Here is a 144,179-nt window from a genome sequence, read left to right on the forward strand (position 1 = left end):
ATGCACATACTAGTAGTGGACACATAAGAACAGTTGGCATCAGGAAGACAGGGTGAACCATCACAGAACCAGGACTTCGCTCGTGAGATAAAGAAAGCACTTCAACAGTTGGATATGGATATGGAGCAATGGGAATTGGAACAAGACATCGACCTCATGCCTCACCACCAAGAGGTCAACTTACCCACTTCACCGCATCTAGAAAATGGGCAAGTCTCAAGTGACCAAGGAGGCACCAAGATCCTTGGAGATCATCCAGAAGGAGAGATGCACAACATCTCATTTGACGAGTCTCAACATAGAGCTGTGCAGTCTTGTAGAGTTCTGGCTCCGAATGATCATTCTTCTCCTGTGCAAGTTGAGGAACGAGTGATCGTGTCTGATGTGTGAAAATATCCAGTAGCCTTGGTCAATGCTACCAGAGTGTATGCTGAAGCCACTAGCTCAAGTGTTCACTTTTTGATAGCTGAGAATGAGCGAATCGCTGAGGAACTATAGACGGCCAAGCAAGGAGGAGATTTGGTGATAGCGTCCGCCCGAGCTGAATTGAAGAAGGAAATGCTAGATGAGGTATTGTCCCTTGACATGGTTATGCGAGCATTGTACTCCAATTTTTGTACCATGCATAAGGCAGTCGTCCATCTCAACGGATGACAGTAGTGGTGTGCTAGAAGAGCATGTTTCTTTGCGAACTTGCATGATGTCGTTGATTACATGAAAACATGTACTATTAGATTCATGGCCAATATTTTAGTTACCCCGTACTTTTCCTTCCCTACATCATCTGTAAGTTTCTTAATTTGTCCTTGAATAAAATCCAAAACTTTATGCTTAGCAAGAATAATATATTTCCTCTTCTTCCATGCCCTATAGTTGGAGGCTCCTTCTAACTTGATTTATGTCTTCATTAAGGTTCTCATAGTCTCTATAGATAGTAGGATTCTCTTCTTATATTATCTTTTCCTTAATGACCTTCATTTGTTCCTTCGTTAACCCTTTTTCTTATAGACCTTCAAGCTTCATTTTTCCTTCTTTCTTCACCTTAACTCTAATTCCATGTTAGAAAATCAAATAGACAAAAATATTCTCTTATGTTGATAATTACTTGTGATATTATTGTAGTATTATTAATTTTCCTTATGTTATTATTTTATGTTCTTTTCATTAAGAAATCATCAAATTAAAACATGAATACCAACAACACCAAATGTAGGCACTCAATGAGGGCTAAAACCCCTCTATAGGGGAAAACTTAGTTAAACCCTTCCCCTAGTAAATCAAATTGAGATAGACCAATACCGTAGACCTGACCAAAAGACCTTCCTCATTCACCGAGTTAGCCTTCCAATATTATTTTGCAAACTTTAGTAGTATCCTCTTGTCTAGAAGCTTCAACCCAACAACAACCCAGAATTTTGGCCCCCAACTTCCAGAATTTCAGCCCTATTGCAGATATGAAATTTTGGCCTCCCTTGCAGCTTCAAAATTTCGCATATGTGAGTCAAAGGGAGAAAAAAACAACTTATTCTTGGTTTAAAAATTTATCCTTTTCCTTCTCTAGGGTTTTCTCCTTCTTGGGAATTTCAGTCTTCTTTTCTCCTTCCAGCTACTCCGGATCAAAATTCTTAGTTGATTCTTTGAATGAGGTCGAGTTGTTTCCTTTATATAGTGAACCTATGAGGTAAAATTCCCTTGATTAGGTTGAATTATCCTTATTTTAGTCAACTTTGTGGAGGAGGCCTAAATTACATATTTGACAAAAAAAAACTTTCTTGACTCAAGAAGCCCAAGAAGGGTCTTTTACATGATGACAAGGACAAGAACTATTGACATAAACCATATAAGCCTACAAAGGAGACTTTTACTTAAGAATAAAATAATAAGGCATGAAATCCATGCTTAATAAATATTTTTTTCTTTCATAACATTTTTTTTCTTTCTTTTGATAAATACATTACACCATGACTCAAACACAATTATGACGACTAACACTAGTTACATTTTTCAATAACCAAGAGTCTCAATTAATAGTAGTTACTTTCTTAAATTTCTCATCTTCAAATTTAGTTATCTTCTTAGGATTTTTTGTTCAATTAGTTGAGGTTATCTTGATTTTAGGTTCTCAAAATTACTTATTTAAATAATTTAATTCTTGCTCACATTTATTTAGATTTTAGTTCACTTATGTATACCTCAAATTAACTTTAGATTATTCCCCCTTTTAAAAATGATATCTTGTAATTAATTTTGTACTTATTATTCACTTAACTCCTACTTACATTAAACATTGTTTTAGGCATTAGTTTAATAACATTATCTAGGCCATTTATTTCGATTATTATGCTTTCATACCTAGTTTAGTTTTCTAGTTATTACTTATTAAACTTTACATTAACTTGATATTAATAACATATCAATCCTTAAGTTTTTATGAATTAACCAAATCATATATTTCCTTATCCTCCATCTGATACCAACGGCAGCAACTCTTATTCCCTTCAAGAACCTCATGTTCCAAGGGTGACCACAGGTTACCCTTCAAACACTTATGATCCGAAAAATGGAAATAAATATTGGCAAAATGGAAACTGAATAATCTCCTCATCCCCCTTGTTGATAATTTCTTGGTGACTATAGATCAAGGCTCTCCTTGATGTATGCCCCTTAATTTTTCCTCGTCAATGACCATATCCATGGTCCAATCCTCATAGCATCGAGAAACTCCAAGGATTGGATCATCCAGTTAATACTTATTATTGCCTGCAAAATTGTGAAAGCACCCGTTATTATAATCCATATAAGAATACCCACTATTTACATCAATATCAAATGTCGAAACATAAACATGAATCACAATGTGACTCAAACTGTCATGATACAAGTTGTGTCCATAGTCCTGTTTTTCTGCCACACTTAGGAAATAGTCAATAAAAGATGATAAATATGATATAACCATCATCCGGTAAGCATTATAAATGATCACATATAAATTCCATAATCAACATCAACATCATCATAATGATAGTAAACTACCATAATATCATGAAATGTGTGTCTAAGAAAAACTCATAAAATGTCTTCGTCAGCATAATGATGTCCTCAAAGAATAGCATAGAGGTCAAACTATGTCTCAAAATCAAGACAATGTAAATCTCAGGTAAACTAGAGTGAGGCACTACATACACCCCCTCTTCAATCTAGACTTTGTCCCAAAGTCTTCAAAACAAGAAAGGAAAATGATGATGCTTCTCCTCGACAAACTCCCAAGTGGAGGAATTATGACTATAAGTTTCCCACCGGAACTTCACTTGGTCGCCATATAAGCTATAAATTTTATTGATCGAAAATTCAAAATGGCTCTACCATCATCGTCCCCTCATCCTATGATCTATAAATGACTCAAGTCAATAACGTATGAAGGATCTAAAATGTAGTGACATAAAAAAAAGCATTGAATACATCACGCATACGTGCTTAATGATGCATGTAATGCAAGCTTGTATGCTATTATCCTTTTCCTATTTTTGACTTAAAATGGTTCCACAAATCGAGGAGAAATCTTTATTTCCTCCCCAAATCTTATGGAACTCTTTTAATGGCTTACTCTTAAGAACACTTTATCTCTAACCTCATAACTGTGATTGATCCAATGGGCATTTTCATGGCTCTTTTGTCAATATTGGGCTTCCTTTAACCTCCCCTTGATCATAGTCATTTTCTCTTCCATATCGTGTACTACTTTGGGTCCTATTAATACCTGGTTCTCTAGCCATCCCTAGCTTAGAGGTGTCCTAGAAGGCCTCTCATATAGGAACTCAAATGGTGCCATATTGATGGAAATTTGGTAACTTTCATTGTAGGAAAATTCCACCAATGGTAGAAACTCTTCCCATATTTTATGTTGGTCCATCACATACATATGTAACATTTCCTCGAGGATATGGTTAGTACTCTTTGTCTGACCATCCGTATTAAGATGATAAGAACTGCTAAAGTTTCGCTAAGTCCTCAATGCCTCTTTGAAACTACTCCAAAATCTTTGGATAACATTGCTCCCTTATCCGATATGATCTTCCTAGGCACTCTATGAAATATTACAATCTCATCAATGAAAATTCTATCTGTTTTGCATGTCTTATATGTAGTCTTAACTAGTATGAAATGGGCACTTTTGGTGAGCATTTCCACAATTAAGTATAGTGTCATATCTCCTTGTTGTTATCATTAATCACATGATGAAATCTATTCATATAATTTTCCACTTGGACTTTGATATTTCATGGGGTCGCAATTGTTGAATGGTGTTATCATTGATGCCAACATCGATCCTCGAATGCCCTTAATATTCATCATGGATTGCATTAGATGGAAGCTCAAATGGACAATAATTCTTAGAAGATAGAAATCCCATGTGATGTAGTAATGATGCCTCACGTTTGATGAGGTTTTTGGATGGAAAGATCAATTTTTTTGGACTCAAGACCATCACCATTTGGTTCTCCTCATCGTTTCATTTCCAATGATAGGTTGTACGCCTCATAATTCCTCACAGTTGAGGAGATATGTCACTTTAAAGAATGGAACCCCATTTGGTTTTTCAGGAATCCCAAAGGAGATGCTACAAGCCATTTCCTTTATATAAGAAATTTAAAATTAAATGGTTCCTTCCTAGTCAATATCAAAATAGGGATTTATTAAGGATAAATTATCAAATTAAGTTAGCCTTAATATCTATGGGGATTTTTTGCTCCAAAAATAATTTGAAAATTGAATTCTTCCTTCAAATGATCAAGTCAGTTTCCCTCCTTTCGAATGGTTCAGCTCCTTTAGATGCCCCTCCTAGAAGTCTCCATGACTACTATAAATTGAAGCTCATTTCCCTTCCTATGGAAAGAATCTCTCATGAATATCTCTGATTAGGTCGATTTGTGGCCTCGTGGAGTAACACCAATCTAAAGAAGAGGCTAGTAACACCAATCTGAAGAAGAGGCTAAGTATGAAGAATTGTTTGGTTAAATTCTTGGTTATGGTTATTATACTGGTATCAAGTTCTTTTATGAGAGTATTAAACCTCTTTTCTGAGGTAGATCTGGTGGGAATATTTGCTCATATCTTCTAAATAATTTTCTTTGGGTTTAAGGAGGGCTTACTATGCACTGTTTTCACCTCTCTCATGGAAAAATTTTGACCTTCCAAAGAAGTTATTTATCGACTCATTTTGGTCAACTTAACACAGACTACTGAGGTCTAATCCACACTAACTCTAAGGCATGTCATGGCAGGTTTTTGAAGCAACATTTATAAATTTTATGGCATGTTTTGTTTGAGATGTCAAGGCTCCTATTCACATAAGATCTAAAGCATCTTTAGGGCTTATCTAAGATGTAGACCAGTGTTTCTTTTTCTACTTCCCTAAGTCTTAGTATCTGCAGATCTGAAAGATTGTCAGCTTGTTATTAGACTAATTAAGTATTTGTCTAAGGAATAAAGGTCTTATTTTCAGAATTTATGCCTTCTAAAATTAGGCATCCATAAGATTATGTTTTTTTAGTTGTGGATAGACCCTGAAACAATTTGTAACTCATTCCTTGGAAACACGATTCTCAATTATTCTATGTAATTCCTTAGAGGTCATTTTCTCACTTCTAGAGGCTGATCTTAGGCATTCTCTAAAACCTATTCGACCCTTTCTTGAAAAACATCTGTAGCTCTTGATCTAGAGAATTTTTTGTTGATAAGATTTCATGATAAATTTGAGACTTGGTTTTGAAACCTTCAATGGTGTTTTGGGTTGATTTACATTATTCATGAAGTTAAAGTATTGGATTGACTAAAGTTTGACAAAATTTTCCCCTTGAATAGTCTGTGGGAGAATTATTTTGATCCTTGTTGAAGGCACATTTCAGTGAACCAAAGGAAGTTCGAAATTTTGCTATCTAGAGACAAAACCATATTCCTCTTTAGGACAAATTGCGAGTCATTGAGACATCTTCAAGGAAAGATTAAAGTAGCAACAATTTCATTGATGTATTTATTGTTTGGACCTGTTGACTTTAGACATCTCCAAGATGGAATCTGAACCACTTTATGACAAGGTAGGTTGTGTAATTTTGAGGGTTTATACTAGAGAGGTGAAGCTTATACATGTTGTGACATTTTGATAGAAAATCTTGCATATTTCATGTGTGCATGTGAGAGATTTATTTTTTCGTTCTCTATTTTCTACATGATTTCCATTCACATGGATGCACTAATTACAATAAAATCTACAAACATAAAAATTTAATAAAATTGTAATAGTGTAGAATTTCATATTTTTAATATAATATTATCATATTTGTTGTGAAGAACTATATAGTGGAATATCCATGATAGTTCATGGGTCAAACTAGCCCCTAGTCCTAGTTCCCATCATCAATGTGATTAGGTTATAAGATTGCAGCCGCTAAACTCCAAATTGATAAGGAATGTTGGGCAATGGATCCCATGCGTAATGGTTTTGGGGCTTAAAGCCCGCAATTCTGGGTAATAGTGTGGTGAAAGCTCCACAAAGTGCGTGGAGTGCGATCTATAAGGAGTCAAGTCAAAGGGTAGTCCACCCAAAAATCTTGTAATTTAATATAGATTGTGTTGGCTTACCTGTGGTCTGCGAACCATGGGAATATATAAATAGAGCAAGGCTCTAGGGGTAGAGTCAGTTAAGTTGGAAATTCTTATGAATGGTATGGGTTTTTGAATACTATATTTCGCTCTGAGTTTGTAAGTCCAAGTCGTGGGTTGTAATAGGAGATAGAGGCTTTGTAGTTGTGTGCGCAGAGGCCTAGTGGAGTCTGCAGCTATGTGCGCAGACCCCTGTAGCTGAGTGCATAGGGTGGACTTGGAATGTATTGGAACTGAAGTTAAAAGATAAGCCGATCTTGAGATATTGTGCATTTTATTTGCAGATATGGATGTTTATGTCCTGTTATATGTTATGCATGTTTTATGATTGCGCGCACCAATTAAAAGGGTTGAATAAGCCAATAAGAACCACTGAACTAAATCAGATTTATAATACTTCCAATCGGGTAACGGATCTAGGCTACGCATCATCACACTCTGCACTAGGCCTCGTGAAGGGAAAACTGCTACGTGGAACGGTGTAAAGGTGCAAGACTGGTTTGCGACCCCTCCAGACTTCATCAAGACATCCCTAGGGTGCGGAAACCTAGTTCCAGCACCCTCCCATACTACCTCGGTTGAGACCTCAGTCTGCGCTCTACGGACAATTGCCGAAAGGGCTGGTAGTGTCGGGATTTGTTTGGCTAAAATACTTTTGAACCTGGGTTAGGCCCCATCAAGCCAACAAATGGTTTCGTTGCTGGGATTGGGATCTTCCTAAGGGATGTCTGATGTCGGAACACTGGAACGCTATGAAGAAATAAATTGAAGAGTGGTTAGATCATAAGCTTCATGAATTTGTGGTACAAGAAAACAAAACTCCGCGGATCTCGAAGAAGAGTTGGCTGGATCATTACGTCTATACAAAAATCCATGAGATCTTCTTCGTGTCCTTCTCTTTTGAACTGTATGATTGGATTGTGAGATTGGCCGACAGCTAGGGAGCAAGCTTGATCAGCCGATATTGTGGACGCCGGAATTAGTGCGCAGGCTAGAGGCATCAGAATATAAGAACGCGCGGGCTGTGGACCATTGGCTCAACAGGATAATAGGATGGTTTATCACTGAATTCACAATAGACACGACTATAAGCTACAGTGAAGTAGAAAGATGTTTTCTCAAAGGACCATGAGGTAAGTACATCAAATCCTTAAATACCTGGATTAAAATGTTGCTATGTGAAAAAAGGGTTATGTGAATCCATTGATGTCTGGGATAACGCAGAGCAAAAAGAGCTACTAAGGGATCGAAGGATTAGAGAATAGTCCCCTGAATTCACTTTCTCAAGAAAGTGAGCAGGAGCTCGTTGGGTTCTCCACAAGAAGTGCGGTCTGGCTAATAAAGCAGCGCATTCTGCAATTACCACCCCCAACCATGCTGTCAACCACTTCACCTACATCCACTCCATCTTTGCCCACCCCACCTCCACCACCCCCAAGGTTTAGTATGGCGAGTGCAATCATGTTGCCCGTATTTAAAGTAGTAGGAAATGAGGAACAAGAATAGTTCTAGTTCGTGGTAAAGGCAGTATGGGAAGCACAAGGAGTTACAGATGATAATATTAAGAAGGCTACATTGGTGAGAACACTGCAGGATCATGCGTTGACATGGTATATCAATCACTCTAGCGATCGCCCAAATGTCGGGATAACAGAGATCTAGGATAAATTGAACAAAGAGTTTAGCCGACTGAAATCGGAAACACAGTCGATCATCGGATTCAAGGAAATTGTGATGCTTCGAGGAAAGACCCTCTGGGATCTGGATCATCCCTTTAAGAGTATGATCCGTGAGGCTAACATGATGCTTTCAGACGCACAACATCGCACCTGGTTTGTAGCATCCCTAACACCGCACCTGAGGACGGCACTGTCACAACAGAAGATCTCAACCCATGCTAAAGCATTAGAGATAGTGATGAGGTGGTTACATGAAACTCCAATACAAGATACTGGGTTGGGAATTCAACAAATCCACGCGCAACTGCAAAACCTCTATTTAGAGATGTAGAGCCTGAAGCAAAATAGGGTGCCACGACCAGAGGCGTGTGAAGAAGTCTCGTGTATAAAATGTAAAGCTCAGGGTCATGACAAGGGTCACTATCCTATATTCGCGTACTATTTAATAGGAGGGGGACCAATGTAGTTGAGACCATAGGCACAAGCAGGGCCAAGTGAGGTGCCTGTGCTCTGGTGCGTGATCTGTCAGGTGGGAGGAAAGCATACAATGGACAATTGCCATCTATTGCAGAACTATACACAGGGCCCACAACAATTATTTTGTAAGTTCTGCAGTTCAGTAGGACATGATAAGCATACTTGTCGTAGCTATGAACTAATGATGGATAGGACTCCGGCATATCGGATGCAGACTTAAATGCGAGGCCTTGACCTAGCTGCAGGAATGGCGCACGGTGGATTTCAGGGTCGAAGGTGAGGAGAAGGAGGAATGGGGCTAGGTAGGGGCCGAGGATAGTTAATTTGCAACAATTGTGGCGGACTAGGGCACTACACATGTGATTGTACTAATCCAACAAGAATGTCTTGCTCACATTGCTAGTAGTTTGATCATGAACCGGCGAATTTCCCTCAGTTGATCGCACATATGCCTGAGAAGGGGGTACTCCAGCCTCCTCAGACTCAGAACATCTAGATGATGAAATCTGAACCTCGCGAGGAAGACCCCAATATGAACATGATGCATAGAAGTGGCGCGACCACAATGGAAGCAGCCCAAGGAAGATACATGGGTTTGCAAGGCTCCTACAAAGGATCCTGAGTTCAACTTGCAATGCGCGAAGGAGACATTTATGGAAGCTATTAGCGCTTGAAATTTCACCTCAGGCTGAGAAAGGTAAACCTCAAGGCTACATCAAACCATTTAGCCTCGTAGCTAGCCCTACGGGGCAGGAGAAGGCTCTCTCCGGTCAATCTCGGCAGATCTTCAATGGAATGAGATGACCAACAAGGTAACACTGATATTAAGCTAGTAAACTGATTAAAAATGTTGATTTGGGGTTTTTTGGGTTTTTGGTGGCAAATTGAGGAATTGCAATTTTGGGTGCGGGGATTGGACACAGTTTCTGCAGGGGGTTCCTTGGGGCGAGGTAGGAGACAGTGCTGATGTCTTTGACTGAAGTGGATGGTTAGGAATGAAAGATAAGAAGGCTAAAGAGAGAAAACAATGAATTTGAATTCTCTTTAGACAGTAGAAAACATCGAAATTAAACAAACTTAAAATTAGAGCATGGCAAGCATGAATTCTTACTTTAACACTTCATTTGTTTAATATGCAGAAGTATAGAAAGGAAATGAATCACATAACAAAGCTCACAATAACATGGAGAAACACACCATCAACACATGAGTCCACAAGAATCCCAAAGATGACTGCAAAACCCTGGTCTTCCTTAGCCAAAAATTGCAGAGATACAGTGAAATAATACAATGATAGCTTCTCCCTCAAGAGTCCAACCTTCCAACCCCTGAAAATGATTAAGAAAATATATAATATAGGCAAGCCAACCTCTTCCCTTGCCTCTAGGGGTCGAGCTCATCCTTCTAGGAGCTGTTTCAACTAATTCTAACTGAGCACTAAAATCTAGGCAGTCAAAACAACTTGCCTCTATAAGCTAGGAAACCAATCCATTCATTAGATATTTACCCTTGACATGAATGAATCTTCTATAAGTGTTAAACAAGAGTAAAAGTGTCTTAGAGTTACAAAAATTACATCAAATATAATCATCTTCAACCCCAAAAAGTCAAACCAAGTCAAACTGTGCTTTTCCGAGCTGTATAGTGAAATCTGGCAAAGTTTGCTCAACGGGTCGCGCACATCTGCTCAACGGGTCGCGCACATTGAGAGCTCTGTTTGAGGCACTTCCCGGTGTCAGAATCAGGTGTAGGATAGCTCGTTGGAAAGGTCTTTGAGTCTACTTTCCAACCCAACTGGAATTTTTCAATTTGGAGTTCAGTTTCCCTATAAAAAATAAAATCTCCCAAGACAGCTTTCTACAGTTCAAAAAAGGGGCAGAAAGTCAAATTTTGCATGTATTTTGACCTTCTGGAGGCCCAAAACTCCATAAAAACTCAAGTCCATCCATAGGCATATGTAACTTTGCATGAAAAATCTAGAAATGCTGAGTTTTTGCAAAAAGGAGCTGCCATGACAAAGGGTCTCACCGGGGGTGAGACCCATTGAGGAGCCAAAACCTGTAAATTTCCAAAAAATGCCAAAATTACCCAAAATTCTCAAAATTTTTTGGGATTTGAGCTGTGGATAGGCTATTGAGTGCCTTGATCCTTCAGTGAGGCCTCAGCCAAGATATGGAGGGGATCGGGCCTCTTTCCCCTTTTTTGTGCCTTGGCCAACCGCCTTGGATCCGGCGATTGTAATTTTGACATTTCTCTAAAACCATGACACCTATACAAAAAGTGAAGGAGGTTTTTCTTCTTTGGCATGTTGTGGAAAAAAACCTCTCTCAATTTTCCAAAATTCATCTTTTATTGCTCTGGAACATCATTTGAGTGCAACTTGTCCCGATGTGTGAAACAAGGAATTTTGTCGAAATGGAGCAAAATGAAGGGGATAGGGGGTTTCTAAATTCTTGGGGAAATGTTTGGAAGTAGGGAGGGATGTTAGGAAGCAGGGGAAAGTGGAATCTCAGAGATTGAGTGAGGGGAAGGGGTCGAAAAGGGCAAAACACAGGCCAAACCTAGAAAATTGCCAAGTTGTAGCTAGAAACTAGGGTTTGTGCAAAAATGAGGAATTTGGCGGATCTAAGGGATGGGAAGTGTTTTATAAGGTACTTTAAAGATAGGGGAAGGTGTATGAACATCAAGATACAAGTTTTGCTGATGATTTGACCGTCCAAGAGAAATTAGCTTTCAAAACCCTAGGAGAGGGAAATGACCTTACCTAGGCACAACTGAAGCATGAATAAGGTGTAAAATGACTCATTCGACACTGACATGATAATGAAAACCCTCTGAATGATGATAGGCTCAGCTGAATGATGACATGGACTGACATTTGGGCAAACCCTAGGCCTAATGCCTAGTGACCAAATTTTTCTTGAAAACTCTTTGAAATGACAAAATTTGACCTTAATACTTCAAAATCACTTTGTAAGAGCATATTTGATCACTGTAGGAAGGCTGGAAAGACTGCCACTAACAGAAGCTAAGAAGAGCTTTGCGGAAGCGTCATCTTTAGGTAGTAAGGACCAACCAGAGTCAAGGATGGATTCATCCATGATTAGTACCTTTCTGGAGACTTGCATGAAGCTATTGCATGATAATAAGGCAGTCAAAGGGTTACAGGAGTTGACAATGTGATGCAAAGGATATCGTGAACCCCGTGTAGTCTGAAAGTTGGGAAAGCACGCATTTCACACGGGAAGAGAGATGACATTAATAGTGCAGATCAGTGAATATGAAATGGATAAAGTAATTCTAGACCTAGGGTCGGACGCAAATGTGCTACCTAAAAAAACCTAGGAAGGAATGGGTAGGCCCGCATTGCAATGGTCCCCAATTCAATTACAAATGGCAAACCAACAAAATATCGTGCCCATGGGAAGATTGCAAGGAGTGACGGTTGATATTGAGGGCGTGAGCACCCAAATGGATTTTGAAGTAATAGAAATTGTTGATGATAGTAATTCCTATCTCGCACTGTTAGGGATTGACTAAGCAACAGATATGAATGGGGTCATCAACCTGAAGAAGAGGAAGATGGTATTTGAGAAGAAATCCCTTTGCATAGTAGTTCTGCTAGATCCGGCAGAAGGCGCACGCTACACCGAACCTGTACGCGATGACGACACTGACGATGAACTCAAGTGCATTTACTAGATAATAGAGCAAGACCAGGATCAGGTGAACCCGACAGCAGATGGTAGAATCTCATGGGAATGTGAAAGTTCCTGTACTTCGGATTTAGATGATGAGATAAAATGCTAGCAAAATCGATTGCACGAGGTAACAACGTTGAGTTGCAACATGATGAATAATTCACTATGGTGCGTGATGTTCGAAGCAAGGGAACTGCCACCATATGAGGAGGTAACGGGAGTAGATGGAACCTTAGACAAATTCGAAGGGGTGGCACTGGACCAGCAACGTTACGAGGCAATGAAAGGGATGTTGTGTGTGACACTTGCACGAGGTGGAGCACACATCAAAAGACTAGGGGGAACTGGTGCGGAGGTAAAAGACAAATGCGCTTACAATTTTGACATCGAACAGGGACCAAGAAGTCAACACAAAGCAGGTGACATGCTCACCGAGGGAAAAGGGTGCAATTGGGCGCTATTCCAGCACATCCTAGACTGAGGAACAAACATCAAAACCCAACGCGGCAGCAGGCAGTGTGACCAACCCTCTACGACTGAATCACCACAAAATTATATATAGTACACCAGGTGAGAAAAGCCAAAAACTAGCGCACAGAAAAAACCCCAACGCTGATAAGAAGAGAGGAAATCAAGAGGGCAGCAAAGAATCACTGGATCACAGCTCTCATAATTAGGGCATGGTGCGAAGACTTGGAGAAAAAAATTCTGCAGTTGCAAGAAGCCATTCGGCAAGGGAGATTGAAGCTTCACAACCTTGATGAAGATTGGGCACAGCTGCGGAAGAAAAGCGTGACATTGGATGAAGAAATCTACAAGCTATGTGGGAAAGCGGGCCACGCGAAATTAAGCATGATGGGGCCTAGTCTAGCCAGTCTTACTACTACATTAAAAAGAGTTATGAATCTGCTAACTTGGCCACGATCGCACCTTACTAAACAAAGGAACATACCAGAGAACAACTCACTACTGAACGCAAGGGTAACTGAAGGGTGCCTGCGGCTTGGGCTAGCAGGTAAAATGAAGCTTCATACTAAGGGTGCGAACACCTGACTATCTATAGGAAGCAAAAATTCAGCGCTCCAAGTAGTTGAAAGAAGGTGCCGGACTATAAACAAGTCTACAGGAGAGCTACGTGGAAAGGAAATTGCGCGTGGGGACAGCAGGTCACAGGGAGCGCGGTCGCGCATCAGGAGCTGTGCTGCTGTGCGGGTCGGCTGGGAGGTGACCGTTGATGTCATTGTTCATGACAAGAGGTCAAACTTGAGGTAGAAAGGAGCGGGCAACAGGTCATTAAGATAGGTTTTAAGAGCTAGATTTGGGGCAATCTACCGCCAAAAAGATATTTAATGAATTGGAAATGGAGGGAAGGGTCGAATTTGAATTCCACAAATACTATAAAACTCCTTGGAGCAGCCTTGAGGTAGCACTTGGTTGATTGAAATCTTAGCTAATATAGAACATTGAACACCTTGTTACCCTACCATCTAAGAACACACAATCTAGTACAGACACGATGACGACTGCAAGAACTAGAATGTAATTCGCGGACGTTCGCTTAGAACCCAGGGTGGCCTGGGAGGAGCCTAGAGAGACAATAGATGCACCAGAGGTTCCAAAGTCCCCACACACGTTGTGCCCACAGAAAAGCAAGCAACCAATGGGACCAGTCTGGGTATCACTAAGGAATCCATGTTTCGGTCAATTGTCAATAGCAGAAAAGTGTAAAGTTGTCACTGTTGAAACAGAAGAAGAGGAGGAATAATTACAATCTCTGACCACCCAAATTGAAGCATAAGACAACGAGGCGGAGAATGTTTCCCAGGTACCTTCGGCAATAACGTTACCCCCCTACATTCCTCCATGGAAAGGGATAGCCAAGGTACCGAAGGACCTGAAAGCCACGAAGAGTGTGCTCCAGACCCCGCTCCTCGATGAAATAAGGTTTGAATGTTTTCCGCTGGGACAAGTACCTAGTATAAAGTTCGAAGACCGGGACCTTGTGGATAGCAAGAAGTTCCCATAGCTAGCCGCGGAGCAACTAGTGCAGCAGAAATGGTTACGTGGTGTAGAAAAAGTCTTGTTACTACATCTTCGGTGGATACCTCATTACCACTACGCGTCTGTCACGATCTTTGTCACTTGGCAGCTACTGTGTCTAGTACATGATGGGTATCTCTGGCTGGAGGAGCCAATCCCCATCACAGCTGACTTAATTCACCAGATTTCTTGGCTACCTACCAAAGGAAATAATCCCGCAGCCATCATAAGAGAGAGTGGCGACTTGGGCCTCGCAGAAGCAATGAAGGCCAAATATAAACTGGAAAAGAGGAAACGAGGATGTGTGATAGCGAACATTAAGGACAAAGGGGTGTGTGTCGCCACCCAATTGCTGGTGGGAAATCTCATGAGGAAATTCCGCGTAGATGAGGTGCCGGCATCGGTGATTGCATTGGCTGAGCAGTGTGCAGAAAGAGTCCATTTCAATTGGGCACAGTTTCTATGTGATGAATTTTTGATAAATTGTCGGGAGGCCCAGGATCTGGGTAAGACCTTCCACTACGCATGGTTACTTTTATACATTCTTTTGGTTGCAGGAGAGTTGCCGCAGGATAGCTAATTTCCCACCATTGCGAAGGACCTACCCGAAGCCATGAGGTACACATTGCTTTAGGCAACAAAAGACGTGACAAGGGTGTGCAAGATTAAGATATTTTGGACATTCATGGAGGCAAGCATCCAGACTTGGATCAATCACAGGCCTCGGTTGTCCTTGACAGTATACAACAGTTTGCAAAGTACGGTAGAATTCAAGGAAGATACGCATAATCTGCATATCCAGGCGTGAAAGGATCTAGCTTGGACATGGGTGAAGCTTCCGTTTATCGCAACGGATAATGCAATTTTCGAGGTAATGGTGGTATGGTCTCTAGAGTGGCGTGCTCCAGACTTAAAGGAATTGGAAAAGCTCATAGAATAGCATTGGAAGCGAGAGACCAAGCTACGCCTCGCAAAGCTGGTGGAGAGGCAGTGCAGGGAACAGGAAGCGGTTGCACAACGGCAGGCGTATAAGGCAGCAACAACAACACAGACGACAGAACCTACAACTGCACCTACCACAGAAAATGAGGAAGGTCAGTGTATGCCCTCAGAGCAGAAAATACAGGAGGAGGATGAGGCAGAGGAATGTACCATAGTAGGGCTCCAACTCAAAAGGCCGCGAGGCCAGGAAAAGCCAACCGTGCAACAGAAGACGAAGACAACGACGACCTTCGAGGGAGCTAGTGGCGAACGGGTGCATCAGGTCACTATGGATGGCCTGGAAGAATTGATGATGAAGAAGACCACTGTGTTTGGGGCACTCAGAGCGAAGTTGTAGGCCCTACAAATGCGACCTATAGGGGTGATGACACCACACCTCGCAGAAGGTGCAGCTGCAGCTGACTAGATGGTGCGCGCCCACACAGCGCACACTCTGGTGTTACCTGAGGATGCTGTCTTAGCAGAAGCCGAGGGTGACATAAGGGGTTGGGGGTTGAATCTGGCCACCCTTCCCAGGGAGATGTTACACCAGCTACAGAATGGGGTGACTACTGAACTTCGTGCTAGGGAAGGCCATGCCCTCCAAGTCTTGAGTGAGCAGAAGGAAAATTTAGACCAGATCAGACTACATCGTGACAACCTAGTCGCCCAAAACCAAGGATTGTAACAGGAAGTGGAGGAGGCTTGTAGCATCATTCTAGAGTTGGCCGTGTAGGCGACACTTCCCACCATGAAAAAAATTCACCAACTGGCAGCTGGAGTTCGTAAGACTCAGAAGGAGGCTACAAGGATCCAGTTGGAGTTAGACTTGCAGATCATAGAGCTATGAATGCAGGCACAACCCCCTATAATGCCAGAAGTCAGAGAACAATGTCACCAAGCCATTCAATCAGGTTTGCAAGAGATAGAACATGTTGTCCAGGATTGCACAGGCTTGTTGTATTAGTCCCTCTTCACACTCACTTCACTGCAGGAGGACCCAACACTACACCGGTTAGAGACAGAAGCACGGGAACCACAACAGGCTTAAGATAATGTCCAGGGAACTGCACCAATGGTTGCCCTTACATAGCGATTGGCCAAAATGAGGGAGGCTTAGGCTCTTAAGGCACACGTGGATGCCATGCATCAGAGAGAGGCACTACAAAAGGGTGCCTATGACAATGAGGTCTCAGAGAGTCGCGTACAGTTGATACAATGGACAACGCAGGAATGTGTGGCCGACGTCCGCGAAGCACAGAAGTTACTGGAGGGACTTAGAGCAAAGATCACCCCACCAACAGAGTGACTCGAGATGAGTCATAATTATTGTGTTGGGGTCCTGTTGGGCATTGGATCCCCCGCGTAACGGTTTTGGGGCTTAAAGCCCGCAATTCTGGGTAATAGTGTGGTGAAAGCTCCGCGAAGTGTGCGGAGCACAATCTATAAGGAGTCAAGTCAAAGGGTAGTCCACCCAAAAATCTTGTAATTTAATATAGATTGTGTCGGCTTACCCGTGGTCCACAGACCATGGGAATGTATAAATAGAGCAAGGCTCTAGGGGTAGTTAAGTTGGAAATTCTTATGAATCATATGATTTTTTTAATACTGTATTTTTTTAACACCTATTTCATCCATTTCTACTCTTCTTTATCATGGGTTTATTATATAATTCCATCTTATAATTATTTATGCTCTTATGGATAAATATTATTTCTTCTCCTTTATTTTTAATAAATTGATCATTATACATGATTTTACCAATGATGGTTTATTAATAAATTGGTTGTAACATCACTCACCATTTTAGCCTCCAAGATTTTTTCCAAATTGAAGATTTGATCTCCAGCTCATCACTAAATGTGCCAACTCAGAAATTCGTTGGAATAAGAAGTGAGAGTTTTCTATTGAATGGTTCGGGCAAATGGAGAAGAATCTGGAAAATCTGAAACATGGGTTTTGTTTAGAACGGACCAAATTAGTTTTTCAATGGGCATTTTTCCCAAATTTGGTCTGTACTAAGAGAAACAAAAGGTTCTCTGAAGACGTTTTTCTCAGATTCGTTGTTATGGCCGTTTTCCAAATTATCTCAGTTGCAATACCAAATTCGACCTGTTCATGTTGAATGATGATGGAAAGATATTTCAGATATGATCTTGTTGATCAAATTGTTGTCAAAATTCCAATTTTGTAATGAGAATCATTTTGTAATCATCTTTGTTGTAACTTCTCTCTACTCTCTATGTATTTAAATGAGGACAGAGATCAAAGAAAGAGGATTCATGATGGATGATTAGAGAGAGAATTAGATAGATTAGAGATAGATAGGATAGGATAGGATAGGAGGAATGGGAGAATTACTATTCAGAAATTGTAATTGTTATTGTTAACTCTCATTGTTGAAGCAGAGAATGAAACTACTGTAATGTTTATGCAATGATTAACATATAAAAATAGTTGCAGTTCCTCCGCAACACCTGAAGTAATCCGGCGGTGCTTCACTAGCGGCTAAGGGTTCGGCCCTGGTGGATCCACTTGCTTCTTGTATCATTATTTTATAGTTCCATGCGATGTTTTGATTTCCTTTTCATTTCTTTAATTTGTTTTATTCAGTAATCTTCTGTCTCTGAACATTTCACTGAATCGCCCTGTTATATCAAAATCGTGATTGGATTGCGCTGATATCAAAATTATTATTCATAACTTAAAATGTAATGCTGTTCATTCTAAAATAATATTACATTTTCTAATTCAGATTCTATTGTTCATTTACAGTTGCGATTGTTGTTCATTTAACTACAATTCACTTACAGTTGTGATTGTTGTTCACTTAATTACCGTTCAATTATAACTGTGATTGCCATTCCTGTTATACCTATGGCTAATGTTCATTTTTCTAGGATAAGATTGCTGATTCAATTTAATTTATATTCGCTATGTGTTTCCACTTCATTAGCTTTACTGTTCCGTTATATTTTAGATTGTTGTTAATTTCCATTAACTTAGCTTTGTTGTTCATTTCCATTAATTTAGTGTTGTTGTTCAAATAGGCTTTGTTGTTATCTCTTTCATGCAAGGATTTGATTTCACCTTTTAACTGATATTGCAACAAGTGTATTTTAGTGATCATTTCCAATTGAATTGCCATTTCCATTTATTTGCTTTAGTGTGGATTGAAAGATCAACAACTATAAAGGACACTGACTACCGCTATCTAAGTTCTCAGATTGGAGATCTTGCCTATGATTGATTTTCATTTGCATCAGTTTACGAGGGAGAGAGTTATCATTACTGGGTTCTCGACTGATGATTGTTTGAGTAAATGATTTAGTTACAGAACATTTCAGTTTCTTGCTGTTCCGATTAGATTTTGTTTCCAACATTCATTTACTTTTGCATTTTAAGCACTATACTGCAAAACATTAGTCTTGAGCAAGTAACCACCTCAGACTGAATACACTCTTGAAATAAAAAATCGTCCTTGGGTTGACAATTAATGTGAAGATAATTAGGAGTTAAAAAGACACATCTTTATCGCTCAACATTTTGGCACCATTACTGGGGAGAGTGTAGCCATTTCTAAGGAGTAATGTGCATCTAATGAGTTCCTGTTAGGAGAGAATTGGGTATTAAAAAATAGAAGGTAAGAACCTACATATGGAGCATGTAAAATCCCTGCTCCCCTGCCCGCTCTCCAGCAGAATTGTTAAAGAACTTAGGGTAGAAATAAATGTTTGAATTTCTGTGTCAATGACTAAGAAAAAAATAGAAATTTTGAAAAACAAATCTCATGATTTCACTTAAGTGGTGATGTAAGCACCACCCATTTCACTAACCAATTGACAGGAACATTTGAAGGAGAAGCCTCAAAGAAACACATGAAGAACTGTCAGAAATAATACTGAGAGGGGGGGTGAATCAATATTATCAAATCAATTATTTTTCATTTCACAATCAGATTTGTATATGCTACTTCACCTATGTGAAACTACGTATATACGCTACTGTGTCTAAAGAAACCAGTGTATATCAGAAAACTTAAGATTCATTAATTGTTGATCTTTAATCAGTGCATCAGAACTTCATTAATCATAAGAACACTAAACGGGAGCAGTAAAACATAACAGATCATCACACACATGGACACAAAGATATAAGGTGGAAACCCAATGTGGGTGAAAACCACCTGCTGCAATTCGTTTCTATCTTCTTTTAATTAGAAACTTCTTTTTACAATGATTTTGTACTGGTGTAGTCTTATACCAGTATGCAAGCTGCTACCTGCAGAAGGCTACAACCTTCTCTCGTTCTCCAGCTTCTCCTGGAAGGGAGCTACAACCCCCTTAGCTCTTGTACTAGCTGAGGTACTAGTACGTAGGTGCTGACCTATAGAAGGTTACAATCTTCTCTTTTCTTCCAGGGACCACGTTTCATAAATTTTCAGACTAGATCCATGAATAACATCAATCAAACATGAAGTATATCTGTATCAACCAATTTTCTTTGCACCAAACAAAACTGAATCAAATAGTCACTTCTCTGAATGTTGTACCCAGAAAAAAGTAACAGTAACCAGACACCAATTCTAAACCCAGACCACTGCATCAATAAACAAAAGTAGCTAAAACATATATCAAGAGACGTACGCTACTTCAATGTGTACAACCTGTGTGCATACGCTTCTGAATTAAGGCCAACCTGCATATACGCTATTTTGAATTACAGAACCAACGTGTATACACACCTTTTCTTTGCTAAACCTATGTACAGATCTATAAAAGATAATTCATTCTTTCAAATATTTAGACATCAGTTACACCCAGATTATCAGATTTATAGATCAAGTCATGTGACAAATATAACAGATCAAAATCACACAAAAGATACTACTATTCAAGTCTTGAGTTTTGACCCATCAATAGAGCTTATACATCTTCTTGCGCTCAGGTTCCTCCTTGATTCAGATTCAGCTATGCACCATAAGCCAATCACCAGTATTTCAGATCTTGATCTTCATAAGATGTTCAAAAATACTTGAGTTAATCCTCTTCCAAATGATCTCCTCCTTTTTATAGTCTTAGGTCTTTCTCAAACCATGATCCAAAACCATAGAGAACCAATACTAGGGATCCAATACCTGGGTTCAATACTTCGGACGCAATACCAAGGTCCAAATACCATGGACCCAAAAAATAAGCTTTCCCACATGTACGCACTTTTCTGTGCATGAAAGTGCGCGTATACGCATACGCGACTTTTGATCATCAATACCGCGTGTATACGCGGCCTGTTTAAGAGGAACCTGCGTATATGTATTTTTCTTCCATTCTGAGAGCTTTCCATTTGAGTGAGTTGCCATCAAGGACAACACCTGTGCCATAGTGCCAAACCTGTGTCATAATGTCAACAATCTCCCCCTTTGGACTTAATGGCAACCAAATCATTCAAAGTCGTTCTCCCCCTTTGACATCAAGGGCAAAGGGTTATGCTCCCCCTGAGTACATGCTCGAATCTCTGCTCTGCTGTACTGTCCATGCTCCCCCTGACTGTAGGCAAGGTCTGCAAGAAGATGTTCTACAAGAAGATACATAACCTTATACATCATAAATGACCTTCCTACCACCAAAGACTCATACATACGTCCATCTCCCAACCAAGTGGGGATTGAATCATCCACCCAACCAAGTGGGGATACACCAAAATTTTACACAAGATAAAACAAGAACGTTACATTATCCATCCCAGGCATAGTGAGGAAATCAAAGTAGGTTGTTACATGACCTTGACACAAAAGAAATACATGACATAGAGATGAAATATCTACAACCAGATAGTTATCAATCAAATAGCGTCAGTAGCCCCTATCAATCATCATTCAGATTAGCAACCATGTTCTCCTTCTGCACCTATTTCCCCTAAGACCAAAATACTATGAACTTGAACCAAGATCTTCTAGGATAATGCCAATAATGCATTATTAGAAGAATATGTATGCTCCCCCTGAACCTGTGCCAGATGGTCTCTGTCAGACCCATATCAGACTCCTTTCATCCTGAGCCTGGCCCACTGTTTGTCTTCAAACCAACATATATGTGACTATATCCACATAAACCGGCGTATGTACGCAAATTCTCCTCATTAAACTCTCGTACAACCACTTTTCTCTGAAACAGACAAGTTTCAACAGCAGGATGATGCACCAACTACTCCTAGCTTCTGTCTGAGGTATTCAAATGTCTCCATAGGTAGTGGTTTGGTGAGTATATTAGCAATCTGTTCCTTGGAGGGAACATACTCCAATTTTACCTTTTGTTCAAGCACTTGTTCTCAGAGAAAATGATATTTGATAGGTATGTGCTTGGTCTTTGAAATAGAGATAGGTGGAGTACAAGTGATTTGAAAATCTTGCAGAATTTGCATCATCCAAAGGAGTTGTGTGCAGCAAGATACAGCAGCCACATATTCCACTTTGGTTGTAGATAAAGCAATTGAACTTTGCTTCTTGCTGAACCAAGAGACTAATCTGGAACCCATAAAGAATGCACCACCACTAGTGCTTTTTTTGTCATCCACGCTTCCTGCCCAATCTGCATCTGTATATACATGAAGTGTGAGATCTGTATCTAGGATACCATAAGCCATAGTTTTGTGTCCCTTGAAGATATTTGAAAATTCTTTTAACTATCTGAAGGTGTGCTTCTTTCGGATTTGCCTGGAATCTTCCAACTATTCCCACTGCATTCATGATGTCTGGCAGGTGCCTGTCAGATAGAGCAGACTACCAATCATGGATCTATAGGTTGGTTGATGTACTACTACTGAATCATCATTGGCGCTGAGGCTGCATCCTGTTACCATAGGGGTACATACTGGTTTTGAATCTTCCATGCCATATTTCTTCAAGATCTCCTTGAGGTACTTGGTTTGTGACAAAAAGGTACCGTCTTTATTTTGTTGGACTTGTAAACCAAGAAAATATGTCAGCTCACCAAGCAAGGACATTTCAAACTCTTTCTGCATCAGAAAAGCAAAATTTTGACTCATGGCTTCTTCGTTGCTACCAAAGATGACATCATCAACATACACAACAAGTATTAGCAATTTATCATTCTCAATTTTAACATATAGATTGCTATCTGCTGATCCTTTTGAAAAACCTTGTTGATGGAGGTATTTGTCCAGATGATAATACCAAGCCCTTGGAGCCTGTTGAAGACCATAGAGTGCCTTCTTAAGTATCCACACAAGTTTTGGATCATTTCCAAGGATGAATCCATCTGGTTGCTCAATATACACTTCTTCTTCCAAGTCTCCATTTAAAAAGGCAGATTTCACATCCATTTGAAAAACTTTGAACTTCTGAAAGCTAGAAAGAGCAAGGAACATTCTTATGGCTTCAAGTCTAGCAACCGGTGCAAAAGTTTCTTCAAAGTCTATACCTTCTTGTTGAGCATACCCTTTACAAACAAGTCTGGCCTTGTTTCTAATAACATCTCCATTTTCATTCAGCTTGTTTTTGAATATCCATTTTGTCCCTATGACATTCTTATCGTTTGGTCTAGGAACCAACTCCCAAGTGTTATTCTTTTCAATATGCTCAAGTTCTTCATTCATGGCCTTGACCTAGCATTCATCTTTGCATGCTTCTCTTACATTTTGTGGTTCAGTAGAGGAGAGCAATGCTAGATAGCTTGAAGCTTCTGAAGTAGTTCTTCTTGTTTGTACACTCGCCTCTTTCTGCCCCAAAATTTGAGTTTCTAGATGATTCTTCTGAACGTACCTTGATGGAGTCTTTTCTTCTATCCTTATGTGTTCTTCTAGTGCCTCATGGGTATCTTCTTCATCATAAGTTTGATTTGATGTTGAAGGATAGTCCTCATCATCTTCGAAAAATTCAAGTTTTACCTGCCTAGGAATGTTTTCTTCTTCATCAACCACTACATCAATACTTTCAACGATTTTTCCAAGTCTTTTATTGTAACACTTATATCCTTTGCTGTGGGGAGAGTAACCAAGGAGAATGCCTTCATCTACTCTAGGTTCAAACTTGCCAAGGTTTTCATCAGTCCTTTTGATGTAACATTTGCTTCCAAAAATTTTGAAGTATTTAACCGTGGGAGTCTTACCATACCAAAGTTCATGAGGAGTTTGAGTGTTGTTCACCCAGACGTTTGTCTTGTTTAGAATAGTAACTGCAGCAAATGCAGCTTCACCCCGGAAGGTTGCGGGAGTTCCAGATTCATCAAGCATAGCACAAGCCATTTGTTGAATCGTTCTGTTCATCTTTCCACTACTCCATTTTGCTGAGGAGTCCTTGCAGTAGAGAATTCCCTTCTTATTCCATGTTCTTCACAAAAATCGAAAAAGTCATCCGAGGTAAATTCCCCTCCTCGATCAGACCTAAGGAATTTGATTATGCGATCTGATTCGTTTTCAACCAAGGCTTTGAATGCTCTGAACTTTTCAAAAGCTTCGTCTTTATGCTTCAGAAGTCCTATCCAACGCATCCTTGAAAAGTTGTCAATGAACAATATGAAGTATTCTTCTCCTCGAGGTGACCTCTTCCTAGTTGGACCACATACATCAGTATGGACAAGTTCAAGTGGCCTACTAGCTGATCCTTCCTTCTCAGGGAAATTAGTTATAGTTTGCTTCCCAAACTGACATGATTTGCATATTCTATTGTCTGGAATTCTGCTGTTAGGGAAATCACGAACCGCCTGATATTTGCATGCTTTCCTTATCTGAGAGAAGCTTAGATGCCCCAATCTTCTGTGCCATAGCCAGTGTTCATCATTCTTGCTTAGATAGCATTGTTGTTGTCATCCCTGGAGTAGGTATAAATTATTTGGTGTTCTTATGCCTTTGATCATTGTTTCTCCTGTATCAATCTCACGAACAATATATCCATTTGATCAAAATATTACCTCATTTCCTTGATCACACATTTGACTGACACTCAATAGATTATGCTTTAAGCCATCAACATACATGACATTTCCAGCTTTGACCTTTTCTTTCAAAAGAATAGAACCTTTACCTTTTATGAATGCAGTGGTGTCATTTCCAAATGAGACCTTCTTTTCCTTTTCTAAGGCACTATATGATTGAATTTTTTCTTTATCACCTGTCATATGTTTCGAACATCCACTGTCGATGTACCACTGATTTTCCTGCCCTTCCGCATATAAGGCTATACCACATCTTTCTGGTTGCGGTTCTTTCTTCCTCCATGTTTTGGGACTCAATGAAGCTTTCTCCTTCTGAGTTGTTTGCCGAAACCTACTCCTGCATTTAGAATCTCCATGACCGAAGTTGTTACAAATAGAACATTCTATTTCATTTTCAAGAGCAGAAAAGTTATTGTAGGTTCTTTTCATGATTCCAGTCACACTCCTTTGATTTCGTGCTTCTCTGGTCATGATGGTCTTGTAGGAAACACATTAAGCTGCTTTATGTCCAAAGTTATGACAAGAGAAACATTGGCCATTGAAGAAATTCCTGTGATTATCAAGCCTTCTGTCCAGGTGATTGTAATTTCCATAGCCATTTGTTCTTGAGGTAAATTGAGAATGATTTACCTGTGGTTGGTTGTAGCTTCTATTCATCCTTGAACTAGATTGCTCTCGATTTACTTGGTGATATCTGGTCATTCTTGAAGTAAATTGTCCCTAATTTACCTGGTGATCTGCATTGTGCCTTTGCTATTGATTGTCAACGTGTTCACTTCTCCTTGCTGTTTCAAGATAACTTTTGGAGGTAGATGGCTTCTGTGCTTGAGATTCTTCTTCAGTATACCCAAGACCTGTCTTGATTAGAGGAGAATGCTGCATTTTGATAATCTCATCTAAAGTTTCAGATCCTTTAGCAAATCTAATATTAAGAGCTTTTGTTTTATCAATATCTTTTCTAAGTCCCACAATTTCACATTCTAACTTTTCATTGTGTTTTTCCCTTTCAGCAAGTTGGAATGTCAGAGAATCTATAATCATATTCTTTTCTTCTAAACAAATTTTAAGTTTAGAAATTTCTTCATAAAGACATTCTTCATCTATAGCATCCAAGAAATCATCATCTTCAAAAGCCATCAAAAGTCTATAATCATTACCTTGTTCATCTTTATCACTATTTGAAAATCCATCACTGTCTTCATGTGTATAATAGCTCTTCTTACTTACATTATATTTTATGTTCCATCTAACTAGTTCCTTACCTTTGTCAAGCTTATCTTTATGAGGACACTTGGCTGCATAGTGACCGACTCTTCCACAAGCAAAGCATTTAAAAGGTAGCTTACCTTTGAATCTTCTAGAACCCCATTGAAGGTTCTTGAAAAATTTTGATTCTTCCTCTCCTTCTAACATATGTCTTGACTCATTATATTCTCCTTTTCCTGAGGCTTTGAATGCAGATTCTCTCATGTCTGATAGTCCCCCTTTTTTCATTTCGAAAGCAGTTAGGATTCCGTGCAGCTGTGACATGGTAATGCTTTGAAGATTCTGCTTTTCTTCTATGGCTGAAACTTTTTATTCAAATTTATAAGACAAAGATCTTAGAACCTTTTCAACCAAAGTAGCTTATTTTATCTCTTCACCCTAGTTTTTCATACAATTAACAATCTCATCTATACGTAAGAAATAATTAGCCACACTTTCATCAGTGTGCATTCTGAGATTTTCATATTGGATTCTGAGAGTTTGTAGTTTTGCACATTTTACCTGATCATCTTGTCACACGGAATTTGTCAAGGGTGCGGACACGACTGACCTTCCTAGAAGTCTAAGACGTTCTAATGACAAACAAGACAAAATGGAGTGATCTTTCTCTAAATACACCTTTTACAACATGAAAACTACAAGTGTTTAGGCTTACCTTATTCCAAAACGCTGTTGTTGAAGTCCGTTCTTGACGATCCGGATGAGCTCCTCCTTCAAGTCAATTCCTGCAACCACAAACAATCAAACAATTACCAAGCACTTGCATTTCATATAATAAAACATATATTCAACATGCAGACCAAGGAACACATGAAATAACTCATTAACACAAGCTATTGAGAAAAATAAACCAGTTTGTATTAATAACGAAACAAAGAAACTCTTACAACCTGGCCTTGGTGTTGTGCAAGTTCCTCCCAGGGTCCATCAAGGGTTTTCCTCTACTTTGACAAAGCTCACCCTCTCCCAAGTAGAATCAAGTGAAGACAATCTCTCCTCACAAAGGCTCTAATGGAAGACCTAAATCCTGCAGCATTTACCCAAAGAAAATGTATAGCTCCAACCTCCTCTCCCTCTGGCTCAATGTCTTTATTTATAGTGCTGTAAAGAGGTTATTCAGGTCCACTATCAATGGGATCATCCCCCTCTTTGGGTGGGATAGCTCCCTTATTGATGGGATAAGTTCCCCCTTAATAGAGATACATGAACCAACTGGAGGCGCATCCATTTCATCAAACCGACCTCTAGAATGTTCTAGAAGTAACCACAAGTAACTTTTTCAAGATAAAACTCGCGCATTTTGCCTTTTACAGAGGGACGCACCTGTCCCTTAACATACAGAGCGTCCATGGACGCAGATTTTGTGAACATGGTCAGCGTCCCCGCAGGTAAGGCTAGAGAGAACCTGCGACCCCAGAGATAAACATAGTTTTTACAAGACTTTCTCTCTTCTTTGAGTTTGAGATGGATAACAGAGGCATGAGACTTGCCCAAGAGGGTAGCATGACTGTTGATTTGAGCCATACTAACTGTAAGTAGTCAAGGTGACATTTTTTAGTGTAACAGATTGCCCCCTAAAGTGCGAAGCCTGGAATAGAGTAGGGTTTTGTAATTCTAGGAAGGGTGAAGCGCTTTATCATTTCAAGGATTGTCTTGTGGATGGCCTGGTTGGAACCTACAATTTTCAACACAAAATACATGGATAAGATTATATCATCGCTGAGGTAGGCATTCCCATACTCAGATTCAAAACTTTAACTAATGGACTAACTATTCTGATACAGGAATGATCTTGCAGTACATCATTTTTATAGACTTTTGTAGACACAGTATGGACGCAGCCATCTGTTAATGATTAGTCTACATAGACAATGAATACAAAACTCCTCGCAGCCTGGATGGTAGAAACTAGATCCAGGGTCTTCACTTCTACTTCCCGAATTGGTACGATTCTAAGCATGTGATTAAATGATTTGATGTCGAACATGTTAGAAACCACTTGATTACCAGTCAATGATGTAAACTGTTAACAAGCGTGAGAGAGACCACCAGTAATGTCAATGGTTCTCAAAGTACCAAGCACAACCCGTGAAATGTGAATAGATGTTTTGATGTCGAACACTTCACGGAATCCTTTGATCGAAAGTCAATGATGTAAACTGACGTCAAAGGCGAGAAACCTGCCATTGATGCATGCAGAATTCAAGGTACTGTCGATTCCTAAGTCATCTTTCTAGATAATGTGCTGATGTCGATAGAAAGTGACTCGTTGCAGGCAAGCCTGCAACACGAAATCATTGTTCAAGTTGAAGAAATGTTGCTGTAAGGACTGACTCAGGGATGGTCAAATGGATGACAAGTATTTTGCAGATGAAAGTTTTGCTTGCAGACCTCTTGAACACATAACGACACGACAGATGGCTTGGTGACGAATACTCAAAGTTAATCCCTGGAACCTGGTCAAAGACTTTCAAAGTGATTTGGTCAACTGTGAGGTAAAAGATTTCCCAACCCAGGTGAATGAAAAAAAATGTCGTGTTCAAGAGTGGTAATAAAGTTTCTTTTTGAGACAAAAGGTAACAAATAGGCTCATTCTTCTCTCTTTTCCCCCACCATTTCTGGCAAGTACCTCTTTATTTTTAACAAGCTTGAGGAGGATAACATATGCTTGATTATAAGCTCATCCTTCGGACGAGTCCAACCTAGTTTAAATTCGAACCCTAGGAAGGAGTGGTTCGTTCCTGTTTGTAATTGAACAGGTCCTTTACTGTAAAAGTTTAACGAGCCCAGTATAGGAACAACTCGGCGTTTTTCAATTTTAGAGAGTCTGAAAAACTTAAGGAAACTCCACGTTGAACTTTTTCGTAAATTTGTGTCCCTCAAGCCCGAAAAAGTATAAAATAATACCTGGGGGAACCGCTTGATCTTGCGACCAAGGAGTACTTTCATAATTAGTGCCACTGACCTGAAAAGTAAAAAGCGATCAAGGACACGTCGTTTTATTTCCGTATCGAGTTTGAAACGACAAAAACCCGACAATCTTTTCCTGATTTTACGGTCAGAAAAGAGCTATAAGGGGACCGTCTTTTAATTCCGTTTTAACGAGTGTAAAAGAAACGCTCGGCAATCTTTTCATATTTTAGGAGTCAGAAAAGGGCTTAAAAGAGAACTCCAAGGTTTCACTTTTTCGTAAGTTTTAACGAGTTCGAAAAAGAGATAAAAATGTACTCATATGGCCGACTTTCAATTTAATTTACGAGCAGGAAAAGACGGAAAGAACTCGGAATTTTCATTTGTTTTACGAGAATGAAAGATAGCAAAAGAATCTCGGGATTTTCATGAGTTTAACGAGTCTTGAAAATAACTGAAATTGACTCGAGATAGGTTTCATTTTTACAAAAGCTTGAAACAGATAAAAACTATGCTTTATGCCCCCTAAGCATAACTGCTAGAGCGCATGCCCCCCCAGCTTCATTTCATTCAACCAGTAGGATGAAATGAAGGTTCAAGTACGAGATCATTTGAAAGACTTGACCTAAAACTGTAAGAAAATTATGCAAAACACTGAAATAACTAACCTAAATACTTAACATCTATAAGATCTAGTCAATCTCTCGACTCAAGTAGAGGAGGATTTGTTTCATTTTTTAACGAGCTTGACACAGGAAAAGAACTATGCTCGGATTTGGTTTCATGTTTACGCAAGCTTGAAACGAAAAACTATGCTTGTTACAAGTTCACATGCCCCCAGCACAATGATTCAAAACGAGGTACATGCCCCCCAAGCTTCATTGCATTCAATGAGGTGGATGGAATGAAGCTTTACTTTCAAGATCTTGGAAAGACTTGTGGGAGTTGTTTCATTTTTTTTAGTGAGGTTGACACAGGAAAAGAACTATCCTCAAAACCCTTGTTTCATTTTTTAACGAGCTTGACACAAGACAAGGAACTATGCTCATAACTACTCTACAATCTACCTAACAAAGACTCTACTCTAAAAACCTTGATTCATTTTTTAACGAGCTTGACACAAGACAAGGAACTATGCTCTAAAATCCTTGATTCATTTTTTAACGAGCTTGACACAAGACAAGGAACTATGCTCATGACTACTCTCTACAATCTACCTACTTAACCTACCCTTGTTTCATTTTTTAATGAGCTTGACACAAGACAAGGAACTATGCTCAAGAAGTTCGCATGCCCCCAGCATAATGATGCAAAGCGAGGTACATGCCCCCCAGGCTTCATTGCATTCAACCGGCTGGATGAAATGAAGGTTTACTTTCAATATTTAACTTGAAAAGGGAGTTGTTTCATTTTTAAAGGAGGTTGACACAAGAAAAGAACTATCCTCATACCTGATTCATTTTTTAACGAGGTTGACTCAGTAACAGGAACTGTCCTCAAACCTGATTCATTTTTTAACGAGGTTGACTCAGTAACAGGAACTATCCTCAAAACCCTACTTTCTACAATCTATCTACATATCCTAAAATCTACCTGATTCATTTTTTAATGAGGTTGACTCAGTAACAGGAACTTTCCTCATAACATCCAATTTCATTTTTTAACGAGGTTGAGAGAGGAACAAATTATCCTCGTGCTATCCTGTTTCATTTTTTAACGAGGTTGATACAGGAAAAAACTATCCTCGTTACAGCCTATTTCATTTTTTAACGAGGTTGATACAGGAAAAAACTATCCTCGTAACCACTGATTCATTTTTTAACGAGGTTGACACAGTAAAAGGAACTATCCTCATGCTAGCCTGTTTCATTTTTTAATGAGGTTGATACAGGAAAAAACTATCCTCGTACCTCCTTGTTTCATTTTTTAACGAGCTTGACACAAGACAAGGAACTATGCTCATCAACTGATTCATTTTTTAACGAGGTCGACACAGTAAAAGGAACTTTCCTCGTACCATCCAGTTTCATTTTTTAACGAGGTTGAGAGAGGAACAAACTATCCTCGTAAAATCCTACTTTCTACAATCTAACTACATATCCTAAAATCTAGCTGATTCATTTTTTAATGAGGTTGACTCAGTAAAAGAACTATCCTCATGCTCACTGATTCATTTTTTAACGAGGTTGACACAGTAAAAGGAACTTTCCTCGTAACATCCAATTTCATTTTTTAACGAGGTTGAGAGAGGAACAAACTATCCTCGTACACACTGATTCATTTTTTTAACGAGGTTGACACAGTAAAAGGAACTTTCCTCACTACAGCCTATTTCATTTTTTAACGAGGTTGATACAGGAAAAACTATCCTCGTATACACTGATTCATTTTTTTAACGAGGTTGACACAGTAAAAGGAACTTTCCTCACTGCAACCTATTTCATTTTTTAACGAGGTTGATACAGGAAAAACTATCCTCGTAACACCCTATTTCATTTTTTAACGAGGTTGGCACAGGAAAAGGAACTATCCTCGCAAAATGAGCATGGCTTCTAACTAGAAGAAAGACATGTCAATGGACACACCTTGATCATGGCTTCCAAGAGATCTTCATCAGAAGGAAGAACAGTTCTTTGGAAGGAACACATGTCAAGGGACTCAAAAGGGATAAGAACATCGTGTTCAAGTAATCCCATAGAGTTTTCCATGTCAATTACCGGATCTAAATCAACAGTGAGAGGCTCACTTACATCGGTAACTGAAAACATGGGACCAGTTGCCACATAATTAACCCGTGGCAGGGTAGATACCACTTTAGAATCAGGAACATTTAGGGGTGTCATAGTATTGGTAGTTGAGACAAGACTAGGGAATGAAAGCTGGTCTACAGTCACAATACTGCCATTGTGAGGGAAAGACATCGCGCGAAAGAGTGTCGATACGACAGCTTTCATTGCATAAACATAGTCTCGCCCAAGGAGTAAATTGAAATCCAAGGGACCTCGAACTACCATAAGATCAATACAGACAGTTTTACCTTCCAAGGTAATAGAAAACTTAGGAAGGATCCCTAAAGGTTCACTAATGGTTCGGTTAAAAGCTTTCAGATTCTGCGTAATAGGCGCAAGCTGAGGGGAACCCAAAGCTTTCCAAACAGTTGAGGATAAAATACTAACAGAAGCACCTTCATCTACCTGAGTACGATGTATGTCCCTACCACCAGCCTTGACAATGATTTGGAAAGGGATGGAGGAAGGAAGACGAGGTTCTGTCAGTCTATTCCAATCAAAGGAAAAGACCTCAGTACTTGGAGGGGGTTCTATAGAAACAGGTGAAATGCCCCCCGGCATAGAAGAATCTGATGTAACAAGAAGAACATCAGCGGTTTGAAATTGACTCTCGAAAGGGAGAGTGTGATCGACCAAATGTGAAATTGAATCGACCACTTGATCAACTAATGGATCATCAACCTGAGTGACATGAGTTTCACTCTCCAATGGAAGAGTGTGATCGACCGTACTTGAATTTAGATCAATCACTCCGTCAATTGACGGTAGGTTGGGAGAAAGTTTACGATAACCAGTTGGAAATTCTTGCTGTGGAACAGTAAGTTTTTCCAACAATTTTGAGGCTTCATCCATGTGAGGGAAAATGTGAGTTTGATGACTCCCTTTGCATAACTTACAAGGAAACCTAACTTTACCCTTTTTCTCAGGAACCTGACTATCACTGGTTGATGGATCAACGGAAAGTTGATGAGATTTTTTCGACCATACTTCCAAGACCTTTGGAATACCAGGACAATTGACAAGGAAGTGGTCACCCTTACAAAGCCTGCAAGGGTATTTGGGTTTACGATGCATGTCGGAATTTTCCTCAACACAACTAACACTTACAGCCATGGTTGGTTGGTTGACTTCTTTCTTATCTTGCTTCTTCTTCTTCTTCTTCTTCTTCCCTTTCTTCTTCTTCTTAGCCTCCTGGTTACTAACATCAAGGCTTTTACCAGGCGAAGAGGAAGAAATGGAGGAAGAAAAATTAGGCGAAGAAGGTAAAGGGTCAACAGAAGGTTGGTGATGTTGAGATGGTGAACTCTGTTGAGGTGAAGCATCCGGTTGAGATGGAACAATTGGAGTATTTTGGGCCAACGAAGTTGAAAATAACCATATCGGTAAACCTATTGTAAATCCAGGTAATGACAAAGTAGCCATATAAGGAGGACCAACATTTCCAAAGTAAGGAAAAGTACTAGGATTCTCATTAGGAGGGGTTCCTAGGTTGATAAATTCCGGAACATTTGCCATTATATTCAACTTCAGTGAATTTTATTAACAATTTAAAACTAAAATTAACAATTCACACTTAACAACTAAAATTCACAATTCACACCTATGGTCTCTAAAAGTAAAAACAAACAAATTAACACGCGCTATCAAATCTAGGAGTCAAACCACACACAAACAGTAAGCTCTCCGGACCGAAAACACTAGTTGGTGATGAAGCCCAACCTCGCAGAATTCAGTACAGAAATGGCGGGTGGAACAGTTACCCCGGCAACCTGCTTAATGAATAGACCGGACCAAGTTCCTCCACTTTAACCGTCTCGAAGTGAAGCGAACCCCCCGGAAAATCCAAGTGAGTATAACCGACGTCTGCTCCAGGTACAGTGGGACCTTCCCTCCACCGTCACCTCGATAGAACCCTAAAGATTATGGTCACTAAGGTCACCAACAGTAACAAATACACCTGGGGGAACAGTCTAAACTCCGACAGCACGCAAGGGCAGAGTAGCAAGCTCAATCCCCTTACCGGCTCCTTGACAACAATCCAAGGTTTACCGATAAGTGACCCCTGGCTCCTCGACAATGGTTAATCCGAGGTTTACCGTTTGTAATACGTACTGCCTGGCGTCGTTCCCAACGAGGGGGGAATGATCCCCTCACTGGTTCGGACACGAGCTCGTGCTTCTCCTTTAAGAGGAGCTTTCCCAGAGTGCAATTGAAACAATTGGATTTATTCTACTCAAGATAAACTATCTGTTTGGTTTTGTAGTCTTGGAGAGTTAAGTACTCACCTACTCCAAGACCCTAGCCTAAGCTATGTTGGTGTTTGAGAGCCCTAGAAATGTAAAAATTACTAGATGAATTTTAATTAAGCGCTGTGTTATTAAGGCTGTTATTACTCAAATGGGTAAATGGAGATGAAACCAATGGTGTTATGACCCGACTCAACTGAATGCAATCGAATATGATAATGCAATCCTTTCAATTCGATGAATCCTAACTAGAGTAAGGAGAGAGTTTCCATTCACTTCCAACAATGCAAAAAATTGATCATTAAGAGAAAATTTAACAAATTCTCTAATGCACTAATTTCATCAAGAAAAACCAATGCAAATCAATTCCAAACCAATTTTTATTTTTATTTTTGTGTAAATTCAAATCAAAGAAAGCTGATCTAAATCTACGATTGATTTTTCAGAATGTAAACTATGCAATTGTAATCTATGCACAATTCACATGAAAAGTATGCAAATGTAATCTATGCACATTTTTCATTCATATTCTGAAACTGAGAACTCTAATTATGCAAATGTGATCTATGCAAGAGAATTCTCAAACACAAGATGATTCTAATGTAATCTAAGAACCAATCAAGTGCAAGTCGAGAAAATTGGGTGAGAGTTCCAAAGATCAAAACATAAAAACACTCAAAGGCGATTAACACTCATACACAATTTAGCCCCCCCCGGCGAATGAGGGGGAAAATTTTTTTGCAAAAACAAAAGCAAAAAGATGCAAAATTGTGAAAGAACTGAGAGAAACCTCCAAGTAATGACCAAAGGAAATCAAATTAAGAATTTCTCAAAAAAGAGACTCAAAACACCCAATTGATGAAAGCTAAAAGCAGGAATGCTAATGAAACAAGTTCAGGTGAAAATTTTTGACAGGGTACTAAAGGATCTGGGTAGAAAACACTAAGAAAAACCAAAATCTAAAAGCAATTAAAGCAAAAATGGAGTTTTCCTAAATTTTACAGGAAGACGCAGGCAACCCGTTGTCACAGGTGCGGCCCCGCTCTGTGCAGACGGCAACAGCGCGTCCAAAGACGCACTGTGCAGTACTCAGAGGGTGCGTCCTTCTGGAAAAATGAAGAAAAACCAAATCTAACTAAATCTAAAGCTAAGCCACCCAAATACTAATTCTCACAGTCAAAAACCAGAAAATAAAAATGATTTTCTCAAAGCAAAGTTCATATAAAGGAAAAGACTCTCTCATTAATGGATTCCCCAGCGGAGTCGCCAATTTGTCACACGGAATTTGTCAAGGGTGCGGACACGACTGACCTTCCTAGAAGTCTAAGACGTTCTAATGACAAACAAGACAAAATGGAGTGATCTTTCTCTAAATACACCTTTTACAACATGAAAACTACAAGTGTTTAGGCTTACCTTATTCCAAAACGCTGTTGTTGAAGTCCGTTCTTGACGATCCGGATGAGCTCCTCCTTCAAGTCAATTCCTGCAACCACAAACAATCAAACAATTACCAAGCACTTGCATTTCATATAATAAAACATATATTCAACATGCAGACCAAGGAACACATGAAATAACTCATTAACACAAGCTATTGAGAAAAATAAACCAGTTTGTATTAATAACGAAACAAAGAAACTCTTACAACCTGGCCTTGGTGTTGTGCAAGTTCCTCCCAGGGTCCATCAAGGGTTTTCCTCTACTTTGACAAAGCTCACCCTCTCCCAAGTAGAATCAAGTGAAGACAATCTCTCCTCACAAAGGCTCTAATGGAAGACCTAAATCCTGCAACATTTACCCAAAGAAAATGTATAGCTCCAACCTCCTCTCCCTCTGGCTCAATGTCTTTATTTATAGTGCTGTAAAGAGGTTATTCAGGTCCACTATCAATGGGATCATCCCCCTCTTTGGGTGGGATAGCTCCCTTATTGATGGGATAAGTTCCCCCTTAATAGAGATACATGAACCAACTGGAGGCGCATCCATTTCATCAAACCGACCTCTAGAATGTTCTAGAAGTAACCACAAGTAACTTTTTCAAGATAAAACTCGCGCATTTTGCCTTTTACAGAGGGACGCACCTGTCCCTTAACATACAGAGCGTCCATGGATGCAGATTTTGTGAACATGGTCAGCGTCCCCGCAGGTAAGGCTAGAGAGAACCTGCGACCCCAGAGATAAACATAGTTTTTACAAGACTTTCTCTCTTCTTTGAGTTTGAGATGGATAACAGAGGCATGAGACTTGCCCAAGAGGGTAGCATGACTGTTGATTTGAGCCATACTAACTGTAAGTAGTCAAGGTGACATTTTTTAGTGTAACAGATTGCCCCCTAAAGTGCGAAGCCTGGAATAGAGTAGGGTTTTGTAATTCTAGGAAGGGTGAAGCGCTTTATCATTTCAAGGATTGTCTTGTGGATGGCCTGGTTGGAACCTGCAATTTTCAACACAAAATACATGGATAAGATTATATCATCGCTGAGGTAGGCATTCCCATACTCAGATTCAAAACTTTAACTAATGGACTAACTATTCTGATACAGGAATGATCTTGCAGTACATCATTTTTATAGACTTTTGTAGACACAGTATGGACGCAGCCATCTGTTTATGATTAGTCTACATAGATAATGAATACAAAACTCCTCGCAGCCTGGATGGTAGAAACTAGATCCAGGGTCTTCACTTCTACTTCCCGAATTGGTACGATTCTAGCCATGTGATTAAATGATTTGATGTCGAACATGTTAGAAACCACTTGATAACCAGTCGATGATGTAAACTGTTAACAAGCGTGAGAGAGACCACCAGTAATGTCAATGGTTCTCAAAGTACCAAGCACAACCCGTGAAATGTGAATAGATGTTTTGATGTCGAACACTTCACGGAATCCTTTGATCGAAAGTCAATGATGTAAACTGACGTCAAAGGCGAGAAACCTGCCATTGATGCATGCAGACTTCAAGGTACTATCGATTCCTAAGTCATCTTTCTAGATAATGTGTCGATGTCGATAGAAAGCGACCCGTTGCAGGCAAGCCCGCAACACGAAATCATTGTTCAAGTTGAAGAAATGTTGCTGTAAGGACTGACTCAGGGATGGTCAAATGGATGACAAGTATTTTGCAGATGAAAGTTTGCGGAGTCGCCAATTTGTCACACGGAATTTGTCAAGGGTGCGGACACGACTGACCTTCCTAGAAGTCTAAGACGTTCTAATGACAAACAAGACAAAATGGAGTGATCTTTCTCTAAATACACCTTTTACAACATGAAAACTACAAGTGTTTAGGCTTACCTTATTCCAAAACGCTGTTGTTGAAGTCCGTTCTTGACGATCCGGATGAGCTCCTCCTTCAAGTCAATTCCTGCAACCACAAATAATCAAACAATTACCAAGCACTTGCATTTCATATAATAAAACATATATTCAACATGCAGACCAAGGAACACATGAAATAACTCATTAACACAAGCTATTGAGAAAAATAAACCAGTTTGTATTAATAACGAAACAAAGAAACTCTTACAACCTGGCCTTGGTGTTGTGCAAGTTCCTCCCAGGGTCCATCAAGGGTTTTCCTCTACTTTGACAAAGCTCACCCTCTCCCAAGTAGAATCAAGTGAAGACAATCTCTCCTCACAAAGGCTCTAATGGAAGACCTAAATCCTGCAGCATTTACCCAAAGAAAATGTATAGCTCCAACCTCCTCTCCCTCTGGCTCAATGTCTTTATTTATAGTGCTGTAAAGAGGTTATTCAGGTCCACTATCAATGGGATCATCCCCCTCTTTGGGTGGGATAGCTCCCTTATTGATGGGATAAGTTCCCCCTTAATAGAGATACATGAACCAACTGGAGGCGCATCCATTTCATCAAACCGACCTCTAGAATGTTCTAGAAGTAACCACAAGTAACTTTTTCAAGATAAAACTCGCGCATTTTGCCTTTTACAGAGGGACGCACCTGTCCCTTAACATACAGAGCGTCCATGGACGCAGATTTTGTGAACATGGTCAGCGTCCCCGCAGGTAAGGCTAGAGAGAACCTGCGACCCCAGAGATAAACATAGTTTTTACAAGACTTTCTCTCTTCTTTGAGTTTGATATGGATAACAGAGGCATGAGACTTGCCCAAGAGGGTAGCATGACTGTTGATTTGAGCCATACTAACTATAAGTAGTCAAGGTGACATTTTTTAGTGTAACACATCTCCTTCATAGCTCAGAACCAAGGATAATTTTAGGGGCGAATGTTCGCCCTTTGGCGAAATTAAGGGGTTTTAAATTTTTAGTGGGCGAATATTTTGTATCATAGTACATTTTTACAAATCACCTCAAATAGCCCACCTTATTTTAAGGGAGAGGGTAAAAAAGGTAAATTTAGCCCTTGAAATTAGGACTTACAAACTTCCATTCGCCCATTTTCAAGAATAGGTTTTATTTAAGTGAATCCATTCGCCCATTTTCAAGAATAGGTTTTATTTAAGTGAATCCTATGGGCCAAATACCATATTTATAAAAGAGGTATGGTAAATTAATAAAAATATAAATAAATAAGAGGTATGGTAAATAAACAAAACATTTTTTATATATACTCCATAAGTCACCTTATATACATGTAAGGGTGTAAACAAATAAAAATATAAGTAAAGTGGAGGCATGGTAAATAAATAAAACGTCTTTTTATACTTACTCAAAAGGTATGGTAAATAAATAAAAATATAAATAAAATAAATAAAACCTCTTTTTATATTTAGTCCATAACCCTCGTTCTATTTATGAAGGCTCAAGAAAGAGGTTTTATTTAAGTGAATCCTATGGGCCAAATACCATATTTGTAAAAGAGGTATGGAAAATTAATAAAAATATAAATAAACGAGAGGTATGGTAAACAAATAAAACATTTTTTTATATTTACTCCATAAGTCACCTTATATTTACGAACACTCAAAAAATGGGTTATATTTAGGTGAAACCTATGGCCAAAATACTATGGGACAAATACCATGGACTAGATTGTTATTAATACCATGCAAAAAACCATTATTAACCCTAATATTAGAATTAATAAAAATAAAAATGGCACATGGTATTGACCCATGGTATTCACCAAAATGGCACATGGTATTGACCCATGGTATTCACCTGGAATGTAGCCTATTTAAATGGGGGAATTAAACCAGCATGTAGCCTATGCTAAGATTCACTAGGACTTTACAAAGTTTTATTATTTAGTGAAAGACTCGCCAATATCTTACAAGATTTTATAATTGAGTAAAATATTCGCCATGCTTGGTGAGAGATTCGCCAAAAAATTATATATACATATTATATTATTGATAAAATCGCCTTCCATTTTTCCTATATACCATGGAGATTCGCCCATTTATTATATTTATAAATTTAGGGGGGGTTCTTAAAATTTTCCCTGCTCAGAATGATCTTGTCCCATATTTCTTTTGCGGTTTTGAGCTGCATAACCTTGACGAATTCTGATTGATATAAACTCCCTAATAGAGAATTGACAGCCTTTGCATTTGTTTCATACTGCTTTTTACCAGCCGTGTCTGTAGGAGTTGCTGATGGAAATGTGTATCATGTTTTCATGATATCCCAAACTTCTATACCAAGAGATTGAAGATAGGCTGTGATTCTTACCTTCCAATAGATGAAGTTGTTTCCATCAAAGATTGGTGGCCTGATAGATGCCTCCTTTTCTTAGTTGCTCATGATGATAGATCTTCCTTCAAGCGATCAAGCCTCTTCTGAAGGACCTGCTCTGATACCAATTGCTGGAAATAATACTGAGAGGGGGGGTGAATCAGTATTATCAAATCAATTATTTTTCATTTCACAATCAGATTTGTATACGCTACTTCACCTATGGGAAACTGCATATATACGCTATTGTGTCTAAAGAAACTAGCACATATCAGAAAACTTAAGATTCATTAATTTTCGATCTTTAATCAGTGCATCAGGACATCATTAATCATAAGAACAGTAAGCATGAGCAGTGAAACAGAACAGATCATCACACACATGGACACAAAGATATAAGGTGGAAACCCAATGTGGATGAAAACCACCTGTTGCAATTCGTCTCTATCTTCTTTTAATTAGAAACTTCTTTTTACAATGATTTTGTACTGGTACAGTCTTACACCAGTACGCAAGCTGTTACCTACAGAAGGCTACAACCTTCTCTCGTTCTCCAGCTTCTCCTGGAAGGGAGCTACAACCCCCTTAGCTTTTGTACTAGCTGAGGTACTAGTACATAGGTGCTGACCTACAGAAGGCTACAATCTTCTCTTTTCTTCCATGGACCACGTTTCATAAATTTTTAGACTGGATCCATGAATAACATTAATCAAACATGAAGTATATCTGTATCAACCAATCTCCTTTGCACCAAACAAAACTGAATCAAATAGTCACTTCTCTGAATGTTGTACCTAGAAAACAGTAACAGTAACCAGACACTGATTCTGAACCTAAACCATTGCAACAATAAACAAAATTAGCTAAAACATATATCAAGAGATGTACGCTACTTCAATGTGTACAACTTGCAGGCATATGCTTCTGAATTAAGGCCAACTAGCGTATACGCTATTTTGAATTACAGAACCAACGTGTATACGCGCCTTTGCTTCGCTGAACCTGCGTACAGATCTATAAAAGATAATTCGTTCTTTCAAATATTTAGACATCAATTACACCTAGATTATCAGATTTATAGATAAAGTCATGTGCCAAATATAACAGATTAAAATCACACAAAAGATACTACTATTCAAGTCTTGAGTTTTGACCCATCAATAGAACTTATCCATCTTCTTGCGCTCAGGTTCTTCCTTGATTCAGATTCAGCTATGCACCATAAGCCAATCACTAGTATTTCAAATCTTGATATTCATAAGATGTTCAAAAATACTTGAGTCAATCCTTTGCCAAATGATCTCCTCCTTTTTATAGTCTTAGGCCTTTCTCAAACCATGATCCAAAACCATAGAGAACCAATACTAGGGATCCAATACCTGGGTTCAATATTTCGGACGCAATACCAAGGTCCAAAACCATAGGTCCAAATACCATGGACCCAAAAAATAATTTTTCCCACATGTACACGCTTTTCCGTGCATGAAAGTGTGTGTATACACATACGCGACTTTTGATCATCAATATCGCGTGTATATGCGGCTTGGTTAAGAGGAACCTGCGTATATGTATTTTTCTTCCATTCTGAGAGCTTGCCATCTGAGTGAGTTGCCATCAAGGACAACACCTGTGCCATAGTGCCAAACCTGTGTCATAATGCCAACAAGAACATCTTCTATTATGGTAAGAAATGGCTCACATTGCAACTTTTGAATTTCCTATCAAAGATCTAGGAGGAGTGACACAAATGCACATAATTCCCCCATCTTCTCTACCAAATTTTCATAATTTGACAAATGAATATCCAAATACACTCTTATTTGAGTTCAAAATACTTTATAGAGGATATGATTATTGTACTAATGTTCAAAGGTTGAAAGTGTTTCCTCTTACTCTAAAAGGAGTAGCTCTCCGATGGTTCATGAGCCTAGGTGGGAACTGCATCCAAACATGGGATGACATGAAGAACATATTCTTGAAGAAGTACCAAGACTATTGCAAATCCAATGAGTATATTTTTGATATGATACAAGGGGAAGATGAAAGCTTGGAGGACTATGTAGAGTGATTTCATTACAACCTTCAAAAATCAAAGCATAAGCATTTGGAAAAAGAGATCTTAAAAACACTCCTACTCAAAGGAATCAAAGATGAATTTTTAGAACTCTTAAATATGATAGGAAAAGGTGATGTTTTTCAGTTATCATATGATGATGTTTGTGAATTGTGCATAAGGTACTCAAGAGGAATCTCCAAGGCTGGTAAGAATTCTAGAGACGTTTGTTCTTTCTTTTCCAAATATGCTACAAGAACAAGAGACATAAGAGCTGAAATCAATGATTTATTTGAACATTTTAAAATTGATTTTATTAGCTCTCTAAATTCACAATTGGATGTTTTGCAGGTTCAGAAAAATCAAGAATTTGATGAAGTGTTTTTCCCTCATTATCGGAAGGAGCATCCCATAGATAGTTTTTCTTCCTTATTTAGGATGGAAGTATCATATCGAAGAGATGAGGAAGCTGCAACAAGGTCAAAACCATGGAAATCATGGCCTATAGGTATGCTTCAAAACACTTCTTCTTCATTCTCTTACTTGCATTATCCATTATGGAATACTAATGTGTTAGGGCAGCCATGTCAATCTCAAGATAACCACCACCAATCTTGTCTACAAATTTGGCATGGTTCATCTTATGATTGCATGACTACTCTCCCTTATATTGTAGCACAAACACATTCTCCATTTTCTTCACCAGCTCTTCCACAAAATCTTGCTTTCCTATCAAAATCATCCACTCAACCCAATCAACTACATCATCAAAATGCTCCATTCCATACACAATTTCTTGCTCAACTCATTCCACACACTCAGCATAATAAACTAGTAAAACATGCTTACAGTGTTGAACTGCAAAATTTAACCACCTTTCCCACCCATTCTATCTCACATGTGCCATTCAAAAAAACTTTCAATGAGATTCAAAATGTTTCAAATTCAAAAATGGTAGAAGTTATGAAAAAAATGAAGTTTCTTCTAGTATGCATCAACAAGTCATTTTAAAAGCTCAAGAACTTCATGATATTATGGCTATGGAAAATCAACAAAGTAAATGATATATTGAAGATTGGTTTCACTCCATCATTTGTTTATAACATCATTCCATACTTCAACAATTTTTGACACCATCTTTTCAAGGGAAGTTGACTTCTCAAACCCTAATATTCATAAACATGCATTTTTCAAATTTGGGTATGTGCAAATTTGAAGCCTTATTTCGAAAATGGTTCCACTAGAAGTACTCTTATACATAGTCATATTCATTTTTCAATCAAAGTAAGTTAGTGTAAAAAAAAGAAAAAAAAATAAGGACATAAATAAATGCATTTTGTTTTTGATGTAAAAATAGTTGCTTTTGTTGCAACCCGTTGTGGAAATCAACATCGGTGATAAATGTTTTAATTCATTTGTATATGTAGATGAGTTATAATGGAAATAATAGTTCTACAAACACTCATATTCATTTTTATCACCAACTTGGAAAAAATGATTGAATATCATATTTTTTGGCTTTTGGGCTTGATGAAATTTTTGAAAACACAGTCGAGACAGTCATGTTTTGAGGGACCAAAAGGGAATATTTTTAAAACCTGTTTATATTATAAGTAGTCCTTGATGTCTACTTTCCAATCCAATTTTCATCACTCAATTTGGATTTGAAACGAAAAAGTTAGAACTAAAACATTGACAAGGTGTCTAGCATGCAGCTTACGAACAGAGTTGGGACAGTCCATTTTTTAAGGCCTAAATGACTGAATTTTTAAAACCTATTTCTATGGTAGATTCCCCTAAGAATTTAGTTTACAATGCAATTAGAATCACTCATTTTTGATATCGTATGAGGAATTTATGATGAAAATACTGATTGTCTATCGTAAATCAGGATTCTTAAAACTCTATCTTTCCGGCTGTTCCTTAGAGTATTTGACCTATCAATTCTTCTTGTCTTCAAAACATGTCTCTCTTGGAGATAAATAAATAAATCTAATTTCATTTCCAATTTTAATCATTCGAATCGACATCAAAAGAAGAATCTATGCTTAAAATATCCACTGTTGTTCTAAGTGGGGTAATCGAAAATGACTCCGTTATGCAGGTTGTTCCAAGTAAAATTGACATATCATATCATTGAATTTTTAAAACCCGTTTATATTGGAGATATACCTTTGAATTAGCTCTCATATGGCTTTGGAATCACTCAATTTGGATGAAGAACAAAGAAGTTGAGATTAAAACACTGCTGGTTAGTATGGTCGACCACTGCTCTCTCGCAAATGACCAATAAATTTTACTTTGTTATTTTCTCAGTGCAATTGTTATACAGAGTAACTACTTGTTTCCTTTTTTTGAATAATTCTTGGATTAGGGGAGCCTGATCACCTCTCTTTGTTAAGTTATGGTATGTTCTATGCTTATAACAGTTTACTTCTTTTTCTTATTATATTCCACAAATTAGCAATCACATGTACATAAAGTAAAAAGCAGATAGAACATTAAATGATCGACAAAAAACAAGCCAAGACAAGAGACACAAGATGTGGCGGCTAGCCAGGGACAAACCCCACAATGTGTGGGAAAACCCTTTGATCAAATCTTCTTTTATCTTCAATAATTCAGCAGAGAGAAATAGTACAATAAATTTGATTTATATCAGCAGTAGCAAACCCTGGATCAGCGACATCAACATTAGCAGCTTCATCATCAAAACTAGGGCAGACGATATCTCACAAACCAACCATCGGATCGGCTTGATTCCACCACCAAAATTTTTGGCTTTCAGAGGAGGCTCAGATGAAACTACAGCACAGTTTAGATGAGGGGATCTTCTAGTCCACGTAGGTCAAACTTCACTTCTGCAATTGCAGCTTTAGTTTCAGCAGCTTCCTTCAAACTAGGGCAGTCGATATCTTGCAAACCGTCCATCGGATTGACTTGATTCCACCACCAAAAGTTGTGGCTTTCAGAGGAGGTTTAGATGAACCTATAGCACAGTTTTTATGAGGATATATTCTAGTCCATGCAGGTCAAACTTCACTTCTGCAGTTGCAGCTTCAGTTTCAGCAACTTCCTTCAAACTAGGGCAGTCAATATCTTTCCAACCTTCTGTCGGATTGACTTGATTCCACCACCAAAAGTTGTGGCTTTCATAGGAGGTTCAGATGAACCTACAACGTAGTTTAGATGGGTAGATCTTCTAGTCCACACAGGTCAAACTTCACTTCTGCAGTTGCAGCTTCAGTTTCAATAGCGTCCGGCTTCACATGTGTGAGGGAGAGACCCTTTTCTGCACAGTAGAGAGAGAGATGTGATGAGATGAGTGAGTCCAAATGAGGAAAAGTCATCATATATTTATACACAAGATTGGTGTTTGAATAGATGCGACTGTTGGGCTTCTGAGCCTACATGAGTTGTAGGTCGGCTTGACAATAATTCCATAATCAAAATAAATTCTCCATGAATACTTATCGGAATTGGATGATCTTTATATCAATCCTACACCTCTCAATGAGAGGAATCTAATGAACATATTATTAGCAATGAATAAGATGACCCACATGAAGTTTTTCCCTAGTTGCCAATTTTAACACTCCCTCTCAACTAGGGAGAACTTCATCTGCAATCTCTCTATCGGTCGTTACTATTCTTCCATCAAATGCACTGCCCTATACAACCCGACCCTTGCCCTGCTCTGCTCTATTATACCTATTCTTCTTTGTCTTGTTTTTCCCTGTACTGATCTGTACGACTCTACTCTGTTATGCACTACTCTACTTTGTTCTATTCTGCTCTGCTTTTGTCTGAATTATGAAGAAGAAGAAATGATCGAGGATGTATCATACTGACTCAAAGTCAGTCTCAGAGTATGTACCACTAGTCCCAAACCAATGTCAACCAACCCAAAGTCAGCGTCATAGTGAGTACAACTCCACTGGTCCCAGACCAGTATCATCCTCCACTGACTCAAAGTCGGTCTCAAACTGCGTACCACTGGTCCCAGACTAGTCTTAACTGACCCGAAGTCAGCTTCATAGTAAGTACCACTCCTACCACTAGTCCTAGACCAATATTGCAGTCTTAGAGAGTGTACCACTAGTCCCAAACCAGTCTCAACCGACTCGAAGTTAGCGTCATAGTATGTACCACTCTCACTGGTCCCAGACCAATACTGCACTGACACGAAGTCAGTCTTAGATTATGTACCACTAGTCCCGGACCAGTCTCAACCAACCCGAAGCTAGTGTCATAGTATGGTACAACTCCTACCACTGGTCCTAGACCAGTATCATTAATCCCAGATCAATGGAGGTCATCCTAGCGTAGCAAGTACAATAGATACAATGATGCGTCCATCGGTACTACTATGGTCCCTAACTTCATTTCCCTACTCATTGATCAAATGAGAGGTACTTTCCATGAGTCCCAGACTGCATGGGTAGGATGCCTCAACGGGAGAACTAATCAATCCTATCCTCATAGGAGAACACATCAATCCTGCTACAATCACCATGGAGAATACATCAATCCAGGCTTCACTGGAGAACACATCAATCCTGCTACAATCGCCATGGAGAACGCATCAATCCAGGCCTCACAGGAGAACACATCAATCCTGCTACAATCGCCATGGAGAACACATCAATCTAGGCCTCAAAAGAGAACACATCAATCTTGCTACAATCGCCATGGAGAACACATCAATCCAAGCCTCATAGGAGAACTAATCATCCTGCTACACAGGAGATTGAATCATACTGTTCCACAAGAGAGTAAATCATCTTGTCCCACAAGAAAGCGAATCATCTTGTTCCAGTGTGCACCACCAGGGGAGGGTGAGTCACCCTGTGGTCGTATGTTGCTCTAGTAAGAACCGCAAGCCCTCAGAGCTCCCAATAATCAATGTATGCAACATGCAGGACCCTTGTACAAGGGTTTCTTGACAACTCCAAGTCGTTTGGGAAAATCACAGATTAGATCTTTCCTCGAGGCTTTGACAAGGTGTATCAACTTGTACATCATCTTAATGCAATGGAGCCTCCTTGCTTATTGATTTACCATATCTGAGATGATGTCTATCTGCTGGAATAATCGACGAATAAGGGATTTCTCAATAATCAAATCCCACCTCTGTTTGTTACATAGAATCACAATGGTATGTGTTCAAACAGCTCAGTGAAGAGCTTCCCCAACCAGGCAGCTTCATACGAGTTCATACTCGTAGATATGTATCCGGTCTCGGCGGTGCTTATGGCAACCAACTTCTGCTTCTTGCTCATCCATTATATCGAAGCAGAATCCAAAGAGAAACAACACTAAAAGTGCTCTAGTGATTCTCCACACTACCTGCCTAATCAGAATTCGAATAATCATGCAGTTTCATATTTTTGGCAGTGTATCTTAGTCCATGAGAGATTGTGTCCTGAAGACATCTCAGAAGATTCTTGGCACCAATCTAGTGAAGCTCAACCAAATATGAGCTCACAATGCTAGCTGCAAAACATATGTTTAGACGGAGGTTCACTAAGAACATCAACACGAATGAGTTTTTTAAACTGAGAGGCATTTCCCAAATCTGGTCCGACATCACTACCATATAACTTCTAAAAGTTAAGATCCTCAAGGTAGTCACAGGCTTGCAGTCCATCATACCCAAATATTTTCAAAATCTTCACCACATATTTTCCTTGAGATAGGAAAATTTCCCTTGGCTTCTGCCACATTTCAAGTCCTTGGTTCTTCATTTCAAATTCAGAAGCCAACTCCCTCTTACATTTGTGAATGAGAGGGTATGCACCTGTTATAAAGAGGTCATCCACATACAACACCAGTATGAGAGGCTTGTCATCTTCAACCTTAAAGTAAAGGTTAGGATCGACTTCACTCCTAGTGAATCCCAGCTTCAAAAAGTAGCTATCGATCCTCTTATACCATGCTCGGGGTGCTTGCTTCAGCCCATAGAGAGCCTTCTTCAATCTGCATACATGAGATTTTCAATCATAAATCTAAAATCCTTTGGTTTGCTCCACATAGACCTCTTCTTTGATTGAACCGTGCAAGAACGCGGTCTTGACATCCATCTGATGTAGGTTCCATCCTTGTGAAGCCACAAGGGCTATGATCAAGCAGATGGTCGTATATCTGGCAACAGGTGCAAATATCATAGTCTATACCTTCCTTCTGGGAGAAACCACGAGCAACAAAATGAGCCTTATACTTTTCCGTACTTCCATTTGCTGCATGTTTTGTCTTGTAAAGCCATTTGGAAGTAACAATTGTCTTGTCCTGGGGTCTGGGAACTACTTCCCAGACATCATTCTTCATAATAGACTCATATTATTTGGTCATAGCATCCTTCCATACTTGATGCTTGATGACATCTGAGAATGATGAAGGCTCATTTTGTATGATTGTGCTCATACTAGTCAGGTATCCCTCATACCTGTTAGGGTTTCTTACTTTCACGAAAGGTTCCTCGGGGTGCAGCATGTCCTTCAGCATCATCAAGTATCCCCCTAAGCCATAAAGGCCTCTTCTTAGAAGAGGAAGGCTCAAGTGGAAAAATAGGATCCATGGGTTCCTCCACATCAGGCATTGTTACATCATCTACCCATAGAGACAGCTTCCACAATCATACGATTCTTCCTTTCCGCCACACCATTCTGCTCAGGATTATGTGGTGTAGTAGTCTCCCTCTTAATGCCAGCCTTAGATATGCCTGAGTAAACCAACTATAATATATCAGAGGTCTTGCTTGGCTTGAGGGGAATGGTCCCCTTTTGAGCTTTCCTTCGACACATCCTGGACATACACCTTCTTTCTCTACTCGGAATTCAAGCATCCCTGTCACCATTTGTCATACAATGAGTAGAGCTTTATAATGAAGGGGGGCAAACCTCCGATGCCAAAGTTCAGACTAAAGAGATGTGTCATAAGACATGACACCTAGCGGACTTCCATCGACCTGATATAATGAATCAACACGAAACCCAAGAGTAAAGGCATCTTTAACATTATTTTTCCATATACGTACCTTGCCATTGCTGAAGGTTACCTTGTAGCCTTTGTCTTCCATTGCCGAGATGGACACCAGGTTCTTTCGGAGGTCAGGTGCATTTAATACATCGTGGAATTTTTGGCCTTCTTGAATGCTTGTCCTCTTCCTTGATTCCCAGCTCTCCTCTTACCTTCTCTATTGATTTTTTCATTCCTTTGATTTCCATCAGAGGGATTTTGATCATCATCCTGGTGTGAGTCCTTTCTATCAAGGCACTCCCTTGCATAGTGACCTGCTTTATCGTAAATGTAACATCGTCCTTTTCTTCCACCCTTAGGTCCAGCCTTTCCTTTTCTATTTAGATCCAGAATTATTGCTTTTCTTAGCATAGAAGAAAAGGCAGCAAGAGGACCTTTAGGAATGGGCATTTCTTTCTCTTCTACCCTTGTTTCTTCTTGAATGCATCTAGCCATTAATTCCCAGTCTATCGTAGATTTCCTTGGAGGTGTTCAAGTCAGAGATGTAGGCCACCAAGTGCTTGTCGATAGAGTCCTGGATGATCTTCTTTGCTTTGACTTCTCCAATTTTCCATTTGTACCTGGCAGCAGCAGATGCATTTGATGGAGGCTCAACAATATTGCCTCTCACATGGTCCAACACTCCTTGTTCTTCTAGGATAGCCTTGCTTATCTTCTCTTTGGTGATTGCTCTTGCTCTTGCTCGGGCTTTGTCTTCACCTCAACTTTGATACCATGTTAAGTTATGGTATTTTCTATGCTTATAACAGTTTACTTCTTTTTCTTATTATATTCCACAGATTAGCAATCACATGTACATAAAGTAAAACACAGATAGAACATTAAACGATCGACAGAAAACAAGCCAAGACAAGAGACACAAGATGTGGCGGCTAGCCATGGACAAACCCCACAATGTGTGGGGAAACCCTTTGATCAAATCTTATTTTATCTTCAATAATTCAGCAGAGAGAAATAGTACAATAAATCTGATTTATATCAGCAGTAGCAAACCCTAGATCAGTAGCATCAGCATTAGCAGCTTCATCATCAAAACTAGGGTAGATGATATCTCACAAACCGACCATCGGATCGGCTTGATTCCACCACCAAAAGTTGTGGTTTTCAGAGGAGGTTCAGATGAACCTACAACGCAGTTCAGATGAGGAGATCTTCTAGTCCATACAGGTCAAACTTCACTTCTGCAGTTGTAGCTTCAGTTTCAATAGCTTCCTTCAAACTAGGACAGTCGATATCTTGCAAACCGTCCGTTGAATTGACTTGATTCCACCACCAAAAGTTGCGGCTTTTAGAGGAGGTTTAGATGAACCTACAGTGCAGTTCAAATGAGGAGATCTTCTAGTCCATGTAGGTCAAACTTGACTTCTACAATTGCAGCTTCAGTTTCAGTAGCTTCCTTCAAACTAGGGCAGTCGATATCTTGCAAACCGTCCGTCGGATTGACTTGATTCCACCACCAAAAGTTGCGGATTTCAGAGGAGGTTCAGATGAACCTACAGCACAATTCAGATGAGAAGATATTCTAGTCCATGCAGGTTAAACTTCACTTCTGCAGTTGCAACTTCAGTTTCAGCAGCTTTTGGCTTCACATGTGTGAGGGAGAGACCCTTTTCTGCGAAGTAGAGAAGAGACTCTTTTCTGCACAGTAGAGAGAGAGAGAGAGATGTGATGAGATGAGTGAGTCAAAATGAGGAAAATTCCTCCTATATTTATACACAACGTTGGTGTTGAATAGATGCGACTGTTGGGCTTCTGAGCCTACATGAGTTGTAGGTCGGCTTGATAATAATTCCATAGTCAAAATAAATTCATATCTCCATGAATACTTATCGGAATCGGATGATATTTATATCAATCCTACACCTGTCGATGAGAGGAATCTAATGAACATATTATCATCCATGAGTAAGATGACCAACATAAAGTTTTACCCTAGTTTCCAATTTTAACACTCTTTCTCCATGATTTAATGTTTTATTGCAGGTAGATACTCATTTTTGCAGGTCCTAGGAGAATAAAGAAGGTCAATTTATGGACCAGCGATTCTTGAAAGAAATTTTAATAAAACAAGGGAATTTCATCCAATTCATTACCCAACGGATTCATAACAGAGCAAATGAAGAATTGATTTCCATTTGAAGATTCATGTCATGTCTCTGGTGCCAAAACATTTTTCAAAGAGATCGTTATTTTCCTTGCCTTAGGAAATAACATCATAGTTGTTGTAACTTAATTTATTTATTTACATACTATTTTTAAATAAGGCACCGTTTCTTTTTTGATTTCTCTTATATTTTTGTGTTTCAGGTGTTGCTTCCTTCACATTGTAACCCATTCTCAGCATCAACCCAGTGAACAATTAATTCGTTTTTGAATTTTGTATATAAACTTTTCTTTCTTTTTGATGTTCCTCTTAAGGAACAACAGTTTTGCGTGTTTGTCTTTTTGTTGTTCCATTTAAGGAACAGTGGTTGTTGCTCTTAAGGAACAACAACCATTCCATTTAAGGAACAACAGTTTCATATGTTTGTCTTTTTGTTGTTCCTCTTAAGGAACAATTGTTGTTCCATTTAAGGAACAGTTGTTGTTCCTCTTAAGCAACAGTTGTTGTTCCATTTAAAGAACAACTCTTGTTCCTCTTAAGGAACAACACTTTTCCACATGTATTTTTTTGTTGTTCATTTTAAGGAACAACACTTTTTTGGGTGTATTTTTTTTTTGTTCCCTACAGGGAACAACACTTTTTCACGTGCATTTTTTCGCTATTCCCTGCAGGGAACAACACTTTTTTGTGTATATTTTTGCTGTTGGCATGCATTTCCTTTGCTGTTTCCTATAAGAAACAACACTTTTTCGAGTGTTTTTGTTGTTCCTTCAAGGGAGAAACACTTTGGGAGTATTTTCGAGAACAACCCTTCCTTCCTCTTATGAAATTATTCCTAGTTCATCTCAACCAAATTTTACCGATTCCCTTTCATGGCATGAAGTACACTACTTTTATGAGGACAAGAATTATGGATTCTATTGAAGAGAGTTAATATCATTCACGTTATGATCTTTAACAGGACAGCTCCTTGATGATAGATTATTTTAAAAAATGACACAATTATTTATATACTACTTTACTGCATTGTTTTCTACTGTACATGATACTGATTGATCATCTTAATACGATGTTGGTTCCACCCTTCCTGGTTATAATCTCCTCTATTTGTAATAAATGAGATTATGGGTATATTTTTTTCTATTGACATGTTCAACTTCTTCCGCCATCCCTGCTTTTAAGGAGTACTGAGCCTCCATCTTTTTATCATAAAAATGTGTAATAACAACAAAATTTTGTTTGCAAATGGAGGATAGGGGGTCTCATTACGAGCCAACCTACCATGTTCATAAGGTTGTAATGAAGTGACATTCCCACTATGGTCACCACACCAGGGTTATGATCCATTGGATAGCCAAAATATCCTTGGAACAGGAGTTGTCATCATAAGCTGACTTGATCACTTATGTTACATCCCAGTGAATGGCAGTGTGGTTATCTGGTTACCACGCTAGCACACTGATCTCTTCTGTAGAACAGCATTGGAACTCTCCATTTATAAATTGAGGATCCTGGCTCATACAGGTTAAAAAGCAACCCTGCCGAGGCTATGGACGCCTGCTGGCAGCAGAGGCTCTGCTTATGGTATTGAAGTTATATCTTATTGTCAATTATTACTACAATACCATTTTCTTATTTTCTCCTTTTACCAGAGAAGTTATTTCCTTAAATTTTTCCCTGTTTTGAACCTTTACGCATGAGAAATTGTTTTCTAATCAATCGCATCATTTTTCAGCTAGAATATCATCAGCAAAGCATCTTTTTGGCATATTGTTGTCCTTTTTCTTTTTTGCATAGCTTATCATCAATCCAAAGCGTCCTATATCTTATTCATAACTATATTTACATACTCTGCTCTCATTATAACCATAACTCTCACTGTCCTATCATTGATATGTGTACTCTGCTTCATTCATTGCCATATTGTTTATTCCCTTGCCTTGCTGTCAGCACAACACCTTTCATATGCTTTATGGTCATGAAATCCCTTTTCCAATTGGAGAGGGGAATGTATACATTATGGGATAGCATGCGATATGATTACTGCACTCTGCCATAACTTGTTGATTTGACAAAATATTAGTATTGCATGTATACAAAAGTTTTTCTGATTGAAATTTTTGCATGCATCTTATATGTTGCTATTCAAAACTAACACTATGGATTCAAGAACATTGTATGCAAAATAGTGATTTGTTTACAGGAGAACAACACGTATGGGGGGGAAACTCTATTCGCAGCATGACCACACTATTAAAACTAACAAAAGAGGCTCGAACTACTCGTGAACACGAACAATTGTTCCGACATGATGTGCTTGCCTAGATTCCACCTTTTGCATCACTTTCAGCATCAACTCTACCTACATCAGCTTCAACAAATGCCAGTCCATATATGTCATTCCAAATTTTTCCTTTCGAAGGTAAAACTTGAGGTAAAATAGCATAATTTTATGATTTGTTACGAATTTAGGAGAATTTTATGAAAATCCATTGAGCATTATTTATCATCATTTATTCCACATCTTTACCATTTACCATTTTTCAGTGACATATCATCTTTCAGTTTGGAGGAGTATTGCTTTCATTCATTTCTTTCTTATGACTATATCATTAATATTATTTATCATTCATTGATATTCTTATTCATTCTCAACACCTCCCTTATTCCATGTTTTACAGCAAGCATAGAATTCAACAGATGGTAGCGACTACCTCAATTTGTTTTCTAGCATTGCATGAGTTCATGCTAATTCTTCAGTTTGGGGGAGGAATTGCTATGCATGATGGATGTTTTCTACTTTCTTTCTCATTTAAGGCATACAATTTCATTTTTATACAGTGCAGAAATTGATTTCCATATATTTTTAAAACTATGAACCCAATTCTTGTGATTTATGGAAAACACAGATGTATCATTAAAACGCACAAACCCATATAATTTCAAGTTAAATTAGTTCATAAAATTTCAGAAATCATGCACTATCACCTACAACCATTTTGTTTATATCTCATGATGTGTGGATCCAAATGATCCGATTTTTGGATCATCGAAGCATTAATATAGTCTGAATCTACTTGCAATATTTCAGCAAAATATGGTTTGTAGTTTTTGAGAAAATGATTAATGAAGTTTGTTGTTACTTATATCATATTTTGTTGCAACTTCATATACACATAAGTTGAACGTTAATGTAAAAACTGTTATGCCTTCATCAAGATTTCTACAATTGAATATTCATTATTTTAGGAAGAATTCATTTGTTCCAACCATTTCATGAGTTGGGATGACCATTTTTTTTTATTGCTTAGTTAACATAGAGTCTTTGGGTTGCATGAGAACATGCAATATATTTAGTTTGGGGGTATGTTGGGCCGTTAATATGTCATTATTATTATCACTTTTTAGCACCTATTTCATCCATTTCTACTCTTCTTTATCATGCCATTTATCATGGTTTATCATATAATTCCATCTTATAATTATTTATGCTCTTATGGATAAATATTATTTCTTCTCCTTTATTTTTAATAAATTGATCATTATGCATGATTTTATCAATGATGGTTTATTAATAAATTTGTTGTAACATCACTCACCATTTTAGCCTCCAAGATATTTTCCAGATTGAATATTTGATCTCTAGCTCGTCACTAAATGTGCCAACTCAGAAATTCGTTGGAATAATAAGTGACAATTTTGTATTGAATGGTTCGGGGAAATGAAGAAGAATCTGGAAAATCCGAAACATGGGTTTTGTTCATAACGGACCAAATTAGATTTTTAATGGAAATTTTTCCCAAATTTGGTTCATACTAAGAGAAATGGAAGGTTCTATGAAGATGTTTTTCTCAGATTTGTTGTTATGGCCATTTTCCAAATTATCTCAGTTGCAATACCAAATTCAACTTGTTCCTGTTGAATGATGATGGAAAGATATTTCAGAGATGATCTTGTTGATCAATTTGTTGTGAACAATCCAATTTTGTAATGAGAATCATTTTGTAATCATCTTTGCTATAACTTCTCTCTGCTCACTGTGTATTTAAATGAGGACAGAGATCAAAGAAAGAGAATTCATGATGTATGATTAGAGAGAGAATTAGATAGATTAGAGATAGATAGGATAGGATAGGAGGAATGAGAGAATTACTATTGAGAAATTGTAACTGTTATTGTTGACTCTCATTGTTGAAGCAGAGAATGAAACTACTGTAATGTTTATGCAATGATTAACATATAAAAACAGTTGCAGTAATCCGGCGGTGCTTCACTAGAGGCTAAGGGCTCGACCTTGGTGGATCCACTTGCTTCTCGTATCATTATTTTATAGTTCCATGTGATGGTTTCATTTCATTTTCATTTCTTAATTTGTTTTATTCAGTAATCTTCTGTTTCTGAACATTTCGCTGAATCACCCTATTATATCAAAATTGTGATTAGATTGCGTTGATAGCAAGATTATTATTCATAACTTAAAATTTTGTGTTGTTCATTCTGAAATAATATTGCATTGTCTAATTCAGATTCTGTTGTTCATTTACAGTTGCGATTGCTATTCATTTAACTACAGTTCACTTACAATTGCAATTGTTGTTCACTTAATTACCATTCAATTATAACTATGATTGCCATTCCTATTATCCCTGTGGTTAATGTTCATTTTACTAGGATAAGATTGTTGATTCAGTTTAATTTACAGTTGTTGTGTGTTTCCACTTAATTAGCTTTACTGTTCCATTATATTTCAGATTGTTGTTCATTTCCATTAATTTAGCCATGTTGTTCATTTCCATTAATTTAGTGTTGTTGTTCAAATAGGCTTTGTTGTTATCTCTTTCATGCAAGGATTTGATTCCACCTTTTAACTGATATTGTAGCAAGTATGTTTTAGTGAGAATTTCCAATTGAATTTCCATTTCTAGTTATTTTCTTTAGTGTAAATTGAAAGATCAACAGCTGTAAAGGACACTGACTACCGCTGTCTAAGTTCTCAGGTTGGAGATCTTGCCTATGATTGATTTTCATTTACATCAGTTTACAAGGGAGAGAGTTATCATCACTGAGTCCTCGACTGATGATTGTTTGAGTAAATGATTTAGTTACATAACATTTCAGTTTCTTGTTGTTCCAATTAGATTTTGTTTCCAACATTTATTTATTTTTTGCATTTTAAGCACTATACTGCAAAACATTACTCTTGAGCAAGTGACCGCCTCAGAATGAGTACACTCTTGAAATAAAAAATTGTCCCTGGGTTGACAATTAATGTGAAGATAATTATGAGTTAAAAAGACACCTCTTTATTGCTCAACACCTGGGTTAGGCCCCATCAAGCCAACAAGGAAGACTCGAGGATTTTTGCCCAACTCCATTTAAAAGCTCTTCCTCCTCTTTTAAGGAAAAAGCACATTGTTTTCCTTTTAACAGACACACTTCCCACTTATCTCCATCCCTTATGAAACCATGAGGCCACAGGCTAGCCAATCTCCAGTAGTATATGGAGCCTTGAACTCCCACCAAGATACCAGTCTTATTTCACATTTATAGTGTACGTAGTGAATCAGCATGGAAGCAATCATAAACATGAAATACATTTATATCTATAAACAAGTTACAACCAAAGTTGGCCTTTCCCTTTATGAATACATAGTATAAGAGAAAGGCTTACATTGAATATGGAAATGTAGAGTAACATCCAAGAAAATTACTCACACTTAATATAACATTCATATATATAATTGAAATGAAAAGTAGCATCCAAGAAATTTATGTTAAATACTATTCTCGCTATATTTCATAATTATTCAACTTAACATTCAACATGACTATACAACAACTTTCCACCTACTAATGCATAAACACACAATAAATTCCAACGTAGTATATAGATATGAAGCATTTAATAGCATTTTCATTTCACTTACAATATAGGAATACACTTATCTGCTCCACCTAATTCTACTAGCAACTGATGAAGGGAATTCCACTCTCCACCCAACCGTAGGTAGGACTACACTAAAAATTTCTTACAACTATCCACCCCCAAGCCAGATTTGATTTTGAAGGATGCTTCACTTAGGATATCACACCTAAGGGTCAAATTAGGGGATAGAGAATGAAGGCCAATCTCCTTCACTATCTATTAAATAGGGATGCCACTTCTCAAGCATTAAATTTGGGCTAAATACACAGCACAATATGACCACTAAGGGCCTAAAAAATACAAAGAGAGATTCATTCAATACTTCCTATGGTTCCCTCAGTGATCCTCCATATTTCTAGTGCTTCACATGCACAAACGCAACCAAATAGCAGAGTTCTTCTTGGTCTACCCTAATGAATGGGATGGCTCTCTCACTAGTTTCTCCAATTATCACAATTCAAGCTTGAACTCTATAATCAAGTTTATAAACCCAAATTTACAAGGTTACAAGGTTATATGTTCTCAATGATTCTAGTTTTACACATAGTTTGGATCTCTTTCTCTATCTTTGTTCTCCAATTGATACAAGCACCAAACTCAACTTGAAAAGCCAACATCCCTTTCCCCACGAGCATTTTTTCACATAGGTTTTGGAAAAATTGTCATTGATGTCAAAGGGTGAATGGGTTAGCATTTGTTTGATGATATGCGTATAAGAGACATTAGATTTGGATATAATGACCTCCTACATTGGTAGCACTCATCATGCCATTATGTTTTATGTGTGGCACATCTTGTGGGTCCTCTTGGTTGGAGATATATTGATGTTTGAAGTTTGTTACCCCAAATGGATGGGTTTAAGACCAACATCTTTGCCCCAAAACTACATGATATTATCATTTCATTGCAACCCCTAAAGGAAGGTAAAAACTATGAGTTGATTTAGCCTATGTCTATGTGTCTAAGTCAGCCTTAAAAGGAGACAATTTGTTTCTTAAGTGTTCTAAGGTTCCTCTTACAATTTGTCCTAATAACAATTTCTCAAGTCAGCTCTAGCATAAGATCATGACTTTGCATTGGTAAGGATCAAATATTTTATGGGCAAGTCAGCCCCAAACTAGGTACCCTCCAAACACATACATACATATATAACCTTAGTCATAGGCATGGGTTTTCAGTGCATCAACTAGGTGGTCTAAAGAAGTATACGGTCTGGATAAAATCAGAGCCTTAAGCTTATCGAATATATGGAGAAGAAGGTGGAGTTATTGATGTTTTCTTTGAGCTAATAATTTCATCTTTTCTGTGGGACTTTCACTGTACTAAATCCAAGCTCCTGAGGCTAAAACTTGAATTCTTCTGAGACACAAGTTGATCTGTATTGAGAGTATTTTTATGTATCTTTTAGCCCTCTCTGAGGTCAAATTTTGGCTCAATCTAAGGATCTCCTTGAGGAATATTTCGCACTGCTTCGGAGGTGGAATTTCATCCTTGTTTAGGGCAAGTTTCTGAGGCCTAATTCGGGCTTCATGAGGCTTATTTTTCATACCTATAGTTGAGGCAGATTTAGACCTATTCTCTAAGGTGAATTAAGCCCTGGTTAGGGAAAACCTAAAGCTTTTCTTCAAAGGTCATTATGAGATCAAATTTTTGAGTTTATTTAAGGAGCCTTGAAAGGAAGTTTAAGGGATGACAAATCGATTTTGGATCAGAGCCTCAACACTATTCTAGACTATTCCTTAAAACATTTTTGTGGCAACTCAACTCACTATATAGAAAAAAACTTGAGACTTTATATTGAAACGAATCTTGAATTTATAGCAGATTATATCTTGGATAAGATCTTCAATTTGTAGCATACTTTCACTTGGATCAGAATTTTATATGTGTAGCATACCTTTGATGCTTGTTAAGAGAAAATATTTGAAGTCTTCAAAAACTTGTTGAAGTCTTGGAATAAGTTGTGTTAAAGTTGTTGAGTTAAAGACAAAGTAAGGACATATGTGGTATTTATGATCTAAGGTATGAAGTTGTTTTTGTAGTATTTGAATGTATTGTAATTGGGGAATTATCCATGGAATAGGAGGCCAAGAATTTATTGTTTTATAGTTTATTCTATAGGGTGGTAGGGTGGTGCTAGGGAAGGAATTTTTAGCTTCCTTTAGGAATTTATCTCCTCCTTTAGTGGGAGCTAGTACACTTGGGTTATATCCATTCTAGTTGTAGTTGGTAAACTAAAATTTGCAGCTTCCTTTGTAATATAGATAAATTGTTTATATATTTATTATATACTCTTCATATGATCTGATTGGTTAATGTTTGTGATGCTTAAATTGGAAGAAAAAGTGAAATGGTGATTCACCCTCTCATATTATTTCCAACTGCAAGATTTTATCCTCCCCCATACTCTCATAATACTTGAACAGTTGGTAGTTCAACAACCACATCAAGTGTCAGAACATAAAATTTAGGGAATATAGGAAACTTCCCAATTTCTCTTATGGCTTTCTAACCAACCATCCTTCCAAAAATCAAGATTTGTATAGGCTTGTTCTTCTTCGGCAACTTTAGAATTTTATAATTAAATCAAAATATTTAAATTAGACAATCTTTAGCAATATATCTAAGATGGCTCTCTAACATGATAATCCTTTAATTACATTACAAATCTTGGGTATTGTGAAAAGGGATGTTACATTCCCCAATAATATTCAATCCCTACTGTTGAAATGATCTTTCAACTACAACCTCCTTCAAATATAAGGTGGAAATTTTATTCTTTCCTTTCAAATAGTTGGTAAGATTGGCATGACCTCACATACTTGTGAGTGTCAATAAAAATAGAGGACCAATAATATCTCTCTCTCTGGATCTCACGAGCAATAGCTCTTGCTACAAAACGACTCCCATAAAAACCTTATTGGAACTCCTCTACTTAATTTGCTACCCCTCTTTATTAACACATCCATGTATCGTTCCTTAAGGTCTCCTCCATCCAACTCCATCTTGAGTTATACAATACTAGGTTGTTTTTAATATTAAGGTGCTTTTCTTGTGTAAAAAACATGGGGAGGACATGAAAAATTTCTCAAATAGAAATCAATATCAACGTGTATCTATCTATCTATCTATCTATATATATATATATATAGAGAGAGAGAGAGAGAGAGAGAGAGAGATATATATATATATATATATATATATATATATATATATATATATATATATATATATATATATAGATATATAGATATATATATATATGTAGATAGATATATAACATTAGTCATGGGTTTTTGGTGCATCAACTCAATGGTCTTAAGAAGTATCTGATTTGAAGCAAATACGAACCTTGATCTTGTTTAATATTTGGAGAAGAAGATAGAGTTGTTGAGATTTCCTTTGAGCTAATAATTTCATCTTTTATTTGGGACTTTTGTTGGACTAAATCCAAGATCCTAAGGCTAAAGCCTAAACTCTTCTGAAGCACACATTGATTTGTCTTGAGGATATTTTTTGGTATATTTTAGCTCTCCCTTGTTAATTTTAGGGCTAGATTGTTCTATGTTGTAGATAATTGCATTTTCAAATAATTTTAACATTTTACATCACATTCACCCCATAGCATCGTATAAACATTAGAAATTACGTAGAAAGAACAATAGTGTAACAAAACAATAAACAACAATAGATGAAAAGCATGCACAAATAGAGAGACCATGATTTTGTATCAATTATTCAGTTGAGATGCAAATTACATCCATAGTGAGACACGTCATTATATCATGCCTCCTAGGGCCAATCTAAGCAAGTTCACAACTATGATTATGAACTGACTTCCAATACCTAAATCGGTCCAAGGAAGTTTCTACCATATAATAGGTCATCATGGAGAAAGTTTGATCACTATAATATTACTTCCATATTGATTCACTACCATTATGAATCACTTCTATCAAGGTCATTGTCATGATATTGCTTTTAAGGTTACTTCCATATCCTTGTCTTTTAAGTACAATCAAAGTTACTGCCATATCATCCATTAGGGTTACTTCCAAGTCATATATCAAGGTTACTGCCATGACAAAGTTATTGTATTTGATCATAAGAACACTACCATATGCAATTGTTGTGTCACATATTTTTGGGCGCGGGATCCTCCAAGGGAATTTTTCGGGCTTAGAGCCCAGATTTTGGTCAAAAGTTGTAACCTCGATGTAAATACTCCGCATTTTGTGGGCGCGGAGTGTGTATTTTGTAAAAGAGTCATAAGGTTGTCTGACCTCAATTTTGTAATGTAATGTCGGCTATAGATATCTACCCATGGTCCGCGGACCATGGGATTATATAAATAGAGCAAGGCTCTAAGTAGCTAAGGGAGATAATGGAATCTTAAGATGGAATAGAAGCTTAGAGGAAGATCTAAGTGTAAAGTTTAGTTTTGGGTTATAGAGTAGGAGAAGGCTCTGTAGCTAAGTGTGCAAAGGCCTAGTTGTCTATAGCTGAGTGTGCAGACCCCTAAAACAAAGTGCGTAGGGCGAGTCAAGTCTGTAATAGTTGGAGCATTAATAAAGATAAGTTTCATATCCATTCTTTGTATTTATTTCTTGTTTTATGCATCTGTTACATTGAATATACATTGCACTTTTAATGCTTATATGATGCGTGAATATGTATGAATGTGTTGAATAAGTGAATGCAAGATAGAATATATGTTTACGCGAAGTTAACTAAGATATTTAAGAAGATAAGTAAGATATGTGGTGTAATTTGGGGAAATAGAACAGGATGCTGACATAGCAGCGCGAAAGCATCTCATCCCCTGGTTAGGGCTGCGTGAAAGGTGATTATAATAGATCGCGGAGGTATTGAAGGTCAAGACGGTAAGCAAAGTGACCTGCATGAAGGTAGGCACAATTGGACTAAATCAACACCTCAGACATCTCAAGGGTACGGAAACTTGGTTCCAGCATCCCCCCATACTACTTCGGGTGAGACTTCAGTCTGCGCTCCGCGAGCTGATGCTGAAAGGGCTAGTAGCGTAGGGATTTTTTTGGCTAATTAATTTGGACTTGGGTCAGGTCCCCTCAAGCCAACAAATGGTTCCATTCCCAGGATCGAAATTTTCATAGAGATGTCTGATGTTGTATCATTGGAATCCAACTAAGAAGGAAATTGAAGGCAGGTTGGACAAAATAATTCACAAGTTCACGGTGCAGGAGAATAGGAACCCACAGCTAACAAAAGAAGAGTGGTTAAACTACTACCTGTACACAGATATCCACGAAATCTTCTTCATGTCTTTCCCCACTAAGCTATACAAGTGGATCGTGAAGCTAGCAGATAGCGAAGGAAGGTGGAAACTCGACAATCCTATTGTGTGGACCCAGAGTTAGTGCGAAGGTTGGAAGCATCGGAGGATAAGATTGCGCACGCCATTGATCATTGGCTCGATCTAATTATAGGAGGATTCATTACTGAGTTCATAGTTGAAACCTCAGTTAGCTATAGTGAGGCAAAGCGACGCTTTCTCAAGGGACCGCAAGGTAAGTATGTAAAGTCTTTGAATACTTGGATTAAAATGTTATTGTGTGAAAAGAGGGTTACGCAATTACCTTCATGTTCAGGGCTATGCGAAGTGGAAAAATTATAGGAACGAAGGAAATAAGGGACCAGAAACTAGCCCCTTGATTTCACCTCCACGAGGGGACGAGGAAGATCTCGTGAAGGTCTTGCCGTGAAGTGTGATCCATCTAATAAGGCAAAGAATTCAACAAATAGCACCCCTACCCACACCGCCACTAGCTTCACCGCCATCACCTCCATCTTCACCCGTACCATCTCTGCCACCACTGTGATTAAATATGGCAAGAACAGTGAAGTTTCCTATGTTCAAGGGATTGGGAAATGAGGATCTAGATCAATTCCAGTTCGTTGTAAGAGTCGTATGGAAAGCACAAGGAGTTACAAATGACAATATAAAGAAATCGACACTAGTTAACACCCTGCAAGACCACGCGTTGACCTGGTATATTAAGCACTCCAATGATAATCCAAATGCAAGAATCGTGGATATCCAAACAGCGCTAAATAGAGAATTTAGCAGACCGAAGTCTGAAGCACAGTCGATCACTAGATTCAAAGAGATCGCGATGCTACCAGGCGAGACTCCCTAGCAGTTAGATTAGAGGCTAAAATGTACGATTCGCAAAGCTAATATGAATATGATGGATGGACAACATTGCAAATGGTTTGTACCGTCGTTAACACCACATCTAAGTGCACTATCACAGCAAAAGCTAACGACCCAGGCAGAGGCCTTAGAGATCACAATGAGGCTGCATGAGACCCCAATGCAGGATCCCAACTTGGGGGTTCAACAAATCCATGTGCAGATGAAGAATTTATGCCTTGAGATGCAGAGTCTGAAACAGGACGGGACAACTCGACCAGAAGTGCGCAAAGAGGTGTAGATTCAAAACAATTGCAAAATTCACAACAATTGTTCTGCAAATTTTGTAGATTTGTAGGACACAATGAGCGCACTTGTAGAAGCTATGATTTAATGATGGATATAACTCCCACCTACAGAGTTCAATCCAAAACGCAACACCTTGATCAAAATGCAGGAATGGCGTGAACAGGATTTTAGGGGCGCGAACGAGGCTGAGGTGGAGGAGGACCTGGAAGAGGTCGCAGAAAGTTGATATGCTACAATTGCAGAGGGCTAGGACATTATGCCCACGATTGTACAAATCCAACATGCCCTTCATGTTTGTATTGCAACTCGTTTTATCATGAGACCGAAGATTTTCCTACACTGATAGCTAGGATACACGACAAAGGAGCGCTACCACCTCCCCCAACTAAGAACCTACAGATGATGAGGTCTAAGCCGAGCGAGGAAGATCCGAATGTAAAAATTGTGCTCCAAAGTGGAATCGTGATAGGATATGAAAAAGGAAAGCAACCAGAAGATAGTACTTGGGTTCATAAAGCTCCAACGAAAGAAGTGGAGTTTGATTTGGAGTGCACTTGGGAAACTTTCATGGAAGCTAAGAAGAGCTTCACTGAGGCCTCCACTTCAAGGAGGAAAGATAAATCAGAGTCGGAGATGGACCCATCTCTACTCACAACATTCCTGGAGACATGTATGAAGCTACTGCATGACAGTAAGGCGGTAAAAGAGTTACAAGAACTCATTAAAAGATATGCTGGGACTGCGCTAGGAGAACCACACATAGTCTAGAAGATTGGAAAGCATAAGACAAGAATAGGAAGAGAAATGAGACTAACCACACAGATAGTAGAGTATGAGATGGATCAAGTTATCCTAGATTTAGGATCAGATGCGAATGTTCTACCGAAGTAGACATGGGAGCGAATGGGGAGACCTACGCTACAGTGGTCTCCTATTAAACTGCAAATGGCGAACCAATAGAAAATAATACCCATGGGGCGATTGTAGGGAATAACCGTGGACATTGAGGGAGTGAGCGCTAGCAGAATTTGAAGTGATAGAGATTATTGATGACAAAAATCCCTACGCCATGCTCTTGGGAATTGATTGGGCCACTGACATGAATTGGGTGATTAATCTGAAAAACTGAAAAATGATTTTTGAAAAGAAGTCACTATGGATAATTATACCCCTAGACCCTGCTGAAGGATCGCGTTATACGGAGATGGTGTACGACTATGAAAGTGATGATGATTTGGATTGCATCTATAAGATAACAGCGCAAAACCAGGACTGGTTGAATCCCACCGCGGATGGGTGGATTGCATGGGAGCACAAAATCTCTTGTACTTCATATTCGGATGAGGAGACGGAGCGATGGCAGAATCAATTACATGAGGTAACTACACTGAATTGCAATATGATGACAAGGTCACTGCGCTGCGTATCGACAAAAGTAAGAGACATACCTACTTATGATGGTCTAAAAGAGGTAGGAACCTTCTTGAATAAATTTGAAAGGATGTGATGGAAAAGAAACGCTTCCAGAACTTGGATTGGGTACTACGCGCTATGCCCGCTAGGTGGTCGGGTATGCACAAAGGGAGCTTTGACGACTGGCGTGAATGTAGGAAAATGATGCGCACGCAATTTGGGAATCCTAGGGTGTGATTGATAGACAAATACAATGGGCGGGATGATCCACACGTGAGTCTGGCCATGTGGAATTAGGCATTTGGAAAACAACCTACGCAGATGCACATGGACTCCGTGCTGAAAGGTATGATCAATAAACGTGTGTTGGGAGGAAAAATGTGCAAATGGCTCTTAATGTTGGGGAGATATTATGTAGGAAGAACAATCACACAAAAGGTTATCCATGTGGAAGCATTCAACAAGGTTTGTAACATGTTGAACAAAGTACGTAACACGCAGCGAAGTGATTGGGACCTGCATGTACCCGTAGTATTATGGGCTTACAGGAGGACATGCAATAAACTGATGGGACAGACACCTTTTCGGCTTGTCTATAGAGTGGGAGCTGTAACGCCTATGGAGTAGATCGTGCCTAGTCTACGCATAGCAGTGCTCATAGGTATGATGGATCGCGGAGCCCTGGAGGAGAGGCTCGCGCAATTGGTGGAGCTCGAAGAAGAATGATTTTTTGCTGGATTTCACCAGCAGGTCCAAAAGAAGCGCGAAAAAGAGTTGGCACGATCAACATATTAAGTTGTGCACCTTCAAGGTGAATGATTTGGTGTTGTCGTATGATAGTAAGTTCGATAAATTCCTAGGGAATCTCAGAATGCATTCGCTGGGACCATATGTTATTAAGGAAATCACAGATGGTGGCGCGGTGTAGTTGGCAAAGTTAAATGGAGAACGTTTCCCAGGAAAGGTTAATGGAAGTCATTTGAAGGTGTACATAGGTGGCCCGACCATCTTACTAGCCGACAAAAGCATAGTCTTAGCACTCTAGGCAGCTGAAAGGAGGCACGGGACTATAAACTACTCTACTCGGGAGCTACACGGTGTTAGGACTATGCGTAGTAGCGAAGTGTCACAGGGTCCACGACAGCGTGAGGGTAGCTACACTGCCACGTTGTTTGGCTGGAAAGTGACCATTACAGTCACTATTCATGATGTGATGCTTGGCTTGAGACCAAATGGAGTGGGTGGTAGGCATTTAATGCGAACTTTATGGACTAGATTCTTAAAAATCTATTGCCAAGTGAGCACTAATGGACCAAATGTGGGGGGAATGGTTGAATTCAAAGTCGAAAGGCGTTATAAATTGTAAAGGGTTTCCCAACAAACAACACTTGGCAATTTGAGAATTGAGTTGTTGCGTGCTCAGAGATTCATGAACCCAAATTTGTTTGATCTTTTGAAGTCGAAGTCGTTGTTTGAGCACTTACCCGAGTTATTGAGAGAATTGTGGAATAGCAGTATGGCAGCGCCTAAGGAAGCCATGGATACTAGAGAAATGACCGCTTAGGAGGCCGCACAGGCCATGAGGATAGGAGAAGCCCTAGAAAGAGTCGAGATAGTTGCAAAAATCCCTAGATCTCCACACATGTTGAGACCCAAGAAAGACAAGCAACCTATGGTACTAGTCCCTATAATACTAGTGATTACCCCATTACTATTGTAGTTATACCCCTTATTAATATTGTTGTGCCCCTATTGCCCCCATATTGTTATTATTGTGCCCCATAGAATCCCTCTATTGTTATTTTTGTGGCTTTATATTATTATTGTTCGGTTGGCTGGATTATATTGTGACTCCTTAGACTCTTATATATAGAAAGGAGGTTTTGTCATTTGAAACATCCAAGAATTGTTCATTTATGTAATGCAAAGGAGATCGAAGAGGCTGAATTCTAAGGTGTTGATCTATCTTTTCTATCTTTTCTTGAGTTGGTCTCATAACATTTGGTATCAGAGCTTTGGATTCTAGGGTTTCGCTGCTCCAAACAGGTCATCGTGGCATTTTCGCTATTTTTTTCTATGACGTTTCAGAAGTCGCAAAAAAAACCCATTTGAGAAGAAATCACGTTGAACCTTGGGTCCGAATTTCATAGTTTTTCGCACGATATTTGTGGAGATATGATCTGAGGAAGTTGGTCTGTTTGCAGACTCCTGAATCACATTCAAAACAGGTGACCTCGGGAAAATCGTCATAACTTTCTCTCTGAGGATCGGATTGAAATTCTGTAAGAAGTTACAGAAAGAGGACGGACTGTAGTTTCTTGTATGAATTTTTCAGATCCCAAGGTCGAGACAGTGACTCGTGGCACGTCGTACAAGTTCGCTCTACTGAACTAGTCTATAAGGCAGTCACTGTGGGAGATTTCACATAACTCTTCCTTGGAGAATCCAATTTGGGTCAGACTTGTGGCATTGGAAAGAGGACATAGAGGGCTACTACAGCTCACAAATTCAGAACTAGATGATTGGAAAGTACAGAGATACATCAGAGGCAATATCGAGCTCCTACAAAGTGAAAAAAGGTGTGTAGATTTTCTTAAATTTTTGCTTAAGCTTGGTTTGAAAATTTATTTTGAAGGAATTCAAAGGGCATAGTAGAGAATTATTATCAGTAACTGATGCCCCGAGGAAAGAAAATGAAAACACCTAGTAAGGAACTTGAAATCTCTAGCATGACTCATGAAGAGGAGGAAGAAATGCAACATGATATATCAAAATTACAAGACCAAGTGCAACAACTGTCCCTTGCAAAAAAAGGAACAGAATCTAAAATGGATGGTTTAAATAAAGATGTAGAAGCTAAGATGGATGGTTTAAAGAAAGGTGTAGAAGCTAATATGGACTGTTTAAAGAAAGGCGTAGAAGCTAAGATGATTGACGTGGAAGCTAAGATGGATGATTTGAAGATAGATTTGAAGACAGACATGGACGAATTGAAGATAAATATGAATAAGTTGCTACAAGAAATGGTCCCTAAGGGTGAAAGGGTACTAAAGAAACTCATGATGACAACAAAAGAAATGTTAATCATGATTCCATAGATGCTAATGTTGGATCGAAGGCTCACCATATTCCAAAAATCGATATGAGGAAGTTTGACGGCAAGGATCTTGCCACATGGATATTACAGATGGAGCAATTCTTCGATCTCAATAATGTGAAAAACACACAAAAGGTACGTATGGCAACTTTATATTTGGAACCAAATCAGTTTGTATGGTATCAATGGCTTTGCTCTCATAAACCATTTATCACTTGGGCAATTTTTACGGAAGAATTGATAGCACATTATGAGAATACAAAAAGCAACACTTTTTTTAGCCAATTGATAAGTCTCAAACAAAAGGGTTCAATAATGGAGCACATTAAGGAGTTCCAAAAATTCAACATAAGGGTAAAAGATATTTCAGAGGGGCATAGGATTGATGTGTTCATAGGGCCTTTAAAGGATAATATCCAACATGATGTTCGCCTTTGGGAACCGGATTCATTAGCGAAGGCATTCAGGTTAGCAAGAAAAATGGAAAGCAAAATTATGGCAACCAGGAAGCATACCACTCACAACTATAAAGACGGAAGTGTTGTTGCCCCGAGTCTTCCACAACCTATAAGGTTGACACCACAAAAATTGGAAGAAAAAAGAGCAAAAGGGCTTTGTTACAGTTGTGATAGTAAATACACTAAAGGTCATAAGTGTGCTGAGAAGAAATTATTCTACATAGATTGTGAAGAGGAAGAAGAAAAGGAGAAAGAAAGGTCAAAAGAAGAGGATATACTCCAGGAACAAAGCCTAGATGAAGAACAAATAAATCCGACCATATCTTGTAATGCATTGGCAGGAATTACCACTCCTCAAACCATCAAGATAGAAGGACAAATCAAGAAGAAAAAGGTAATAGTGTTGATTGATTTAGGAGCACCCACAATTTTATTCATTGTAAGGTAGCAAAAGACTTGAATTGCTTCCTATATCCAGCACCAGAGTGTCAAGTGATGATTGCAAATGGAGGAACAATAAATTTCTCTGGAAAGTGCCATAATATCAAGCTATCCATGGGAGAATATGTATTGACTAGCCCAATGCTTTCCATTCCAATGGGAGGTGTTGATGTTGTACTAGGAGTCTAATGGCTACAATCCCTGGGTACAATAGCTTTAATTTTCAAGAACTTTTCATCAAATTTTCTACGGAAGGAAAGGAAGTTGAATTAAGGGGTATTGCAGGGAAACCAGGAAAGATAATCAGCTCTAATAGTATGACAAAGCTTCTAAAAAAGGAGCAAAGAGGTGTAATTGCATAATTATGCTCGCTAGATGTTTCCACATCACAATCATCTATTTCTCCAGATCTCCAAAAAGTCCTGGACAATCATTCCAAGGTATTTGAGACTCCCAAAGGTCCCCCACCTATGCGTGATCATGATCATGCTATTCATCTGATTCCAGGAAGTGTTCCTCCAAACATCAGGCCGTACAGATATCCCTATGTCCAAAAGAGTGAAATTGAACGTATGGTTGCAGAAATGCTAGAGGCTGGTATAATTCAACCGAGTCAAAGTTCTTTCTCTGCTCTAGTAGTATTGGTGCACAAGAAGGATGGATCATGGCGCATGTGTCCGGATTATAGGGAGCTCAACAAGCTCACTATTAAAGATAAGTTCCCCATTCCTGTCATTGATGAATTACTGGATGAATTGCATGGATCAATTTACTTCACCAAGTTGGATCTTCGTTCAGGATATCATCAAATCAGAATGAAGACTGAAGACATTATGAAAACAGCATTTAGAACTCATGAGGGTCATTATGAATTTTTGGTCATGCCTTTTGGCCTTACCAATGCACCTTCAACATTTCAAGGTTTGATGAATTCAATTTTCAAACCATTCCTTAGAAAATTTGTGTTAGTATTTTTTGATGATATACTAATCTACAGCAAGTCTTGGAAGGATCGTGTTGAACATGTTGAAAAGGTACTATAACTATTGAAGGAAAAAACAATTATATGCAAAAAGATCCAAATGTTTCTTTGGAGTCTAGGAGGTGGAATATTTGGGTCATATTGTATCTCATGAAGGAGTTAAGGTAGACCCTAGCAAAATTAAAGCCATTAAGGAATGGAAAATCCCCACATCCATAAAGCATCTGCGAGGATTTCTCGGGTTGACAGGGTATTATCGCAAGTTTGTTAAGAATTATGGGAGAATAGAAGCACCTCTAACAACATTATTGAAGAAAGATGCATTTTCATGGACTCCGGAAGCAACAAAGGCCTTTGAACATCTTAAAGAGGCAATGTGCCAAGCACCGGTCTTAGCTACACCGGACTTCACAAAAACCTTTATTGTGGAATGTGATGCTTCAGGAAATGGAATTGGTGCTGTTCTAATGCAAGATGAAAGACCCATTGCTTTTGAAAGTCGTCCAATCAAGGGAAAGTTTTTAAGCAAAGCTATTTATGAGAAGGAAATGTTGGCAATACTCTATGCACTTAAGAAATGGCGACCCTACCTAATGGGTAGACACTTCAAGGTAAAAACGGATCATGATAGCCTTAAATACTTTTCACAACAAAGATTATCCTCTGAAGAGCAACAAAAGTGGGTTACAAAGATGTTGGGTTATGACTTTGAAATCATCTACAAAAAAGGGAAGAAAAATGTGGTGGCAGATGCACTCTCAAGAAAGGATGAGGATGTGGAAGCATTGTCGTGCGCCATTTCTATTATCCAACCAGATTGGATAAACGAAACAAGGGAGGAATGGAAGAATGACGAAGAAGTGTGGGCACTTATTCGAAAGTTACAACAAGATTCCAGTACGTCTGGTACATTTAGCTGGCAAAATGATTCGTTATGGTACAAAGATCACTTATACCTCTGTAAGAATTCCCAGCTAAAACAAAAGATTCTTATGGAATTGCACACTTCTCCCTTAGGAGGGAACTCAGGATTTTTAAAAACTTACCACAGGGTTAAGAAGGAATTTTTTTGGGATGGCCTTAAATCAGATATTCAAAAGTTTGTGGCTGAATGTTTGGTTTGCCAACAAAATAAAGTTGAAACAATTAAGACACCGGGTCTATTACAACCATTATCCATTCCAAGCCAACGTTGGGAGGAGGTTTCAATGGATTTTATCACAGGTTTACCCAAGTCTGAGGGAAAGAGTGTCATCATGGTGGTAGTTGACAGACTTACCAAGTATGCACACTTTTGTGCATTATCACATCCATTTAAAGCCAGTACAGTTTCTACTGCATTTATGGAAACAATTCAAAAGCTACATGGAAACCCAAAGATTATTGTAAGTGACAGAGATCCCATTTTCACTGGAAATTTTTGGACAGAATTATTTTCTTGTCTTGGTACTCAGTTAGCTCATAGCTCATCTTATCATCCTCAATCTAATGGGCAAACTGAGATAGTAAACAAATGTTTGGAAGGATATCTTCGTTGCTTTGTATCTGATAAACAGACACAATGGGTCAAATGGTTGCCTCTGGCTGAATGGTGGTATAACACTTCCTTCCATACAGCAACAAAAATGACCCCATTTATGGCACTTTATTGGTATCAACAACAGGTCCTCCAACAACATCACATCGAACATCAACAACAAGTCCTCCAACTCTTAAAGGATAACCTCGTGTTGGCATAGAATAGAATGAAACAACAGGCAGATCAACATCGCAGTGAAAGAAGTTTTGATGTAGGTGATTGGGTATTCCTACAGCGACAACCATATAAGCAAATGTCCCTCAAGCAAGCTAAGAAGGATAATAAATTATAACCAAAGTATTATGGTCCGTACAAGGTGTTGCAAAAGATTGGTACTATGGCATACAAATTGGAGCTTCCTGCAGCTTCTCGATTGCACCCAGTTTTCCATGTTTCATGTTTAAAGAAGGTTATAGGCAACTAGCTCCTAGTTCAAACAATATTGCCAGAACTTGACGAGGAAGGAAAAATTATATTGGAACTAGAAGCAATCACAGAAACAAGAACTAGACAGCTACGAAATCGTTCAATTTCAGAGTATCTTATCAAGTGGAAGAACTTATCCGCTGAAGATTCCACATGGGAGGATGAGAATTTTATGCAGAAGTATCCAAAACTACTCAAGCGTTGAGGACAACACTTTTTTGAAGCAGAGGGGCATGTTGGGTCCCTATAATACTAGTGATTACCCCATTACTATTGTAGTTATACCCCTTATTAATATTGTTGTGCCCCTATTGCCCCCATATTGTTATTACTGTGCCCCATAGAATCCCTCTATTATTATTTTTGTGGCTTTATATTATTATTGTTAGGTTGGCTGGATTATATTGTGACTCCTTAGACTCCTATATATAGAAAGGAGGTTTTGTCATTTGAATCATCCAAGAATTGTTCATTTATGTAATGTAAAGGAGGTTACCCCCTCGAAGAGGCTGAATTCTAAGGCGTTGATCTATCTTTTCTATCTTTTCTTGAGCTGGTCTCATAACACATTTAAGGCGAACTTTATGGACTAGATTCTTGAAAATCTATTGCCAAGTGAGCATTAATGGACCAAATGTGGGGGGAATGGTTGAATTAAAAGTCGAAAGGCGTTATAAATTGTAAAGGGTTGCCCAGCAAACAACACTTGGCAATTTGAGAATTGAATTGTTGCGTGCCCAGAGATTCATGAACACAGATTTTTTTGATCTTTTGAAGTCGAAGTCGTTGTTTGAGCACTTACCTGAGTTGTTGAGAGAATTATGGAATAGCAGTATGGCAGCGCCTAAGGAAGCCATGGATACTAGAGAAATGACCGTTGAGGAGGCCACATAGGCCATGACGATAGGAGAAGCCCTAGAAAGTGTCAAGATAGCTGCAAAAATCCCTAGATCTCCACACATACTGAGACCCAAGAAAGACAAGCAACCTATGGTACTGGTGCACATGTCCCCTAGGAATCTGTTCAGGCCTAGGCTTACCATGGAAGAAAAGGGGAAGGAGATTAATTTGGAAGCTGATGAGGAGGAAGACTTTGAAGAAATCCTAGTAGAGGAGGAGGAGGATGTAGATATGGAGGTAGAAACCTAAGGTACAGACCCTCTCACCAGGCTGCCCGCATATGTTCCTCTGCGGAAGGGAAAAGCAAGGGTGCCCAAAGACATAGATGAGAGCAAAAGATATCTGCGGACTCCGCTGCTCCCCGATGACATCATTTTTGATGGAGCACACTTGGGGCGAGTGCCTGGACTAAAGTTTGAAGATTGGGATCTCGCGGACCACAAGAAGTTCCCACATTTGGCAGTCGCGCAACTCATGTGCCAGAAGAAAGACGTGCCAGCGGGAGTTATAAAGTTGGAGCTACGTAAGTGGCTGAGAGGTGTAGAAAATTTAGGAATATTAAACCTGCTCTGGGTGCCACATTACCATCGTTCCCCAGTGACTATTTTCATCATCAGGTAGCTGCTCTACTCTGCTCTGCCATCTCCATGGTGGAAGAAGAGAAGTTTGTTGCATAGAGTAAAAAGGATGAGGGAAAACTATGGATGGCACAGTTTGTAGAGAAGTGAAGAAACGAAGCATCAACATCCAAGGCCCAAGCAGCACGGAACACTGCGAAAGCAGCAAAAGAGCAGTAGAAGGTAGCAGAGGAGGAGCATGGAGGCCAGAAGTCACCTTCGCCCAAACAGGAAACAAATACAAAGCAAGGTGGCACAGACCTGCAAACGGCATCCACATAGCTGAAACAACAGTGCCCAAGAGAGAAAGTAGGGCCACGAAAGAGGTTGAAGGCTTCAAAGACTTCTTTCGACCCAATCACCCTCACCGAGGGGGATCTGCACAATATTGGGGAGTCGTTGAGGGACATCACCGCGAAGACCCTACATTAGTTCGCGAAGGAAATCCAGATGATGTTGGCGGCTCTCCGAGCATAGATACAAGAGTTGTAGGTGCGCACTCCACAAGCTGTTATTGTGTCAAACAACCTTGCACTAGGTATGGCCATGGCTGAGGAAATTCTATGCGCCCAAATGACCAACTACTAGATGGAGCACTTGTGACAGAAAATGAGGCTGACAGGCCTATGCTCAGTAGGTTGAAGGGAATTGGGCTAAACATGGCTGCGCTCCATCGGGAGACGCTCTATGTTTTGAAGGACAGAGTTACTGCAGAACTACGAGCCAGGGGGGGTCACGCGCTCTATTTCATGAGCGAGCAACACATCAACATTGAACAGTTGAGCCTGCAGCACAACGAGGCAGTGGCACAGAACTGACAGCTAGTGCAGGTGGTTGAGGAAGCCTGCCAGATGGTCCCAGAGCTAGCCATCCAAGTAGAGGAACCAACGGAGGCATGCATCTGGAAACTCGTAGTAGGGGTGTGCGAGGCAAAGGAAGAGATGGCCAAGGTTCACCTGAAACTGAACCTCTAGATAGCCAAACTGCAATTGAAGGCACATGCTTCAACTCCACTAGAGGTCAAGGAACAACACACCATCACTATTACAGTAGCAATAGCGGAGGTCAACAGTGCAGTGAAAGGTTGTACAAAGATGTTCAAGGAGTCGTTCAAGGTTCTCACCACTCTGCAAGAGGACCCAAACATACAGCGCCTAGAAATAAAGGCGTGCGAACTACATCAGAAATATGATGAAGTAAAAGGGACCATGCAAATAGTTTCCCTTACACAGAGGCTCACGCAGATGCAGTAGGTGAAAGCGCTCAAGGAGCAGGTGGATGCTTCTTAACATAAGGAAACAGTTTTGAAGGCACGCTTACAACCATGGATTGATGAGGCATACGTCATTACCACCTCTATTGAAGCAAAGCTCGCGTAGATTAAGGAATGCAGGAACAGGTTCACAGAAGTAGTTCAGCTACAACGGTCTCTAAACGACGCATCTAGGAAGTACATCAGGCAGCCGCTCAGTGTGCTGCCGATCTTGCAGTGATCCAGACAAAGTTGGGAGGTCTTCGTGCAAAGATCTTTGCACTGACAGAGTGACTCAAGGGCAAGTCACGATGTTTGTGTTGGGGGCCTGTTAGGCACGGGATCCCCCAAGGGAAGTTTTGGGGCTTAGAGCCCAGATTTTGGTCAAAATTTGTAACCCCGATGTAAAGACTCTGCAATTTGTGGGCACGGAGCACATAGTTTGTAAAAGAATCATTGGGTTGTCCGCCCTCAATTTTGTAATGTAATGTCGGCTGTAGAAATCTACCCATGGTCCCCGAACCATGGGATTGTATAAATAGAGTGAGGCTCTAAGTAGCTAAGGGAGATAAAGGAATAGAAGCTTAGCTGAAGATCTAGTGTAAATTCTAGTTTTGGGTCGTAGGGTAGGAGAAGGCTCTGTAGCTGAGTGCGCAGAGGAATAGTAGTCAGCAGCGGAGTGCACAGACCCCTGCAGCTGAGTGCACAGGGAGAGTCAAGTCTATAATAGTTGGAGCATTAATAAATGGAAGTTTCATATCCAATCTGCGTATTTATTTACTGCTTTATGCATCTGTTACATTGAATATACATTGCACTTTTAATGCTTATATGATACATGAATATGTATGAATGTGTTGAATAAGTGAATGCAAGATATAATATATGTTTACGTGAAGTTAACTAAGATATTTAAGAAGATAAGTAAGATACACAGTGTAATTTGGGGAAATAGCGCAGGACACTGCCATAGCAGCGCGAAAGCATCTCAGCCCCTAGTTAGGGCTCCGCGAAAGGCGATTATAACAGATCATGGAGGTATTGAAGGTCAGGATAGTGCGTGAAGTGACCTACACGAAGGTAGGAACAGCAGGACTAAATCGACACCTCAGACATCTCAAAGGTGCAGAAACTTGGTTCCGCATCCTCCCATACTGCTTCAGGTGAGATTTCAGTCCACACTCCATGGGCTGATGTTGAAAGGGCTAGTAGTGTAGGGATTGTTTTGGCTAATTAACTCCAAACGTGGGTCAGGCCCCCTCAAGCCAACACATATACATGGTTACATCAAAATATCAGAAATAGCATTGTCAACATTATATGAGCATCGGTACCATGCCATCATTTATCAGTTAAGCACATACACAAGATCACCACTTTCTATAAAATTTCACTTCTATATATAAATGGACTCTTAGTCATATTCGAGTTAATGTCATACCTCATAGGAAGCAACTCTTATTATTTAGAAGAAGAGTACAATTACAAAAATCATAGAAGAGAAGCTTGTTATATACCATATGTGGACCAGTACATGAAATGTAAGTCGTCGATGATATGAGCAAGTCACTATGTGTATGTAGAACCACTTTGTTCAAATATATGTGATGTCATAGAGTCATAGATTTGTGTTGACTTAGATATATGTTATGCCCCTATTCAGATATGATGTCATAGAGAAAACAAAAGAGAGCTTGTAGAATGTGAGTCTTTGCACTTGATGAAGGAACCACAAATAAGATATTTGATGAACAAACCATAGAGATATATATAGCGAACCACATACCATATCATGTATAAGTGTGATGTCGATGAGATATGTACTAATCATAGTAACTGTAATGCCACACATATAATTGTTTACCATTCCACAGTCACAAAAAACTTCTTACATAAATTGAGCCTAAGAAATATATATACATGAGCTACAGGACAGAGTGTGATCCTTTTGTAATATGCAAGCCATCACAAGATTTATTCGAGCCATAAAAAAAAAAAATCAAACCAATAGAAAAATATAAAGGGATGAGTTACAAAACATCAAACCACTATGATGTGCGAGTCACAAAACATACAACAAATCCACAAAGAATTATAATCACATGATGTACATGTGAAGCATTGTGTGTACATTTCCATTGTCTAATGTGAGCCTAGCAATACCAAGATTGAACCATAAGATTGTGCTAGCCTCACAACAATATATGAAAGTCAGTGAAGTATAAGCTTATTTTTTTTAGGCTTTTGTGATCAGTGCTTTGTTGTAGTTTTCTTCCCAAGTTCTCGCATCCATAATTGTTTGCATCGATGTTTCGAGCCATCCATCATGGCTCATCATCAGGATAGATCAGTAATTGTGTAAGATAGATCTCATTGGTATGAGATATGTCTTACAAAATCAATGATCTATCCTGATGATGAGCCACGATGGATGGCTCGAAATGTCGATGCAAACAATTATGGATGCGAGAACTCTGGAAGAAAACTACACACGAAGTATAAGCTATACATAGGAAAAATGTCATACAACCTTTGTATGAATAATGCCATATGAAAAATCTCAGGCCTTGTTAATTATCCAATCTCTTTCGATGATTTTTCATTATGCTTCCATGAACCTTTATCTATACTAATTAATGGGGTAACTTTGATGTTATTGAAACCCCTACTTTTGGTGAGGTTGACTTAGAATTAAGAGGGAAACTTTCAAATTCAAGTGTTTGCAATAATATTAAATTCATTTTTCTATGAGTGCTTTCCCAAATAGATATTATCAAATAATATTTATTTAATTTGCATTCTAGGAAGGTGTACTTCCTTTTAGGGCAGGAGGGTTTCCAAAGGGAAATTCGTCCCAAAGTTGCCCAATTTTCAACATCCCTAAGGTTGAATTTTAGCCTCAATCTAAGGCTCAGTTTGAGGACGATTTCATATTATTTCTAATGTGGAATTTAAGCATTGTTTAGGGTAAGTTTCTGAAGCCTAATTTGGGATTCCTAATTTTGAAACATGTAACTAGGTTCCATCTTCATATGTACTCTTGAATCCTATATATTTTAAAATGAAAAGAGAAATTATTAAAATTATTATTATTATTATTATTCTTTGTAGCATGGGTTTCATGTTCAAGGTCAATTTATTTTAGGTCAAAGCACCCATTGAGTTCTTCTAAGTTTTTTCATTGATTCATGAAGTCAAAGATTCATTTTCATATGTAAAAGGTCCCATTAGGTATCTTGTAACATGTCAAAAGAATTATTTTCTAGTCAAAAGCATCAAAATACCCTCCAAGACCAAGTTGGCCTAGCAATGGAGAAAATTTTGGTAGTTTAAAATCATGGAAGGGATATCAATAAGAGACCATTCAACCTCATTTTTTCATTCACTCATCAATCAAGCGAAGGAAAAGAAGAAGAAAGAAATCAAAGGACTAGAAGGAAGAAGGAAGACAAATTTTTGGGTTTTTACACTCGCTCTCTCTCACGTGCAAAGGAAAGCTAGAGTTTATGCAACATCAAGGCCAAAGTTTTCATATGCAAGGAAAGGGTCGAAGTTGGAAAATATAAGTTAATTTGGTCTCCTACAAGTCCTAGAAGAATAAGCAACCCAAGCGAAGGATGGAGGAAGACTTAAAAGCCCTAAATTTTCCCACATGTGTGAAAGTTGTTGTTGTTGCAAGGGCCAAAAATTTCAGACCTACAGTGAGGCCCGAAGATCTAAATTTGGGGGTTGAAGTTTTGAAAATAGAAGAGATTTGACTTGGTTTGACTTGGTAAGAGGCATCACATTCTCCAGAAGGTTTGAATTGGTCTTTGAAGGGTCTTGGTCTTGGTGTAGAAGTATTGGAATTCATCATTTTAAGAGTCTATAAGAAGAGAAGATATTTTTGTGGGTTTTCCTCTCAAAGGGAAAGTTTTTGGCCCTGGCTAGCATTCTACATCTCATTTCATTGTATTATTGATCTTCATGTTTTGGTAGTTGTTTTATGATAAGAACAACATGATAATAAGAGAAGAGGAAGCTAATAATCAATAAATGTAAAAGAAATCACAAGCAGTTATCAAGTCTAAGCGGAATCACCTCTATTGTAGCCTTAATGATTTCTCAACATGGTATCAGAGCTAAGGTTGACAAAGGGCATGATGAAGATCGCTATATCCTTGAAGATTGAAGTTCTCATTAAAGTAGATTTTTATGATGGCAAGTCACCTCAAGCAAGGAATCAAATAATTTAAGGATCTCTTGTCATCTATCAACAACTATATGATCAAGACCTACACTACAAAGGACAAAGGATAATTATTAGCACTCGCAGGTACTTTTGAAGATGAAAATATATGGGTAATTGATAGTGGAGCATCTAGAAATATTATAGGTGAGCATAGACAACTAAATACCCTATTATCCCCAAGGGATAGATCAATTGGTCGAGTTCTCTTTGCTAATTACCTTGCAAATTGGGAGGTCACGGGATCAAATCTCCTCCACTCCCTTCGAGTTAGGCCCGACTAGATAAGCCAGTAGGAAAATCCCTTTGAGTGGATCTACTTTAATTATTACCCGTGGATGTAGCAGCCACACAGTGACCATGAACCACGGTTGAAAAAAAAACTAAATACCTTATCAAGAGGAAAAACTTTTTATTCAGTCGAACTTGGAGACAAAAAGAGTTATGCAGTAAGAGAAATTTGACCAACTTCAATGGAGCTAGAAGATGGATGAAACATACATCTCAACAACATTTTATTCATTCCAGGTTTGAAGAAAAAATTACTTTCCATTTCATGTTTATAAGATAAAGGAGATAGAATTTCTTTTATAGATGGAAAAGTTGTGGTGTGGGATAAGGACTCTAGCATCAACAATGCAAAAAAATTTGGGATTCAAGAGGGAAGGCTCTACAAATTACTTACTTCTCTCTTTCAAGCCTTGGTTCACATTGACTTTTGGCATAGAAGGGTTTGACACCTTCATTACAAAATATTACCATCTCTGAACTCAATGGTGAATGGCATCCCTGAACTAAAGAAGGATCATGAAGGAATTTGTAAGGGATGTGCATTAGGTAAAAATGTAAAGAAATCATTTGGAAGTTGTGCTTTAATATCTAAAGAAATCCTGGATGCCATTCACTCTGATGTATGTGGTCCTATTTCTACAAAATCTCTTGGAGGTCATTTGTACTATGTGACTTTCAATTATGACCACTCAATGAAGACTTGGATTTATTTGCTTAAGTCCAAGGATGAGGTATTTGAAAATTTTCAAGAATTCAAAGCAAAAGTAGAGAATCTTATTGAAATAAATATAAAAGTGCGAAGATTTGATAATGGAGGATAATACACATCAAAGTAACTCATAGCTTTCTGTAAGCAGGCTGGAATTAAGAGGGAGTTGATAGTTACATATAATCCAGAAAAAAAATGTAGTATAAAGGAGGAATCGTACAATTGAAGAAAGTTTTAGATTTATGTTACATGATCAAGACTTACCTCAATTCCTGTGGGGTGAGGCATCCAGAAAAATTGTCTATATTCAAAATAAAAGACCTCACTGGACACTTGACAACATGACTCCTGTTTGGTCAATTTAGTGTCCTAAATTTCTCTACATAAATTATCAATCCGGGTATAGTAAATTGATGAAGTGTAGTGCACTATATGTGCTAGATGACCCTTCTTACTTCATTGTTTTTGAGTTTTATGTTGTTTTGGGGGTTTTTGATCCTTTAATCCCTAATGATTTACAATGTACTTAACAAAATCTTAAATCTAACTTCTATAAAGACTGCTAAGATCCTAAAGAAATGAGAACTAAAAAGAGCTTAAGTGAGATTTGGAAGCAAAGTTTAATCAAGAAATGAAAATAGAGTTTCTATTTCTAATCATATCATTATTTCCAAATCATGAGCTACAAACTAAGAAGTAAAATTGCAACTACTGTCAATTCAATTACAAAAACAAGACTAAATGAAATATTGAAAACTGAAAATGAAATTGCAACTAATGTCTAATCTATTATGGAAACAGAACTAAATGAAATACTAAGACTGAAAATAAAACTGCAACTAATCTACTATGGAAACAGAATTAAATGAAATACTAAAGCTAAAAATGAAATTACAACTAATCTACTATGGAAGCAAAACTAAATGAAGTGCTTAGTTACTCTGCCTCTCAGTTTTGGGAGAAGAACCTCCTTGTGATGGCATTTTGAGGAATTTTGTTCTTCATTATTCTAAGAAAATAAATGTTGTTAAACACACATGGGCAACCACAAATAGGAAAGATAAAACATGACAGTACAATTTTAATTAACAACTGATATACATTTATAGCACATTGTTGACCGTTGGGTTTCACATCCCAAGGTCTCTTGGACTCCTTTTGTCCATTCGGCTTCCACACTAACCCATTGAGGATTAGGTGTCCAACATTCCCCCCCTTAATCCGAAGGGTTATGTATGAGTCCAAGAAGAGAGTTGTAATACAAAATGTACAAAAATGCATGGCAACACTAGGTTGAATGTGCTCTCTGAAATGTTGGTATAAAGGGCGGTGGTTTAAGGATGACCATCAACACTGGAACGCTTAGTGCAGTTCCCGGAACTCTTCCAAAACTGGCAAGAAACTAAAGTCTTCTGCTAGAGGAAGTGCTCCTATTGTTTTGAAGAGGGAAACCTTCAACCATGAAAGGGAGGTCTCACCCCATATAAAAGGGAGAACTTCAACCTGAAAAGGGAAGTCTCAACCTGTGATGGTTTAAGGATGACCAACAACTCTGGAATGCTTAATGCAATTCCTGGAACTCTTCCAAAACTGGCAAGAAGCTGGAGTCTTCTGCTAGAGGAAGTGTTCTCAATTTTGTTTCTGGAATTCTTCCAAAATTGGAAAGATGTTGAAGTCTTCTGCTAGAGGAAGTGTCCCAGATTGCCAACTGAAGGCATGTTCAGGGGCATCTTTGTTTCTGGCTACAACTCTGAAACTGGTGTGGTAGGTTGTGGCTCAGGCTCGCTTATTGTGACTTTGAAGCTTGTAGATGACCATCATTTCCCCCCCTATTAGATACAAGGTGAGATGATGGAGAAAACTCAACTGTAAGACTGTTCAATACTCTGGAACAAGTTCTGACATGTGTTTGGAATATCTTCTTGGCTGTTGTTTCCCATTGCCAAGAAGCGATCCATCCAAGATGAATCTTTGTTCTTGCAGGACGTTTATTTCTGAAGCATCTGTGTGAAGAATGACTGGTTTTATGACAGTGCTTACATGGATGAAGATCAAAACAGTGATCTTTCAAATGGCCAACTCAGTCACAGTGTTGGCATTTCACGATCTGTTGTTGTTGCTGTGGAAGAGGGGCAGAGTCTGGAACAGCTGAAGCTGAACTGTCATGAGGAGCAGGTGAACTGTCATGAATGAATCCAGCACTCTGAAACTGAATGGGCTTTGAGTAGTTTGGAATATGAAAGGACAAGTCCTTCTCATATCCAAGACCGGTTATGTGCTTGCTATGGACAAGCTCTTCCCAAGGTCTGATGATTGGCTTGGGAAGTGCAAACTGAACTTCTACATCTGCATGTGACTTTGCTGCTTCCTTGGGCACTGGATTTGAATCAACTTGCTGCTTATGGGAGTCAGAATGATGACTCCATTGCTGTAATTCTTCCTGCTGCAGTTGTGATTCAAGTTGCAGAAACTCTATCTTTTCATGTGCATTTTGCAGACAAGTTTGAATGTCTCTGAGAATTGATTTATCAATCATGATTGTACTATTGACAGTAGAATGTATTAAATTGTTTAGTAATTCCAACACTCCATCGTTATCAAGAAACTTGCTAGAGGTACTGAAATCAACTTCTGGATTTCCCTTCTCTTCAACATGCTTATTGGTATCCAGTCCACAACTATTTGCATCTTTGTTTTCAACTTTCATGCCTAGACTCTCCCTAGTAGAAGATGCAGCTTTCTCATCTCCACCAGAAGTCTGAGAAGATTCAGCTTCCCGTGCACTTGCTTCTCTATCTTGCGGAAGAAATGCTGCACTATATACATCTGGACAAGACACACAATCTTTTTTTTTTTCTGCATTTCTAACTGCAATAGCACCTGTATCAGTCATAGCTAATTTGCTCTCAACACCTAGGGAAGCATCAGACTCTGAAGTTGGAGATGCTTTTCTATCCAAATGGACTGAACCTCCATCAAGTGTACAACTTTTCCCTGTAGAGGTTACAAAGATTGTGCTTTGAGAAAGACACCCAGCATTTTCTTTTTGCACAGAATTCATGTCTTCGAAATCAACATTTACATTGGTATTTTCAAACTTGGCACAAGGATATGCCATTGCAATAGAAACATGTTGTCCCCTTGCATGTGGACAGTAATCCTGCGTTAAACTTGCAACAGTAGTTACAGGTATATCTGTTTGGCCTTTAAAACAGACAGTGCTTGCCATCTGTCTTTCCTCAACTGACCGCGACCTTAAATCATTCTCAGTAGACATGCATTCTTTGTTCTCATTTCCTTCTGATAAAAGCAACACATCTGCAGTTGATTCATTAGCAGTTTCTCTATATCTTCCCTGGTTATCTCCATTTGCAGGTATATGTTGTTCTTTGCACTTCATGATTACAGACGACAAACTAGGTTTTCCAGTAAGCATGCACTCAGGTGATTGCTTTGCTGACGATGTTACTTGCATTGTTGAATATTCTGAGGAAGAACGCATTAGATCAAGACGGTTATCATCCAATGGACACATCACTTTTTTTATCTTCTCCAGTACTTCTCCTTTTCTTTTCAACTCAACCTTCAATGTTTTCACTCTATCTTGTGATGTCAGTAATTTAGCTTCCATTTCTTGTATCTATTTCCTTTCAATCACGCATGCTCTTTCTGCTTGAATAATCTGAGCATCCATGCTATATTTCAACTATAAAAGCGTAACCAATGCTTCTTTCCATGGGTAAAAGGGTATGTCAAGTTACAGAGGCTAAGTGATTGCAAGGTTGATTTTGCGGAAGACATAGTCAATAGGTGGCTTAAACACAAGTCCAAGTGAAGCCGGCTCAAGGCCAAAAGGTGCAAATGTTAAACATGTAATGTAGCAGTACAACTCAACACAAAGGAGCCTCTAGGGTATAAAGCCAGAAAATAGCAAAGAAGAAAGAGAATGAGTCTCCAACGCACAAGTCATGGTGGGACTAAAGAGGACTTCTAAGCCTACTCAATATAGCAGCATGGGCAACATATGTCAGCGAGGATCTAACTAAGATGCCCATGTAAAGGTTGGCTCTACCATCACATCATGATTATATAATTTGGCAAGTGAAAATCGTTTGTGAATCAAGACATGATGGGGTCAACCCTATGGCAAAAAATATCGAAGTATGGAGACTAGTATGCAAAATGTAATGGAAAGTGATGTTCCCTAAGCTATATGCCAGTAAGAAAGCGATACCTGTCATGATGGGTCTGCAGTCATGGGACCAAAGCAATTTCTCAAAAAATTCTCCAAAACATCCTGTAAAAACAACCCATCCCAACACTCCAAGCCAAAAGGTCAAAAAGTCTATAAAATAAAAACCAGCTTTAGAAAAATTAATTTTCATTTTCCAACCTGTATAAGGAATTTTGGACTCACGGTTTTCTCATTTGTGTTTTGAGCAAGGAGTTGTGGAGAAAAACTCAACCAAGCTTCCTCCTTCAAATTCAACCGTTCAAATTGCTTCAAATCTTCCAGGTAACCCTATAATCATAATTTTGATCATTTTTTATGCTTTTCAGATGTTTTTTCATAAATTTGACCGTAAGAAATTATTTTTAATCTTTTTATTCTACGTACACATGGGTTGGATACAGGTGACCCGTGTATACAAAGGCCCTATATGCGACTGTGTAAAAAATGAACCCACATGTGCACGAGTTTAAAATTTGAAACATGGATTTAATGATATGAAACATATTTTTTTTGCAAGATGACAATTACCTGGCGTGAAAGAGAGTACAGTGCCATTGATAACCAAGTGATGGAGGATCAAAACGCATTAGATGCCTTGAGACAATGAGGTTTGTTAAAATTCTTCAAAATGCCAACATGAAGGTGAATACTCAATTGCTTAAGCTTCTTATTCAATACTGGAGTGCAAAAGAAGATGCATTCGTGATTGATCAGATGCCCCTGAGGATCGAGATAGAAGACATTTATTCCATTACATGTTTTTCCCAAAGGGGAGAGAGAGTGCACTCAACTAGCAGGAGAAGAGGTAGTCTCAGTGTACAAGACTACATCCGCATATACTGTCTTGGCAACCTCGAAAAGGTTAGAAGTCAGATTCCAATCAAGTATGTAGAGAGTTTATCATTGAGAATCCTACTATTTACCATAGCCAGGGTAAATGGTTATGCTACTCTACATCAGGCTTCACGTGTTTCTATGAGCCTTGTAGTGGATTGTCTCACTACAGTCTTCAATTGGTGTACACCTCTGCTAACCAACATGAAGAAACAACTCACTTCCATCCAAAAGGGTCAGATGAAGAATTTTGGATATGGAACTATCTTATGTTCTTTCTTTTTTGAGAGAGTACATGGGCTTCGTCCCATGGTACTGTCCATAATCAGTAGCCCGAAAGATCCACGGATGGGCAGATGGGTTGACTTGATGAAACGCCTAGGGGGAGGTGAGGTCCCTAGGACGAGTTTTGATGACAAGTTTTTCCTTTGGTGGGAATAATAGGTCATTGCAGTGGAAGAGTACCCTTATGCCGGCATGGATTTCTGAGGAGATCCAAATCTAGTATTGCCACTAGACGCAGCATGGGGTGCCACAGGTATAAATGATTTTTGAATTTTTGAATTTTTAAGATTTTTGTTTTTTTTTTGGATTTTCAATATAAATGAATTAAATATCTTTTTGATGAGACACGACACTTACAAAATTATTGATCATGCTTCAATGTGGGACCAGTGAGACCTGATGGACTTCCTCGACATAGGTGTTATGGAAGGGATGTCGAAGGGGCTGCAACTGAGACTGAGAGTGTCCTCCATGCAATGCAGAGAAACTTGCTATGTCATGGAATGGATGTTGAAGGGGTTGCAGCTGATACTGAGAGAGTCCTCCATGCAATCCAGAGAAACTTGGTGAGATTTACTCATCAAGTACCCATGGTGGCCATAGAGGACTTACTAGAGGAGATGCAGCAGCGCGTGGTGGGAGTACCACGGGATTAGGTGTGACTATTTTGACGGGTGGCTAATGTCGTCGTTTTCTTTCTAGCTACTCATCCTGAGCAGGATCATCAGATAGATGATCAGATCTTTTTGTGATTAGACATGATGATGGGCATAAGCCCAAATTTTGTAGGGCATTTTGTCTCAATTTTGTATATTATTTTGGACACAAAAACTCTATCTGTATATAGATGTTTTTATGATGATAATATATACAGATGATACTTCGAATAATTTTTTATGTTTTAATGTGATGAATGATTTATATGCCAATTCAATGCTTGATTAGCAATATAATCTGCTAAGGAATTTTCTAAGCGTGGAATGTGAAAAAATGTGATGTAAACAAATGATCTTTGCAATAAATGCACTCTCAGAAATTTTCAATACAAATAAGGATCTCGTACCCGATAGATGTTATCCAGTTGAGATACCACCGGTTGTAAATCAAAATAAACTGCTAACGAAACAATATCAAGAGATATCACCTCAGATTGTAAATTAATAACAACAGTATATTCGGCAATATTATTTGAAGCGGGATCAATACATGCTCCTCTCGAAACCATCAACTGGATAGATGGATAATAATTCACCCAAGCCGCGGAAGCAAGGTTCCAGGTGTGTCTACTGGCACCATCGGCGAACCCTAGATATATCAAATCGTCCATCAATACCTACCAAAAAAGATAGAAAAATATCGACATCACTAAAACCATAGATAGATATGTACAATCATACAATATATACAAACAAGTAAATGCTCGGCTGAATCCTAAGCAAAGTACTTATTAAGGTAGAGCCCATTTCTAGGCTCCTCCAACTTGTTTCCTTCAAAATCAATCAATTCATAAGCTCCCTTTTTCAAAACTCGCTTGATAATGAAGGGACCATACCACATAGATTTAAACTTGCCTGCCCCTAAGGCATCTTTGTCTTTATTGTAGACCAAGACAAGGTTGCCTTCAGAAAAATATGGACAACTTTATCGTATTGAGTTTTTACCCTCTTTTTATTGGCTTTGTTTATTGTAGCAGCATCTCGACACTGCTCATCAAGATGTTCCAAATGAACGAGGCATTCTTTGAGACTAGAAGTCTCAGGAAGAAGTTCAATAGCCAGTTTAAGGGAAGGAATTTCACATTCTACAGGAAAAATAGATTCCAACCTGTAAACTAGTTGAAAGGGAGTAAAACCAGTGGCAGTCTTAACTGAAATTCGGTATGCCCAAAGTGTCGGATATAACATGATGTGTCAATTGGATCTAGCTTTGTTAATCATCCTTTGCAGGATGATTTTAAGGGATTTGTTCACGGCTTCGAACTTCTCATTGGCCTGAGGATAATACGGAGATGAATGCTCCTACAGGAAACCCAATTTGAGAGCCAATTCGGACATCAATTGATTCTGGAATGACTACCATGGTCAGTGACAATCTCTTTAGGAATACCAAACCTGGAAATAACTTGATTGAAGAGAAACAAGGTCGTTGTTTCACTGTCATTCTTGAAAGTAGGCATAGCCTCAACCCACTTAGTAAAGTAGTCTACGGCCAAGATGATATACTTGTGATTTTGTGCCGAAGGCGGATTACAAGTAGTAAAATCAATGCCCCACTTTGTGAAAGGGCCGACGGTGATCATAGGGAAAAGTGCAGCTAGATGTGCGAACATTTTTTTATAATAAACCTGACAAGGATGGCATCTCTTGACCGCTTCAATACAATCTTTGAAGATCAAATGCCAAAAGTATCCTACTCACAAAAAAAATTGGGTTGTAGCAAGCCTAGATATATGACCACCACAAGCTCCATTGTGGCAATCATTAAGCATTGACTTAGCTTCTTCCAAGGTTAAACAATGTCTAAGGATTGAATCAATCCCGCGACGATATAAAGTGTCACCTATAATAACATAACTTTTAGTGAGGTGACACAATTTTCTACGCTCGTCCTTGGAAAAAGCAGGCAGAGACTTCGAAGTTTGGAGATATAGAATGATATCTCCATACCAAGGATCTTGCGAGGAAATAAGAAATATATGTTCATCAGGAAAAATTTCCTCGTAAACGGTTTATTCTTCACAAGGCAGCTTTGAGATCAACTCTTCAAATATTAAATATTTCTTAGGTTTAGCCGACATGAATTCGAGGTCGAAGTTTTGTAAAATAACAATCCATCTATTATATTTTCCCCCAATCACTTGCCTACTGAGAACAAAATGAAATGGATTGACAGCTGCTATGATGAAAGTTTTTCGAAGTGGAATATCATGTCTAAGCCTCTGGATAGCATGAATAGTTTCCAAAGCTAATTTCTCAATGGGAGAATAACACGTTTTAGGACTAACCAAGCCTCGGCTCAGATAGTAGATTACATGCTCACATAAGGCATCATCTTCTTGAACCAGGACGATACCAATAGTTGATTATGCTACAGCAAGATACAAGAGGAAATCTCTATTATAATCAGGTGGACTCAACAAAGGAGCAGACGTTAATGCTTTTTTCAAAGCATTAAAAGATCGTTGCACGAAATCATCCCATAAAAATGGGACCCCTTTCTTAAGAAATCACATAAATCTGTTTGTGATCTCGGCATAATTGGTTATAAATCTCCTCAAGAAATTTGTTTTTCCTTGGTAACTTTGATGTTGACGTATAGAAGACGGGGGAGGCAACTAAAGCATTGCCTCAACCTTGAAGGGATCTACACGAATCCCCTCTATTGACATGATGAATCCCAAAAACCGACCGGATGTGACAGCGAAAATGCACTTATTTGGATTCAACCGGATTTTATAAAAACGACATCGTTCAAAAATCAATCGAAGATGTTTAGGATGATCAATTCTCTTTCGATAACGAGTAGCTAAATCATCTAGATATGCTTCGATAATGTGCTTGATGTCGTGAAAATCATATGACATGGCCCGCTAAAAAGTAGCTCCAGCATTTTTTAGGCCAAAAGGCATCTTTTTGTGCGCAAATGTACTCAACAGACAAATAATAGTTGCCTTGTGTTGATCTTCTAGGCGGATAGTAATTTGATTATAACCAGAGAATCCGTCCATAAATGAAAATATCTTAATAACCGCACATTCATCAATAATCTGATCAATAAAGGGCATGGGGTAATTGTCCTTAGGACAAGCCTTATTTAGGTCCCTAAAGTCAATGCATACGTTAATTGTTCCTTGCTTTTTGTCTATGGGGACTGGATTAGAGACCCTTTCAGTTAAAGGAACGGGGTATATGAAACTTGCCTTAACCAACTTCTCGACCTCAGTTTTGATAGTTTTTGCTTTTCTAGGGTTTACTGGTCGAAGTTTTTGATGAATAGGTTTGGCATTTTCATACGTCTTTATCTCGTGTTGGATTATCGATGGATCTATTCCAGGAATTTCCTCATAAGACCAAGCAAACACATCACAAAACTCTTTAAAGAGATAGGTATAAGTTTGAATTTCTTCAGGGGAACAGTCAACTCCAATGAAGACATTTTCAATAATATTGGGATGCCTAATATGTTCACCGGAATAGTTTGTGAGATGACATACATGTTACCTCCGGCAGAAAACTATGTTGGGGCCAAAGGGTTTAAAATTGCATGAACATCACTAGTAGAAGGACTGGACAAAATTGATTCTACTTCCCTCAAATGAGGGAGGAAATATGAACAATGATGCAAATCATTCCATGGTCTTTCAACACCCGCAATTGCTTCAAGAATTGCTTCTTCAGGTGGAAAGATAGTATCTAAACAATCCTGAGCAGAAGTTGAATCAAGAGTCCAGGCCGAAGCCACATCCCCATCCAGTTCCTCTGGTGAAAAAGGAGTAGGAACGGAGCCCGTAGAGTTAACAATAAACTAATAAGCAATTTCTACTGCAGACATAGGACATGCCATTCCACCTACCTACCCTTCATCCAATGTGGAGGTAGACGAGGGTAAGGGCCAAGGGTTTGAAAAATAATGAGTTTTAAATAACTCTCTTCGAGAAGGTACCTTGGAGGATGAAATAGCATTAATTCTAGTTGAAGGAGTGGGAAGATCAAAGGTACCCACTAAGGAAGAGTACATTCCAAATCCTAAATTCTCTATATGCTGCTTGGGATTATCCACTAATGGAACGGTAGACTTAGGAGATGCGTGGGAGTCACCTAGAGAATAATCCATCTGATCAACCTTTACAATTCTCCCTTCATGAAGAAAACAAAGGATGCGAAATAACGACGATACAATAGCATCCATCTCATAAATCCAATTCTTGCCTAAAAGGGGGTTGTAATCCACATTCGCATCGACTATTTATACTTCAATATTCACCACCTTTCCCCCAACACAGATGGGAAAGGCTGGAATAATTTCGTGTGGCCTATGAGAATGACCATCAAATGTTGCCAATAAAGTAGGTGAAGGAATAGCTCGAGGTGATCCAATAGCTTTCCAACATGATATGGACATTACACATGTGGAAGCTCCCTCATCGATAACAATTCAAAAGATATTGGTCTTTCGATATGTAGACTTTATCTAGAAATCCATATGATGCGGGAGTCTCTTCTTGGTGTTTGACATATCGAATGTAAGCACAAGATATTTTTTTGGATCAATTTCCCCGATTGTAGTGAGTAATGCATTCCTTTGCGTGGAGCATGACTGGAGTATCTATAATGCCGACATAGCACAAGGACTCTAAGCCAGATATTCTACAATCAAGTAGTTATGGGCTGCCTTAGCATTAGGGTTAATGGTCAAGCATTTTACAAAGCCTTTCAGCATTCAAGGTATAGACTCAACAAAGGGCCTCTCGATATGGAGTGGCTCTGAAGCATCGAAAGTAGACTTAGACTTAGATGATTCTGATTCACCATAAGCACGTGATTTTCTAGCAATGTCAATATGTGAACTCATAATCTAGACATTTGATGTATTATCCCCTTCCTAGCTTCCCCCTATGGGGGTACCAGTACTAGAGTTCGCACTAGCAAGTAATTGTTTCCCTTGGGGAAAAGCGTTAGTTAGGACAGCATGGGAGCTAGAAGACCCTTGTTGAACCAACAAGCACTAAGCATCTTGGATCTTAGGGAAAATATGAGTCAAATGATCTCCATTGCACAACTTACATGGAAATTTTACTTTTTTCTCAAACTTTTTTCTACCCCCTCCGGCATCATTGTCGGGTTTGTTTGCATTTCCCTTCTCATCTTCGTTCTTTTTCCTACCTTGTCCTTTCTTCTTCCCATCGGAGTGTTGGTTTCCTTTGGGGTTAGAATTTTGGACAGCATTTATAAACGTAGGTTGAGAAGGCATATGTTCTAATGGAGATGCCTAAAATTGATTTGGCAGGTTAGTCATGTTAGCATCGATCGATCCGACTAGCCCGTCAGCATGGGGACCTGGTTTCGGCTTGGATATATCAACCTTGGACCTAGGAGCATCAGGTGGGATTTTTTGAAGAACCACGTATTGATAATATCTAAGTTCTAATTGTTGTGCCGTAAAAATAGCATGTTCTTTAGTGAACACAACGAAGAGTGACACATCCTTAGAGATCTCAGGTTGTAAAGATTTAAGAAACCATTCAAGAAGGAATTATTGTGGAATATTAGATTTAATGAGCCTCTTCCTTATCCTCAATTCCTAGATGTGATCCAAAATGTGGGTTGCCTGATCCTGGTGAAAATTAGCCAATAACTCAGATCCAGCATCATAACAAACAGGCAACTGAAAATGGTTCAAAAATATTGTAAATCACTAAAAGAAGAGAAGGTGACCCCCAAGAGTTTAATGTACCACTCAGCCGCATTTCTAGTTAGGTTACGTTGGAATAATCTCAACCTGATTGAATCATCTATCATGGAGTTTGACGAACACCGTAAGTGGAAAGTGGTTACATGGTCACATGGATCTTCACTAGTCTTCCCTTCAAATTTAAGTATATCTAAGGGAAGTTTGGTTGGGACTGGAGGCCAGGTCATGTTATATCTAATCAGATCATTAGTCAATTTAGAAATATCTGGTAAGTTTAACGTTGCAAGAAAAGGTAGTCGTGGAGGACCCTAAGGATTCCACCCGATCTAGGCGGAATTCCCAATGTTCTGAAAAGAATACCCTGGATTTGTGAAGGCACCAAATTTCCTAAAGTAATTCGTAGACCCACCTGAACCATAGGGAGCTCCTTATGGTCCAAAAAAAACTGGAGTTTGACCAACTCCTGCCGAAAAAATTCTGTATCCAATGAAATTTCCCCCTATAGAGGTGTTAAATGGAGCAGAGAGCCCTTGGTAAGGGTTCCATGCATGTGCGTAGCGAGAAAAGTTTTGGAATGAACTGATAGAAGAATATGGCATATTCCCCTATTGGCCTAAGTAAGATTGGCTCCTAGCTCCAAGTCCACTAACTGCAAGATTTGTCCAACCTTGAAACGGATTATAACTTTGACCCATATAGGGAAAAGGTACTAATCCTAAATATGGGTTGGACTTTGGTATATGACCACTCCCAAAATGGAAACCTTGAAAATAAGTTGAATCACTTTCCATGGAAGTCATAGATGTGGAGGCAGCTGATGGAATACTTAACGGGACCGAATTAATTGCATTGGTCGACATTCCAAAAGGGAAAAATCCAATGCTAGATGCAAAAGCTTGGGTACCCCCACTCGAAGATGGAATGGAGGTAGAGCCAAATATAGTAGTTCTAGGAGTAATGGAAGGTATAGAAATCATTCCTCCTCCTTGTACGGATACAAGAGTTTGCATACTAGTAGCACTCATGGTGGACACCATGCTTCCAGTAGTGGTCATCGAAAGAAATTATTGAAAGAAACCTGGGCTTCAAGGCCTATTGGTCGGAGTCCCGACGTATAATAAAATGTCTGGGTGATCGGGAGGAAGAGGAAAATTAGGAGTCAAAAGAGACTCAGAAAGCTCTTGACCTCAATAAAGTCTTCCGATTGGATGAGGAATCTCGAAATAACTCTAGTGTTCCTCTCCAACTCTCTACTTGTACCAGGTCTATCTTGTGAATCAATAACTCCAACCGGAGGATCAATCCCTGATGCATCTCGTAGGTGAAATCCCATGAAGCCTCCAAGATCGACGAACTAGTTGATCAGAAACTTTTAATTATTTTTAAGAAATCTAATTAAAGACTCAAAAAAAAATTGTAAACCTAAGCCAACTAGGAGCAAAGAGAACTCTCTATAAAATCCCTAAAGATACAATCAATCAAACTACTTGCAACTATTTCTGCTCTAGGTGATGATGACTAGACACCAAAATACAGGAAAGCGAAAATCAAGGACCTTCCAAAAATAGTCTACAGTAATAATGACCCATGCCTACTAGCGAAGGTAACATAAACAGTTACACTGACCTCTAGACAATAGCCTTTGCTGGTGCAAGCACCCAAGCTTTGCAAGGGTACCCTCCAGAAGTAATGATGAGTGTGATGCAATGTCTGCCTCAGGTGCCACGGGATTCCCTTCCGCAGCCACCTATGTGATACCTAGGAAAGGAAACTATGGGCACTAGTTCATATCAAAAGTCAGGCAGAACAGTCATGAGGAGGCGGGATCCAACAAGTAGAAGAGGGGGTATCTCTCTTCCTTTTCTTCACTCTCCCTCGTGCTTAACTCCCAGTCACGGAGCTTTCCCGGTCTTTCTAACGATAATGGATTTCGCTTGTTATTCAACTTATATGTTTGATCATTTGAGCAGCCTTGGAGAGTTAACTCTCCACTCCAAGGCCCTAAAGAACTTAAACTTGTTGGTGTTTGTTAATGACAAATTAAAAAGTTCTAGTTCTTTTTATTAAATCGCTTGATTTTAGAGGTTTGTTCTTTAAGTCAAGGGTATAACAAGAGTGAAATTGATGATGTTTTTCGATGCAGAAGAAACCAATAGAAACTTAACTATATGCATGCATTTGTTTTCTTTCGATGAAGAGGGATTTCTACTTGGTTCTACGAAAAACTTATATGAGAAAAATATATTTTTCTTTTCTTTTCTTTTCAAAAACACTCCACTCACTCCCGGATGCGGGTGCATTGGAGACGTGGTAATGGCATGCACCATCACGTGGGCAGGTGGCATGCCTACGGCGTCAGGTGGTACCATGTGCAGCGGGGTATTAATCCGCTTGAACGCAGAGGGACGAAGGCATTAATGCCTGTCTACTCGGCTCGAGGGAGGAGGATGGAGTTCGATGCTGTGGAGTGTTTAAAGCAGAGAAGGCTGGATTGGCAGAAGGATATGAGCGAACAATGTAGTGAGACCCTGCTCCGCTCAGACGGAAAGGGGAGTCAGGATTTGAGGTGCGTTCCGCCGGTTTCTGGGCCTGGAAAGAGCACCACCTGCAACAGTGCGGAGCTAAGGGTGCTTGTGTTGGTTCTTGTAGCAGTAGGAGCTCAGAGAGCTTGTGTTGGTTTCCAGAGAGGGAGAAGATCAGCGATGCCGAGGGAAAGGCCGCGGATGGGCAGCCGACGAGGGGGAATCAGAGGCAGGGCCCTCCCGCAGCAGAATGATTACAATTCGCCCTCTTCCTCCATCGAGGTAACGTCGCTGCCTCAGAGATTCCAGGGCAGCAATGAGGAGGAGGGTGGGCATGATGGCAGAAGCCCAAATTCTGAAGACGGGAAAATGGAGCTCCCAATGCTTAGGTATCGGCTCCCCTGACCTCAAGTTAATTCCACTTTGGTGGTTTCTATAATGATTGAGCCTGGCGTTACATAGAACATGGAGGCAGAGCCTTTGCCGGATGGGCAGCGCTCCAGCAGAGAGGATTCACCTATTGCGTGCCTTCCGGTTGGGGCTGGAACTGGTTGGTTGGCACCTGGACGTGAACTTGGACCGGATCTTGCGCGCCCAGCAACAAATTATGACCCGGACGCAAGCCCTTCTACGCTTGTTGGTCCCTCGCCTGCTGGTCCGAGCAGGCCAGCCCAAGAGGGAAGCCCTGACGCGGTCATCCAGCTCTCAGACTCCGAGGACACGCTCCGTTTCGGGTGCCGAATTGAAGAGGCGCCCGAGACCACTAATGATGTTTGAACTCGCCCCGGTAATCTCTGCTATTTTTCTTGGGATTTCGATGTATAACTCGGCCAAGCGGCGGCTATATCTCTGTCAATGTGTCGGCTGTAATGGTTCAGGTGTCAATTGTAATTGTTCAGGTGTCGAATGTGTTATCACTTAGAACTATAGTTCATGTATGTAATGTTGTCCATAAGTATCATATAAAGGTTTTCAGTTTTGTGAATAGGTTTATAGGTGTATGTCAATTTGAAATTTGAATTTCAAAAGGTATTGATGTGAGTTCGTGTAAGGAAAAAATCGTTAGATACCCTCCATCATTGTTAGTTAAAGCATGTCATGTCATTAGTACTTTGCGCAGTTTCGCAGCGCATGTTTGATTGGTCAATATAGCTGCAAAATGATGTTTTCGTTTTTTCGCAGCGTTCTGTTTGTCAGCCATTTAGTAGCGCATCTTGTTAAGTTTGAACTGTCCGCGCTACGAAATCGGGGTTTCAGGGTTTTTGTAGCGCTCTTCCTTTGAATGTCAAATCCGAGAGAGGTGAGTCATAGGTCCGTTCATGTTTGTCAGTTCACGTCCTCTCCAGGTCATGATAAATCATCATTCCGCCATAAGGTCCAGAGTCATGCATTTGAATGTCAGCTTAAGGGATTTTACAAGGGATGGTTATATCATAATGGGTTTGTCATAATGTGTAAACATGTTTGCTGTATGAGAAGCCCAAGTTCTTATTTAAAGGGATCATTGCAAGCGAGCCTGCACTCCAAAGTCGAGTTTGTTTTCGCGCTACAGCTACCATTAGTTCCCTGTGTGAAAATATTCAAAGCAAGATGGAAAAGAGGGAACATCGATCCGGTAAGTGTGTGAGGACAGAGCCGGAGGGGTTAGATGTTACTCTCAGGGATGAAGGTGTAGCAAGAGCCTTTCGAAATGCTGGTTGTTGGAGGTTTTGCGAAAAATTGAAGGGAGGACATGCAGAGGTAACGAAGGCTTTCGCATTGAATTTTACTGGACTGAATTCAAAGGTGTCAATGTTAGAGTTTCCTGTGTCTCCTGAAGTTATTTCCACTGTCACTGAAATTCCGAGGGGTGGTCAAGAATGGTTCAAAAACTTCAAGTTCGACATGAGTCCCTGTAAAGAGTTTTTGAAGGAACCTTATGTAAATGAGGACCTCACCAAAGCGGTGCCAAGGAGTTATATAAAAGAACATTATGCTATGCTCCTCACATGCATCCAGAAATACCTGACATGCGAGGGTAGGTACAATAAAGTTTACTCCTACCACTTCAAACTTTTGTTACATTTCACAGGTAAGGTTTCAATAGACATACCTTTCTATTTGTTCAGAAGCATTAGCAAAATGTGTGATAAAATCCAGTTAAAGAAAGATGGTTGTGAAACATCCCTGTTTCATCATGGTTTAGTAAAGTTGCTGGTGTTGGATGGTTTACAAAAGATTGGTAGAGATTGGGATTCATTTGTGTTTATGGCCGGCTTCCCAAGCAAAACAGGCCTCACTCCATTGCCTGTGAGGGAAAGGGAAGAAAGGAGTGAAGAACCCACTTTGGCTGAACTCAGAAGAGAAGTGACAGACCAAAAGAAGCCTAAAACCAAGTTAAGGAAATCAGAGAAGTCTGTGGCAGCTAAAGAGACACCTAAATCATCAGCGAAGAAAACTCCTAAGCCATCATCTAAGGAGACATCTAAAGTATCAGAAAAGGAAACTCCTAAGTCATCATCTAAGCAGACACCTCAGTCATCAAAGCAGAAGATCCAGAAAAAGAAGGATGAAGCTAAATCAAGTGAAGTTGAAAAGATTTCAAGGGTGAAAACCAGAGGTCAACTAAACAAGGAGAAAGGTAAGTCAATTACTGTGGAAGAAAGCCCTATTTCAAAAGGCAGTTTAAATGACTTACTTGAAGCCATTGAACTAGAGCAAGATCAGCCAATACAGATTGAACCAATAGAATTTGAGCAAGATCACCCGGTGCAGCCAATGCATATTGACCTCACTCAGTCTTCACCCGAAAGTTCTAAAAAATCAAGGGCTTCAAAAAGGTTGAAATTTGAAGAGCCTAGTAAAGAATATGCTTTTAAGCCACGTAGACCAGTCACAAGAAGGCAAATCAAAGAAGTGGAGAAAGCGCAGAAAGAGAAGGCACCTTTAGAAGTGCCTAAGACAGAGGTACTTGAGGTTTTGACCAGAACAGTTCAAGCAGCCAAAAGTAAGAACAAGGGTAATAGGGTTATCATCAGTCAAGGTGGAAATGTTATTGCTATCAAGAAACAAGCAGGAACAACAAAAGAAGAAATACCTCAGATTAAAAATGTTTCTAAGGAAAGGGCAGTAAGATATGCAAATTATAAAAAGGCTGTAATGAAAGGCAGAACAAGTTTGATGAGCCAAACTGACTCAGTGTCTGATGCATATGTGTGGACGGTGCCAGCTCTGAAGCAGGCAAAAATCATGAAACAGACGAATACAAGCTTAAGAGCAGAAAACAAGGTTTTAAAGGAAGAAGTTAGCAGTTTGAAGAGGAAGCTAGGCAAACTAGCTAATTAATCCAAGGGGAAATTTGCCTTCCAAGTTTTGGTAATTTTTGGCTGTCATCGTTTTGAAACTTTTTGAAGTTCTTACACCTGTGTAAAATAGCTGAAGAAATCATAGAGTTAAGTCATTATTGCTTTAAGGTTCATATGCTTAGTTTTGATTACCTACAGCAGTTTCGTAGCGCGCTACGAAACTGCTGTAGATGACTGTTTATGTGAAAAATTTGAGATTGATGCTGAGGTCAGCAAATCTTAAAGGGATGACTCGAGGCTAGCATGGAGATTATATAAAGCCATTCAGATGTTCAAAAGGTGACAGGTGTGAGTATTTAAGGAAAAGGTGAAATTTTTGTCTTTTGTTAAAGTCTTCCTAAAATCACTTTATATCCGAATTATTAGGGTTCTGGTAGGGTTACCGAGATTTTGAGTGGTACACCTGTTCAGTTTATAAGGTGGCCAGATCATAAGGTTTCTTGCATCATGCGTGATTATTAGAGGATTAAATGGCTTGAAGCATAATCTTTTAATGCATGAAGACTAATGGGAGGCAGAGACCGTGAACATAGGGCACAGATTCTTATCAGTTGATGAGTCATCCACATATCAAGCATCCGAAGCTGCTCATTCAGTGAATGTTCTTCCAGCATGGCTTAGCTATTATTGAAGTGATACAGGTGTCAAATTTCAAGAAAGCATCAATGCACACGAGGAGATAGACTTGGAGTTTCAATGGGAATGGAACTCTCTGTTTTCACAGCGCAATACCTTTGTAATTAATTAGTTTGTTTAGATATGGATAAGATAATTAATGATAGGATTTCGAGCTCCCTTCATGCTTGTTGAGGAGTCTCAGGTAGTAGTATTTTGGTTTTCCTATATATAGAAATGACTCTGATGTAAAAAAGGTTGGACATTTTATACAAAAAACAGAGTTTATTTGGGCCAATGTAAAGACTTGTTACAGTAATAGTAAAACAGTGGTCATTTCTTCTCAAGATTCTCGATGGATTATTTTGTTCAAATGTGATGGTGGTGTATTCTCTCAATGCTCTTTTTACAGCCTTGTTATAACATAATCACTCAGAATTCATTTCTAATGCTCTGACTTCCTGTATGTTTGGAAAGCTGTGGTTTATGTGAAATATGTTTGAACATCTAATGCAAAGAGCCTTGACTTCCATGAAAGGACTGTGCTTTTGTTTATTTAATGTGTGAGACTCCATAGCCCAATGAAGACCAATTTGATATGTGTTCAACCAGCTTTTGTTTTAATGAATGAGTGAAGAGTTAGCCATCTTTTGTTGTGATTGATTTCTATTAAAAGCCTGTGAGAGAGCCCTCTCTGATTAGGAAGGCTAATTCCTAGTCTAAAGTCTGGTTGAAAGAGTTTCATAAAATCTTACTTGGTTGCAGCCCTTGGTAGTGATTTTGTGATAACATTTTGGTGCGTCTGCCAGGAGCCTAAGATTGAATTTCTGAAGGTAGCAGGAGTTCAAATGATTTTCGAGGCTGCATTCTACCTTGGTGACTCCATTGTTTTTTAAAGTTTAAAGGTGGCTTCGAGAGGAAGATACACAAGGAGTAACCCTGACCCAAACCCACCTAGTCCTGTGGAAAATCCTAATATCATCTCAAGGAGTAAACAAAGATTCTCTGATATACCAGGTACTTCAAGTATTTCAAAGTCATTATTTCCTGAGTTCTCTAGAAGTCCTGAGAATAAACTTGTTGATGATAAAGTTCAAGAGGTTATATTAAGGTCTGAAAATGAAGAAGAATTAATTGGTATTATTTTGGATCTACAAAAGAGAGGTATTGATACTTCTTCTTTAGTTTCACAAAAAGATAAAGAGGAGTTTTGGGAAATTGTTTCTTCTGAGCTATTATTAGAGAAAGAAGATTTAAAACAGCTCAAGGAGCTTGACCCTTTTGAAATTTTGCTTAACTCAAAGATTGGTTTACCTCTCCCAAATTGGAGTTCTTTTGTTAGTGGTTTACAAAGCCCCAATAGCCCTTTCCGTACTCATACTTTGTCTTCTGCCTCTGCTAGTCCAAATAGCCCTCAGACAACATCTCATACTAGTTCTGGTCCTTCTGGTCATAGCATACCTATTGTCACTGTTCCTCCTTTCATTATGGCCGTACCTGCTAGGTATGCTCCTCTAGCTCTCCCTGCTGTTCTGCATGATCTACCTAATAAATATGCTGCTAGGATTCCAACATGGGGAGGAGATGAAGACATTACAGCTGAAGAGCATGTGGATAGATTTAATGACTTTATTGATAGGTATGAAGTGGATGATGAAGATGTCAAACTGAGATTGTTTGCTCAGTCTTTCATTGGGGAGGTCAGGAAATGGTTTAAAGCCTTGGGAGCTGGTAGCATTCACAGTTGGGCTGAGTTTGAAGATAGTTTTCTGAGGAAGTGGGGAAATAGAACTAATCCTGTTCAGGCCCTCACTGAATACAATAATTTAAGAAGAGCTCCAGATGAGACTATTCAAAATTTTTCTAAGAGGTTTAATAAAATTTATAATTCCATTCCAGCTCACTTGAAACCTCCTGGAGCTTTGGCACAGTTAAGATATGCTGAGTCCTTTGATTCTGATTTTTCTCTCTTACTCAGAGAAAGAGAGTCTGCTACACTGGCTGACATGCAAAATGATGCTATCAAAGTGGAGGTGAATATACTTGCTGCTAAAAAGTCCAAGATGGCTAAGACTAAGATAAAGGAAGAGGAGAGGCCTTCTACCTCTGCTCAAGAAGATAAATTTGAAACCATGATGAAGACTATGGAGAAATTGATGGACCAATTAGCACTTGGGAATACTGCTGCTCCTCAAGCACAACAAGAACCTCGGTTTAGAAACCCTCAGTTTAGAAGGCCTCAAAATCAGCAAAGGCCAAGGGAAAATAGAAATCAGCAAGCTGATCCTCCTGTAAGACCTCCGTTTCAGCAAAATATGGTAGATGGAGAGGAAGAACCTGAGGAACCTGAGGAATCTATTCATTGTCTTGGTGAAGAAGATTCAGAGATCTTTCTAACAAAGGAGGAACATGATGAGTCCAGCCAACTAAAAGCCGAGGAAGAACCCTCAGATTTCTTAAAGGGTTATCAGCATGCCATATTTGAAATCCAAAAGCAATACAACCTCAGAAATAGAGATGTCCCCATTACAGCAAATAAGGCTCAGCCCAAGAAGAATGTTTCAAAAGCAGTGGAAGACAAAAAAGAAAAGCCAAAACAAGCTGATGAAAAAAGTGATTCTCCTCTTGAGAAAAAGGATAATCAAACCCCTGCTTTTCCTAAGGAAATTGAAAGGTCTACTCCTGTGTTCAATATAGAAAATGAGATTGCTAAAATTAAAATATCAGTCCCATTTAATGAAATCTTGAAAGTGAACAAGTATAGAAGTAAGATTGTGGAAATGCTTAATTCTCCACCAGGAGGGGCTGATATTTTAAATTTGCAAGAGGACAATCCTATCATTTGTTTAGGTCCAAGACTTGAAGATGAGCAAAATGATGAGTTTCCTCCTTTTTATATAAGCATCAATATACATGAGATGACTCTTCATAATGCCATGTTGGATTCAGGGGCATCTCATAACCTTATGCCTAAAGTCATTATGGAAAGGTTAGGATTAGAAGTGACCAGGCCTTATAAAGACTTATTTTCTTTTGATTCAAAGAGGGTTCATTGTATTGGGTTGATAAAGGATGTGGTTGTGGCACTCACACAAATCCCAGCTAAAACCACTGTCATGGATATTGTTGTGGCAGATGTTCCACCTAAATTTGGAATATTACTCTCAAGGTCATGGGCAGCTAAAATTAAAGGTACCATGCAGATGGATTTGACTTATGCTACTATTCCAGTATTTGGAGAGCAGAGAAGGTTATACCGTGAGACAAGGATGGCATATATGGTGAGCAGCAAGGACAAACCACAGAATTTTCCCATTTATTCTTGTGACACAGGCCTTGGATCAGCTATTCTATTTAATGAATCAGTGGGAGAAGAATCACAGAAAGAAAAAGCAGAAAATCAGTGTGAAGAGTTGCAGCAAAGTGATGAAGAAGATATTTCTGGTTGCTGGTCTTTGTACTTTGATGGAGCAGCAGGGAAAGAAGGTGCTGGGGCTGGAATTTGGATCATGAGTCCAGCTGAGGAAAGTAAGTTTTTGTCATATAAACTCAATTTTGATTGTACAAATAACATGGCGGAATATGAGTCCTTGGTTTTAGGCTTAGAAAATTTGATTGAGTTTAAGGCAAAGAACATTGCTGTTTATGGAGATTCTGAGCTAGTCATAAAGCAAGTTCAAGGTGCTTATCAAACAAAAGATGCAAGAATGAGAGCTTATAGGAACTTGGTGTTGGAATTGTTGGAGAAATTTCAGTCATATACTTTCAATATCAAAACCAGAGATCAGAATTCCATGGCAGATTCTCTTGCTGTAGCAGCTAGTCTTTTTGTCATTCCCAAACATGCTTCTGATAGCTATGAGGTGAAAGTCCGCCATAGGCCAGTTATCCCGGATAATATACTAAATTGGCAAGTCTTTGAAGATGACCAGCAGGTGAAAAGTTTCCTAGAGTTGAAAGGAGAATTTGAACATTGTCAAATTGATCAGCAAAACATGTTAGTGGAAACAAAAGAAAAGTCTGAAGTGTTACAGCTGCAAAATAATCTGATTCCTAAAGGTCTGATTCCACTTGAGAAACTCTTTGATCAGAATGATGTGTTTAAAGCACCAAGGTTGCAAGCAAATGAAGAGGAAATAGAGAGCTGCAATCTAGGTGATTTAGTAGCGCCTAAATTGGTCAAAATTTCAAAATTTTTATCAGCTGATCTAAAAGTTAAGTATATTGAGTTAATGAAAAAGTTCATTGATGTTTTTGCATGGAATTATGCTGATCTGAAGCAATATGATTCCTCAATTATACAGCATACAATCCCAATCAAGCCAAATGAGAAACCTTTTAAGCAAAAATTGAGAAGAATTAATCCTCTGCTAATGCCATTGATTGAAAAAGAAGTGAAGAAGCTTTTTGATGCAAAGATTATTGTTCCTATCAGATTTTCAAATTGGCTTGCTAACTTGGTACCAGTTAGGAAAAAGAATGGAGAGATAAGGATTTGCATAGACTTCAGGAATTTGAACAAGGCTTCACTGAAAGACAATTATCCTCTTCCTAAAATGGATCTTATGTTGCAGAATATTGTTGGCTCTCAAAGAATGTCAATGTTAGATGGCTTCTCAGGATACAATCAGATCCTTGTTCATCCAGAGGATCAGGAGAAGACAGCCTTTACTACACCATGGGGCACATTTATGTATGCAAAGATGCCTTTTGGCCTCATGAATGCAGGGGCGACTTTCCAAAGGGCTATGGACATTGCTTTTGCAGAGGAAAAAGATAAATCAGTAGTGGTATATCTTGATGATATCACAGTCTTTTCAAAGAGAGAGGAAGATCATTTAAAGCATCTTGAAAAGATACTATTGAAGTGTAGGAGGTTTGGCATTTCTTTAAACCCAACCAAAAGTATCTTTGCTTTGACTTCTGGTAAATTGCTTGGGCATATCATTTCTCAAGAAGGAATTAGGATTGATCCTAATAGAGTTAGTGCTATCTCAAAGTTGGATTTGCCAAGGAGCAAGAAAGAGGTTCAATCTTTTCTTGGTAAAGTTAATTTTGTTAGAAGGTTCATTCCCAACTTTGCGGAAGTGGTTAAACACATCACAAAAATGCTAAAGAAAGGAGCAGACTTCAAGTGGACAGCTGAGGCAAGGAAGTCATTTGAAGAGATTAAGAAAGCACTCACTCAAGCACCAGTTCTTATCAGCCCTGATTTCACCAAGGAATTTCTAATATTCACATATGCCTCTGAGGATACAATTGCTGGAGTTCTATTGCAAAAAGGAAATCAAGGTACTGAACAGCCTATTTCATTCTTTAGTAAAACATTGGCTAATGCTGAATTAAAGTATAACATTTTAGAGAAGCAGGCATATGCATTGGTAAAGGCGATCAAGGATTTTAGAATCTATGTGTTACATTCTCATATTGTTGCATATGTGCCAAGTGCTGTTATTAAAGACATTCTTACACAAGCAGACCCGGATGGTAAAAGAGGAAAGTGGATAGCCAAATTGTTAGAATATGATATTGAAATTAGGCCAACTAAATTGGTGAAGGGTCAAGGGTTGGCAGAGCTGTTAACTCACTCAAATCTAGACAGCAGTGACATCAATTTCAATGCAGAAATATCAGAAATTTTTGAAGAAGAGGAAGAGTTGGTTCAGATCAATGAAAAATTTCTGATATCTGAATGGTATAAGGATGTGTCATTTGTTTTACAGCACAACAGAGCCCCTGATAACCTTTCCAAGTCTAAAGCTCGTTTCACCAAGCTGAAATCCCTTAGATATTTTGTTTATGAGCAGAATTTATTTTGGAAGGATGCTGGAGGAATTCTATTAAGTTGTCTGATTGAAGAAGAGGCTGATAGGGTGATTGAGGAATTTCATAAGGGAGATTGTGGAGGCCACCATTATTGGAAGGCTACTGCAAATAAAATATTGAGAGCCGGGTATTTTTGGCCCACTATGTTCAAAGACATTTACAAAAAGGTTGCAGCCTGTCATGAATGTCAGTTGTTTGAAGGTAAAAGGAAGCTTATGCCTATGCCATTAGTTCCTATTTATGTAGAAGCACCCTTTCAGCAGTGGGGGCTAGATTTTATAGGTGAGATACATCCCTCTTCATCAGGGCAACATCGGTGGATACTTACAGCCACTGATTATTTTACAAAGTGGATAGAGGCGGTACCAACTAGGCAAGCTAATGATGCAGTCATTATTTCCTTTTTAGAGAACAACATCTTATCAAGGTTTGGATGTCCACTCAAGCTTATCACAGACAATGCTCAGGCTTTTAAGTCTAAGAGAATGATAAATTTTTGCCATCAATACCATATTTCTCTTGGTCACTCAACAGCCTATTATCCACAGGGCAATGGTCTAGCTGAAAGTTCAAACAAAAGTCTTGTGAGGATTATCAAAAAACTGCTGCAAGAAAACAAAAAGACTTGGCACTTAAAGCTGAAGTATGCATTGTGGGCTGATCGCATTTGCACTAAAAGATCTATTGGAACCTCACCTTATGAACTTGTGTATGGAGCAGAGGCTATTTTTCCAACATCTCTTGGTGTACCAGTTATGAAGCTAATTCAAGGACTAGAAGAGGAGCCAAATGCCATACAGCGGAGGATTAATCAATTGATAGCATTACAAGAGAAAAGGAATGAAGTGGTTGAAGACTATCAACAAAATCAGAATAGAGTCAAGAGGGCTTTTGACAAGAAGATTAAAGATGTTACCTTTCAGATTGATGACAAGGTTTTGAAGTGGGAAGCCAGGATTGAAGAAAAAGGCAAACATGGAAAATTTGAGAATTTATGGAAGGGGCCATATTTGATTTCTGCTTTCCATGGAAACAACACTTATATTCTACAAGAAGTTGATGGATCACAGTATGCTGGAGGACCTGTTAATGGCAGGTTCTTAAAGCATTATTATCAGTAAAAAATCTGCCAAGTAGTCCATGATCATTGTAAATAATCGTTTTCTGAATGTTTCATGTTAGAAATAAATGACAAGCTGAACAGGAAGACTTTAGCCCGAGGAGAAGGCCCACAAGGTTTGAAAGGGATGCTTGTCAGCCATATGTGAGTGTAATAAATGGATAAAGGCACTGGTACTACGTGTTCTTAGTGTACTACAGGAGCACACTATCCCAAGTGGAGCCACTGTTATCACTTAGAACTATAGTTCATGTATGTAATGTTGTCCATAAGTTTCATATAAAGGTTTTCAGTTTTGTGAATAGGTTTATAGGTGTATGTCAATTTGAAATTTGAATTTCAAAAGGTATTGATGTGAGTTCGTGTAAGGAAAAAATCGTTAGATACCCTCCATCATTGTTAGTTAAAGCATGTCATGTCATTAGTACTTTGCGCAGTTTCGCAGCGCATGTTTGATTGGTCAATTTAGCTGCGAAATGATGTTTTCGTTTTTTCGCAGCGTTCTGTTTGTCAGCCATTTAGTAGCGCATCTTGTTAAGTTTGAACTGTCCGCGCTACGAAATCGGGGTTTCAGGGTTTTTGTAGCGCTCTTCCTTTGAATGTCAAATCCGAGAGAGGTGAGTCATAGGTACGTTCATGTTTGTCAGTTCACGTCCTCTCCAGGTCATGATAAATCATCATTCCGCCATAAGGTCCAGAGTCATGCATTTGAATGTCAGCTTAAGGGATTTTACAAGGGATGGTTATATCATAATGGGTTTTTCATAATGTGTAAACATGTTTGTTGTATGAGAAGCCCAAGTTCTTATTTAAAGGGATCATTGCAAGCGAGCCTGCACTCCAAAGTCGAGTTTGTTTTCGCGCTACAGCTACCATTAGTTCCCTGTGTGAAAATATTCAAAGCAAGATGGAAAAGAGGGAACATCGATCCGGTAAGTGTGTGAGGACAGAGCCGGAGGGGTTAGATGTTACTCTCAGGGATGAAGGTGTAGCAAGAGCCTTTCGAAATGCTGGTTGCTGGAGGTTTTGCGAAAAATTGAAGGGAGGACATGCAGAGGTAACGAAGGCTTTCGCATTGAATTTTACTGGACTGAATTCAAAGGTGTCAATGTTAGAGTTTCCTGTGTCTCCTGAAGTTATTTCCACTGTCACTGAAATTCCGAGGGGTGGTCAAGAATGGTTCAAAAACTTCAAGTTCGACATGAGTCCCTGTAAAGAGTTTTTGAAGGAACCTTATGTAAATGAGGACCTCACCAAAGCGGTGCCAAGGAGTTATATAAAAGAACATTATGCTATGCTCCTCACATGCATCCAGAAATACCTGACATGCGAGGGTAGGTACAATAAAGTTTACTCCTACCACTTCAAACTTTTGTTACATTTCACAGGTAAGGTTTCAATAGACATACCTTTCTATTTGTTCAGAAGCATTAGAAAAATGTGTGATAAAATCCAGTTAAAGAAAGATGGTTGTGAAACATCCCTGTTTCATCATGGTTTAGTAAAGTTGCTGGTGTTGGATGGTTTACAAAAGATTGGCAGAGATTGGGATTCATTTGTGTTTATGGCCGGCTTCCCAAGCAAAACAGGCCTCACTCCATTGCCTGTGAGGGAAAGGGAAGAAAGGAGTGAAGAACCCACTTTGGATGAACTCAGAAGAGAAGTGACAGACCAAAAGAAGCCTAAAACCAAGTTAAGGAAATCAGAGAAGTCTGTGGCAGCTAAAGAGACACCTAAATCATCAGCGAAGAAAACTCCTAAGCCATCATCTAAGGAGACATCTAAAGTATCAGAAAAGGAAACTCCTAAGTCATCATCTAAGGAGACACCTCAGTCATCAAAGCAGAAGATCCAGAAAAAGAAGGATGAAGCTAAATCAAGTGAAGTTGAAAAGATTTCAAGGGTGAAAACCAGAGGTCAACTAAACAAGGAGAAAGGTAAGTCAATTACTGTGGAAGAAAGCCCTATTTCAAAAGGCAGTTTAAATGACTTACTTGAAGCCATTGAACTAGAGCAAGATCAGCGAATACAGATTGAACCAATAGAATTTGAGCAAGATCACCCGGTGCAGCCAATGCATATTGGCCTCACTCAGTCTTCACCCGAAAGTTCTAAAAAATCAAGGGCTTCAAAAAGGTTGAAATTTGAAGAGCCTAGTAAAGAATATGCTTTTAAGCCACGTAGACCAGTCACAAGAAGGCAAATCAAAGAAGTGGAGAAAGCGCAGAAAGAGAAGGCACCTTTAGAAGTGCCTAGGACAGAGGTACTTGAGGTTTTGACCAGAACAGTTCAAGCAGCCAAAAGTAAGAACAAGGGTAATAGGGTTATCATCAGTCAAGGTGGAAATGTTATTGCTATCAAGAAACAATCAGGAACAACAAAAGAAGAAATACCTCAGATTAAAAATGTTTCTAAGGAAAGGGCAGTAAGATATGCAAATTATAAAAAGGCTGTAATGAAAGGCAGAACAAGTTTGATGATCCAAACTGACTCAGTGTCTGATGCATATGTGTGGACGGTGCCAGCTCTGAAGCAGGCAAAAATCATGAAACAGATGAATACAAGCTTAAGAGCAGAAAACAAGGTTTTAAAGGAAGAAGTTAGCAGTTTGAAGAGGAAGCTAGGCAAACTAGCTAATTAATCCAAGGGGAAATTTGCCTTCCAAGTTTTGGTAAATTTTGGCTGTCATCGTTTTGAAACTTTTTGAAGTTCTTACACCTGTGTAAAATAGCTGAAGAAATCACAGAGTTAAGTCATTATTGCTTTAAGGTTCATATGCTTAGTTTTGATTACCTACAGCAGTTTCGTAGCGCGCTACGAAACTGCTGTAGATGACTGTTTATGTGAAAAAATTGAGATTGATGCTGAGGTCAGCAAATCTTAAAGGGATGACTCGAGGCTAGCATGGAGATTATATAAATCCATTCAGATGTTTAAAAGGTGACAGGTGTGAGTATTTAAGGAAAAGGTGAAATTTTTGTCTTTTGTTAAAGTCTTCCTAAAATCACTTTATATCTGAATTATTAGGGTTCTGGTAGGGTTACCGAGATTTTGAGTGGTACACCTGTTCAGTTTATAAGGTGGCCAGATCATAAGGTTTCTTGCATCATGCGTGATTATTAGAGGATTAAATGGCTTGAATCATAATCTTTTAATGCATGAAGACTAATGGGAGGCAGAGACCGTGAACATAGGGCACAGATTCTTATCAGTTGATGAGTCATCCACATATCAGGCATCCGAAGCTGCTCATTCAGTGAATGTTCTTCCAGCATGGCTTGGCTATTATTGAAGTGATACAGGTGTCAAATTTCAAGAAAGCATCAATGCACACGAGGAGATAGACTTGGAGTTTCAATGGGAATGGAACTCTCTGTTTTCACAGCGCAATACCTTTGTAATTAATTAGTTTGTTTAGATATGGATAAGATAATTAATGATAGGATTTCGAGCTCCCTTCATGCTTGTTGAGGAGTCTCAGGTAGTAGTATTTTGGTTTTCCTATATATAGAAATGACTCTGATGTAAAAAAGGTTGGACATTTTATACAAAAACAGAGTTTATTTGGGCCAATGTAAAGACTTGTTACAGTAATAGTAAAACAGTGGTTATTTCTTCTCAAGATTCTCGATGGATTATTTTGTTCAAATGTGATGGTGGTGTATTCTCTCAATGTTCTTTTTGCAGCCTTGTTATAACATAATCACTCAGAATTCATTTCTAATGCTCTGACTTCCTGTATGTTTGGCAAGCTGTGGTTTATGTGAAATATGTTTGAACATCTAATGCAAAGAGCCTTGACTTCCATGAAATGACTGTGCTTTTGTTTATTAAATGTGTGAGACTCCATAGCCCAATGAAGACCAATTTGATATGTGTTCAACCAGCTTTTGTTTTCATGAATGAGTGAAGAGTTAGCCATCTTTTGTTGTGATTGATTTCTATTAAAAGCCTGTGAGAGAGCCCTCTCTGATTAGGAAGGCTAATTCCTAGTCTAAAGTCTGGTTGAAAGAGTTTCATAAAATCTTACTTGGTTGCGGCCCTTGGTAGTGATTTTGTGATAACAGAATGTAAGGGTCCAGGTGTTTGTTTGTCTTTGTCTGGGTCAGTCCATGGCCCTGGTGTCTGTTCAGTTAATATATGTTATGTAAATGTGTCGGCAGTGGTCAAGCAACAAATTCCAATTTTGAGTCTTTTCAATTTTGGAACTGACAGCAGGGCAAGGCAAGGGTTGATAGGCAAAATTTCTTAGCCTTGCCCATTGTACTCTATTTTGTATCTCTGTTTTGTATGATAATAGAAATAATCGTATTCAGACAAAAAAAAAAAACACTCCACTCACACTCAAAATCTAAAAAGACTAAGAATCCTTATGATGCAAACTAACCTAATGCAAATTTAAATGACGATGCAAGAACTTATGAATACTCATACAATAAGCAAATGTGCTTATTTGTAAGGTCAATAAGCCAACTTGACAATGAAGAGGACAAAAAAAATTAAAAACAAATTTCCCTCAAAAGCAAGCAAAACAAATTGAAAAAGATCACCACTGCTTAAAAAAAAACAAATGAAAACAAAAAACAAAAATCTTGGAAAAAATAAAAGCAAAAGCTATGTTTTTGTCTTTTTCTTTTTAGAAAACTAAAGAAATTTTTGAGGTCAATAAAAAAACCCAAATTTCAAAGATCAAGAAACTAGCACAAGGAGTCCTTATATCTTGCAAGTTATAAGACTCATTAAGAAATGAAACTTGAAACAAGAAGGACTACAAACTCACACAAACCGATCCGAACAGTAGTAAAAGACTTCAGTAAACTGAAAAAATTTCAAGAAATAAAAAATTCTCAAGATTGCCAAAGAGACCCTCAAAAAGCACAAAAAGCAACAAGGCCAACTAAAATGGAGAGCAAAGCAAAGCAATTTGAAATCTGGGTTATAAACTAAATTAAAACCAATTTCTTGTTCTGGAAAACCAGGATATCCAAGAACTTCAGACAGGAGCCTTGAAACCAAGACACAAACCAAAAACTTTCTCAAGAAGCAATCCTTGGCCAACTAGGCTTTTCACTAAGAAGGAGATTTGAAAACGAAAACTTGCAAGAGAACAAAGTCCTACTGACAGTGGATGACCAGAAAATAGAAAAAGTCACCAGGCAACAGACCTAACTGGGCAAAAAGGTTTTGAAAAAATAATTCAAAATTATGCATACGTGATTGTGTAAAGACACAGAGGCATGCACACGCATTTCAAACATAGGAAATTCACGTATACGCGAGTCTATTTGAGGAAAATTGCATGTATACATGACTGTATCCAAGAAAAAAGCATATACAAGGCTCAATTAAGAAAAACAAAAAATCAAGGCTTGATCTAGAAGATCATACTTGATGCCTGGGAAGCTAATAAGTCAAATAACATTGTAAAAGCAAGCAATCAATAAAAAACCTTGATCGAGAACAAACAACCCAAACTAGGAAAAACAAGAATGTTTTCCCCAATGGAGTCGTTAATTCTGTTGCGGGTGGGAACACCTTAGGGTCTTGGGTTGAAAACCCCAATAGATCGTAGGGCATACAGCAGCAAGAAATTCATAGAGCAACAATCTAAATGCTTTAACTATTGAACTAGGAAGAAGTGTCCTTACCCGAAGGTCCTACGTTTGCGTAAATCTCATAGGGTTCAAACCTTCTGCTTCTTTCGATGCCTTTGAAACCTATAAATTATTCAAGCAAAGCATATACAACAGCAGTAACATAAATCATATTCATGAAATATAAGTTAGATCATATAAGAAAATGAACGATGATGCATTAATATAAGATTTATAAACAAATCACAACATGGATCAATGCATAAACACGATAAACATTAGGAACAAAACAACATTTCTTTATTGATGTAAGCTAAATGAAAGGTGGAAAACTACAACTTGTCTTCCTCTAGCTCCAAGCAGAACTGTCCTCCGGATCCGTCCTATCCCAGCCTCACCAATCTTCTTCCATAAACATACACAAGGATATCACAAGAGGGGTGAAGGATTTCTCAAAAGAGGAAACAAGATTTCCCTATAGCTTGGGGAGTGCAAGAGGCACAGGGATTTCTTCAGACTCGATTAGGGATCAATCAACTATAATATCAATATATCATCTGTTCTCCCCTTAGGCCTTCCCATGGAGGTTTATTTATACTTCTTCAAATTAGTTTTTTCAGTTGAGAAACAGTTGGGCCACGGGCTATAGTAGGTGAGTAACAGGTAAAACCCATAAAATCCGCTCGAAATTAAGAAGATTTATTATTTTTAAGTGTTTTAACACATATATACGGGTTTGGTATATGCGGACCCGCATGTACATGCTTTTAACACAAAGCAAAGTAGCATATAGGAAATAAAACATTGTTTTTTAGATTTTGGGCCTAGTCTGGAAAGGAAGGGTTGCCCCAGGCGATAACCAGAGAATCAGATCTACCAAGAGTGGTAAATGGTACTATAACAATTCACCTTCTTCTTTAACCAAGACTTGACTATATCCTAAGAAGTCATCAAGCATAGGCAATGCCCTAGCCTTCATAACTTTCTATGAGAGATCCTCCATATTAGGAAGAGGATAATTGTCTTTCAATGAAGCCTGGTTGAGATCACGAAAATAAACACACATGTGGACATGTGGATATCCCATGGGTATTTCATAGTTACTACTGGGTTGGATAACTGAGATGAGTTCCTAAAAGGGTAATTAATAATGGCATCAAGCATTTTCTATGACTCCTTTTGGACAATGGATGTTAGCTTAGGTTTAATATGTCTTAGCTTTTATCTAACTAGCTTAGCAGCATCTTTCATACGAATAGTGTTTTAAATGATCTCCTTGCTATAAGATTTCAAGTCTTGGTATGACCAAACAAAAATATATTTGTACTCATGAAAAAAGGTGCTATAAATCCCATCCTTGCTTAGGTGTGGTATTCTTTTCCACCTTTATTTTATAAGGGTTCGCACTTGTGCCAATATCAATTTCAACGACATCATCATCTTGATCTACAGATGACTCTTTTTGGGAAGTTTCATCCCTACTAAAGATATTTTATAAATAGATGATCCCATGAGTAAGGGAGCCCTCACAAAATTTTCAATACTCAACTCTTCAAAGTTTATTTCCTCCTCTAAAAAATCTTCATCACTATGCATAAACCAGATAATTTGAGCATCATCATTGAACACTTTCTAGTGCTCACTGTTATCAAGAACCAAGGGTCTCATAAGGACCTCCATAGTACACCTCCTATGCTCAAACATTCTTGAAGGTTGTAAGGTAGCAACTAAAAGATCTGAGGAGTTATCCCAAATGGTCTTATCCCTTGAGACAACTTCTATGGAGAAATCCTCAAAATGATCTATGGTGTCTCACACCACATTCCTATATATTCTTAGATTTTTATTTATGATGGTAGAAATATCCCTAACCTGAGACACAATCAAGTTAGAATCCACAACATCTTTCATGTTAGGAATACTGGGGGGGGGGGGGTTGAATCAGTATTTATTATTTTTCGTTCCAGTTATTGCCAAAAGCATATATAGATATGTATATGTATATACTGAACACAGAAATCAACAGCTGGAATAAATGTTTTTATTAAAACGCAAGACAATGCAATGAAATAAATACAATATAAGTATCTCTGACTGTGAGTAGTTGCCAAGCTCCAACTTGGACTTCAGTGAGGCTCCAACCTCCAGAGCACCAACTCTGTTTTGCCAAGACACCGATCTTGGACTTAGGAGCACCAACTCCCAAGGACTTCAATCCTGTTCAATTCTGAGGCTCCAACCTCTTGGGCTCCAACCCAACTTTTGTATACACTGGTGTGCTGCTACACTCTTTTCAGCTTCCACTGCTTCTGTTGCCCCCTTTGCCTCTACTGCTTCCACTATCTCATACTCAGGTTATACCATACACCAATAACCACATCAGTTCTCTATTTTTGCTGCTTTTATACATTCCATGCCTCTGTCCATTCATTTCCTCTTTCTCGTTGGCTCTTTGGCTTCCTTTCTCCGCAGGCTCTTCGGCTTCCTCAACGCTTGCTTACCCTGTCAGTTACCTCCTCTCTTGCTTGCTTCTTCGGCTTCCCGGACTTCAGTTCCCTCTGTCTATCCAACCGTTCCAATATTCACAGGATACATATATCAAAATTGTAACAACACTCCTGTTTTGCTCATGATCGCAGGCATACACTGGAGTCGCTTCATTTAACAGAAAGCCACATCTTATCCCAATCATAATCGCCATGATTCGGTCTCCCACACTATCGGGATTGTTCCTTACAGTATTTTTGCCTCAGAACCCAGTGCACGGAATTTTTGAGTTACATAGGAAATATATGAAAAAACAAGCGAAAAAGCACTAAAGGCGGACTTCAAATTTTAATTCACCCGCATTTAAACCTGTATCAAGTCCGCCTTGTAATCGTAATCGGCAGTCGCCAATGGCCGATGGCCGATGGGCCGATCCACTTGCGGATGCGATATTGCATTGGACCATGTTTTATATGCCCGTCGGGTCCGCATGCTTATCGCAATCGGGGACTGCCCTTGGTGGAGGTCCGATGCGATATCGCTATCGGCAATCGCAATGACCCACTTGACACTGTATCGCCGCTCTCGAAGTTCTGATGCGAAATTGTGTGCCGGACCCGATATAGCTTCAACACTTCCGTGAATAAGGTTTCAAATCCGCCAATAGTGTTAAAGTTTATGTACACGCCTTAGCCTCCGTTTGCGCCTCCGATAGTGTTAAACATATATATATGCATAGTTTTTGTTGCCAATGGTGTATTTGCATATATAACCAAGACTTCCGCCTCTGTTTGCATTATATGCATATTTATATGGTTTTTAAACCCCGATAATGATAAAGCATGCATACATGGGTTTTACAGGTCCGCTAACATAACTGGATATATCTATGGTCCTGGAGGTACAATGTCAACCACTTGCCCACCGTCTGATGTATTATCGATAGTTATCTCATATCCACCCTTTTCTTTACGTAAAATTTTTCTCACTCTTCCTGTTGCTGAAGCACTATAGACCGTATTGTTGCTCTTACTCTCGTCGGGATAAATTTGTCCTCTTCCAGGAGCAGTGGTACGCCACAAGCACTCATACAAGGCCTCCGTTCTTCGACTTGAATCTGCTTTGCGCAGAAATGTCCAAATCAGATATATACGATGCGGTGTGCTGGGGGATTAGTTTCGACGAGTTTTGTATTCGAAATTTGGCGATCAAGCACGATATATCGCTAAGAAAGTCTGCTCCCGATGGTTGTGTATGCTCCTGATAGGCTCCCGATAGCTGTGTATGCTCCCGATAGGCTCCCGATAGGCATATATGGCTCTGTTTGCTGCATTTGCTCCTCCGATGGCTCCTCTTGCTCCAGTGTGGCTCCTCTGGCTTGTTGAAATATTAATTTCACCTGCGCATTTATTTATTTATTTATTTTTTTATTTTTACAAAAACCGCTGAAGAAAACCACCAAGCTCATCGGACCGCTTTTGCTGTGAAAGTGGTATTCTGTAAATCTCACCCGATGCAATAAAATTTTGCCACGCGTCAACTATACTTTTCACAAAACCACTTTCTATCAGGACGTAACATTCGTTCTGTTTGGGCGAGTGATGATCGTTGGATTAATATGAAGATTGTTCACCGTCGGATCGAAGTCAAAGCTGGGTACGGTCAGAAAAATTCCCAACATGGCTTGGTCTGCTCCTATGTGGCTCCTCTTGCTCCTCTTGGCTCCATCTGCTCCTCTGATGGCTCTGTCTCCTCCTCTTGAATATTGCCATATTGACATCAATGACAATCTGTGTCCAACAATCTCCCCCTTTGTTATTGATGGCAATATTCTTCTGCTCTCCCCCCCCTTTGACATTAATAGCAAAGGAATGCATACGAACTCCCCATTTCAAACTGCTCCCCATGTCCTGCTGCATATTTATGAATGAACTTGAGTGATGATAAAGAAATAACCCCCATCTTTTGACGCAGATGTTTGAATGCTTCTCGAGGAAGAGGTTTTGTGAAAATATCAGCTATCTACTCCTTAGTACTGATATATTCCAGGACGATGTTTCATTCAGCTACTTGCTCACAGAGGAAATGATACTTGATTGGTATGTGTTTGGTTCTTGAGTGAATCACTGGATTTTTGCTGAGACTGATAGCGCTTGTGTTGTCACAATAGACGGTAATCGGTTGATATGTACATATGTCGAGATCTTTTAGAGCTTCCTTCACCATAGTATCTGAGAACAACAGTCTGCTGCAGCAATATACTCGGCTTTGGCTATGGATAATGATATGGATGATTGTTTTTTGCTGAGCCAGGATACTAAACAATCTCCTAGGAAGAATGCATTTCCACTAGTACTTTTCCGATCATCTATACTTCCAGCCCAATCAGCATCGGTGTATGAAGTTACCATTATTGTTGAGTCCTTTGGGTACCAAAGACCAAAATCAGAATTTCCCTTCAAATATCTGAGAATTCTTTTTACAGCTAATAAATGAGATTTTTTGGGAGCAGATTGAAATCTTCCCACCATTCCTACTGCTTGCATTATGTCTGGTCGTGTAGCTGTTAAGTATAGAAGGGCTCCAATCATTGACCTGTAATGAGTTGCATCTACTAGAGGGGAGTCATCATCTTTGCTCAATTTGCAGTTTGTGGTCATAGGTGTACTCACGGGTGCACAGTCCTCCATTCCATATTTTTTGAGCATGTCTTTTAGATATTTGGCTTGAGATATACACAATCCTGCTCTGGTTTGAGATACTTGAAGTCCAAGGAAGTGGGACAGCTCTCCTATCATTTACATCTCAAACTCTTTTTCCATGCTTTGAGAAAATTCATGGCTCATTTCATCATTATTACTAGCAAAAAACAGATCATCGACATAAACAAGAGCAACTAGTAACTTACCTTGATTTGTCTTTATGTATAGATTGCTTCCAGCCACTCCCTTTTTGAAGCCTTGTTGTTGGAGATAGTTATCCAGTCTTGCATACCAAGCTCTAGGAGCTTGTTTCAATGCATACAAATCCTTTTTCAACTTACAAACTAGGTCCTTTCCTGTTGTCAGATCAAAACCTTCTGGCTGCTCCAAGTAGACTTCCTCTTTGAGTTCCCCATTTAGGAATGTTGATTTCACGTCCATTTGATATATTTTGAATCCTTTTGAGCAAGCAAATGCCAAGAACACCCTGATAGCTTCCATACGTGCCACTAGTGCAAATGTCTCTTCAAAGTCAATTCCTTCAATTTGTGAATAGCCTTTGCAGACAAGTCTTGCCTTGTTTCTGATAACCTGTCCTTCCTCATTCATTTTATTTTTGAACACCCATTTGGTTCCTATTATGTTTTTTTCCTTTGGACGAGGTACCAGCTCCCATGTCTTGTTCTTCTCAATTTGGGACATTTCTTCTTCCATGGCTTTTATCCAATGAGGATCCTTACTTGCTTCTGCAAATGTTTCTGGTTCTATCATAGATAGGAGGGCAATGACTTTTCTCTTGGGTGTGATTGATATCCTTCTTCGGGTCTGCACACCTTCATCTCTATCGCCAATGATCTGCTCTTCTAGATGATGTTTTTGGACATAATTCATCTTTGATGGGGTATTAGGTGGTTCTCTTTCCTCTTCCTCTTCTCCTTCTTTCTCATCTATTTCTTCTTCTTTAGTTTCTTCTTCTTCAATGAGAAAGTCATCTTCATGTTCTTCAATTTCCTTTTCTGGAAGATCTTCATCAACCTGTACATCAATGCTTTCCACAATTTTCTTCAGTTGATAATTGTAGCACTTGTAGGCCTTGCTCCGTGTATAGTATCCAAGAAATATTCCTTCATCAACACAAGAATCAAACTTTCTGGGTGAGCCATCATTTATTTTTATGAAGCACTTGCTTCCAAAGATCTTGAAGTACTTCACCGAAGCAGGTCTTCCTTTCCATAGCTCATAAGGAGTTTTATCACAGTTTGGTCTTAATTGAGTTCGATTCAGTGTGTAGACAGTTGTCCCTACTGCTTCTCTCCAAAATCTAGGCTGTAAGTCTGCTGCTAATAGCATGGTTCTTGCCATCTCTTGGACTGTTCGGTTTCGTCTTTCAACTACCCCATTTTGTTGAGGTGTTCTGGCAGCCGAGAATTCCCTTTTAATTCCATGAATATTACAGAACTTACTGAACTCATTTGACGTAAATTCTCTTCCTCTGTCTGTTCTGAGGCACTTAATTTTTGAATCTTTTCATTTTCTACAAGGGCTTTTAGATTCTTAAAACACTCAAAAGTTTCAAATTTATACTTTATGAAATATATCCACATCATTCTGGTATAATCATCAACAAATAACACAAAGTACCTTTCTCCTTGGAGTGCTTGATTTCTAGTTGGCCCACACACATCAGCATGGATGATCTCCAAGGGCTTCGATGTGCAGTGTTCCTTTGTCTTGTGGCTGGTTCTGGTCTACTTTCCATGTTGACATGGACCACACACTGCTTGATTTGGTTTGAACAGCCTTGGGATGTCTTGTACAGATTTGATCTTACTGATATTGATCAGATTTTCTAAGCTTGTATGTCCAAGTCGCTTGTGCCACAGCCAACTCTCATCTGTCTGACTCAAGTAGCATTTATTTTCTTGAATCTTGTTCAGAATGTAAATGTTGTCTGGTGTTCTCACCCCTTTTGCCACAAGTTTCCTTGAGGTAGAATTCCTTATTTCACAGTCTTTGGTGCTGAAAACAACCTTATGTCCTTGATCACAGATTTGGCTGACACTCAGAAGGTTGTGTTTGAGTCCGTCAACCAGCAGAGCATCTTGAGCTTTTCCTTTTCCATTGATCAGAGTAATTGTTCCTCTTCCTGCAATTTTGCCAGTTCCGCTTCCAAAGGACACATTCCCTTCCTTTTTTCTCGGTGAGATAAACTTCCTTCTGTCTCCTGTCATGTGTCTGGAGCACCCACTATCCACAAACCACTAGTTTCCATTATTTTGGGCAAACAGAGCCAGGCCGCATTTGTCCATGCCAGAGTTCTTGCTACTCGTCTTTCTTCCTTTGAGTGGACAATCTTGTTCATAGTGTCCATTATTGCAGCAAAAAGATCAAGTCAGATCAAATTTGGTCAAGGGATCAAATGAATTGAAGGTTTTGATTTGTCCCTGTTTTTTGGGGGCATATGAGTTGATTACTCGGTCCTTTTGCGTTGTCTTTTCACTTCTGCGAGCCATACAGTGTCTAGCTTGGTGACCGAAGTTTTTACAGTGAAAACAGTGTCCAAGAAAGATGGTTTTGAAGCAACCACGGTTTAAGTCGATTTCCTTCCTGGGAATTACTCCTCCCTCGTCCTTTGGATTTTTGATGGGCCCTTGGTGGAGCACAGGTTTGTATTTGCTATAGTGTCCATGATTCGACTCCACATTATTCTTTGGAGTAATTCTTTCTTCATTCTTGGAATCTGGGATGCAATTTTGATAACATACTTTTTCATCTTTTGGATTGCAGGAAAGTGCATCGGCATAGCTTTTCGCATTTTTCTTAGTGCTTGAGGATTCTCCTTTGAAACCTATTCCAGACTTATCATGTTGAGGTTTTTGATTTTTCATAATAGTCTCAAGTATTTGAGAGCTTTTACAACCCTTTTTAATTTGCTCCAACTCCTTTCTCAAAGATACTATTTCGACCTCGCGTTCTTCACAAGTCTCTTCTTTTTCTTTAAGCTTTGCTTCCAAGAGATCTTCTCTCCTTCTTATTTCCTCGTTTTCCACTTTGAGAGAAATGATTTTGTTCCGTAGTTTCTCGTTTTCTTCAATGGCGCTTATTAACAGTTCATCTACATTTCTTCTAGCCCCGAGTCATAATCATCTGTGAGTGCCATGAATAATGCTTCTTGGCTTTCATCATGATCATTTTCCTCATCTGATTTCTTTTTGATGACCATAAACTCATCCTCATCAGACTCATCTTGCTTGGAGAAGAAATTTTTCTTATTGAACCCTTTCTTTTTATGTGCCATTCTTTTGGAATTTCCTTCATCATCACTGTCATGTTTATGAGGACACTTTGTTGCATAATGACCTATTTTACCACATTTAAAACAGATAAGAGGATACTTGCCTTTAAGCTTAGATCCTCTCTTCAGCTTTCGTACATATTGAGCCAATTCGGATTCCACATCTGACTCATCACTACAGTCATTCCTTTCTTTCCCTTCCTTTAACTTTGAGGCCTTGAATGTTGCTTCTTTGGAGCTAGGGCCACCTTTCCTCATTTCATAGGCAGTGATAATTCCATGGAGTTCATCCATTTTGAGGGTATCTAGATCCTTTGCTTCTTCTATAGCACTTATTTTGGAGTCAAATCTATCTGGAAGAGACCTTAATACCTTTTGAACAATGGTACTTTCTTCCACCTTTTCGTCCAATCCTTTCAGGGAATTTACTACTTCAGCTACCCGAAGGAGGTATGCTACAATATCTTCTTCATCTTCCATCTTCAAACTTTCAAATTGTCTTCTATGAGTTTGAAGCTTCGCCTTTTTGACTTTTGAGTCTCCATCGTACAAGCCAACTAGCTTCTCCCACATTTCTTTGGCGGAGGTACAGTGCATGATTTTTGTAAACTCGGAATCAGTGATTCCACTAGTGATAGAGTTCATGGCCTTTGCATTTGCAATGTAGGCTTTCCTCTCATCTTGGTCTATTGGAAGAGTGGAAGTCACTTGGTATTCAGTTTGACAATAATGCCAGACTTCAGGTCCAAGGGACATTAAGTAGTAAGACATTCTTTTCTTCTAGAAACCAAAGTTAGTGCAATTGAACAGAGGAGGTTTTCTTGATGCTTCATGATTTCTCATCATGGCTGTGGATCCTTCTTCAAGCTGTTAGGCTAGTATGAAGAAGCCTGCTCTGATACCAATTGTTAGGAATACTAGGGGGGGGGGGGGGTGAATCAGTATTTATTATTTTTCGTTCCAGTGATTGCCAAAAGCATATATAGATATGGATATGTATATACTGAACACAGAAATCAACAGCTGGAATAAATGTTTTTATTAAAACGCAAGACAGTGCAATGAAATAAATACAATATAAGTATCTCTAACTGTGAGTAGTTTCCAAGCTCCAACTTCGAATTCAGTGAGGCTCCAACCTCTAGAGCACCAACTGTGTTTTGCCAAGACACCGATCTTGGACTTAGGAGCACCAACTCCCAAGGACTTCAATCCTGTTCAATTCTGAGGCTCCAAACTCTTGGGCTCCAACCCAACTTTTGTATACACTAGTGTGCTGCGGCACTCTTTTCAGCTTCCGCTGCTTCTGCTTCCCCCTTTGCCTCTACTACTTCCACTATCTCATACTTAGGTTATACCATACACCAATAACCACATCAGTTCTCTGTTTTTGCTGCTTTTATACATTCCATGCCTCTGTCCATTCATTTCCTCTTTCTCGTTGGCTCTTTGGCTTCCTTTCTCCGCAGGCTCTTCGGCTTCCTCAACGCTTGCTTACCCTGTCAGTTACCTCCTCTCTTTCTTGCTTCTTCGGCTTCCCGGACTTCAGTTCCCTCTGTCTATCCAACCGTTCCAATATTCACAGGATACATATATCAAAATTGTAACAACACTCCTGTTTTGCTCATGATCACAGGAATACACTGGAGCCGCTTCATTTAACAGACAGCCACATCTTATCCCAATCATAATCGCCATGATTCAGTCTCCCACACTATCGGGATTGTTCCTTACAGTATTTTTGCCTCAGAACCCAGTGCATGGCATTTTTGAGTTACATAGGAAATATATGAAAAAACAGGCGAAAAAGCGCTAAAGGCGGACTTCAAATTTTAATTCACCCACATTTAAACCAGTATCAGGTCCGCCTTGTAATCACAATCGGCAGTCGCCGATGGCTGATGGGCCGATCCACTTGCGGATGCGATATTGCATTGGACCATGTTTTATATGCCCGTCGGGTCCGCATGCTTATCGCAATCGGGGACTGCCCTTGGTGGAGGTCCGATGTGATATCGCTATCGACAATCACAATGACCCACTTGACACTGTATCGCCGCTCTCGAAGTTTCGATACGACATTGTGTGCCGAACCCGATATAGCTTCAACACTTCCGTGAATAAGGTTTCAAATCCTCCGATAGTGTTAAAGCTTATGTACACGCCTTAGCCTCCATTTGTGCCTCCGATAGTGTTAAACATATATATATGCATAGTTTTTGTTGCCGATGGTGTATTTGCATATATAACCAAGACTTCCGCCTCTGTTTGCATTATATGCATATTTATATGGTTTTTAACTGCCGATAATGATAAATCATGCATACATGGGTTTTACAGGCCCGATAACATAACTGGATATATCTATGTGAGTTCTGCTCTCGATGGCTATGTATGCTCCTGATAGGCTCCCGATAGCTGTGTATGCTCCCGATAGGCTCCCGATAGGCATATATGGCTCTGTTTGCTGCATTTGCTCCTCCGATGGCTCCTCTTGTAGCTCCTCTTGCTCCAGTGTGGCTCCTCTGGCTTGTTGAAATATTAATTTCACCTAGGCATTTTTTTTTTTTTTTACAAAAACAGCTAAAGAAAACCACCAAGCTCATCGGACCGCTTTTGCTGTGAAAGTGGTATTCCGTAAATCTCACCCGATGCAATAAAATTTTGCCACGCGTCAACTGTACTTTTCACAAAACCACTTTCTATCGAGACGTAACATTCGTTCTGTATGGGCGAGCGATGATCGTTGGATTAATATGAAGACTGTGCGCCGTCGGATCGAAGTCAAAGCTGGGTACGGTCAGAAAAATTCCCAACATGGCTTGGTCTGCTCCTATGTGGCTCCTCTTTCTCCTCTTGGCTCCTTCTGCTCCTCTGATGGCTCTGTCTCCTCCTCTTGAATGTTGCCATATTGACATCAATGACAATCTGTGTCCAACATTTCAAACACTTAATTCCTTCATCGGAGGCCATATCTAATCCTAATCATATATAAAAGAGAAGAAAGTTTTGCAAAGCATGGATGATGTAATCAAGATAATCCCACTTATTTCAATAAACATATTTTTAAATGTATTTTCAATTTTTCAATAAACATGTTTTTAAATCTATTTTCAATTTTTCTCATTGTGGCAAAATTATGTAAAGTGGGGACTCATCCAAAGCGAAATCTTTTTCCACTTCCAAAAAGTTCCCACGCATGTAATTTGAGTAAACCTATAAGGACACAAGTCAAAAATACAATTGAAAAATTAGTTTTATTTTTCTTCCAAAAATATTTAACCTTGAGGATGGCATCATCATCTTGAATCCTACCAGTGCTTTTAAAGTTTATTTTGTTAGTACATTTTTTATTTTGAGGCCCATTTTTACCTTAAAATTCCCCTAATGGACTCTTCGTGGGAGCATCACAATGATACCTGAGCCACTTAACATCATTGGGCATTGGATTTGGAAACTTGGGATCCATGATGTATCAAGGGGTTTGCATAATGATTTCGTCCATGCTAGAAGATCCATAATCTAAAGAAATCCCCCAAGCACTAGAACCCTAGTTGGAGATGATCTTTTATATCTCAATTGATAAAACTGGCACTCACTTGAGGTGGACTATAGAGTATGATTTCCAGGTTTATTAATGAAATATGGAGTCGCCAAATGACCACTATAATATAAGCTTTGAAGAATACTAATCAAGGAGTTTTAAGCATGTACTTAATCTCTAGAGGATAAGGACTCCACACCTCCCTTACAATGACGTTAAATATTTTGTTACAAAATCTTACACCTTGGTGCAGATCCTTCACCAGGTACGGAAGATGCACAACAAGACAGGGGTGTCACTAGTGTCACCTCAACGACTACCCCTCTTTTACTTTAATGGTGACAACGACTGACCACAAGGGAGGTTTATTTTCACAAATAAGCAATCAAATAACCCTAAAGGACTTAAATCTAAGTGCCACTCGAATACCCTACAAACTAGACCCACCAACTCAAGCTTATAAAGGTTGGGGCAACATGGAGATTAAGTGAAAAGCATGCAAAAGGGTTCATAATACCTATGGGTCAATCATAAATCTATCCAAACCAAGGGAATCTCAGAGTCCCGGAACATAGCCAAAGCTCACAAGGCACGTGGTTGCTATAAACTAGGTCAAAATATAGAAATTTGGACAACAAAAAAGGCTTAATTACAACAATAAATATAACCATTCAAAATGCATGCAAAGTAAATGTAATTAAATGTTATAAAATTAAAAACTTAGAAAATAAAATTCAACAATTTTCCACAATTCAATTCTAAGCAAATAAGTGCAATTTAGTACATGTAATAAATGTTATAAAATTAGAAACTTAGAAAATAAAATTCAACAATTTTCCACAATTCAATTAGCAAATAAATGCAATTTGAACAATAACGGTGACTGTAATAAATTGTAGAAAATTACATGAAAATAAATCAATATGTTTCTCCAATGAAATTTGAAACAATTCTACACCATAGGACATTCATCAAAAAAAATTATTAAATCAATACAACAAATTTTAGGTGAAAATTAACCCTAGTTCCAAGGCAATTCAATAAAAAGAGAATTTTAATTAAACTAAGGTTTTGCATAACTAAGACAAAACTAAAACATATCCACAAATGAAGAAATACTAGTGCAGTGTTCACCTAGAGTAATGGAGTCTAAGATACAAACAAAAACCTAGGGCATCTAAAAGGACAAGACCTAATTTCAACACTCTAGGGAAAATTAAGCTACTTTCCCTAGGCTTTAAATTAGATTTCCCAATTCTCAAGAAATTCAAGGAAGAAAAATTAACTTACTCTCTTCCTCAAATATTTAGATAATGAGGACAATCTCAAAAAATAACATGCATTAACCTACTTAAATATAATAGCAATAATTCGTGTGCAGATAACTCCAAGAAAAATAAATAAACCAACTTACTTAACATGCATAATACAAGATTCACCATAAAAAATCTTGAGAAGAGCTCAATCCATGAAAGAAAAAACCCATAGGGATAGTCACTCTAGTAGGTCTCCATTGTCCAGTACCTCTAGAGAATTTAAAACAAAATAATGTGTCTTATTATGATCTAATGGACTAATTTGACCTTGTATTTATACAATACAAAGATAAGTCAATTCCTCACTAAGAAAGCTAAAAGAGCCCCATGATAAAATTATTCCACATAATATGTGTTGATATTTTTCCTAGGACTTCATAATCAAGTCTATGTATAAAAGACCATCCCAAACACACTGAAATACCACAAATCCAAGCACTTTGTATAGTGGAAATGTAACAACGGTGAATCAACAAAATACACAATGTTTTTTTTCAGAACAAAACTTCTTTATATTACGTTTATATTACAACTTTAAAACAAACATAGGACTCTCGTACCAGGGATCATGACCCTTACAATTTTCCTTGATACAAGGAAAACTAGGGCTTGAGATCAACAACTTATGACTCTAAATATACCCAGGAATAAGAACAAACTTGACTTGCTAAAGAAGTGTTTGACATCAGGTTTTTTAGTCCACTTTTATTGAACACTTGGCAAGTCCTTTGCCTCCTATACTCATAGAGAATATGCTCCTCCAATACCTCTACACATAAATTTTCTCACAAGGTCTTCTGCTACTCCAAAATCCTTGCACACTTCAGCTCCACAATTTTTCCTTCTAATAGTGACAATGTTGCTCCAAAGGTCACTGAACATAGGCTCAAATGTATGCCCTCTTACGGTGGTGTTTGTCTCAGTCAAAATCATTGTACAGTAGCTTCAAACAAGGTTTTTTCACACCTTGAATTCATTGTCCAAGCAACCCTAACCAAGCAGACTTCTCACAGTGGTTTATCTCCTTGTATACCATTGTATAATCAATCCTCCTTAACAAATCATATCCATGTCATACAAGCCTACTCACATTAGCTTCAGAACTTACTTCTCTACTTCGAAGATCAATGTTGTCTTTGTGTTAAATTGGCAACTAGGTCCAAACTCCATGTGTGTTGGCTTATTTATGGCAGCTGATATTTTTATTGGATCCCTCTCGTCGAGAGGTATAGGGTTGATCCAAATATCATCCGATTCCGATAAGTATTTATGGAGATATGAATTTATTTTGTTTATGTAATTATTATCAAGCCGACTAGCTCTTATGTAGGCTCTAGAAGCCCAACCGACGTGTCTATTCATTATCCTCGTTGTGGTATAAATAGATGAGGATTTGATATCATTTACTCACTTATTCTTGGCATGATCTCCTTTCCATGTCTTGGGTTTTTGGAAGAGGAGAGTCACAAAAGGAATACGCTGGCCTAGTTTGATGATGCCCTAATCTGCTAACCTCAACTGCAGTCAAAGGTGGAAGATGAGCCGCAGATGATGCCCTTATCTACGCTGGTCATGGAGACATACATACGCTATTAATAGAGACTGATATACATAGCAATGGAAACATGTATACGATGGGCGTGAGAGTCATATATACGCACAGCTCTCTATATTCGTTGGCAATATATGCACAGCTCTCTATATTCGTTGGCAATATACGCACAGCTCTCTATACTAGTTGGCAATGGAAACTATATACGCTAGGCATGAGAGTCATATATACACACAGCTCTCTATATCCGTTGGCAATGGAAACTATATACGCACAGCTCTCTATACTCTGTAAAAGGTAACGAAGTTGCAGTCGCAGTGATGCTCTAGCCACAATAGCCACAGACACCTAGCCACAGAGAGCCAAGATATATCCACAAGGATAGAAGAGCCGCAGTCCAGGTATGTGGAACCGTAGTCAAGACATGTACGCAGTCATGAAGACTCAGTTTCAATCTTCTCCCACTCTCGGTGATCTCCGTCATCACTGAAGCAAATACAATCTTGGCATACCTGAAACGCAGTATCCCAATTGGACAAAGAAGACTGTGTATATATATTGCAGAAAGAACAAGGGTTACATCTCGGCTCTATATTCAGATCTGTCTAGACATATCACAACGAATATATGTGATACTCAGTATACCTGTGATTAAAGGAAATATCTGTGGATGTATAAATCTAGGAATATATATGAACAGCATCTCGTCAACCTGCAAGTGTTTTCATCAAACAGATGAAGTTGAAGGATCTGTCCTATGATCAAGGATCTCAGCATACAATTTATATTAACCTGCATACCTCAGTGTGAACTGTAATTTTATATCTCTCGATGGGTATTCGAAATAAAGTTCCACGGTTGCAATTACAGTTTAGACACACATGGAGATCTAACCTTCATGTAGACTTCATGGATATGATAAAGAAGCAACAGTGAGGGTCTCCATGTTGATGTAATAATGGTGCAGCAATGAGGACAACCTCAGTCTCAGCGCTGGAAGTCTGGGCATAATTACATTCATAGCAAGGTCAAGATCTCAATGAAGCAGTGATGAATGATGATGAAGAATATGACATTGTGGGCGAAGTAATCATGGGCAGCATGATGTATGGGCAACATGATGAAGATCATGGGCAGCACAGTGATGTATGAGAGCATGAGCAGCATGATGGTGCTACACAGTAAGGTGCAGAAAATGGACGAGATGCAGCACGAGGATAGGAGAAGGAGTCACCTTGAGAATCAGTTGAAGCAGAATGTCTTCAACTGATCTCATCATACGAAATGATCTATGCTAGATCCAGATAAGTCAAAGTATTGACTTCTATTGTAAATGTACTCTCTCTCTCTCTCTCCTTCTCTACTGAACTTTGAAGATAAAAGAATATTTGACCAAAGGGTTTCCCCACACATTGTGGGGTTTGTCCCTGGCTTGCGCCATATCTTGTTTCCTCTTGAGTTGGCTTGTCTTCTGCGTTTTATATTTATGTTCTATCTGCAGTTTATAGTAATGTTGATGTGATTGCTAACTATGAAAATTTAAATAAACTGCTCTAGCATAGAACATACCTAATCTTAACATGGTATCAAAGCTGAGGTGAAGACAATGCCCAAGCAAGAGTGAAAGAGCAATCACCGAAGTCAGTTGGGACAAGACAGAAGGATCAATGGGTTCCTCATAATTCACCTAGGGTGAAGTCAAAGCAGAGAATGTTATCAAAATGGCGCAGCGGAAGATTCTGATGATCCATCCTAAGATCACTTCATTGGGAAGTTCGGATCTAAGGGTGGAAGGAAAGGTGGATGCCTTGTTGAAATAAGTTCGGTCGTTATGCGAAGGAGTGTCTGAATGGCAGAGACACATCTCTTGATGAAGATAACAATCATTCCTGGGACATCTTCAATTATCAAAAGAAGGACTGGTCTGGGGTCATCAAGGAAATGGTCGATTCTTCCACGAAAGCAAGGAACCCCAAAATCTCTTTTATGTACCTGATCGAACCTGATGTCCATTTCGGAAATGGAAGTCAAAGGTTACAAGGTGGAACTTATCAATGGAAAGGTACATGTTTGAAAATAGATCTTTCAAAGATGTTTTTGAGTTCAGGGTTGTATCAAATTGCAGGAAGTCCACTGGGGACCATGTCCATTGACTCAGCACCGGAGGTCTGTGAGTCAGATGGTGACTAGGATGCCTGAATTCAAAAAGAAGCATGAAGGTACATGTCTGAAATGTACCGAAGGAAAATATTATAAGGGGACCATTCCCTTCATGCAGCAGGTTCACAGGTTTGGAACAACCCGAGGAGTTTGAGAATCATGATCAAGGAATCTCATGTATACAGGTGGAAGAAAGCCCTCTATGGATTGAAGAAAAACACCTCGGGCATAGTATGAGAGGATTGATAGCTGTCTAATGCAGTTGAGATTCACTAGGAGTGAAACCAATCCAAACCATTACTCGAAGGTTGTGGATGATAAACCTCTCGTACCAGCACCTATGTCTGACAGGTGCAGACCCTCTCATTTATAGGAGACAGAGGGAGTTGGATTCTGAATGTGCGAAGATAAGCTGCAAGCTTGTGACTGCCTCGAGGATCTAACTTTTAGAAGTTATATGGTAATGATGTTGGACCAGATTTTGGAAATGCCTCTGAGTTTCATAAACTCATTCGCATTGATGTTCTTGGAGAACCTCCGTCCGGGCATCTGTGTTGCAGTTAGCATGGTGAGCTCATATTTGATTGAGCCTCACTAGATTGGTGCCAAGAATCTTCTAAGATATCTTCAGGGCACAATCTCTCATGAATTGAGATACACTGCCGGAAATATGAAACCATATGATTATTCGAATGATGAGTGGGTAGGCAGTATGGAGGATCACTAGAGCACTTCCCAGTGTTGTTTCTCTTTGGAATCTGCCTCGATATCCTGGATGAGCAGGAAGCAGAATTCGGTGACTCTGAGCACCACCAAGGTAGAATATATTGCTGATAGTATGGCCTTTTGTGATGCAGTTTGGTTGCTAAAGCTCTTCAGTGAGTTGTTCGTACACATGATGAATACCACTGTGATTCTCTGTGACAACCAGAGATGGGATTCGATTATTTAGGAATCCTGTATTTGACAATTGCTCCAGCAGATAAACATCAAATACTGCCTTATCTGGGATATGGTAAGTCGATGATCAAGGAGGCTCCATCACACTGAGATGATGTACAGGACAGAGCCCTGAGGAAAGATCAAATTTGTGATTTTCCCGAACGACTTGGAGTCATCGAGAGACCTTTGTAAAAGGGTTCTGCATGTTGCATACATTGAGCTCTGGGAGTGTTACACAGCAATTTGTCATTGTTTGTCACAATCCCTGTTACCCCTCACCCGCACACTGGAGGACTCATTCTAGGACCTGTGAGAAGTGACATGACCTGAAATCACTTGCATCATATTCCTCTAAGTATGAGCTTCATATGCCCTGAAGACATCTCCTGCAGAATACCCATGGAAACAGCTCTTTTTGCATTAGCGCGGGTCCACAGTTTACTGCCCGCACCAATGAGGGAAATCCTCTAAAGATGGCGTACTCTTGGCGCTCTGTCTCAAAGTCGCACTCGTGCCAATCGAATTGAGTAAATTTTTCAACCAACAAGCTTCCGAAGGTTCTCCTTAACCCATTCGCCAACTGAACATATGTTGAGCTAGGATGGTTTGGCTTCGAATCTCCATAGAAGGGAAGTGGTTTGCCACCTTTCATGGAAGTTTCTAAGTGATAAAGCCTAATCCCATGAATAATGTGGTTGATCCTATCTCTTTCCTCTCTATCTATAAAAGCTTGTCTCTATGCCTTGAGCAAGCTAGTTCCAGTTCCAGCATAGTGATAGTAAGAGTTCCAGAAGTTCAAGAGATTGAAGTTGCAAGAGCCTTCTTTGCATCCATAAGGCCAAATCTAAGTGAGGAGATTCTTGTCACCAAGGAGAGAGAGGCTTGTTTCCCATCCCAACAAGCTTTGCAAGACTTGTGTAGCTGATCACCCAGCCAAAGGAGGATTTTACGTCAGAACTATGGTTGTATTCTTCTTTGTTGTTTATCAATAATAGATGACTATCATTATGGTTCCACTCTCATTGTCCTTTGTAATGATTGATGTTGAGTTATATCTTTTCTGACTGATATATAATTGCATCTATTGGATTTTATGCTTGTATTTGTGTTGTTCTTTGCATGTGCAGGTGTCCAATCACGGAGATCGTGGGGATCGTGACCGTCCGAAGCAAAGGAACAAGAGAGACGTCTCTTCTACGAATATTAGCGTTGGAATCCAAGTAGGTTCTCATCATCCACCTTTAATTTGCAATTAGGAACTTGCGTGATAGCATTGTTTGATTGTTGCTAGACCCGGTCTAGGCTAGTAGGGATCGTCTTTGTCCGCGGAGAGGATTTACCTCCACAACAATTTGGCGACTCCACTGGGGAGTTTTGGTCTTCTGTTGGTCTAGTCAACTTTTTGGTTACTCTCTTGCACTTGTTCAGTGATTGTTAAAGTTTTTATTGCGTTATTCGAGTGATTCTCTTCTTTTCGCTTGGATTTCGCTTGGCTTCGTTTTGGGCTTAGATTACATGGCCCATTGAGGTCTTTGAGATCTTCTCTTGGTTCTGAAGGACTGCCTTGGTATTTGCGGACTTGATTGTGTTCTCATTGAGTGAAATTTGTCTCTTTTACTCGGTGTTATTATCTCTCAAAATTTGTTTAGTGCACTTTGCCATTGAAAAGAAGACGAACAAGTCTCTTTTGTGTTGAATTAGTTAATGGAAATTAGAGCTTTTCATTGATTAGTGATTTTGGAAAAAGGAAAAGTTTCGTTTATTGCTATTAGCTGCATTAGAGTGGTTCTTGATTGTTTGTGGTCATTTTGTTTGATTGAAAAATTCTCAACTCTCTCGTAGTTAGTGTTCATCGAATGGAATGATATTCTTTGGCATATAGCTTGCATTTAGGGAATTGTGAGAGATTACATACGGTAAGACCTGGAAACCGAAACCTAATCGAAGATCAACCATAAAATTAACTGAATGAACTTAAAAATTCATTGGAACATAACGCTCACTGTTTAGAGGTCTAGGCTAGAGACGTGCTCTGGCGTCGTTAAACCTAGTCACTGTTGTTTCACATTACGGTTGGGTGATTCCTCCTCTTGTGACTCGATAGTGGTCTAGCACGGACTTGAGCTCCCACGTACCGTCGCGTATATAGGGGAGACCCCACTAGGTTATCATCCTTTATCCACAGGAAGCTGTGTTTGTCGCCTTACAAGCCGTAACGCACTGAACACAGCATTCGAGAAGATTGACTGCCGTACGGGAAGTCCTTGGTTTTCATATGACTGCCAAGGTGTATATGCAGTTTTACGGATTTGCTTGGTAAACCCTTTGCCTAGTCTCTCCAGAGTAGTCACTTTTGATCCTTTTCGGACTCCTTAAAAGAAAAGGCTCACTTGAGCAGTTTGTCACTTCGGGCTCACTAAACATTCGAAGGAGACTAGAGTCATCTTTTTGTCCTTTTCTCGACTCTTAAAACATGAAAAGGTCAAGTTGTGTCCTTGCGTCTTAAAATTTATTTGGCCGCGATTAACATTACCCGGTTAGATCTTGTTTGCGTTAGCTTGAGTAGGCTTCTTTTCGTTCTCAATGGCAACTTTTCCGGGGTTCACCAACCCAGGGACCCCCTCTGACGGGAACCCTGGTCATTTCGCTCCTTTTGGAAATGTTGGTGCTCCTTATATGGCAATGTTGTCCCTCCCAGGGTTAACTGTTGGGTTGCCAGTTTGGTTGTTCTCAACCTCTTTGGTCCCTGTCGTCTCACCGTCTAGTCAATCCGTCCCTCCACCTGAACAACATCATGTTGATTCTAAGGTGGATCTCTCCCCTTCTACGCCCACTTCTACGTCCTCATCTTCTACTTCACCTGGTGAAAGTCTAGATTCGAGTAACCAAGTGGCTAAGAAGAAGACAAAGAAGAAGAAGGCTCCTAAGGGAGAGGTTACAAGTGCAGCTACCCCCTCGAGTACACCTGAAGTCAGGCCCCCTTCCGCTCCTCCGCGGAAGGTCAAGTTTCCTTGTCGATTATGAAAGGAGGACCATCTTCTTCGTGATTGTCCTGGCATTCCCAGGGTATTAGAAGTAGGGTCTCGCGATCCGGCCCCACTTCTCATCGTCCTCTGAAGCTCACGGCAATGCTACCGTATCAGTTGGGAATGGTAAGGGAAAAGAGAAGATTCAAATCCCCTGTAGACTTTGTGAAGGCACTCATCCCCTTCACCTTTGTCCACTCATGGATAAAGCCTCTATTGTCTTGGAAAGTCTTACAGCTCCTTCACCCCAACTTCCCGTTGGTTATCAACGTCTCTCTGTAGCCTCAGATCGTTACCCTGCTGACAAAGAGATTGATTCATATTCTTCTCTTGTCCGGCCTCCTCTTCCCGAACCTAGCTGTGCCCAGCCTGTCCCAGACCAACCATTGGTCGGAAAGAGTGTCGACTCGAGTTCACCACCCGTCGATCACTCTGTTTCGGACGAGCTTCACGCCCATGTTCTTCTCGTCTCTTCAGATTCTCCTGAGTCCCGAAATGACTCTCCTAACCCAGCTGCTCCCGAAGTTTCTCCTTCGGTTCCTTTAGCACATGGGGGAAATCATACGATTCCCCCACCAAGTAGTCTGGTCGCTTCCTTTGATTGGAATCGCCTGATCGCCGGTCGCCTTCCATCCCATATGCCTTTCCAGATTACAGTACATGCCTGTGCTAAGGCAGTACCTAGCACTGTTTTGGATGAAGGGGAATTTGTCAGTCTTATGCCGTACACTACTTGGCAAGCTTTAGGTTCCCCGCAGCTTGGGCCAGTCACTCAAAATCTGTTGGCCTTCGATGGAGGAGCCTGTCCATCTCTAGGAGTTCTCCCGAAGTTCCCTATTACTTTGGGAGGCAAAACCGTTTATATAGACGTCTTGGTTACCCAAGGTGTTTTAGACTTTAGTCTTCTCCTTGGTCGCGACTATGTTTACGCCATGGGGACCCTCATTTCTTCACTTTTCCGTGTGGTTTGCTTTCCGCACGATGGAAGAATTGTGACTATCGATCAAGTGTCATTCGTTAGTCCCCCGATGCCTCCTGCGTCGTTTTCGTCCCCTCCTAGTTTTCATCCACCAGTTGCATCTACCCCACCACAGATCAACTATGTGGCCACCTATCCCATGCCTAGATCGAGTGATGCTGCCATCGTGCATAGTGTCCTGGGGGCATTGGGCCCTGACTTCCAAGATGTTTCCCTTCCACCGGGAGTGGTAATCTTGGAAGCCCCGACTTTCTATTCATTATGATGAAGTTCGGGTGGAGCATAGTTCCTTTCCGGTGTCAAGCTCCTTAAAAAATGAAACTAGGTTTGTTGGAGCATAGTTCCTTTCCGGTGTCAAGCTCCTTAAAAAATGAAACTAGGTTTGGTCGGAGCATAGTTCCTTTCCTATGTCAAGCTCCTTAAAAAATGCAACTAGGCTTGGTCGGAGCATAGTTCCTGATCTTGTGTCAAGCTCGTTAAAAAATGAAACAAGGGTTATGAGGATATTTCTTTTACTGTGTCAACCTCATTAACAAATGAAACAACTCCCTTTTCCAAATCGAGTCTTTTGATTAAGATCTCGTAAAATACAAGTCGAGTCTTTCATCGATCTCGAGAGTGAACCTTCATTCCATCCACCTCGTTGAATGCAATGAAGCTTGGGGGGCATGTACCTCGTTTTGCGTCATTATGCTGGGGGTATGCAAACTTATAACAAGCATAGTTTTTCGTTTCAAGCTTGTGTAAACATGAAACAGAATCCAAGCAAAGTTCTCCATGGTTCAAGCTTGTGTAAAAATGAACCCATACCCGATTTACATCTCGTGATTGCCATTTTTATCCGCTGAATTCTGCTAGATGAGCCTTGGTTGTTTCATTCCATTGCCACCATCTCTTTGGCTGATCATATGCTTTCACTTGGTTGTTTTTCCTTTCCTGAGGAACCGCAGCGATGAGTGGTTTTCTTAGCCAGCCTCTTGACCATTACATGTTTTGAGTAGTTCCACCATTGCCGGAACCAGTTGCTACCCTTTATACCACTCGTTCCTCTAGGATGAGTCACCTTTAAGCTCTTTTCTGACTCGTAAAATATGAAAAGATTGCCGAGTATTTTCCCTTTTTGACTCGTTAAATAGAATAAAAATGGAGGTCTGCTTTCAGCTCTTTTCTGACCGTTTAAAGATGAAAATATTGCCGAGTTTTTCCTCTTGACTCGTTAAACATAAATAAGAGGCGGTCGTCTTTAAACTCTTTTCTGACCGTGTAAAAACGAAAAGATCGTCGGACCCTTGTCGTTTTAGGTTCGTTAACGGTCACGAAGCGACGTGGTTTCGATCGCTTTTTTACTTTTTCAGGTCGAAATCACTACTCATGAAAAGTACTCCTCGATCGTAATGGTCGGGTGGTTCTTTCGAGCATTGTTTTATACTTTTTCGGGCTCGAGAGACACAACTTTACGAAAAGGACACCCTTGGAGTTTTCTTTTCTGCTGTCTTTTCTCTAAACATGAAAAGACGCCGAGTTCTTCCTCTGTCAGACTCATTAAAACTTGATGACATTGGAGTCCGTCGAGATGACGCTTTACAAGCATATGATATCCCTGTCAAGCTTATCATCAAAAAATAATCGGGGTACTCACCAGAAATGGTGGGGAAAATGGACGCATAATTATTGTCATGTCGGCAGTATGTCGCTCTTGAACATGGCACTTGTCTGCATTCGTGTCTGGATGGGAACCTCTCATCTTCTTTTACACTAGCCTCCGTGGGTTTGGGTTATCCTATTTGACCTCTCATCTGCTCATTGCCTTGTCACCATGACCCTTGATCATTTAATGTCAAATACTGCCAAGTCCACTGTCGTGCCGCCGATATGTTCAAGAAAAGTTGACCTCTGCAGAATCACAACCTCCCTCTGACACCTCACATAATTCTGATTCACCACAACATTCTTCCTCTGTCTCGTGTCAATGATGTGGGAAACACTATGGCCCATCTTTGATCAAGGTCACTTCCTGTCGACTTCAGCTCATTATCCAGGAAGCTGATCTAAAGACTCCCTTCCTGTGCCTTGGAGCCTGCATGCCTCAATGGCAGGTTCTTCGTGTTCGACGCGAGGTTTTTATCATTGGCCTCCGATCGAATGATTATGCGGGTGTTCGACGCCAGCTCATTGATTCACACGCCGTAGATTGTACCTATAGTACCTTGAGGGCCATTGTCATTACTGGTGGTACCTCTCGCATCTGTTAACAATTTTCATCATTGACTAGTAATCAGACGATGTTCTTGTATGTTCAACTCCAACTCATGTATTCGCATGCCTGAACTTGTACTCTGTTCGGGTCGAGATGGAGCGCAAGACCTTGGATTTTGTTTGTTGGAATCCATGCTGCGATTTGTGGCTTATTATGATCATTACATGACTCATTCACTGGATGGTTGCGACCATGCCTGAGTCTATTTATCGATCCTCACTGGATGGTTGCGCCCATACCTTGGATCTAGATTATTATGTACTCTGTTATGGATGGCTGCACCCATACCACATATATCATGTACTTGAGATATCAGTTGTACTTCTTTACGCAGGTTCTCTGGCAGCAATGTTTTCAGTTACGCATGTTCTTGTAAAGCATTTCACCCCTCTCTCTCCCTCGGGCCTCATGCTTTGGGGGGCATCTGTTACATAGCAATTTGTCATCGTTTTTCACCATCCCTGTTACCCCTCACCCGCACACTGGAGGACTCATTCCGGGACCTGTGAGAAGTGACATGACCTGAAATCACTTGCATCATATTCCTCTAAGTATGAGCTGCATATGCCTTGAAGACATCTCCTGCAGAATACCCATGTAAACAGCTCTTTTTGCATTAGCGCGGGTCCACAGTTTACTGCCCGCACCAATGAGGGAAATCCTCTAAAGAGGGCGCGCTATTGGCGGTCTGTCTCAGAGTCGCACTTGCGCCAACCGAATTGAGTAAAGTTTTCAACCAACAAGCTTCCGAAGGTTCTCCTTAACCCATTCTCCAACTGAACCTATGTTGAGCTAGGATGGTTTGGCTTCGAATCTCCATAGAAGGGAAGTGGTTTGCCACCTTTCATGGAAGTTTCTAAGTGATAAAGCCCAATCCAATGAATAATGTGGTTGATCCTATCTCTTTCCTCTCTATCTATAAAAGCTTGTCTCTATGCCTTGAGCAAGCTAGTTCCAGTTCCAGCATAGTGATAGTAAGAGTTCCAGGAGTTCAAGAGATTGAAGTTGCAAGAGCCTTCTTTGCATCCATAAGGCCAAATCTAAGTGAGGAGATTCTTGTCACCAAGGAGAGAGAGGATTGTTTCCCATCCCAACAAGCTTTGCAAGACTTGTGTAGCTGATCGCCCAGCCAAAGGAGGATTTGACGTCAGAACTATGGTTGTATTCTTCTTTGTTGTTTATCAATAATAGATGACTATCATTATGGTTCCACTCTCATTTTCCTTTGTAATGATTGATGTTGAGTTATATCTTTTCTGACTGATATATAATTGCATCTATTGGATTTTATGCTTGTATTTGTGTTGTTCTTTGCATGTGCAGGTATCCAATCACGGAGATCGTGGGGATCGTGACCGGCCGAAGCAAAGGAACCAGAGCGACGTCTCTTCTACGAATATTAGCGTTGGAATCCAAGTAGGTTCTCATCATCCACCTTTAATTTGCAATTAGGAACTTGCGTGATAGCATTGTTTGATTGTTGCTAGACCCGGTCTGGGCTAGTAGGGATCGTCTCTGTCTGCAGAGAGGATTTACCTCCACAACAGGGAGCTTTGGGGGGCTTGCAGTTCTATTGGAGCAACATTCGACCACAGGGTGACTCACCCTCCCCTGGTGGTGCACACTGAAACAAGATGATTCGCTCTCTTGTGTAGCAGGATGATTAGTTCTCCTGTGAGGCCTGGATTGATGTGTTCTCCATGGCGATCGTAGCAGGATTGATGCGTTCTCCTATGAGGCCTGGATTGATGTGTTCTCCATGGCAGCCTGGATTGATGTGTTCTCCATGGAGAGTGTAGTAGGATTGATGTGTTCTCCTGTGAGGACAGGATTGATTAAGTTCTCCTATCGAGGCATCCTACCCATGTAGTCTGGGACTCATGGGAAGTACCTCTCATCTGATCAATGAGCAAGGAAATGAAGTTATGGACCATAGTAGTACCGATGGATGCATCGTTGTATCTACCGTACTCCCTACGCTAGGATATCCTCCATTGATTTGGGATCAATGATATTGGTCTGGGACCAGTGGTAGGAGTTGTACATACTATGACGCTGACTTTGGGTCGGCTGAGACTGGTCTGGGACCAGTGGTACATACTCCGAGACTGACTTTGTGTCAGTGCAGGACTGGTCTGGGATCAATGAGAGTCGTACATACTATGACGCTGACTTCGGGTCGGTTGAGACTGGTCTGGGACCAGTAGTACACTCTCTGAGCCTGCGATACTGGTCTGGGACCAGTGGTAGGAGTTGTACATATTATGACGCTGACTTTGGGTCGGCTAAGACTGGTCTGGGACCAGTGGTACATACTCCGAGACTGACTTTGTGTCAGTGCAGTACTGGTCTAGGACCAGTGAGAGTGGTACATTCTATGACGCTGACTTCGGGTCCGCTAAGACTGGTCTGGGACCAGTGGTACACTCTCTGAGACTGTGATACTGGTCTGGGACCAGTAGTAGGAGTGGTACCTACTATGACGCTGAATTTGGATCGGTTGAGACTGGTCTGGGACCAGTGGTACGTACTCTGAGTCTGACTTCGGGTCAGTGGAGAATGGTATGAGACATTCTCGATCAATTCTTTGTAGAAATTTCTGTTTTCCCACCCCGGTTTTCAGTTTCACCTTATTTCTCCCATGTAGTTAAATGCCCTTTCCCATAACCATACATTTAACAAGCTGAAAAAATAAATATTGTTGAAAACACAAATTCTGGAAATTTTACAGAATGCTAGAAATTGCAGAAATAAAAATCAGCAATAATAAACAGCCTTTAAAACACATTTAAACACTGAGATTTTTGGTCAACTTGACCCTGGAAAAACCCCCTACAACTCTTGGGGAAAACCAGTTCGATAGCTCTTCTTCATTTCTGAAAATGCCTTTTTACAGTGTGAAATTTTCAGCAAAAATCAGCAAGCAAATTTACAACTTATCTCGATTTCTGAGCCTCATAGCCCACCAGAAATTTCCAAATAGCAACACAATGTTGTACGGCCACTATACGGACAGTACGGTCGGTTGTACGGGCTGTACGGACAGGCTGTACGGACCTCGATTTTTGTGCAGAAAATCAGCTGCCTCGATTTATGTGCAAAAACAAATTTGCCTTTTACTGTTTGCTCAGCAAAAATCTGCCTTTTACTGCTTGCACATTCAGCTGTAAGGATTTGCTTAAATGTTGCCTTGGTATGTGTGCCAAGCTGCTGCCTCCTTCTCCTCCTTGTCCAGAAATCTCCCTTGCTCTCTTGCTCTCTCTCTCAATCTGCTCATGAAAGAATGAATGATCTTTTCCTCCTTTTCCTCCCTTAACCCAACCCTAAGTGACTTTTGGGTGATCCCTAAATCCAATGGCTGAAATAGATTTAGATCAATGGCTGAGATTAAATGTTCATTTAAATCTCACTTTCTATTTTTTAATTCACCCCACTTTAATAAAGACCCACTTAGTCATTTATTTCCAAAGTCACTTTTCCTTTCTAATTTTTCATTGACTTTATAAAATTCACTTTAAAATTAAACTTAGTAACTTTATCACTTAAAGTCACTTTTAAATTAGATTTAACTTTATAAAAATTATAAAGTTACTTTAAGAGAAAAAATTAAATTCTTTTGGACACTTTTCCCTAGGCCAAAGATCAAAGCCTAAGGGAACCACCTGTCCTCCGGTATCAAATTTCAACACTCCCTCTTACCGAGGAAGGTGTTCCTCACCACACCCATCTTGTCTCTGAAGTAGACATGCTTGCCTCGTGGTAAGGCTTTGGTAAGAATATCTGCAACCTACTCATCAGTGGAAATATACTCAAGATTCACAGCTCCCTTCTGAACATAGTCTCTGATGAAATGATATCTGATCCCGATATGCTTTGACCTGTCATGAAATACTGGATTCTCCGTGAGTTTAATGCAACTTTGATTATCACAGTAAATCACTGAAGGTCTCAACGGCTGACCAAATAAGCCAACAACATCTTGCGAAGCCAGATGGCCTCACAACTAGCTAGACTGGCTGCCATATACTCTGCTTCCGCTGAACTCAGTGCTACTGACTGTTGCTTCCGGCTGAACCATGACACTACTGCTGAACCCAACCCAAAACAGCACCCTGAAGTGCTCTTCCTATCAGAAGCACAACCTGCCCAATCAGAATCAGTGTATCCTGCCAATCTCACTCCATCTCCCTGCCTGTAGTCCAGACCATAATCCACTGTTCCCTGCAAGTACCGCAAAATGTGTTTTGCAGCCACCCAGTGAACCTTCCTAGGCTCACACATAAACTGACTCATCGTGTTGACTGCAAAACAGATATCTGGTCTAGTGTTGACCAAATACATCAAGGAACCAATCAGCTGCCTATATAATGTGGGATCCACCAACTCGGAATCTGAAGCATGAAGCTTCTTCCAGTTGGTGATCATCGGTGTCGACATGGGTCTACAATCCTCCATGTGGAATCTGCTAAGGATGTCCACAATATACTTCCCCTGCCCCAGGAAGAAATGCCCCTCCTCCTGCCACACCTCCAAACCCAAAAAGTAATGCATCAAGTCGATGTCCTTCATCTCAAACTCCGTCGCAAGATCTCTCTTGCAGTGCTCTATGAGTCTCTCTGCACCTGTAATGATCAAGTCATCCACATACAGCACCAGAATGAGAGGCTCCTCACCAATCACAATAAAGTAAAGGTTTGGATCTGCCTCACTCTTTGTGAAACCCATCCCCTGCAAATATGTATCTATCTTGGAGTACAAAGCTTTGGGAGCTTGCTTCGGGCCATAAAGGGCCTTCTTCAGTCTGCACACATGGGACTCCTTCCCATGCACCTCAAAGCCCTGTGGCTACTCAATGTACACCTCCTCTTGTATGAAGCCATTGAGAAATGTGGTCTTCACATCCATCTGGTGGATCTTCCAACCCATCTCTGCTGCTATCGATATAATGGAGCGGATCGAAGTATATCGAGCCACGGGAGCGAAGGTCTCCTCATAATCAACTCCCTCTACCTGGGAGAACCCTCTAGCCACAAACCTTGCTTTGAATTTCTCAATGCTACCATCTGCAGCATGCTTTACCTTGTAAAGCCATCTGGAAGTAACCACGGATTTGCCCTTAGGCCTCGGCACCACCTCCCAAACATCATTCTTCATGATAGAAGAATACTCCTCCTGCATGGCCTCTCTCCAGACCTGCTGGCTAACTGCCTCCTCATAGCTAGAAGGCTCAGAGTCAAGGATGCTGGTAACCATCGCCATATAACTACAAAACCTCTCAAGTGGTCTACTCTCTCTGACCGGCCTCTTCGGCTCAGCAACAGATGTGGCATATCTCAAGGTGTCTTGAAGCCACTTGGGCTTCCTCTTCCCTGAGCATGCTTCTCCCATAGGAGAATGAAACTCCTCCTCCTCATCACCATCAGTAGCCTGAACTCCTGACTGTCTGTCTGCTGTCCTCCTGCCTGCACCTGAACCTGTAGAAGCTGAGGTACCGTGTGAACTGTCCATCAGTGGACTCCCTAGTGAACTGCTCTGTGAACTGCTCTGCATGCTGCCCGGAGCACCACCCCTCTGGCTCGGCGAGCCACTGCTCACTGATGGACCTGACATCCTCATAGATGTACCTCCGGATCCTCCTGATCCCTGCCCACAGGATCCCTGCGACTGACTCAACTGCTGCTGAGGGTCTGGCTGATCCATATACTCTAACTCCCATGACCTCCTAAAGGCCCTGTCCTCCTCGAACTTCACATCCCGTCTGACAACAACTCTCCTCTGTGCAGGAATGTAAATCCGAAAGGCCTTTGAGGTCTCACTGTAGCCCACAAAGATACCCTTCTTTGCGGTGGGCTCTAGTTTGGTCCTCTTCTCCTTGGGTATATAGGAGTATGTAATGCATCCAAAGATATGAAGATGACCAATATCAGGCTTCTTCCCAGAGAAATCCTCCTCCGGAGTCATGTGCCCCAAGGCACGATGCAGACTCTTGTTCTGCAAGTAAATAGTTGTGTTGCAGGCCTCTGCCCACAAGAACAATGGCAACCCCTGATCATGTAACATGGCTTTGGCAGCCCCTATGATGGATCTGTTCTTCGTCTCCGCAACCCCGTTCTGCTGGGGGTTGTAAGGAACAGTTAACTCCCTCCTAATGCCTGCCTCCGCACAATAGTGAACAAACTCTCCAAGGGTGTACTCTCCTCCATTGTTCGACCTCATGGACTTGATCTTCCGACCTGTCTGTGTCTCCACAAGAGCTCTAAACTCCTGAAACCGCTTGAAGACCTCACTCTTGGTCTTCAAGAAATAAATCCAGGTCCTCCTGGAGTGATCATCAATGAATAAAACATAGTACTCATATCCACTCAAGGAAACATGAGACATCCGACCGCTCACATCGGAATGAATCAAATCAAGTATCCCAGTCGCTTTGCTGTCACTACTGGGAAAAGGGGATTTGGCAAACTTTCCCATCGCACAACCTCTACAAGTATCAAAGTGATCAGTACTGAAATCTGGCACACCTGTAGTGATCTCCTGCAATGTCCTCAAGGCTCCATGATACATGTGTCCCATCCTGCGGTGCCAAATCTCACACAGCTTAGAACTGCTAGCTCTGCTGTCGGTACTACTACTCAATGCCAACAGGGGCTGGAATGCAAACTTGTACACCTTTGCATGGCATACACCTATCACTCTAGCTGAATCAGCTGGAGCGCCCCTGGGATACATCAACACCTGTCCTCCCCTGAACAGTACCTCATATCCTCTGTCCTCCAAAGCTGAGACGAATATGAGGTTCTTCCTCATCCCTGGCACATAAAGAACATCTGACACTTTCAAGGGAGGTTTGGACTCCCTCTGAAATGTCAGTGTCCCCACCCCGACTGCTCTAACAACTCTGTCATCACCGAGTACTACCTCTATATCAGTGCCACTCTCTGAAAGCTCTGAGAAGTACTCACGGACTCCTGTCATATGACGTGAAGCCCCACTGTCCACATACTAGATACTTGAAGATGCTCCGCTAATCGAGGGAAAAGCATGCTCCCTCTGAACCTGTGTGGCAGGTGATCCTGCACTAGAGGACTCACATGTAGTGAACGCAAACTCCCAGTCAAAATGACCTGCAAAGTCCTCAATCTCTGCTGAAGTTGCCACGTCCTGGTTCTTCCCCTTCTTCTTCTTCTTCTCCGGACACACAACTGCATAGTGTCCCATCTTCTGACAATTCCAACACTTCACCTTGGAATAGTCCTTCTGTGTGTTCCCCTGTTTACCTTTACCTTTGCCTTTGCCCCCACCACCGCTTGTGGAAGCCTGCTTCTTCCCTTTGCCTTTCTTGCCTCCTACCACCAGTGCTACGTCATCATCCTGCTCAACTGGCTTGGCTGCCCCAAGCTGTCCTTTCCTGATCTCTGTCTGAATGAAATCATCCCAAAACCTCTCCCATGTGGGAAGGGTCTCACGTGCACAAACCCCATCAGCAAAGTTCAACCATGAACGGGGGAGGCCATTCACTGCAATCCGCACCAACTCAGTGGGTGGAATGGCCTCTCCAATCGCTGCCAACTCATCTCTCACATTAGTAATCTTTGTGAGATATCCAGCTGCACTATCATTACCCATCTTAATGTTCTTCAGCTTCTCCTTCAGGACCATTTTTCGGTTCTCATTGGTACTCTGGTAGAGATTGGACAATGTTGTCCACATCTCATGGGCATTGCTCTTTCCTCTCACATGAGGAATGCAATGGTCTTTGATTCCATCTAGAATCAGCCTCTTACCCTTGTTGTTCTTTTTATTATAAGCTGTCAATTGAGTAGCATCAGTAGGCACAACAACAGGGTTCTGTGTGGTATGCACCATGATATCCCAGACTTCTGCCTCCTCAAAGATACTCTGCATTCTCTCCTTCCAAACGCTGTAATTTGTATGCCCATCCAGCCTATCCTCTACCCTCAATCCCAATGACATCCTGCTGTCCTAAAACTGAAAAATAGCACTGTTGTGGTAAAGATAAAACTGTTGTTTATGAAAAATCAGCTTGCTGGAATTTTCTGAGTGAAAAATCAACAACTGTAATTTTTCCTTTTGTTGTCCCAAACTGCCCTTCAGCACTCAAGCTCTGATACCATGTAGAAATTTTTGTTTTCCCACCCCAGTTTTCAGTTTCACCTTATTTCTCCCATGTAGTTAAATGCTCTTTCCCATAACCATACATTTAACAAGCTGAAAAAATAAATATTGTTGACAACACAAATTCTGGAAATTTTACAGAATGCTGGAAATTGCAGAAATAAAAATCAGCAAAAATAAACAGCCTTTAAAACACATTTAAATACTGAGATTTTTGGTCAACTTGACCCTGGAAAAACCCCCTACAACTCTTGGGGAAAACCAGTTCGAGAGCTCTTCTTCATTTCTGAAAATGCCTTTTTACAGTGTGAAATTTTCAGCAAAAATCAGCAAGCAAATTTACAACTTATCTCGATTTCTGAGCCTCACAGCCCACCAAAAATTTCCAAACAGCAACACAATGTTGTACGGCCACTGTACAGACGGTACGGACGACTGTACTGACTGTACTGACAGGCTGTGCGGACCTCGATTTTTGTGCAAAAAATCAGCTGCCTCGATTTCTGTGCAAAAACAAATCTGCCTTTTACTGTTTGCTCAGCAAAAATCTTCCTTTTACTGCTTGCACATTCAGCTGTAAGGATTTGCTTAAATGCTGCCTTGGTATGTGTGCCAAGTTGCTGCCTCATCCTCCTTGTCCAAAAATCTCCCTTGCTCTCTTGCTCTCTCTCTCAATCTGCTCATGAAAGAATGAATGATCTTTTCCTCCTTTTCCTCCCTTAACCCAACCCTAAGTGACTTTTGGATGATCCCTAAATCCAATGGCTGAAATAGATTTAGATCAATGGCTGAGATTAAATGCTCATTTAAATCTCACCTTCTATTTTTTAATTCACCCCACTTTAATAAAGACCCACTTAGTCATTTATTTCCAAAGTCACTTTTCCTTTCTAATTTTTCATTGACTTTATAAAAGTCACTTTAAAATTAGACTTAGTAACTTTATCACTTAAAGTCACTTTTAAATTAGATTTAACTTTATAAAAATTATAAAGTTACTTTAGGAGAAAAAATTAAATTCTTTTGGACACTTTTCCCTAGGCCAAAGATCAAAGCCTAAGGGAACCACCTGTCCTCCGGTACCAAATTTCAACATTCTTCCTCTTCAAAGCCAGCAGAGCTGAGCAGAGCAGGGCAAAGCCAGCAGAGCTGAGCAGAGTAGAGCAGAGCTAGCACAGTTGGGCAGAACAGTGCAGGGCACTGATGGAAAAGATAGTACAGTCGAACTTATGGATCAATGGATGGAGTTCTCCCTAGTTGAGAGGGAGTGTTAAATTGGCAAATAGGGCCAAACTCCATGTGGGTCGGCTTATTTATGGCAACTGATATTTTTATTGGATCCCTCTCGTCGAGAGGTATAGGATTGATCCAAAGATCATCCGATTCCGATAAGTATTTATGGAGATATGAATTTATTTTTTTTATGTAATTATTATCAAGCCGGCCAGCTCTTATGTAGGCTCTAGAAGCCCAACCGACGTGTCTATTCATCATCCTTGTTGTGGTATAAATATATGAGGATTTGATATCATTTACTCACTTATTCTTGACGTGATCTCCTCTCCACGTCTTGGGTTTTTGGAAAGGAGAGTCACAAAAGGAATATGTTGGCGTAGTTTGATGATGCCCTAATCTGCTA

At 39.6% G+C, this 144,179-nt stretch overlaps 1 protein-coding gene across 1 annotated transcript; it reads right to left on the minus strand.

Annotated features, from left to right (window-relative positions):
- Positions 1–2,743: 2,743 nt before the first annotated feature.
- LOC149224404 (uncharacterized) lies at positions 2,744–83,050 on the minus strand. The gene is made up of 2 exons (XM_089388179.1): positions 81,859–83,050; positions 2,744–2,760 (listed from the first exon to the last, which is right to left on the minus strand). The coding sequence occupies exons 1-2, from the start codon at positions 82,988–82,990 to the stop codon at positions 2,744–2,746; spliced, it is 1,149 nt and encodes a 382-aa protein (XP_089244305.1). The 5' UTR covers positions 82,991–83,050.
- Between the last annotated feature and the right edge of the window lie 61,129 nt (positions 83,051–144,179).

The sequence above is a fragment of the Pinus tabuliformis genome, chromosome Q, assembly GCF_031772625.1.
Source record: "Pinus tabuliformis cultivar Carrire ecotype Pingquan chromosome Q, CPIR1, whole genome shotgun sequence".
Taxonomy (NCBI): Eukaryota; Viridiplantae; Streptophyta; class Pinopsida; order Pinales; family Pinaceae; genus Pinus; species Pinus tabuliformis.

Coding starts and splice junctions, on each gene's coding strand:
- LOC149224404 (XM_089388179.1), bottom strand. CDS start 82,990: ATGGAAGCTAAATTACTGACATCACAAGATAGAGTGAAAACATTGAAG.